The sequence below is a fragment of the Triplophysa rosa genome, linkage group LG7, assembly GCF_024868665.1.
Source record: "Triplophysa rosa linkage group LG7, Trosa_1v2, whole genome shotgun sequence".
Lineage (NCBI taxonomy): Eukaryota > Metazoa > Chordata > Actinopteri > Cypriniformes > Nemacheilidae > Triplophysa > Triplophysa rosa.
In genome coordinates this window covers 22,477,532-22,604,087 of record NC_079896.1, presented here as the reverse complement: position 1 = coordinate 22,604,087, position 126,556 = coordinate 22,477,532, and the positions used below count along the sequence as shown (strand labels likewise).

Here is a 126,556-nt window from a genome sequence, read left to right as displayed (position 1 = left end):
GAGAGAGAGAGAGAGAGAGAGAGAGAGAGGAAGCGAGAGAGAGAGGGAGAGAGGCAGAGAGAGGGAGAGAGAGAGGGAGAGAGGCAGAGAGGCAGAGAGAGGGAGAGAGAGAGAGAGAGAGGCAGAGAGGCAGAGAGAGAGGGAGAGAGACATAACAACTGCTTTTACTATATGTGTGTTTGTGTACTAGATAGCAGAGCAGAGCTTTACACACAGACACACAAACACACAGACACCCGTCTCAGTAAATGAGGGGGTGAGGTTGGCATCCACAATGGCAGTTTGCCAACTAGAGCGGGCAGGCTGCCACACGACTACTGAAGTGTAACACAGTGCAAATTAAAGACATTTACATCCAAAGGAATCGTCTGCATATAAAAGACCAACCGAAGCTCCAAGCAAATCAAAGAATTTTCGTATTGAGAGTCAGAATTGACTAATAAATTAAATTCAGACCTGATGTATGGTCAGATCATTTTTCTATACCCTGCAGTTAAAGCGAAACCGAATGTTCCGATATTAAATAAGAGATCCATTTCATATCCTGATATCTCCAACTGAGAAGATCCATATAGTGTAGATGCTATTGTGACGGCAACACCGATATCTCAGAGCAGAGTATCTCAAAACTACCAGATAATGTTTGCAGGTTTAAAATAAAGGTGCTAAAAAGGGTTCCTAGCAGCGATGCCAGTTCTTAAACAATGTCTTCCACATTTTTACAGTCTTAAGAACCATATAAGAACCACCTTTTGTGCAACAGAAAGGTTGTGCAGATATTAAAGGTTTTGTATGGAATCATACAGGTGATAAAGAGCCATTTAGGAACCTTTATTTTAAGAGTGTCACAGCAAAAGACTTTAAAACAACACAGAACAAAGCAGCGGGTCACAATGAACCTTTGACATCTGAAGCTATAAATGGCACACAAATGCCTCATTCCAGATATTCCTGGATTCTCTATTGGCTGGTGGCTGTCAGACACGCCGTAACAGAATAGAAATGTCATGTGAATTAAGTATTTCTTTTCTTTTCATTTCTCGCTGCCTTCTACACACCAGAAATCATTGGGTCCTCTCAGAGGAGAATGTTATTTAAATGTTGCTCTTTTAGCACGGGTGTGTTTTATCACACATTTATTTTGTCTCAGATGTTTGTGCTAAAATTCTTCATGAGAGACACAAATGATTCATTATAAGAACTCACTTGTTTTGTTGGGAAAAGACGTGTATTTCTTTCTTCTGCAGGACACAAAAGAAGATATTTTGAAGCATGTTGTACACCAAACAACATTGAACCCCATTTACTTCCATTGTATGGACACAAAACCAATCAGACTTTTCACAAAATATCTTCTTTTGTGTTCTACAGAAAAAAGAGTGAAGAGTGAAATACAACCTTTGAACGACATTAGGGTTAATAATGAAATGTAATTTTTTTAATGAACCATCCCTTTAAATATTTTAGATGTGATTTTAAGTTTCTTCTCTGTAAGTACCATTTGAAACAATAACAGTGTCTATTCGGTACAGTAAGAGGGCCACAGGGTAATAAAGTGAGAAATCCCAGCGCCGCAGGTCGGGCAAGAGAGCGAGAGGTACAGAGGCATTAGGTTTGAGGATTTGTGCCTGTTGAGAACATGTGGAAGTGGGCGGCTGGTCATTGCTAAAGCTTTAAGGAGAGTCATTAATCTACAGGAAAAAAGAAGAAAGTAGAGAGGAGGGGAAGCGATTTGTGGCTTCTGGGTCCTGTGGGGATCCTCCAGGCCAGCATCTTAAAGGAACAGTTCACCCAAAACTGAAAATTCTGTTCTCATTTACTCACCCTCAGATTGTTCCAAACACGTCTAAATTTCCTGGTTCTGCTAAACACAAAGGAAGATATTTGGAAGAATGTCAGGAACCAAACAGATCTCATCCCCCATTTACTGCCATGGTAGGGAAAATAAATACTATGGGAGTCAATGGGGGATGAGATCTGTTTGGTTACTGACATTCTTCCAAATATTTCCTTTGTGTTTAGCAGAACAAAAAAATGAGGGCTGTCAAACGATTAATCGCGCTTAATCGCATCCAGAATAAAAGTTTGTGTTTACATAATATATATCTGTGTACTGTGCATAATAATTTTGTATTTACTAACACATACACATACATGCATATATTTAAGAAAAATCTCAAAATTAATAAACATTTATATATAATTTCAATTATTAGTAAATATAAATAAATACATGTAAATATTTCCTAAATATGTATTCATGTGTATGTGTTTGTATTTATAAATACAAAATTAATATGCACAGTACACAGACATATATTATGTAAACACAAATGTTTATTCTGGATGCGATTAATCACGATTAATCGGTTGACAGCCCTAAAAAATATATACATACATGTTTGGAACAATCTGAGAGTCAGTAAATGAGGACAGAATTTTCATTTTTGGGTGAACCGTCCCTTTCACTCGTTTGGCGTGATTGCGAAGCCACGAGGACCGTTTTGTTCTGCATTGTTTAGCTCAAGGGGGCATGATGTCTTCTGTTGTTCGCGACGCTGAAGATTGAAGAGGTTTGGCTTTGTAAAATCATCTCAGCTGTGGATAAATAACAAACATCATCTCACTTCTTCACTGTGGTAAGCTTGAGTTTCCAGCTGCGGAGCTCAGGTGGTTGTTTTCGGTGAAAATGACTCTGTTCTGTGAATGCTGTATGGGTGTTAAACATAGCAGTGGTATGAAATAATTGACACATTTAGTGAGGTTTAATGGACCATGATGAAATATACACTTGTTAATATTATAGAGTAAAGGGTAAGTCTGTAGTCATATTTATCTTCATATAATTTGTGTGGTATATTGTGTGTTGTATCATTTGCGCATTATGAAAAAACACAAATGGGTTGAAAATCCATGTGTTTGTGGTGTTTGTGAGAGCCGTTGGAAACGAGAAGAGACAGGCACAAGACCAGGGGAAGATCAGGTCAGAGAACATTTCCACCCATCGGAAAGGAGGGTCGTGACTGGAAGTGTCATTGTTATAAAGACTTTGATGAATAGATTGAAAAACATACAGAATATCAGATGTTAAACCCTTGACATTTTTTCTTTAGGAAAAATTGTGCAATGTTGAGAAAAACTAGACAGGTGTTGAAATGTTCACATCGGTGCTGTCTTTCTGAAACCTTGTATATCCATATTTCGTTATTTTAATTTTTGCCATAAATCACTATCATTAGTCACCCTTTATGTTTGTCACTGGGTTTTGCAAATATTTAACCATAAAAAGTATTACATTTTTGACAACACAGTACTCATTTAAAAAGTACAGTGGTTTTCCATTTCCTGAAAAACAGTGAATTTGGACATCCGAGGTTTCGGAAAGACATTGACGATATGCATTATTTCCTTACAGTCTATTTATTTCAGTGACAGAATGAATTTGTCACAATCCACCGTCTGCCCTCACTTACAACTGGACTACACTTCCCATAATCCTTTTCCCCATCTCACCTGATCCCCATCATTGAACATTATTAGTTTATCCACGTCACCTGTTTATGTCTCATTATCTGTGTTATATAAGTTCTCTTCTTTGGTTGTTTCAGGGTCCAGTATTGTATGTTTTGGTGTTGTGTTTCGCCTGTGTTCATTTTGGATTAAAGAAATCCTTCTGATGATCTGCTCGTTTGATCTGTTCCCTGCGCAAACCGTGACAGAATACTGGACCCAAAAATTCAAGATGCCAACACTTCCACCAGGACTAGCCGATGTCCTCGAGGCAGATATGGCTATACGGGAGATGCGACAGGCTGGACGATCTCTGGAATGGTACGCGGAGGAATTTGTGGAGTTGAGCTATCGGGTGAGTTGGAGCGATCCTTTTTGAATAATATATTTTGTCTGGTCTGGATCTGGATGATGATCTGCTCGCCCTTCTCGTGCTCCCCTTCGCGGAAGATTCCTCGCTGGAGGACTTCATTAACCAGGTCCTCCAAGTGATGGGCTCAAACTTCCGCGTTGGGGAAGCCGAGGAGGACTTGAGCGGTCGTCATCCAGAACCAGTAGAGAGAGGGGGATCAGCTCCAACTCGCTCGATATCCGCTCCGCACTCCTCCGCAAAACCCCATCACCGTAGAAAAAGGCGAGGACACCGCCACGCCTCTCCAGCCAGTTCTGAACCGATCCAGCTAGACTTCGAAGCCTGTTCCGAGCCGTTCCCGCTCGGCTTCCAAGCCCGTTCCGAGCTGGACCCGTCGGGACTGCCAGAGATTCGTGAGCCGGTCCCGCCCAGCCTTCAAAAGCCGCCAGAGCCCGCTAAAGAGGAGAAACTACTGGACTCGTGGGTAGATTGGGAAGCACCTTGCTTACTGCCTGTTTGCCCTGCTACCTCTACAGAGGTAGTTTCTCTACCCCTGGCGCTTCCGATTCTGGAAGTCGCGTTATGGTGTGTCTGGGCCACACACATGTCCCTAGAAACCACAAGAAGACCGGAACTCCCACCCACCCTCCCTCTCCAACCTCCTCGTCCCAAGCCTACAGCACCATGGCAGCAGCTACATCCTGGCAGCCCCTCGTCTCACCCTCAGCCATCCATCGGTGGTGAGGGATCGCCATGGGTCTACCAGTCAGCATCAGCTGCATGGCAGAAAGATCCTCGGTCTCCGTCCGCAGCCTCTGAACCCCAGACTCCACCTCGGCCCATCGACCCCGTGACGTCCCCTCAGCCTCATCCTCCCTCGTCTGCATCTTCGTCCGGTCGTCCACTGGCTCGGCCTGGCTCCCTCCTCCCTCCGGATCCGTCTGGGTCGGTCGGCGAGCCGCCTTCGCCTAAGGACTCTGCTCCTCCTGCTACGCCTCGTCGCTCCGTCCCGTCGGCTCTGTTGGCCTTCTCCCTCCCGTCGACTACTCCTTGGTCATCAGTCGCTCCGGTCTCGCTGCGGACTCCCAGGTCTCCGCCTCCGCCTCGGTCGAGTGCGACTTCGGTTCCGCCTGGTCCCGCTGGATCCTCGGTGTCACCCTGGCTCATCGGCTTTCTGTCTCCGCCTCAGACTCCACCTCCACCTGGGTCGCCTCTATCAGTCGGCTCCTTGACGTCATCAGCTTCTCCTCCTCCACGGCGCCGTCCTCCATCGGCTCCTTCGGCGGTCACCATCACGGTAGTGGTTTGGATTCCCGCTGGTTCATCCTGCTCTGGTTCCCTTCTGTCTCCGCGCTGGCTCCTTCTCCCATCTACACCCCTTTGGTTCTTCTGGTTGTCTGCCTGTCCTCACCTGTCTTCCACCAAGCTCCGTCCTCCTCCTGAACCCCCACCCACCATCCTCTGTTGGATCTGTTACGGCGCGAGGTCGCGCCTTTTCGGGAGGGGGCGTTCTGTCACAATCCACCGTCTGCCCTCACTTACAACTGGACTACACTTCCCATAATCCTTTTCACCATCTCACCTGATCCCCATCATTGAACATTATTAGTTTATCCACATCACCTGTTTATGTCTCATTATCTGTGTTATATAAATTCTCTTCTTTGGTTGTTTCAGGGTCCAGTATTGTATGTTTTGGTGTTGTGTTTCGCCTGTGTTCGTTTTGGATTAAAGAAATCCTTCTGATGATCTGCTCATTTGATCTGTTCCCTGTGCAAACCGTGACAGAATTTTGGAATTGTAAAAAAATGATTATTTGTACAGTATGGTTAGTATCACTAATGACCTTATGAAAAAATTGCAATAATACATATTATTCTATACTACCATCTTTTGTCTCTACTGTTTGATTTTAAATGTTCGGCAATGCTTTGCAACAATGCACAACAGTGAAAACCACTATAGAAATAAGTTGAATTTTGCGGTATGTATGTTTCTCATTTGGATTAATGAACATATGAATGTAAAATATAATGTGGCACACCGAAGATACCCTTTTATATGTTACGCCTGTTATTATAGGACATACACAATGAAGTGAGGCAGAGCTCACTGACTGCTTTGTTAAAGAAGAATGTGAATCTGCTGGTGCTCTCGTCACATTGCTGACACGCAGGGTAATGTGTTCAGGATGAATAGAACAGAACAGATCTGTCGTTGATGTGTTCATCTGTGTGTTTGTCTTCATGTGCAGAACCTGCTGGTGAACCACGGATGAAGATGATGGCTAATAATGATGAAGAAGTGTTCCGCAGAGGATCCGTGAAAACATTCAGCGGTTTTTGTGTATGCTTACGTGAATAAAGTGAATGCATTTATGTGTATGTGTGTGTGTGAGCATCTTTCAGTTGATTTAAGGAAACAAATTCTCTAGTGCAATTCAGATGTGAGAAACTCTGATTATCTCCAAACATTGAACGTGAAGAGGATTTATCAGTCTGAAACTGTTTTCTAGGCGACCAATTGAGACGTTATGTAACAGTAGAGATGGTGAGAATATGACAGCATGCTTGAAACCCAGAAATTATACCGGAACGAATCATAGGAAGGTGAACAAAACACTTGACGATCTTTTCTATAATATTTGATTAAATCAGCCTTACAAACTTCAGCAGTAGTTCTATCTCTGAAGTGGTCGTTGTAACAGCCTTTTTATTTCTGTTCTTCTGAAGCTTACTGAACATTTTATAAAGTATTGCATACTGATCTCAAAACTGCAGGTTTAGGAGTAGTGTCATCATTTTAAAGAGGAAGTAAAATAAATGGGCACATTTGTGTTAAGAATCTAATCTCTTATCAATTTAAAAGAAGAAACGTGGCTGTTTTCAGATTAACAGCAGGTTTCATTTTCAGAGTCACTTTCACATTCTCAATCTTCCCTTTAACAGGAGAAAATACGAAGACAAATCTCCCAATGAAATGTAACACATCCACGCGCATTGATAATGAAGCATTGTGTGTAATTCAGCATTCGATTTATTTATAGTGAGAGGCAGTTGATCGGCGTCTAAGCGATGAATGTGGAAACTCACTCAGGGATCAATAAAAAATCTCCCCATATCACTTGTGCCGAAACAATTCAAGTGGTGTGTTGATTGGGGATTTGGTTTTCTCTGCTTCGCACACACACGCACACATATATATTTGTAGGAAAAGCATGAGCACAGGATAGGAAGGTGGCCAGGGTGGCTGTAGTCATGGCAACACTGGAGGAGACAGATGAAGATAAGGGGTCCGAAAATGGAATCTCGTGTTCTCAATGTGCTGTATTGATCCTCATCACCAAACATCACTGCAGCTGTGCGTGAATCATACAGAGAGGGTGTTAAACATTGATTTAAATGTGCTGGCGGCAGGAATACAGTTATAGGAATACACGTGTGAGTTTAGCATCTCTGCTAATTCTGAGTCATGTGCTTAGAAGTCATGAGCGTTTCAGACTGAACACATAACATGTTATATTTATTACAATTTACCCAAATGTAAAAATTCTTTCATCATTTATTCATCCTCATGTCATCACAAACCTATATGACTTTCTTTAAAATATTTAGGATCCAAACAACATCAACCTCATTGACTTCCATTGTATGAACATAAAACCAAAGAGACATTTCTCAAAATATCTTCTTTTGTGCTCCACAGAAGAAAGAGTCATATACAGGGGTTGAATGACATGAGGGTGAATAAATGATGACAGGATTTCCATTTAACCCTCATGTCCTTTGCTTAAGTGATACACATGTGGCTCAATGATGCTTGTTTCCCTATTTTTGCTAACGATGTAATTTAGAGGAGAATTACAGGTACTTAACTCAAACGGTTTGTCACCTGCTTTGACTCAGAAACACATTTGAAGTTTTAAAGTCAAAAAGGGATATTTAAATGATTATATTTCTGCAATGGTTTGGAGTAGATGATAATTATATCATTAGATAAAGATGTTTACTTTAGGTAATAAAACTCAAATTAATGCATCGGGGTCAAAGAGACTTAAAAGATTGAGTTGCATTTAGTTTACTCTGTTTAGTGAGTAATGCAAAATACATTTCAAAATAGATTTGAAAGGTTTTGAATATTTCAACCAAATTTCCTCTAATGTCCAAGCCAATGTGTATGTTTATTGTGCATCTCATAAAGCTCAATATTTGATGTCATGCACATTTAGTCATTTAAATATATAGAAAATCCAGAAACACGGAATCAGTCTTTGTCTTTATTGACACAAAGTACAACAATATTCTCTATAAATAATGTGCTGTGATGATGTTTTCCGATATTTACCCTACTGTTATTTTGCTGTTATTTACCTTTTTGCACAGAACTTCCAACCTGATCTTACAAGAATTCTTACAAATTTTACGAGGTAGCTAATTCCCATGAATTCGTACGAGGGGAATACTGAAGCAATACTGAAGCCCCTCCCTTAGCAAATTGTACAAATAAGATTTACACATTCATACTAATAAGCAACCTCATAAAATAGTAACAAATTCCCGAGACTGTGTTAGACCTTCCTCTCCAAAATGTTTTAAAGATAACAGGGGTGAACTGTTTTACAAAATATGTTTTAAAAAGTGTTTTTTTTTTTTGTGACAGGTCACACTGGAACCACATACTACCAAAATTATCAACTTAAATTGTACGTTTATGAATCCAAACCTACGACAGGTTTTAATTTACCATGAACCGGAAGTTGTGATCGTTTTTACTTCCATATTTTGACACATTTCCAAGTGAAACAAATTTCGAATGAGAAAAAAATGTGGGTGTGGCTTGTTTTTTTCACTGTGATTTGATTGGATGTATAAAAACGGCCTTTGCATTTTAAAATGGAACTGGCAGCAGGCTGACTGTTGAAGGGGAGGGGTTAACGGATGCTCCGCCCAAGCCGTCTAACTTACGTCATTTGAAATGGATAGTCACTAGAGGGCGGAGGTGCGTTTTCAGATTTTCACGGAAGATTATGAGGACACATGAATTTTAAAAAGAGAATGACTCACATTGGTAAGCTATTTACAATAAACGCTGCAATATTTCATGAAAAAACAGGAATTATAATTTTTAATTTCACTGGGACTTTAAAGTAATGTTCCAGGGTTAGGTTGACGTTCGTAATTAAAGATTCTGGACAATGTTTAGAGATGTGAGCAATTGTTCTGATATATTTCAGATACCCTCATGTGTTACTGCACTGATTTCTCTCTGAAACTTTATTCACACCCTGAAGCTCAGAAACAGAGACAGGAAATCAGTGAATGCAAATGAACAACATGAAAGTTTCTCCACAGCAGGTGCAGTATGCCTGCAAACCCTGGCAAAATGCTAAATTTCAATTGTAGCAGTTCTACATACACACAGCGACAGACACAGACTGTAAATGTGTCAGAATGTGGCTCGCAGGCAGTTTGATATCAGCTCAGAGTCAGCAGAACCATGTGTGTGTGTGTGTGTGTGTGTGTGTGCGTGTGCATGTGTATGCGTGTGTGTGTGTGTGTGTGTGTGTGTGTGTGTGTGTGTGTGCGTGTGTGCTCACACGAGTGAAGGTGTCAGTCTTCCAACTGATGCTGTTCTAAATAAAATCAAGACACAAAAACTGTGTGTGTCTCCATGTTGCATGCTGTATTTGCATGTACAAGCATGTGTATACTGCATGCCATCATTATACAATTAGAAAATCCAATTCCACAAATGGCTTAAAAATGTAATGATCACAAATTCCCTCTCCAAAACCAAATTAGCTTCATTCTTTTAATCTTCCTTTTAAATACTTACTCTTCTCATTTTCGTACCATCTCTTTGTAAATCTAAACACTGTGTGTGTGATAAAATCTCATTTCACAGTTCATTTAACATGTGTGGAAGTATACTGGAAAAAACAGTCGTAATTTGCATTGAGCTCTGAGTTCTGTGCTCAGTATAATGTAAAATGATTTGAATCAACTTGTTACAATAATGAGTATTTGATAATAAATACTATGGGCTAGCCTACGGGAAGAAACCACTGTTTTATAGACTCGTTGAAATGTAATCTACAGAAAATATGACCCTTAATTGCACTTTTTCTAGTTTACAGATGCCAAACCACAATGCACTGATGCCAGCCAACATGATATTACAACTATTATTATGTAGACAGTATGACTGCCAGCCAGTAATTATCTTATTATCTTATTAACCATGTACATCATGGAGTATGAACTACTGCGCACATACTGTAAAGGTTGACCAAGGAACCAAATGCAGTGCACTTTGAAAATTCAGTTTAGGATAAGGATGAATAATTGCCGCACTTTGAATGGAAACACAGAGCCGTCTCCAAAATGTAAAATTATATAGATTTCAATTTGTGTATTAATGGCAAAAATCACATAAATACTTACATGCAAAATAAACTGCATTAATCATTCCTGTCATGGAAAGTGATTGTTGTTAGATGAAGGGCATTTCTTTCGTTCCCTTCGCCAAAATGAGTGGTAGTTTCAACAGCTTTGCTGACAAAACAAGGTGCCATAGAGGACAGAGTAAAATCATGTAAAGGCAAATGAACAACAGTGTAAACTACACAGGTATGCGGAGGATAGCCAATCCAAACTAAGCATGTACACACGTGTTACATGAAGTGTATATGGAAGACAGAAGTCAATCCTTATGACACCACCAATTGTTGGGTTAAATTAACCCCAAAAAAATATATTTGACCCACCATTAAAATAACCCTGGGTTGAATTTGTACCTCAACGGTTGGGTTTGTCCATTTTTGACCCCAAAATAACCCAACAGGAGTGTAGTCCATCTAGATTTATCTCTCTCCATAAATACATTTCTATTATTTTCAGAGTTTAACCTGTATGGCTTCAGGGTCAAAGGGCAATGACGGTTTTGTGCGGATTTTGAGATAAATGACCCCAGCTAATAAGGAAGTAGAATATTGTGTGTATCAATCCCAGAACTTCACTGACATTGCTGTGGGTTCAGGAATAGACTGAGCTAGATATTATTTCTAGAGGGAGTCATATTGAGTTAATTATTAACATCATATAATCCAATAGAAGTTCACTGATGAATCTCATAAAGTTCCCTCTGTAATCCTCAGTGTGTTATAAAAAAGCTCAGATATAATTAGGAATAATTAATAATAATTACTCAGCTAGTTTTCCAACTGCCGTCTAGACAATGGTTTCTTTTTATGTAGCATTTTCCTATTCTGTAAAATTCAATTTTATTTATGTGCATTGTGCATTGTTTCAAAGTAGCTTGACAGAAGAAATAAACAGAAAAACACAGAAGAGTTGGAATACAGAACAGAACTTGGAATTGTAGAACAAGCAAGACCATTCTAATAAAGCAATGTTAATTCAATTTACAGAATCATAAACTAATCTGATATCAGCAGTCTCTCGGTGAGCAGGCCAACGTGGCACAGTGGCAAGGAACCAAAACTCCAATGAGGAATAACTGGAGAAAAAACCTCGGGAGAAACCAGGCTCAGCTGGGAGGGCCAGGTCTCCTCTGACACCTTACAGCTGCATTCAGTGACTTTGACTAAAAGTAATGGGGAGAGCATTTTTAGTAATGTTAGTAAAATGTGAATCTCTCAGACAACTTCGTATTAGGGTGTCATAATATACCCGTTGTCAATAACCGTGATGCAAAAACCGTGATTATTGATATTGTGCTAAATTTACACATATCGTAATATCATAAACTGTTCAGAACCGGTTTAAAAAATTGCCCAGTGCAATAAAGTCCCAGTGGTTATAAACTCTTTCTCTGTACATTTGTATTTTGGGTGATTCACTGACCAACTAAAACACAAAACAAACAAAATTAAAGATGAATTCGACTGATAGCATCATGAGCATCATTTATTCCTTAAAAAAAGATATCACGTCAAATATTGTGACAGGCTAATATCGTTAGTGTGATTTTTTTGTCCGCGATCAAATTTTGATACCGTGACAGGCCGACTTCACATCCTATTTAAGTCACAACCATGATCATTCATAAATGATAAATATCCACAATATTTTATATTACAAGTACCCAACAAATTTCACTATAGATTAAAGAAATACATCAGCAACCCACTAGAAAAGTTTCCGACAAACTTTAAATGATGCCTTGACGGAACCTTATGACAGTTTAAAATCGTTTAAATCATTTTTAAAGTCTTGAAGCTTAAACAGAAAGACTGAACTACAGAACAGTCTGTTGGCAGGACAAGACAAAAACAGAAGTAAACAAAACAACATAAATTATAGCTGAAACGAGAAACTCGTGATGTTGCAGACAATAGGTAAAAAAAGATTTCCTGTAGCCGTACGGTGGCCCCGGGGCACCATTTGAGATTAAGTGTCATTTTACACGAAGAGCTCTGAGGAGGAGATGAGAAGCGTGGAAAACAGGTTTACCTGTCACTGCCGTGTGTGTGTGTGTGTGTGTGACAGTAGACAAAAACATGTTGATACAGTGTACTGGTGTGTTGTGTTTGTCTTCATTTGCACATTATTTGAATATGAGAGTAATAATTCATCCTTTCACCTCTAGCTTTATTATATATTTGCACATGTAACTCTCAAGCGATCCTAATTACACAGCCTCGGGTCTATTAAAATCTATCAAACACAGAAACGCAAACGGCTGAAACCAGATCTTTCAACACAGAACTTCTATTCCTTAAGAACGTTATTAGGATCAACTTCATACCTCCAGGTGTAAACACATGAGTTTCTCAGCTCTGAAACCCTCTCGCTGGAGTAAGCAACCCAGCGGTGTCTCTTCTCTCTATTCTGCTGCCCAGAAGGGATCACCAATGATGATTTCACTCAGCTCACCCTAAAATACGCCCTCAGCCCACTACAAGGTATGGAAGGTTATTAAAAGCACAACAACAAAGACAGACTGGTATTAAGCTTGGCAATTGCTCTCTGCCACCCTCTAGAATGTTTCATCTTCAGTGTTATGAGACATTGCTTTGTTTGTGAAGAAATGAACGCGTTGGGTTTGTGTGGTGTATGTACATCATTTGCCTACATGTGTCTAGGATTAAAGGTTGAAGTGATGCCATGCCTCATTGACGGTGTGATGCTTTGGCAAGCTGAGGATGAGTGTTAATGAGCATCCATTGTTTGTGCGAGCGCGTGTGTTTGTGTGTGTGAAGGATACTCAGCTTCATCAGTATCAGATCAAAGGCTCATCTATCATCACCACAGCTGTCAAAGCTGTTGTCAAACATCCTGCAACATGAAAATAAGTCTGTGAATCCTGTGAACAAAGTTTTCATTCTTTAGATGGATTTATAAAGTTTGATAGTGTGTTTTACCATAATACATTAAGATGCACCACAGTTTCAAAACTCCAAATTAAAGAACACAGACATGCAGTGCTTCATGTGCAGTAGTCTTGTGTAGTTTGGTATTTCATTGTTAGCATATGGTCAGGACTTTGGGGCGTAATCTGGCTAAGAATCCCCCACTGAGACAGGAATGGCTGCTTGAACAGCATTAAAACTATAGTTTGTTTCGTTTAATGTGTTGTTTAGAGGCAGGTTAATCATGTCACAACATGACATCAAAAACTACCCCAGCTGAAAAGAAAGCACCAATGATATTAGATCAAATCATGTAAATATTATTTTGAGGACATATTTACTGTTCGACTTATGAATAATATGTCGCATTTTACGTAATATCTTTCAAAAACTGATGACACTGACCTAGGAATTTCTGGCAAATCCTTGTGACTGAATTTGATTGTTACTTTCACATTTAGGAAAACTATGAATCACAGATCACTTTTGAAACGTAAAGACATCCTTCAAGCCACAAGCTGTTTGTTTCAGTTTCACGCTCCAGTTAAGCAATTGAGGATTTTATGAGGTTATGGGAGGATTATTACAGGGGAAACATCCATTGCTGTCATCAGCTGTTATTTCAACACCTACGCTGTAACACATACAGCAAAAAAGTATGCTTTTGTTATTGTTGCAGCTAAAGGAGCAGTTCACCTTCAAAATGAAAATTCTGTCATCATTTACCCACCCTCTTGTCATTTCAAACCTGTATGACTTTCTATCTTCCGCAGAACACAAAATAAGATATTTTGAAGAATGTTGTTAACAGCCCCCATTCACTTGCATTGGTTACAATGGGGGCCGTGCTGTTCTGTTACCAACATTTTTCAAAATATCTTCTATTGTGTTCTGCAGAAGAAAGAAAGTCATACATATTTGAAATAACAAGAGGGCGTGTAAATGATGACAGAATTTTCATTTTGAAGCCGAACTACTCCTTTAATTGAGAATTTTAGCTAATAAGGAGCCATGAACTCCATAAAATCACATAAATAAGTGCAAAAGCAAAAAAAAAGCGAATAATAATAAAGTTGAATTGAATAGTTATAATACTAGAAAGAGACTGACCAAACTGAGATAATACTAAACACCATTTTGTTTTCAAATTTACCATTCAATCAAAATTGAAATAAGAAATAAGATACATATTTCCATAAAATATGCCTCTTCAGTTCTGCTGTAAAACATGAGCTGGAGTACTGAGAGAAGGAATGAATGAAATTAAAACAGTGCCACATTTTGTTGAAGATGGATTCCTTCAGTTTGGATGAATTCATACTGTTTCTTAAACTATAGAAACTGTTGGCATGGCACTTGACCTTGCCAAAACAAGTTAAAAAGAAGCTTTGGGAGGAACTAAAACTCAAGGGGTTGCCCATCCTCTGGGCAGACATGAGAAACAGACTTCAGCAGTTATTGTGGGAAACATTTATGTTTGAAAATAAAACCAACATGATCACGCTGAAGTGATTGAGAAGCAGATTTTACTATGAAAGTGGAAAATGGAAGCAGTAAATTGAGTTGTAGAAGATGAGATGAAGATTAAAATCAAAAAGACAAGCAGTTTCAGATGGTATTGGGTTTAATTCAATGTTCCATGCAGACATTGATTTTTAAAAATCTTTGTCTAAAGTATAGATGTGTAGACTTTTATATAGAGATGCAGAATGTAAAACTAAAAAACAAAAGACTCAAATATAAGCCTCAAGAAAACAAGTCAGGTTCAAATTGCACTAAAAGAGGCTCAACATGAGTTAATGTGGTTGACTGTAGCTATGAGCAACCTTCTACATGCTCTGTAACTCAAGCGGAGGATGCTTCAGTCTGATCTGATGGAATTACATGTGATTATAGAGTCTCAAAGGAAGACATTACAGATTTACATTCAATAACTGATGTATAAATGTCAAAACAACTCAAGCCTCAGACAGCATAACAGTGATTCAGCAGTTACTAATGTATTCGTATGGATGTTACCCATTCTGATTTTATTCATGTTAAATTACAAGGTTAAAATAGATTTTTTATGTAAATATAAGTGGAGCAAGACGGCACGAACATCTGCAAACATTGCCAAGGCGTTCTGGGTTGTTGCATTTGAATCTAGGTGTTTTTAGTGCATTGGCAGTTGTGTCTTCTGTGTGATTGATTGTTTGTAAGTGGCTGTTAGGCGGTTGTTTTTTGGGTGGTTGCATGCGGAGAAAAGGTCACTTTGATCACAGCTGGATTACTGACAGGGCCAATGGGGCCAGTGCCCAGGGGCCCTTGACTACCATGAGCCCGAGGGGGCCCTGGGCTGGTACAGTTATGTACAGACAAGGGTGTAACGTTGGTTTGAGAAGTGGGGGGGACACAAAATGGGGGAACATTTTTTTATTTGAATCCTATCACAAATTCAAAGTACCTATGTTTTGCGTTGTTTTTGATTGTTTAAATTGATTAAACCATGAAACCAAAAGGTGTTTTTATTGTGTAGCAAAAGTTGATGTTCATGAAGGGTGAAAATGCGAGTATTGACTGAGAAACGGAGGAAAACATGGCTTGTAAACTTGAATCTGCGGTCGGAAGGGTACGAGCCAGATGACTTTCTAAAATGCTTAACGAGGTTTAACGAACCTAAGCAAAGACCAGGGAAGCCTATGTTTCTGTCAAGCCTTGTCATAAACACTAACTGCTGTTAAAAGAACGAGTCCTTATTAAACGAAAAAAGTAATAAATCACGCCTTGCGTTTCTTCCCCATAGAAGTCCATTATAAGGAATCAGCTTAACATAGCCTACCGAAACAAAGATCACGTAAAAACAAATTTCTATTAAATTCAAATCAAAACCACGTGATTGAAAACAATCTTTCAGTGATCTATTTTTAGAGTGTGCACGCAGGCAGACTCTCTGTTTCCTGCTCGGTCCTAGTACTTCTCCGTGGCGATGACGGCGTGTGGTTAAAAAAACATTACAAACAAATTTGAAAGTGATGGGGACACGAACAGGATTTTGAAAAGTCAGGGGGACATGTCCCCCCTGTCCCCAGTGGAAATTACACCCCTGGGTACAGAGAACCAAACAACAATGAAAACAAATGTCTAATAAATGGGTCCCATAGCCTATACAAGACCTCTGTGGATACCCTGTAAAAACTGAAATGTTCAACAAATCATGGCAACATATGTTTTTATGTCTTTTTAACTTATAAAATAAATGTAACTTTTAAAAAATTAACTTAATTATTAAATTACAGCACATTTAAATTGCATTTTTGGAATCTTTTGTCACTTTTATAACTGTAAATGCGCAGCTAAGGGAAAGAACAGAAAAATTGTGGGAGGGGGGCCTCTTATAGGTAACTGGCCCCAGGGCCCTTTGAAGTCATAATCCGTAACTGGTGAGAAGTAAAAATTGTACGCCTGACTGCTGAAGTAGCACAGCTCACAAAAAAAGCCATAAAAGTTCAAGAATAAATCCAATCTTCATTACAAAAACTATGATAAGTGTTGCATTGAAGATATTTGCAAAGGAATGATAAAAGCAATGAATCTCTTAGCAAACACCAATAAGCCATAAAACGCTTTAAACCCACTAACAAGCTGAAATTGTAACGCAAAAACCATACACATTAAAGTATCCAAGGTCAAATCCAAAATACTTTGATTCAAATTCCAGTGAGACAGTCCAAACGTAATCTGAGAGCAGACAAGAGAACAAACACAGCGTTCAACCTTGAAGCCAGAGAAGGTTTCAAATTGCAATGATTCCATACAAGACTTCACTGCGCGCATCAAAACTATGCAAAATATTCAACAGCTAAGACCTGAACACACAAGAAACAGGTGTGTGGGTTACTACGGTAACAGATGATGAGATATGCGAGGACATGTGCGCAGAAAACAGAGTTGTTAATCTCCTTATGACTGCAGGATTCTTTAGTCTTTAAGTTGTGGAATGTGGTGATGATTCTAACATGGTCTGGTGTGTGTGTGTGTGTGTGTGTGTGTTACAATGGCTTGTGTAATCTCCTCCCTGCAGGGTGGTCAATCCTTGGCATGTGCCACTGCCCCTAACAGGATTCAGCTGAACAGGGTGCACAGTTTATTGAGTGATGACCAGCCAATGTGTGTATGTTTGGAGGTAAATCCTATAACAACACAAGCCTGTTGGTTTTCTTGTGTTTATCTTCTGCCTTGGGTAAATTAACCCCATGTGTGTAGGTGAGTGTAAAAATACAATGTTTTGATTATCTACATGCAGTGCCAGTTGCTGGCCAGTTATGACCTGAATAGTACGGCAGGTCATTAAAAGACTTCCTTTTCCTGGCCAATATGAACAAAGAGGCTTTGATGTGGTTTGGCCTGCTGTTACGGAAAAGAGAGATTCAAAGTATAAATGACTGTCAGTAAGACATTAATCATATGAAATGCAATATTGAGCTATCTATCAAGATCTGGCTATGTTGCAGCCCTAGCCCTTGTGTGTAATGTTGTATTGGTATTGTTTTAACATAGTTTATATTGACAGATTCTCATATTTGCATGCTTGAGTGCATTTACACAATAATGTTGGGTGGATGTGCGGCGCTGGTGTTTGTGTAAGTGAAGAGATGTCGCTACCACTGGCCTCAAGCTTATCAATCGAGCGCTTTTGTTCTGTATTCAAATAATCACATGCTCACACAAACACAGTTTGTTTCACTATATTTGTGAGGTTACTTTACAGACTTTTGATTGTATTTTAGGCTAATGATATTTTCAAACCTCTGACCCTAATATAAATGTGCATGGCATTATTTTTAAAGAAAAAAACATGATTTGGCTGATTTATCTAGATTTTGCCTTAAAGGGACATTTCACCCAAAAATAAAAATTCTGTCATGATTAACTCACCCTTGAGTTGTTCCAACAATTCTTGGTTCTGTTAAACACAAAAGAAGATATTTTGAAGAATGTGGGAACCTAACCAGTTCTGGGTCAACACTGACTACCATAGTAGTTTTTTCTGTGCTATGGAAGTCTATAGTGCCCCAGTTCTGTTTGGTTACAAATATTCTTCCAAATATCTTTGCTAGTGTTTAGAAGAACAACTACATTTACACAGGTTTGGAACACATTGCAGGCGAGTAAATATTGACAGAATTTAGGTTAGTAAGGACATCTGAGGCCCTCAAATATATACCTAAACTTTTACACTAACACATACTAGCAAATTTAACTTTATTTTTAACTATTAATAAAAAACATTCTGTGTATTATGTGTTATATGGCTAATGGTATTAAATGCAATGATCCAATGTGTTGTGTTGTGTAATGATTGTATTTTATTTTATTCTGTATGCAATATGCCATATAGCATTTTCTCTATTGCATTTTACATTCATTCAAATTCCTCCAAATTACAATTTTGCCAACTTTAAAGGCACGTTCAAAGTGCCATAGCATTTGCACGCCGCGTGGTGGTGCTCTTGAGCATAACAGGAGCGTATGGCAAACCTTTGGTGTCACAATTACGCTATAGATTAAAAAAACTCTTTCCCCACCAGCCTTTTAAAAAAAAGTTGCCAGCCAGGCAACATTTTCACTAAAATTTGATGGCTCACAGTACATTTTCTGTAATGAATATAGGGACAAACAATATATCAAATGAAAGAACAGAGTCTCTGCTTTTAAACAAAAGAAACCGTATTCTTCTATCTTCATTTAGAAGAATGATTTTTTTTCAATCATGATTTTTTTATCACCCCTTAGATGTGGGTAGGTTTCTTCAGAAATGCATCACTTTGATTAAACAGTTGAGATAATTAGCATTTTTTGTCAAAGAATTCGCCCAGATTAGACTCAGAACAATGATTAAAAACAGATAAAATATGACTCAGAACAAATATAAAATATATACGTTCTAGGTTCAGAGATTCTGTACTTTCCAAAGGTGTGTAACAGCGCCACCTGCTGTACAACAGTACAAACACCGATTGCCGTAATAGCTTGTCTTTGGCAGGGAACGGTTGATTTTTAAATGACGAGATAACTCGTCAATGGCGGGGAAAGAGTTAATAGTGTTTTAAGGCGCCCCGAAAAGCGCCACATTTTGCGCTGTCTTGCCATGTGAAAAAACTTCTTTATGGAGGTAAATGGCAAGATATTTGGCATTGACTTGGGCTATGTTATATTTTAGTTAATAAGTTCAAGTTTACAATCATTGCACAACATTATTGTGTCTCCTTATAGTCAATCAATTTCTGTAACATGGAAACTAAAATCACATACTGATAAAAGCATAGACGAAAATGCACTGTTAGTTGCTTTGGATAAGCGTCTGCCAAATGCATACCATTAAATTTAAATTCTATTACTGTTAGCTTGTCCTATTTATAGCAAGACAGTCCACTGATGTGTCAGTTCAGTAGGCTTTAGCAGCAAAAGTCACGTTAACTGAATGTTGATACGGTTGTGGATATTTCCATCAATTAAAAAGAGCGCTTATTCCTGACTTTCTTTATATACTGACCACGCATTAAATGCTGAAATATAAATATAAAAAATACCCTGCGATACAGATAAACATAATAAAACCAACATTGTAAAAATCAGCCAGTGTTCCAAGCAGGACTTGAACCAGCAACCCAACATGCAAATGTGAGCCAACCAAGTTAACCAGTAGGCTAACAGCAATGACTTGAAGTGACAATCGCATAAGCACCTGTTAAAGAGAATGCAGTTTACACTTATTGCAAAAACATTTTTACTTTTAACTCTGGCTGACCTTCCTTAAACCAGGAATGGTTTCTGGTGTTGGAAATTAGCTAATAAAATATTTCAACCCATTACTTTTTTGCTTTTCACGTAAGCAATTAACTGGAGCAGGATATACAATGGGATTGGTATGCTATAATTGCTGACCACGTTGTGTAACTTTACATCTCCAAAAAGAAAAAGTCGTTCCTTCAGAAAGCAAGCAATGATATGTTTAATGTTACCAGAGGTAACACTTCGCACATAATAATACCCTGTAAATTCAAAGGCATTACTACATGATCAGTGGTGAATTGGTCTGGTCTGGCATTTGCGGCGCAAATACTGTTTAAAACGCCGTCAATACGGCGTTTGGGTATAAACGTGTCTAAGCGTAATTGTGACACCAAAGGCTTGCCATAGGAGCGCGCACTGAGCGCGTGATTGAGCGTTTTCAGTGCAGTCAGTCTTCGCGCTGCTCAGAGCAAGGTTGCTCGCGTTCTCAGCGCTGAGCCGCATTCCAGTCGCGCCACCGAATGGGATATTTCTGCCAGTTTTGGAATTTAACCATGAGTGGGACATGCGATCCAAGGACCACTCGAACGTGTAAGTACCGTGAAGTATTTCTTTCAAACTTCTTGGTACCACATCCGTATTGATTGTTAGAATACCTTTGAATTCGTGTCTAGAGCTTTTCGGTGTTCGTAACGTTAGTATGGGAGGATCTTTAAGCACAACACAACGTTAAACTGGACTCTTGTAGTGTGTAATTTATAACGTTACATTAGCGTGGCTTTAAATAGTAGAAACCAGCGCTAAGCTTTTACGTTAAGGAAATCCCACCGTTGCTTGTGGGAAAAACTTCAGGATCCTAAGGTTTGGCTTCATCATTCGATTTTCAGTCTGGGTCATGTTAGAGATGATCGGAAACGTTTAAATTTGTGGAAATCCTTGAGACCTTGTTGGTAGGCTAGCTGGACGTGAATTTGGAACTATCCCAGCCCTCTTAACACGAACGTGACCGGGGACGAAACGCTGGGAATTTATTATCGATTTAATTTCCTAGAATGCTCGACTCGGCGGCAGCTTTGAAGTATCAAATGTATCCGATCGGGTTACTTCATCCGATTGATATTCACAATAACCAAATACTACATCAGCGTTAAACAAACTCGAGTCGTGGTTGACTGCGTTATGTCAAATCAGTTAGAGCTCAAAGAACAAGAGCAAGCTGCATGTTATTAAATCGGGCAGGCAGGTTGGGTTGGTTAGGTCAAAGTTACCGAGATAGATAAGAAGCTGACTTTCCAGAGAGGTTTATAGAAATTCGCACGTCAAGAAAGTCGCAGATTCATTATTTCGTCAAATTGGTCTTTGAGAACACTTGTGAATTGTCACATGGACGCTATGCACGTTCGGATCCAAAGGTTTTATGGGCTATTTTAAACCACCCCCAGTCTCTCCATGCAGCTCAGATGCACCCCCATCTCACATGCCACATGTTGCTTTTGTTAAAAATCGATGGCCTCCCTCTAATTGATTTATAAATTATTATTCACGATGTGTTGTGTTAAAGGGCGTTAACAGCAGAACTGGTTATGGCACTAACATGCGTCTGACTCGACTGTGTTACTGCGGTGCGTCCGAAGATTGTCCCTCTCCGTGGGTGTTTTCATTTTCTCGGTCTTCAAATGACTGGTATGAATGAGATCCGCTGCAGTCGTGTTTGCCACGAAAAGACCTATAGAAACAATTTTCTATGCGTTAAAGTTGACGGACGTGAACCGAATCTTCCCCTACAAGACCGCGAGCTCGCGCAGGTTTTGTACCGGTCGGTCACGGACTGGTGGGATTTTGGTGACTGGCGGTTCTGCGGGGGTTGAAGAAATGGACCTTAGAAAAACGATTGGTCTCGACATATCAGACGACTATTCACGACCCCTGTCTTATTGTTATCACGAAGTGAAGGTTAGGAGCGTGACGGACATTCACATGTAAATTGCTAATGTTTCCTGAGGCGTGAGGGAATCGTTTGTTTGTTTGGAAGGAGACTCGACTCCCAACACAGTCCCTAACGGGAATAATCTCACGGCTCGTCTCTGTTAACAAAAACCCCTCCAGTGGGTCAGCGAGTTAAGGCCACAACCCTCTGTTTATGTCTTCGAACATGCAGACCACGTGAATGACATTTACGATTTATTCGGTTAGATTGACGGAACCAAAGCAAGCACTTAACCCTCATGTTGGAGTTGAGATGCGCTCATTACCCCTTTGTTTTGAGTCCCAGAGACATTGAACACATTTAAAAATATAATGTGTTGGTATTTCAGTGTTTTAATGCACATTTGGAGTCGCAACATAACTGATTTTATGGATGACTTTTGAAACATGTATAAGAAATCCCCATTAAATTAGTTTAGCTCATTTTACTTGTTTGTTACTCAATGTTTGCTTATTTAGTTTCAAAGTTTCCTGAGGTCAGACCCCCAACAGAATATGAGAATTTACGCTACCTGCCCAAATGATATAGATGGTCGGTCAAGTTTGTTGACAAATGCAAATAGTTTTGAACAAACTTTACCTTTGAAGTCAGACGTGTAACCCAGTGGTGTAGAGGTGCCTGAAGAAGTGGGTGTACTCTTAATTTATGCCCCCGTTTTTAAAATGGCCCAGCAAAGGATGAATGCCCTGGTGTTATAATGTAGCCGGGTTTCCATCACTCTGTTTTTTTTTTCACTTCAAGTTTTGTGAAATGAATTTTGGCCACAGAAGAGGTGCACATTCTGCAATCAAACTGACCTACAGACTATATGAAGAGACAACCAGGGCAGTACCCAGGATTTTAGAAGAGCATTTGGGTTTGAAATGACATAAAGGTAAATGTGATAACAGAATTTCTTTTTGAGTACAGCCATAGACATCAAATTACAAAAGTTGCAGATACTTGGGTTTTTAATTTAAAATAGTTCAAATTAAAATGATATGGAAACAGGGAAAAAAAAATTCATTTAAAAGTGATGCATTTTAAATATTTGCAATAGCCGTTTTAACGTGCTTTAGCATGAACTAGTGAAGGTCTGGTCATGTTTTGTCTCTTCACACGTTTACATGACTGTTACATTCGGTCGTTTGACATGTTGACGGTCGTTCACAGGCACCACGGGCGTGCAAACTCCAGAGAGCAGTGGAAAGCGGCGCAGGCAGCGTTTTGCATGCGTTTTTAGACGCGACATGTGAACGGCCCCTAATATTTCTTTCTATGATAAAACAGTTGTCAAACATTTAACATTCAGCTACTTACATCGTGCTCTTTCACAGTTAAAACTGACCTTGGGCTGGGCTTCTGTCAAAAGCAACTCCTGCCTTCTTTCATTTGGTTGGACAATAATTCTCGCCTTTCTTTATTTGATTGGCCACCTCAATTAGATCGACGAACGCTTGGGTAGATCAGATTTGAGATCAGTCATAGGCGTTTTCAGTTTCAGTTTGCCCTGTTATTCAGGACTTTTAAATTACACACCATGGAAAAATTAGCGAGGGTGTACATTTACATTACATTTATGCCTTTGGCAGATGCTTTTATCCAAAGCGACTTATATTGCATTGTATTATACATTTGTTTCTGACCATGTGCAATCCCCTGGGATCGAACCCATGACCTTGGCATTGCTAGTGCCATGCTCTAACCACAGAACCACAGGAAAGCTATTATACGCTGTAACCCCATGCATACCCTGGACTACACAACTGGGTATACGCATTGCCGACTGGTAAAGAAGTGGGTATACGCCGTATACCTGTGTATACCCTTGACTACACCACTGGTGTAACCACACGAACTGTCTGTTTTCACCGTGAAAAACGGTGTCGCGCCGGGAGCTCGTGTGGAATGTGAACAGACCCGTGCGACGCGGTGTTTCAGAGCAGCCGTTGTGAGCAACTGGTTTACTCTGACCTACAGCAAAACTAATGACCAAGATTAACTTCTTTCTCAAAATAATTTATCTCACAGAGCCAAAAATAATTGGGAATAAATTGCATGAGTGGATGACATAATTATGGAGCGAAAGATAGGCGTGCTGCAATAAATTGGGCACAAAGGGAGGGAATTAGGCTTTTGTTTTGTTATAGATTATTATGAGTCAAGATGAGTGTAATAAATTTGGCCAAATGAAAGATTCATGAATGTGTGAGGTACATGCCTGTGTGGAGAGAGATTATTCTGACCAGGATTTCTGGTATTACAGGTTCATTTCTAGCAGTACCATGGTTGTACCCAGTGTTGGGCAAGTTACTCTGAAAAAGTAATTAAATACTAGTTACTTATTACATATTCAATAGTGTAATTAGATTACTGTACAAATTACTCTCTCCAAAAAGTATTTATTACTTATAACTTATTACTTTCCATATCCTATATCAACCTTGATTAGTTAAGTGATTCAAGGATAGACATGAAACGGCTCTTTTAATTCATTCAAATAAATAATATTAAACTACATAAAGAAGTATTATTAACTGACCAAAGCATTACAAATGTGAGAATTATACATTAAAGCACAGATTTTAAGGTTAGACTTTGAACTTTGATGTCAATTCCACTATTGCACACACATATATTATACAAGTATTTAGTTTAATTACATCAAAAGTAACTGTAATTAAATTACAGGAAAAATTAGAGTAATCCCTTACTTTACTTTTTCAAGGGAAAAGTAATTCAATTACAGTAACTAATTACTTAGTAATTAGTTACACCCAACACTGGTTGTACCATAGTAAAGTTTGTTACTATTTCTACTCACTTGTGTCTTTCTATATTTTGTGCTCCTCGTCTGCTTTTCACCATCCCAGGCTGCAGTGCCAGAGCTCATAATTGTTGCATTCTGTGGCCCATAGCTCACCCTCTGTTCGACGTCTATTTATAATTTCTCTCTGTGTCCTCTACCATTCTGTCTCGCATTCTGTATTCAGTAAACTCTTGTGTGCTGCCCACCAATCTATCACGCAAAGGTTTCAAGGCCTAAAACCTGACCCAGGACAATTTCAGGGGTCCCTATGGGCCCTTTATGATCGATTTGCCCCTCTGTAATGGAAAAGGTATAAGGTGTGTTAGTGTGCTGTAAAAATATTATCTCTGCTCAGAGGATGTGACTCCAGAGACTCAGGCGAATCAAAGTAAACTTTAGCTGTTAAAACACTGGCCACAGACGCTATTATAAGCTTTGCACAGCTCTGTGTTTTTGTACATGGAGATTTTTCTTTGTCGGAATCAAGATTACACACACTAACTGGACATCAGATGTGGTACCTGTACATGTAGGGAGGCCTGTTTTTTCCCATTTCCTCAATAAATTCTCCTGGTGTGCCTGTTTCGCACTCACGCTCACAATGCTCCCCTTCTTTTTTGTCCTGAAGCCAGTGGTGATATTAAAAAGCGTTTAAGAGGTCTGGCTTTTACAGTGTTTGTTAAAGAGCAAACAGCATGAGGTCTACTACACACTTAAGAGCTTCAGCATCAACCTTATGCCGTTGCTTCTGGAATGCCGATAACGCTGTAGCCTGTGCAGTAGTCTGATGTGCACCTCTCCAAAATACCAACTATGATATTGTGAAGGAATTAAATATTAAATCATGGACCATGTTTTGCAAAGTAGTTGATGGTCTTTGTTTGGTTTTTTTTTTTTAAAGAAACTATGGTGAAGTTCTGTTGTCATGGAATGAAGATTACACAATCTTCACAATCTGGAATGAAGATTATCTCCCTCTCTCTCTCTCTCTCTCTCTCCTGAATGACAACTGTTATTTAGGATGAGTTGTTTCTCATGAATGGGCAACAATAACTGTGGTTACACCCTGCAAGCAAAACATTGTTTGAATTATTTTAAAACGCCTATAAATGAACGCTAAGGAAGACCTGTTGTGTCTTTTAACGGATATCGGAAGCATGTTTCACATTTGAAGACTTTTTTCCTGAAGGTTTTTTCAGTCACATTGTATAGTACACCGTCTGAAAATGAGGTCAAAAAGGGACAAACCCAACTATTGGGTTAGATTGACCTTTGAAAAATGTTTATATTTGACCTATCAGGGGTTTAAAACAACCCAGCATTTTGGCTTGAATCATCCCAGCATATAGTCTAATTTATAACCCAACAGGTAGGGTTCGTCCCTCTTTGACCCAACGCTGGGTTGAAAATAACCCATTTTTTAGAGGGCATGCTTTGCATGAGGTTGGCATTGGTTTGTGAATTTCATGCTGTCATGCTTAGTCAATGTGTTTATTGGTATAGGTAAGGGATAGGTAACCAAAAAATGAAAATTCTTTCAGCTTTGGTCTCCATTGACTTCTGTTTTATGCACAAAATAGACCACTGAGACATTTCTCAAGATATCTCGTTTTCCACAAGCAGGTTCTGAACGACAAGAGGGTGAATAATGACAGAATATTTATGTTTGGGTGAACTATTGCTTTAACTGTGCGATACCAACTGAATATGGTCTTGCATCGATAGAGCTACATGTTTTCCTCAACTCCTCAAACACTCATGCAGAAAGAAGCATGTGTGTTTCCATAGTGCTGGCGAGCAATGTCTGTCAGCAATGTGACCCATCCACACGAACATGCCACCATGTTGCGATACCAACTGAATATGGTCTTACATCGATACAGCTATATGTTTTCCTCAACTCCACCTTTCTCCTACTTTCATCTCCCCGTATTTTCTTCTGTTCCCCTACATTGCTCATCTCCACTGTGTGTGCGTGCGTGTTCATGTTTGGATGGATTTCTAGTAAATGGACTCGGTCCAGCCTCAATCTCAGATGTGCTTTAGCCCTTAAATGCAGTCGACGGCAAAAGCAGCAATCTACAATCCTGAGCGCTGACCTCTCCGAGCTTTTTATTGCCCCTTTATATCCGTCTTTTACTTTCTGACGTTACTAATCTTGCAGTGTTATGCCTCTTAAGTGCAGATTTCTCTTCAACATCATTTTCTATCCTGCAATGTAATTGAGAGTTATGGTGAGTTTCGGTCTGTTCTGGGCTTAAAAACAACCTTCAGATAGATGATTTCTCTCGATAAATCTCTCACCAGCATCACATTTGCTGCTATCAAGGTTAGATGAACTGCAGGGTAGCTGTGGAACATGCAACAGATTAACAGTTTATCAAAACCACATGTGATTCAGATCAGTTTTTTTCAATGGCTGTATATAAAGAGCAGGTTGGCCGGTTGTAAAAAATAATTAAATGACAACGAATGGGAGTAACACATTTGTAATGCAAATAAACCTTATTCACATAGCATTAACTATGAAGACAGAAGTTTATATCCATTGACAAAGACTGTCAGTTGTTTCTGAAACGCAAGCTAAAACTTCAGTTCATTACAGATATGATCTTCTCAAAGAGACCAAATATTGTCAAATACACCTGATAGATATATTTCTCTCTGGTAAAGTGAGTTTACAGGTTTTTTTAGCAAAGTGACAATGATTAACATTAAACACACATCACTGTTTTCCACCATTTCACCCACACAGTGCTGCGTGCATTTTCTGCACACACGCATTTACTCAAACATGTTTTTTCAGGGCTTTGCTGTTCTCCTGCAGTTTAACTGTGTAGTCGTTTAAATAATTCAGTACTTTAAGCTCAGCCTGTAAATAAACCAGGCAAACACACACTATGCCGCAGTGATAGCATAGTGGTTAATAAAACGCAATACAGTTTTAAACAAAGCTTGAAAGCATCTAGCGGTGAGGTTGCGCATTGCAACCAAAGGTATACTCCCCCCATCCCCCCCATTTGACGCACAATGGTGGCTGACAAGGAACTAAGATGTCACGTTTTTATCAAAGGAGCTAACGTATTATTTACGAAACGCGCTCTGTAGAGGTGTTAGTCCCTTTAGGGCTACTGTAGAAACAACATGGCGAATTCCATGTAAGGGGACCCGCAGTGTGTTTAGTTAGAAATAGCTCATTCTGAGATTAGGTAATAGAAAGGTTTGATTATTTTTTCTTTCTCATTCATTTCAATCAGTTGGTTGAAAAGTTGTATTCAGTTTACATCATCTTAAAAAAAGAATGTTTGCAGTCCAGAGGTGGAGCTTGGCGTTGAGATATTTTGGGTGCAAGGTTTAATGTTTGTACAAATGTATGAATGTGTTCTGTGTACTGTACACACTGCATATGAATGTTGTCGTTTAACCTTATGTACTGTTCAGATTTATGTGACACGTTTATTTCCTCTCAGTGAGTTATTGCGTGTTTTTTCCTTTCTTCAGCTTTATCAGCAGTGACTTCAGACCTGTTACACTGTTTCAGTTTTGTTGCATTGTACTAAGTGCTTGTAGAGTGCTTTTAATTTATTGAAGTTACATATGCCGTAATGGGCGCAAACATTGTTGTATTATTCTGTTTTTTAGCATAGACGTTGCATTTAATTGACTTTGTGTTAAGTCTCTGTGAGAGCTATGAGAGAGATTGTTTTGTATTTTGTGATTGTGTAATCCACGGTTTCTGTACTTTACCCTGTCATTTACACAGAGACCTCTGTGATTTCACATCACTAACATTTAAGTTGCATGCAATGCAGAAACAAGCATGTGCGTTTCCATAGTGCCGGCGAGCAATGTCTGTCAGGAATGTGACCCACCCACACGAACGTGCCACCGCCCACCCATCCACCCCCGCGTCTGACCCCTTCAAAGGCCCCGCATTTATCTTTATATCTGCCCCCATTCTCTCTCTGCTTCTCTTTTTCTCTTTGTCTTCATGGCTTTTGTGTTTCCCAACGGTCCATAGAGTCACCGATGATGCAGCATCGCATTGTTTATTGCTGGTGAAACGAAGCCACGTTTTCTCCCGGGGTCGACTCGCGCCGCGCGCTGAAGGGAAGATGTTTATCCCACGCGAGTGGCTGATGCTAATGAAAGCAGAGGTCGACCCAGAACAACAGCTTTTATTCAGGCTAAACCGTTTAGATGTGTCACAGGCAACTCATCTTGTCAAAGACGTTCATGGGAATTTGTTTGCGTTTGTAGTTTTTGTAAGAGATATCTGGGGATCTTGGCAGAATGTTCTTCATAACACGTTGAGGTAGAAATCTATTTTTAGGCGAGTTATCTTGGGCTAAGCAAATTTAAAAGTTTTTATTGGTGTTATTAGGAGAATGTGCTTTTTTTACCCCTAAAAATAAGAAGCATCATTTCTTTTGAATGACATCAGTTGAGGCACAATCGTATCACAGTCACTATCTTGGTGGGGTAAAGAATGTCACACATCATTGCATTTTTATAGCCCCTTGAGTGCCCTTTGTCCAGTCTGTTCGCTGTTGCTCTGGGTGGCCGATCACTTTAGGACATTGCAGATCAGAACAACAGATCTCATGACTAAACCTCTCACACTGATGGAATTTAATTGGTCACTGCTACTTTCTTTCCAATGAGGCATTATTATGTATTTCGTTCTTAATCGCTTATGAGTAATCCTCCGTTCTACAGACAGAAGTGCCTGTATGAATGAATATTTATATTAAGTGAAATCAATCCACCCTCAGTACCGCCCTGTCTGTGTCTCGCTACGTTTCTCTCATGGCCGGGGAATGTCATACATCCGGTTGGATGATGTGAGATTGTCCCAGATTACAGCGGTACATATTTCTCTCCCTCTGACCTGTTCGCTTCCTCGCGCACCCTTCAGCTCTCAACGGATGAGTTTCTGGGCTGCCGGCTGGCCGCGGTACAGCAGATTTCTCACCGAGGCTGGTTGGCTCACTAAGTGGATGAACAGGTTGTGCCAGACAGACAGAAACAAAAGAAACGGGCCAAATCTCTCTGTCGTTGATGGGTGCTGTACACACACTCACGGCCACTGAAGAACAGTCAGTCCATGTGGAGAGCTGTGAAACTAGTCTGGCTGCTGGTCTTCAGTTTGAGCAACAGTCAGGTGGGTGTTTAAATATATCGAGAACTGTTGAGGTTATTGGTTCTGAATATACTGTCCAGATAGAATATACAGCCGTGGCCAAAAGTTTTGAGAATTACACAAATATAAATTTTCACAAAGTCTGCTGCCTCAGTTTTTATGATGGCGAATTGCATATACTCCAGAATGTTATGAAGAGTGATCAGATGAATTGAATTTTATTGTGAAGTACCTTTGCCATGAAAATGAACTTAGTCCAAAAAAAACATGTACATTCCATTTCAACCCCGCCACAAAAAGACCAGCTGACATCATGTCAGTGATTCTCTGGTTAACACAGGTGAGAGGGTTGACGAGGACAAGGCTGGAGATCACTCTGTAATGCTGATTGAATTAGAATAACAGACTGGAAGCTTTAAAATGAGGGTGGTGCTGGAAATCATTGTTCTTCCTCTGTTAACCATGGTTACCTGCAAGGAAACACGTGCAGTCATCATTGCTTTGCACAAAAAGGGATTCACAGGCAAGGCTATTGCTGCAAGTAAGATTGCACCTACATCAACCATTTATCGGATCATCAGAAACTTCAAGGAGAGAGGTTCAATTGTTGTGAAGAAGGCTTCAGGGCGCCCAAGAAAGTCCAGCAAGCGCCAGGATCGTCTTCTACAGTTGATTCAGGTGCGAGTTCGGGGCACCAAAAGTGCAGAGCTTGCTCAGGAATGGCAGCAGGCAGGTGTGAGTGCATCTGCACGCACAGTGAGGCGAAGACTTTTTGAGGATGGCCTGGTGTCAAGAAGGGCAGCAAAGGAGCCACTTCTCTCTAGGAAAAACATCAGGGACAGACTGATATTCTGCAAAAGGAACAGGGATTGGACTGCTGAGGACTGGGGTAAAGTCATTTTCTCTGATGAATTCCCTTTCCGATTGTTTGGGGCATCCGGAAAAAAGATTGTCTGGAGAAGAAAAGGTGAGCGCTACAATCAGTCCTGTGTCATGCCAACAGTAAAGCATCCTGAGACCATTCATGTGTGGGGTTGCTTCTTAGCCAAGGGAGTGGGCTCACTCACAATTTTGCCTAAGAACACAGCCATGAGCAAAGAATGGTACAAAAACATCCTCAGAGAGCAACTTCTCCCAACCATCCAAGAACAGTTTGGTGATGAACAATGCCTTTTCCAGCATGATGGAGCACCTTGCCATAAGACAAAAGTAATAACTAAGTGGCTCGGGGTCCAAAACATGAACATTTTGGGTCCATGGCCAGGAAACTCCCCAGACCTTAATCCCATTGAGAACTTGTGGTCAATCCTCAAGAGGCGGGTGGACAAACAAAAACCTACAAATTCTGGCAAACTCCAAGCATTGATTATGCAAGAATGGGCTGCCATCAGTGAGGATGTGGCCCAGAAGTTGATTGACAGCATGCCCGGGCGAATTGCAGAGGTCTTGAAAAAGAAGGGTCAACACTGCAAATATTGAGTCTTTGCGTAAACATAAAAGCCTTTGACACTTATGAAATGCTTGTAATTATACTTCAGTATACCATAGTAACATCTGACAAAAACATATAAAAATCACTGAAGCAGTAGACTTAGTGAAAATCAATATTTGTGTCATTCTCAAAACTTTTGGCCACGGCTGTATATATATCTGTAGCCAGAGTGGTTGAAGTTAAAGTTTTAGTAATTGAAATACTTTCTCACCCCGGTTTAATATACATAGTCAAGTAGAAGTCAATAATTCATAGTTTGACTTCCTGAAGAGTGTAAACACAGTGGCTTTCTGTTTGAACTTGTCAGCTTCTGGCTCTACGGATGGTTTGAGTTTGGGGCGGGGTAATGACAGAAGGGGCGGAGCAAATTCCCACTAGGCATGTTTGGGAAACCTGTTTGAAGACGATCATTAGTGGTTAGGGCTGGGGGGTATAAAGGTATATGTCATTGTGACTGTAAATGTGAACTGCAACAGATTTTTTATTCTATGAAACCGTGGTATGCAAATAAGTGGGCGTGGCCAACGATAAGAGACCATATGCGCCACTGCCATTGCAATAAATGGGAAGGGAATGGAATGCTCAAAATGGGCGCTATATCAAAGGAAGGCCCCCCCTTCGTGTAAAAAATGCCAATCATCGCCAGACAATTCTTAGAGGCGGGGCTCTACACAGAGAGCTGTGAGCCTGTGTGCAGTAGAGGCTGGCATTTTTTCAGGAATCCTGCAGGATGGGAAACAAAATCACTATTAATCACGGGATTGGGACGGCACAGGAAAAAAATTCAGCGGGATTGGGAATCGTTTTTACGCTGGTGAAAACGGCAGGCGCATTTGACAGCGTTTAAGCCAAGGAGCTATGATACGTTGCATTATATAAAGACATTCAGCTGTACAAGTACAATGCGTCGATTGGTTGGTGTGGTATTTGTCCCGTCTCTGCTGCACTGTGATTGGACAGTAAAAAATGCTATGATGAGCTGAGCGCTCTCTTCCAAGTTGAACATTTCAGCTCTCTGCGCTTGACTGCGGACTTATGTGCAGTGCTCCTGAGGACCTACAAACGAATCCCAAATGGGGGGAGGGGCTTATTATCAAAAGAGGTGTGGTACCTCTACACAAGTACTTCATTGTGATCAATCAATATTTATTCCATGTTTTCCCTTAATTTTGATCATAATTCTGATCACTGATAACAGCACAGATTTCTGCAACATGGCACATGGTTGAAGGTCTGGAGCAGAAACGGTGCAGGCCGAGTTACATGCTGACGTTTAATACTAATCTACTTAAAAATTGCCATTAATTACAATACGTCTGGTGAAACCGTGAGCTGACATGATGGGTATCCACTACTAATCGATGCTATATTGCAGATTAAAACCTTTCCTATAATAATTAACGTCAAACCTTTTATCTTGTGCCAAAAGCCTCACGTGTGCAGCAGATGCCTGCGAGCTTTATCACAGATAACACACGTTCAGATCGCTGATCCTCTAAACACTTACACAAGTGATGGCAATCACAGTCATAACTCTCCATGTGTTGAGCGTGAGTCCGTGTAGCTCAGGGATCACTCTGCGTCTGTCGCCGGAGGTGCTGAGCGCTTGCACCTGCCACCAAACCTCAGAGATGTAGACTTTGGCAAGAGTGGCGTGTTTGTGACCGCGTGTGGCATGAGAGTTTGAGCTGTGCTCACATCAAAGCAGCAGGGTTCTGCTCTGAGAAAAGATAATGAGGAATTTAACTCATTTCTCGTCAGAGGAGTGAGCAGAGAAGACTTGAATGAGAAAGAGATCAAAGGAAACAGTGGTGAGACGGAGAATGGGCAGCTGTCGAGTCAGTCTTTTCACAATACATATTATTTCAAAGCAGCTTTACAGACAGTCTTGCATTATTGTCTGAAAGCTTCAAGACCGCCAGTGAGTGAGCCAGAGGAGAATAAGAACTATACCTGTGAATGACGAGGAGTGAAAGTGTTGAAGTGCTGTCTATGACAATGAAAGTGATCACTTATCTAGTCTTGTTTGACTGAGTATACATTCTGGTTCACTTTGAAATTCATTCTAGCTAAGAACTGTCCATCATAATGGCATTTTCATGCAAATGTCAACTTTTAAGATGAGCAATCAAGTTTTTTCCAAAATTTTTCACCGTACTGATAGGTCAGATGTCAGTGTTTGGTTTAAATACAATGGGAAGTCTTGAAGTTTTTCAAGCATTTTTTCATAGTTTTCCATAGCAAGGAAAGTGAATTGTCACATCCATAACAGTCCATGTTCCTCATAAATGGGCCCATTGAAATTAAAATATAAAGTTCTATAGAGCCATCCCTTCTCCATTTGTTGGGTATTATTGCTTTAGGTTTTGCACATTTTAATTCACAGAAATCCTACAAAGTTGTCTCTCGGAAACATGCATTCTTTTTGTCACATTCATAACGTTTAAAATAGAAAACTCGAGCATAGAATTATATTTTTCTGATGTCTGGACTCTATCATATTGGGTTTAGTAAAACATAAACATGGTTTAATATATTCAATTAATTTTTCAAGTTTTGACCGAAAATGTCACATCCATAATGCTGGGTTTGCCCATAACTTATCTTAATAAATGTGTGCCATGGCCGGCTTTTGAATGAATATGCAGTATAACTTGTTTACGATACATTGCTACTACCTTTTTCAAACATTTGATGTCATGAACTTGACAAACTTCTTAAATCCAGTGACTAGATCTTCAGAAGTTGGCATAATTGTAGGCTTGGACATTGTATCACAACGTAATTTCCCAGAGGACTGTTATAAAAATCTGACTCGGAGTAAAACAAGCTAGTAAGATTGGATAAGATTATTGCCATTTTTGTGTCCGATCAGACTGTAAATCATATAGTGTTTATCAGACACCAGAGATTATTTTCTTATTGACACCTATTGTCTCTATCGCTGGGTTTGTGGCTCTCTTGATATCAAAGAGAAACACGTAAGTTAACCATCTAAAAATCGACATACAGAACTTGATAGATATTTTCTAAAAGTAGCCCAGAAAATAAACCCATTCTCACTCTCCTCTCTTGCTGTCTCTGTATTAGCCTCATGTGTTTTCATGATCGTAGGGTGCCAGCCAATCACATCGCATCTGGCTTGATTTCACTGCTGGAGGTTCGGATGTGAAATCAGTATCTTGATTGTGGTGCCGTCAGTCAGATGATTGCTGAAGGCAGAGAGATTGTCAAATGTCTCCCTTGTCGTGTCTCTGCAGGCTGTAGAAACTGCATAAGAGATACACAGCTTCATACTAGATGCATCATACCAGGGTTTTTCCTGGCTCAAAATGAGGCAGAGGTTGTGCCATCCTGATCTTGTACACACACGTAGACCTACTGTACCTTTTAGTGGCTTAACCAAAGTGACTTTGAGTTTGACATATTAAAAGTTCTAATAAAATTAGATAAATATGACAATTATTAAGTTATATAAAACATTACTTTTATTCAACCAAACAGAAATGTTTTTTAATGAAATTAAGCTTTTTTATCATTTTCAACTAACTTTTCAGCCCACAACAGTCTTTCTAAATGAGCAAAGCTCATTCACATCTTGCATTCTCTGTGGTTCATTTTAAATGATTCAAGGATCTCTTATATTCGCTAGTAACTGAAAAGTTCAATAGTTTAAATGAATCGGTTCAAATGAGTCATTCGTGTTCGAATCGTTCTAAACGCAATGTGCGTTCATACTGGCAAACTCGCTGTGTACAGTATACGCTGATTCAACGATCCAACTGCACAGCTAAAGACATGACAATGATGTGCGTCATGTTAATTTAATAAATTTCAAGAAATTAAACGTACTTGGATGCAAAACAAACAGCCGTGAAACACAGGCTGGCTCTTGTTATGCAGCTCTTTTTAGCGCCTCAGTGTGCTGATAACGAAACAGCGCCTCCACTGTGGCGTAATGTCCCAACTGCAGTTACAAATGACAGTGTGATAAATGCACGCGGCATTTCTTGTGAAGACTCGCAACATAATTTTGGCGAGAGCCTGAGGCGGCACGACATTTGACGGAGGCGGCCGCCTCCAATTTCTCTATGCTGGAAAAACCCTGCATACGTATATGATTTAGTGGGGTCAGCGGAGAGATGACGAGAGGTGAAAGATGATTTAAATCCACATTTATGAAATTGACCTCATTTATTTTTGTTAATAAATACCCCGGTGTCCCATGTCTGATAGTTTGTAATCTTTCTTCAAATTATAATAACTTGACCTCTCAAACAACCATTCCACTTAGATATCTAAGGCATTGTGGATGGGGAATTTAATTACGCAATGATGTTTTTTGTCCACCGATCCAGCTGCAACATGCTTTTTTTGTCTAGTGTTTGTGATCATTTTTTTGTTTTTTTCTTAATCTTAATACACTAGTCACATAACAGACAATAAATTTCTAAATTTATTCATTTATATCTTTCAGTGTTTCTCGTATGGATCAGTGAGTAGATACCTATGTAACGGTAACAGTTTTATTACATGTATTTTCTCTTCATGTAAATATTGAGGTTTAAGAGGAGATGAGCGCAGTCTGATGTCAGGCACACATGTAAAAAAAAAAACCCATAAGCAGTCAAGCAGGTCTGTCTGGTTGGTTTACTGTTTGAAGGTCTCACGGTGGGCCGTTTTTTCCTGTTGTTGTTTTGTGCCAGAAGTTACTGCTGGTTGAAACCTCTTGACCACAAACCACACAGGTTTCTGCAACTGTAACTTTCAAACACTGTATATAGCTGTCAGTGGTTTAGATCACTTACTGTGGCTTGTACTAGAACATCAGCCCTGGTAAACACCAGCATAATCTGGTCCTGCAGTGTTTGTGCTGCAAATAAGGAACCGTGAGGCTTAATCATGCAGAGTGTTGATGGAAATAATGCTGTTACTGTTCTAAACATCAGACTTTATCTGGTGGATAAGTGTTTGCTAACTAGATGTCAAATTCCTATCCAACGGTTGTAAAAAATGATGAACCTCATAGCAACTCCATGGCAACATTCTGACATCATAACTGTTTGGTTTGCACAGGCAAACACAGTGCTGTCTCACTGCAGTAAATGTAAATATTGAGTAAATAAATGTAAATACTGTTTTCAAACCTCTTGAGCGACACCTCTTTTTCAAACCTTTACGGTACTGTTGGGATATTACCATGGTACAGCGATGGCAATGCCATGAATGATACACTTTATTACCATATTCTTCAAAAATACCCCATTACTACATATCCAGCATACAAAACCATGACACGTAATAGTAGGGTACTGTTCAAAAACATGGTAATACTCTGGTACTTTTGGTATTTTGTTTTGTTGCTTAGTATTTGTAGTCGTGTGAATTCACAAGTGCTTGTAATAACTTGCCATGTTTCACCTGAAGTTTACTTTAGCACCTGCTGTATACCACCTGCCTCTCTCTCTCTCTCTCTCTCTCTCCCTCTCTCTCTCTCTCTCTCTCTCTCTCTCTCTCTCTCTCTCTCTCTCTCTCTGCAGTGGCACAAATCTGCAATCCACAACAGTTTAATTTGTGTTTAAGATGCAAATGTAGCCTTTCTGATGAGAATGCTAAACAGAGCTGAGAAGTCCAGAGCTCGCACACTCATTCATTAGCTCGGCGTAATCGTGTCAACACACACATGTGCACAGCAAATGAGATGGAGGAGAGAATAGAATTATCTGGGTGTAAAGGTCTGAAAAAGAGAGTCGAGGTGCTGCACAACGAATTTCTCTCTCTCCTGGCCTGGTGCAGGAGAGAGAGAGAGAGAGAGAGAGAGAGAGAGAGGAAATTTATAGACAAGGAGTTCAGTGAGAGGGAGACAGGAAACATGGATAAGGGAGTAAGACAGGTTTCACAGAGAATGAGATGGAAAACAAACAACATAGAGGCACTTTAAATGAAATACTACTGTTTATATTTTTGACTTGAATATTTGATCCAAATTACTGTCATTCATGTACATAATTTTTTATATATTTTGTGTGTTTCAACAATGTGCTGAAAAGCTTCAGCAACACAAATCTACAGTCTGTTTTGCAAATCGAGTGAATGGATTGTTATTAATTCCCTCTGTGTGTGTGTCTGCAAATATTCATGTGAAGTCGTCTTGTTGTTTCGAGCAGCATCAGTCTGTCTGTTGAGATGCCCCCATCACTCCGTTCCGCTGTTGTTGAAGGTGACAAGCCTGTTTTATTGAAAGACCTTCACACAGCATTTCTGTGAAATGTCTAGCATGTGTGTGTTTTCTCACACGCAGATGTGTGTGCTGTATTTTACGTTGCTTTGAGAGTGTGTGGCGTTCGCTCATGGAAAGCAGGAAACGCAGAGAAAGACCAGACAGAGTCATTTCCCCTCCTGGTTTCTTCTCTTTCCGCTGGAATGTTAACAGACTTGAACCCTTACAGCACAAGTCATCAGAGCAGGGGATTGTGGGTAACCAAGAGTGTTTCCCGTAATCCCAGTAGTTAGCTGACGTGACAGAAGAATTTTAGTGATGTGGTTTTGTTTTAGAAATGACAAGTTTGAAGGTTTTATTAAAGAGGAAGCTATCGTAAATGCTTTTTGTTTCACGGTTCTAGACGAATCACTTCACAGTGTGAAGGACTTCTGCACATTTCTGTATGGAGGACTTGGATCGTCTAGTCAAAATAATGGAAGACTGAGGAATATTCAACAAATTTATACTGTTTTATAGTGTAACATTTTTTTTCAATTTATTTACCCTCATGCCATCCCAGATTCAGTCGATCACAGATTTCTATGAAAATATTAGTCCCTTTGTCTAAATATCCATGAAAGTGAATGTCTTCTGAAGCAAAACAGTAGGGCTCTGTGTGAGAAAACAATAATTCATGCTTATTTAGCATAATTTTAGCAAACCTCATCTGAAATCTTGGTGTGCTTTGGACATAAAGTGACTGATATTTTTATTTCAAAAATTGTGGTTGAAAGCAAGGCGTGTACATCTGGGAATTTTTTGTTTTTGTGTGAACTGTAATTGTAAAGGTTGAAAGTTTATATTGGTTTATAATGGTATTCGTGACAGAATTCAGTAAAGGTTTCAGCTCTGTTGAGTGTTATGTTCAGCTCTACTCATTTCATTGGACAAGTGTGATATTTTGTATTACAGTGCCAGAATGTCAATGTTTATATGACTCATGTCTGTCTCCACTGTGTAGAATTCCAGTTTTCTGAGTCACAACATAGTAACCACATTATTTTCATTGGTGAGCAACAGTAAGCAGATGAGCTGGAGTTACATGTCATATTAAAATATCAGCTTGAAATGAAAGCGTTGAAAGCTGTGAGTTTTCTGTGTGATACCACTTTATTAAATCAGGTTAAAGTAACTTTTTATTGTTTTACAAAAAGAAAATGAATACAGCTGTGGAAAACATTGAGAGACCACGCCAGTTTTGCCTTCAGTCGGCCTTTGTGCTTGTACCGTGGCAAATCCAGTCCAGTGTCTGTTGAATTTCAACTGCAACAAACCTCAGAAATGACAGAAAGCAATGTGAACGACTGAGAGAATGCAAAGATGCATTATATATTCATATTCCATCATATAGTTATGTTTGAACTGATCCTAAAACACATGTGAAAACATTAGTATTGTTGTTTAACATGAATATGAACTTGTTTTCTTTGTCAGATTCATAATTTTGACCAGTTTTGATTTTGTGCATATATGAGACAATATTTTTATTTGCAATTGGGGAGAAATCAGTGGCGTTGCTAAAGCCCCCCTAAAGTTCTAGCCTAGCCCGCCTAAAATATTGTGAGTAATTATGTAATCTGTACAAGAATTCGAGATCGCTTTATTTACTAACCCTAACACACGCCTATAAATAGTCAATTCAGAAAAACGGAAAATAATTTTGGAGTCGTGTCGTATTTTTTCCGTGGCTCTATAAACATTCTTTGTTTTGTTTAGTAAATTCACTGTAAAAAATACAACTTCAAATTGTTCTCCCAACAAAGGTAATAAAGTAAATTGAACAAAGTTTTTTTAGTAGAAGAAGAAGAATGTATTATTTTGAGTATACTGAACAAAATTAGTCTAAATGTGGTGCCAACAAAGATTCTTTTGTTGACTGTACTTAGATATCTAAGTGATTGTCCAAAGCGCGTGAAGAAGTTTGACCAACTTGCCAAACTGGGTAATCTCAAAAAACAATTCTAGTGTTTGAAAGTTCCCAGCATGCATTGCAGAATTTTCAATTCGCCGGTTAAAATTATTAAAATGATTGCTATTTTAGTGTTTGCTGGCTATATGTTTTGTTTTTGTTGTCATTGTATGTTACCTTTAGTATTTAGAGTTCCTTTTTTAACTATATGATGTTTGATGATTGTTACCATGATTGAGGCTCATGTGCCCCAGTGTTGAGGTCTGAAGAAGTAAATGACGCAGTGAGGCCACTGCTAAAATGTTTAAATCACAAACAGCTTAAGCAGTTACTTAAGTAGAGTGTGTATATAATAATAGAACATTTATATATTAACGTTATATAAAACATAATCAAGTCCATAGTTGAGTGAACTCAGAAATCTGATTATTGCATATTTATTTTAAGTTGGTTCAACATTGTTTTTTCAATTGACAGTCATGTGACATTACTCAGTTAATTGAGTTAGGTGAAATACTTGGCCAAAAGTTGAGTAAACTCAAAAAAGCTGTGTAGCTAGTTGCCTTGAAATTTTAAGTTAAGTCAACTTTTCATTTTTTATCGTGTTTTTGTTTAAAGTAAAATGTGTACTTCTAGTTACTTAGGCTACTTTTAACAATAGGATAAGATGACTTGGTGTTGACTGTGTTTTCTTGTTTGTGTAGCTCCCAAAAGCCTTTGCATTGCCCCTGTTCAGTTCACACATGTATGTTATAAAACCTAAAAACATGCGTTTTTGGAAGCTCATTAAGCTAGATGGGGGTAAGGTGGGTGAAGGGGCCTTGTCCTCTTACACCCTAAAGAGGGGTTGGGAGCAGTCAGGCTTGAAAGGGGTGTGTAATCAACGCCTGTGTATTTTTCCCTCCTTCCTCCTTTCATCCTGCCCTCATCTCTCAAACCCCCATATTTACAATGATAAACATAGTTGTCAGGGAACGGCAGGAAAGAACCCAAATGCAGGCAGCGGGGATGAAGGGGTTAACAAAACAGATTTTAATAGTACAAAACAAAGAAACAAAACAAAGACCCACGATGGGGATAACAGATTACAGAATAACAGGATAAACAGGACGAAGACTAACTGACACTAAACTAAGATAACCACACTTGACATAAACTAAACTGGACACTTACTAGACTCACGAAAACAGCAGGAACAGGCAATAACAGCAGGCTAGAGAGGCAAACAAGAACAGGGATAAACTGAACGCAAGGACACCACACACATACAATGCACGAGCACAAGACAAAGAAACAAGAGGGTATTTATAGGAAACACAAACGAGGGATAACGACATGGGGCAGGTGTGAGACATTAAACACTCAGGGAAAGATTACGAGGAAACGAGAGGAATGGGACCAATGACAAGACACTGGAGAGAACGTATATTATTGTCAAACGGACAACAATATGTTTCTCTCCACACATAACCTAAGGACTCTGCCCCGATCCCACCACACGACTAGAATTTCATAAACAAGACGGTGGGACCGTGACAATAGTAAAACAATTAGCTACCAGTGTCATTAAAAACTATTCTTACACTGATTTGAGGAGATAACTGTATTAATGCTCTGTAATTATACTGTAGAAACAAACCTGTAGTGACGTTGGTAGAATCTGACCATGGTATTTTTCTAAGCCTTTTAGGTTTCTCTAGGTGTTGTGTCAGCTGTGTGTGTAGGCTACTGCTGGAAGAAAATGTTTATGGTTTGGCAGCAGTTTGTTTGATCCGTGTTTAATTAGTGGGAAAATGAGCTGTGAAACAGGCGTGTCACTGCTGACTGGACACTTCCTGTGAGCTGCCGTCCTCCGTCACTCAGAGTTTGTTCATGAGGTCTGCAGAACTTCTGGTTATTATAAAGGGTGTTTTGTATTGTTTACATGTGAAAAGAGGAAAAAAACGTGTTGGTTCTTGGAAAGTGGGAATGTCCTAAATTTTCCGCCTGTGTGTAATTTTATGTTACTGGCACTACAAGAATTTAACAGGGTAACCATAGTTTCCACCATAACACTGTAATTACTACACTTATTGAAACCACAATACTGTATATTCTGTCACTATCATCAAGAAAAGAGTTGTAAACAAAACATCAAACATTGTCAAAGATACGCAGTTTAAAGAAGGGGTGTTTGCTGTGCATAACCCCTTAAATATTTTCTAAATAATTCGAAAATAATGTTTATACAAACTCAGTCAGTGATAGTCTGAATCACTTACTAAAGCACTGTAATAAAAAATTCAAGCATGCTTTGCATTGTGGGAAGCAGCATTTGTGCCACATTCTACAAAATTTTGCATTACTAGCTCATTTGGGTATTCTGTGCATACCGCATAATGTTGTGTATTATCAGTCGGTAAAGCCATAAAATTTGCAGTACACAATTTCAAAGATGTCTTTGTATAGTTATGTGTATCTGAATGTACTTGTGTATATCGTATGTGTTTCTGTCTACGTATGCATGTAGCATCTGGTATATTCCATGTGTATATCGCTGTAGAATGCTGTAATTGATATGCCACAAGTAATAAATCAGCTGGCAGCCCCTGCCACCACTTGCTATTATCTGAAGAGACAGGTTTAGAGGTCTGCCCGCAGTGTATGTGAATTTATGCTCTGTGTTCCAAAGCAGAGGGGTTGTGAGAAGATTCGCAAATAACTGTCTCCTCCAGCAGCGGTGGGAGAAATGGGGAATGAATTGAGTTCCATATAAACTTGTCTTCTGTTCCTTATGCTGAAATATACTTTTGCCTCCAACACACTTTCTAGATCCGTTTCTAGGCTGAATCTCACGAAACCTGTCGAGAACACTTCACCTCCGATTATTCGAGATCAGTGATATAAATAAGTGCGATGATAACCGAGCAGTAAATATTCAGCGGCTCCTTGTACCTTATTGACGTCATTGAACTAAGCGCAGAACGTCTGAAACGTGAAGACTCGAGGGAAATCGCAGAATCTAAAACTGGAATATGAAAACGATGACGAAAATTCTCAGAGGACATGAGATGAGATTTTCTCTGCAGATGAGATTGATAATTCTCTTCAATTATCAGTCCTTTCTAGAGCATTAAAGACAGGCTTTTGTAATAAATTCTCTTGGTACAAATACGGCATGCACAAAGAACACGTGTGATGGCATTGCACATCATCTCTGTTCCATTTTTAAATGACAGAAGGAGAGCTGGAAGATGCAGGTTTTTATATAAGCTGTTGACTTGTCACAATGCACAAAATGTACATGCAAATGAAGAGAAAAGCACGATAAGAGTCTTCAACGGGTCTCTGACTTCTACCAGTTTCTATTATCCATGGTAGTATGAAAAATGTTTTGGTTTCACTTCTAACACTTTTAGTGTAACATACTTCCTACAAAAATTTAATATGGTCTTAAAAGCTATATACCACAGGTACTACATTTATTGTTACTGGGTCAAAGACGTCCCCATCAAAAGAAATTTACAAGTGTGATTTTATGTCCATAGAAAGCACATTAAATGTAAGTGAAATGTCTAATTTTTGGTTTCAACCAAGTTTTTGGAGAATAAAATGTCAAAATTGGGTTGAAATAATGTTACGTTGTCATTCAGTGCAACACAATATTTATGTACAAATTCAAACTACATGCTTATTCTGACTTGTACACATTAATATATATAAAAGATTAAGGGAACATATTTCACTTTATTGTGCTTTAAAATATAAAAACATTCTTATTGACAAATGGGCAAAACCTAGGAAAATTACAACTAATTAGCATTTGGGGTGAAAGTAATTAGTCTTTTAATATGTCATAAATTGACTTTTGTTGTAAATATGCCTGACAAGTTCGTTACACTGAAATACATTTTGGTGTGCGTCTTCTGTAATTCAGGGAATAATGTATGATATTTACTTTTTGCTCAGAAAAACACTTTTTTTTGGAACAACAACAATTTAAAGCAGTATTACACTTATTGTTGTTATGCTTAAACCCTTTTTCGTCTACATAACACAAATAAATTGTTATTAGATTACAATTTTACAAAAAATAATTGACAAAGATTCTTTTTAAAGGATTTTTAAAGAAAAATAATTTATGCTTTTATTGCGGTAACAATTTTAATAAACATTTAAGTAACATTAAGGATAGTTAAATTGGAGTGATTCTGATTGGCTAGTGCTCTGCTGATGGAAAAATGAACACGCTTGCTTTTGTTGTGCATTCACTCCCATGTTTCTGGAGATCATCAGAATGACGGCACTTCCCATCATCTCGTCCTTGGGGGATGATGGACAGATAAGAAGGCCCTCAATCACCCACTCAGGAAAGAGCAATGGAGATAAGAAATAGGCAAAGAAAGGGACGGAGAAAGAAAAACATTTCTCCTCCACGTTAAGATTTATTTTATCTTGAACTGTTTTCTCTCGCCTCCGGTCCTCACTAGTTGCTCACGGTTCCCTGATATTGTTGTTCTGTCTCCATTTTATTTCTTTCATGTGAGCCAGTAAAGCTGTCCAGTAGAAATGGTCAAGGTGAACTTGGGTTTGTTGAGTTTTTCATTATCAGCAGAATTGGACAGTTTAAAAGCAATTTTGTTGCACTGAATGGTTTGAATAAAACCATGATTTCTTGGTTATTAGCGTAAAATACAAAGTGATACGGTGCAAACAAACAGGAGCGTTATTATAGTTTATAAACAATAAAGATATATTACTATACATTACTAAAAATAGGTGATTGTGAAGCATTTTCTAGGCATTATAGAGGTTCTAGAATCTCAGATGTCGCAGACTTGCTTGTTTATCCTAAAGTTTCCATATTATGTACATGGACACTTCATCTTCAGAAAGCTGCTGTCAGACAATTTGGTTATGATGGATGTTATGCCCGTATTGAAGTCAGCCTGACTACAGCCGTGGTGCTGCTTACACGTTTCTGTACGGTGCATCTCCAATCCATCTTCATCCTTATAGCTCTCAGACTTCGTAATTAAAAGTTGACATGGTTCACCTCGTCTGACCACACAAGTCCATATCATTTGTTGTGGTGGACAGATTGATACTGTCTGAAGTCCTTACCCTGTTGTTTGGCTTTGAGAACTGATGCATAGTCAATGGGATATGTTACATTTGTACTCATAATGTCTTTTTCTTTTCTTTACCTTGCAGGAGCCCTGGACGCAGAATTGAGGTGGATTACTGTTTTAAGAGACGGCAAAGAATCATTGGATCAATAAGAACTGTTTTGCTTCCTTTTATTGTTTGTTGAGTTAGTTTAAAAGTGACTGACTGAAGAATAATAACGTCCAACACTGCCCCTACTTGCGAACCAGTGCAAATATGTGGCCTCATCAGGGGCCGCATTACGTTACAAGCCAAGGGATGGTCATGCTCCTTGTGCTGCTAACTATCTCCATACCCCCTCACCTTTCTGACGGAACCCCAGAACCATTAAAATCCTTTTTTCCCCCTGAATGGGGTCTGACACATTTAGCCATCCATAACAAGACAGGAGATGTGTACGTTGGTGCGGTAAACTGGATCTACAAGCTCTCCAGCAACTTGACCAAGTTGAGAAGTCACATGACGGGTCCAGTAGTGGACAATGAGAAATGTTATCCACCTCCCAGTGTACAGTTGTGCCCTCATGACCTAGCCCCAAACAGCAATGTGAACAAGCTGCTATTAATAGACTACTCCCAAAACCGCCTTATCGCTTGTGGAAGCACCTAGCAAGGCATCTGTCAATTTCTGCGTCTGGATGATCTCTTTAAGCTTGGCGAACCTCAACACCGTAAGGAACACTACCTCTCGAGCGTCACCGAGTCTGGAACCATGTCTGGGGTCATCCTCTCAGAAGGCCACACCAGCAAACTTTTCATCGGAACGCCCATCGATGGAAAGTCTGAGTACTTCCCAACTCTTTCCAGCCGTAAGTTGATGACCAACGAAGAAGATGCTGACATGTTCAGCTTTGTCCACCAGGACGAGTTTGTCTCTTCCCAATTGAAGATTCCCTCAGATACCCTGTCAAAGTTTCCAGCATTTGACATCTACTACATATACAGCTTCAGCAGTGAACAGTTTGTCTACTACCTGACTTTGCAGTTGGATACCCAGCTTACTTCTCCTGATGCTAGCGGAGAACAGTTCTTCACCTCCAAGATCGTACGTCTCTGTATTGATGATCCGAGGTTCTACTCCTACGTGGAATTCCCTATCGGATGCACCAAGGATGGTGTGGAGTATCGTCTGATCCAAGATGCCTATTTGAGCAAACCTGGAAGGCAACTTGCAAACTCTCTGGGAGTGTCCGAGCAGGAGGACATTTTGTTTACGGTCTTCTCGCAAGGACAGAAGAACCGGGCCAAACCTCCTAAAGAGTCTGCACTTTGTCTGTTTACCCTAACAAGAATAAAGGAGAAGATTAAAGATAGGATTCAGTCGTGCTATAGAGGAGAGGGCAAGTTGTCCTTGCCCTGGCTACTCAACAAGGAGCTGCCATGCATCAACTCGGTAAGTCCACCCTCTCGTGGCAGGCCATTAAGAAACACTTCATGGCTACAGCGATTGATTTGTTGAGGTGGATGGATGGGTGTGCATGGTAATGTCCGCTGAAAGGGTTCAGCTTTCATTATCTGGGTGTAAATGGTGATTCTGAGTTTAAGTGTGACTATTTTAAATGAGACTAGGGTGGGACAACAGGGTACACTTCATATTTTTGAGGTCACTTCAGCATGAGTCATTCTACATGTTTATTCATTTATAGAAATAATACAGAAAATATCCAAAGAGTTAGGGGTTCTTCATGATGTAGTTTATTTCTGGTCTTGAATGTAGGGCTGCACTCATACATTTAGTTCTGGACTTTTGGAATTTATGGTAGAGCCTTAGATGCAAGAGTTTCAGCAAGAACTTTGTAAATATGACTTTACATCTGTTAGAGAACTACAACTGTTCCAGAATTTAGTTGTCTCAGCCAGGCACTCTTTCTGTCTCTCATCTTCTGTTTCTTTTGTGTCCTGTCTTTCTCTCTTGCTGTCTTTCTCTCAAGTGCCTCCATTATTCAGTCAGACAGGAACATCATTAGCAGAGTTGAGTAAATTTCATGAGTTACTCTCTTGCTCATGCTTTCTAATTCGTTTAGCGAGTCTTGATCCCATCTTCTCCGCAATCAGGGTCCTCTGGGACCAGGGCTTGCCTTTCGTCCTGTTTCGCTCACCCCCTTAATCTCTCTCTCCTCATTCATCTCTGTTCGTCTCACTCGCTCTTTCTTTCTCTGGGCTTTCAGTGGCAAAGAATGGCTTTCATTTAACCAGGCACTCAGAGATAAAGATGCCCATTTTTATTTTTCAGTTGCGTTCCAAATCGGTTTGATCTTTTTCTATCTCTTTTTATTCAGAGTCTGTCTGTAGAGCTTTGAGAGTGAAGTAATAGAGAATGAAAGTTGTTTTTGTGGAGTGAAAGAGAAATACAGAGTAAATTTGTAAAATGGCCGAATAAAGCAACCCCAGGAAACGTCAGACGTGTCAAAATCGAAATTAAGAAATTCAGACTTTGAAAAGGCATAGTTCACTCAAAAATGAGTTTATAATTTGTATTTAGCATAGTGAGAAAAATTACAGTGGTAGTCAAAAGTGCCCCAGAACTGTTTGATTTCCTTCATTCTTCAAAATATCTTCTTTTGTGTTCAACTGAATTTTACAAAATTTTTTTATCTACTATGGTAGTCAATGGTGGCCAAGAACTGTTTGGTTACAAGCATTCTTTCAGATAGCTTTCTCTGTGTTCATCAGAACAAAGAAATTTATACAGATTTGGAATAATTTGAGGGTGAGTAAATGATGGCGGATTTTTCATTTTTGGGTGAACTGTTCCTTTAAATTACCTTTTGAATGTTAATATATGATTTGCCGCTGGAGTCTCGTGGATCTCAAATGTGAGACGCCAAAAGTGAAATGTCAATAATCAAAATCGACATCAAGATACATCTGGAAAACCTAAAAAAGATCCACTAGAATGCATGTAGCCTTAAAAATGATACAGGTAAGCCTCAGCCCGCATACACTCAATGTGTAAAGACTTGTTTAGTGGCCTCTTGTTACAGACATGGGACAAAATGCCCCCTGAACGACAGCTCTGCACACCTGCCAGCACATAAACAAACTGGAATGTAAAGTTAGCTGTCATACAGTAGATGTATAGCGCTAGAGAATGTACTCGCCTGTTTAACGCTGACAGTTTTAAACTGTTTAACAGCGTTCTTTTCCAGTCAGACACTGCTGCTGCTGTGAATTTAAGGAAGTTTTTCTTAATAAGTGCACAAAAGACAATATCATGTGAATATAATATTACAAGTTGTAATAATAATGTGCTTTTAATTTGATCAGAGAGAGACTGCATATTTTATTATTAGCCCATAGGGATGAAGGGTTTTATTTCATAGCGGTTTCATTTCTTACTGAACTAATCTTTTTGTCCGGATGATTGTTGATGAATTGAGTTGTGGGTGTAGGTTTTGGTATATTAGCACTGAGCTACGACAGCTGTGAGTCAGAGATCAAATGCACCGTTAGTAAATCTCTCTCTCTCTGAAATCTGAATAAACACCTGTGTACCCATCTTAAGTGTGTGTATGGAATGTGCTGTAGCTTGAATTATTCACACTGATCAGATCAGGGGAATGCATGTATGTAATGCATTTAATGCTTTTCAAACATCTGTAGAATATAGATTATGAGCGTCTGTGTGGAATGTGGCGTGTTGTGCCCCTGCCCTGAGCAGTCTGTAGACACACACGCACGCACACACACACACACGTCTTTTGTTTTGCTGCTGTGTGTGTATGTCCTTCTGTAGCGTGTTTAGTCCTGCATTAGTTCTCACCTCAGCAGTAGTGTTAATGTGTGTGTGTTTGTGAGGGAGAAAATGTAATTACAGACGCATGTTGAGTGAATTCCGTGCTCATCTTCTCTTTGTGACCCATGAGATTTGACACAATATCTCTCCCTAGATCTCTCTCTTCATCTGTTGTCCTCTCACTCCGTCATGAATCCTGTTCAAGATAGCCGTAGGTCAGTGTTTTGTGTGTGTGGTGTATTCAGAGTTGTGCAGCTGTTTGTAGATGGTGTGTTGACTGAGGGCAGAAACTCTGGTGCAGTTTTGTGTTTATTCTGGCTGTCAACTGCCCACTTTGAGTCCTTGACATGGACTGAGGTAATTCAGATTCCACTGCCAAGCACCGTTTTAATGAAGGTAAATGGGGGAAATGAAAAGAAAATAGAAAAAACTGAGAGATATTTACACTTCTGCTGCCCAGAGCATTTTATGTTTTACATCTCTTTCTGTCTGCGTTTCTCTCTCTATTGATGTCTCTTTCTCACTGTCCCCCTCTCTCTCTCTGATGTTTGGCTCAGTTAAAGGTACAGTTCACCCAAAAATACAAATTCTGTCATCATTTACTCACCCTTGAGTTGTTCCATATTTGGAAGAATGCTTGTAACCAAACAGTTCTTGGCCAGCATTGACTACTATAGTAGGAAAAATGACAATGGTAGTCAAAAGTGCCCTAGAACGGTTTGCTTTCATACATTCTTCAAAATATATTCTGTTGTGTTCAACAGAACAAGACATTTTATACTGCAATTTTACCTACTATGGTAGTCAATGGTGGCCAAGAACTTTTTTGTTAGAAGGATTCTTCCAAATATCTTTCCGTGTGGTCATCAGAACAAAGAAATTTATACCGATTTGGAACAACTTGAGGGTGAGTAAATGAAGACAGAATTTTCATTTTTGGGTGAACTGTTCCTTCAAGTAAAGGATCATTTGTATAGTGAATTGATGTCCAGCTTGACTTTTTCTGTTTTTAAAAAAACATGCTGAAAAAATGTTATATTGACTAAAACAATAAAATGAAAATGAACGTTCATTTATTTAAAATGTTTAGTCAGATTTTTAAAGGTCCAGTGTGTAAAAAAGAAATCCAATATAATATACATAGCTATGCCTTCAGAGGTGTATAAAGAAGAGCTTACACAATGAAGCGTTATGTTTTTATTACCTTAGAATGTAGGGATGTAACGGTATCAACATTTCACGATACGATAGTACCTCGATATGAAGACTAGAATACGGTATTTATTGAATTTTGTGCAGGAAAAAAAACAAAAACAAATGAAGACTTGGAAAAATGTGACATAAGTGTTTAATAAACAATGACTGCACAAAAGATCTCAAAGATCATTTATTATTTTTAGATTAGGTAATTTTAAAGTGCAAAGAACAGTAAAGTCAGTAAGAAACAGGAACTAACATAATAACATAAAAATTAATAACATAAAATTTTGAGAACATGAAACATGTTGTTTGTCAACTTTTAACAACTCACAAACAGTCAGTTACTCACCTCATTCACTGCTTCACTCACTGCTATATATTTTTTTGCTCCTCGTATCTTCATGAAACTTTTAAGGGTGATGATATAACAAATGGCTCTTCATATTAACGTTAGTCATATTCCCCGAATTGTACTTCACCGCAGTCTGGCAGTGTCTGCATATTGTGTTTTGTCTATCCATCACCTTTTCTCGTTTCTTGTCACGGGAAAACCGAAATGCTTCCACACATCCGATTTATAATTCGCTTTAGCTTCAACAATTTGTAAATCCGTTTCTATGCCACTAGTGGCATCCGCCATTTTCGCTCAACTTGATCTGTAGCAGCGGCAGCAGCAGCAGAGCACAGAGGGTGATGGGCACGCATGGGTTGATGGGAATTGTAGTTCCCGCTACCCTCAACTCGCTCCATTCGGCTGAAAAAACGACACTTTGCCTGGACGATCTATCGTCATGCGACCACGATAATATCGACAAGATTTGCTATCTCGATACTTCGATATTTACAATACCGTTACATCCCTATTAGAATGAGCTATTTCTATCTACATACACTGCGGGTCTTGTAGTGTTTCGAAAGGGAGGGGCAGGGTTGGAGTGAGCAGTTGGTTGCAATTCGCAACCTTGCCGCTAGATTTGGACCTTTACATATATTTTGTAAAACAATGTCATGTAGCATTACAGTATTATTAATGTAATTATTAGTTACAAATTAAAAGCAACCAAATATCCGTTTTTTTAATTGACATATTCTTGTAAATATTACTTAACATTAATACTTAAATGATTCATTTACTTGCATTACACGTAGTTAAACGATAGTTAAAACTGAACAATATCATTATTCTTACTTAGACTGTCGTTGCGCCAAGTTGGTCTTCTGCAGGTATTGTAGAATATTTATTTTCAGTTATTGGTATTTTTGTCCTTTACTTCTTCTGGGAAGTACGGGTAACTTGTATTCCAAGTATTTGCCAAAATGTGTGAACTGTTTCCCACTCCCGCTTTCTTGTCCTCAAATCACCTTTCCAGGGTTTCCTGCAATACTGTGACCCTGTGTTTCCGTTCTTGCAGGCATGTAGTAAATAAAATTTCTGTTGTTTGTTCCTAAGTGTGTAAGACTTCCGCTGTTATTGTTGTAGGAAAACCCACCCTGGCAGCCCATCTGACCCAAGCGTTGACCTTTGAGGTGGAGTCACTCTTTGTAACTCTCGCCGTGTTGTTCTCTTTCAGCCTCTTCAGATCGATGATCATTTCTGCGGGCAGGATTTTAATCAGCCTCTAGGGGGCACCAGCACTATCGAGGGAATCCCGCTCTATATTGACAAAGATGATGGAATGACTTCAGTGGCTGCGTATGATTACCGTGGCAACACTGTGGTGTTTGTGGGAACGCGCAATGGCAGGATGAAGAAGGTAAGAGACGCACATCTCTTTAATTGTTTTTTTTATGTGGGTTGCAAATTGTGTTGAAATTCTTTTATTTGTATTTGGTAAGTTAACAAAAAATTTATTGTCGTTCCAATTTAAAATTTGAAGCCATTTTATATAAAATCTGTGTGGATTTCTGGTGTAATTCTTAAGAGTAAGAATTGCAAATCATTGCAACCAACGGCTCAGTCCACTGCTCGCCCCTCCCTTTCAAAGCACTACGGTGGCTGACACAGGACAAAGATGTCGTCACGTTTTCACTTCTTTGCCGAAAGAGATAACATATTCACGAAACATGCTCTGTAGAGCAGTTTGTCCATTTAGGGCTACTGTAGAAAGAACATGGTGAATTCCATGCAAGGGAACCAGCAGTGTATGTAGATAGAAATAGCGCATTCTAAATAATAAAAACATAATGCTTCATTATGTAAGGTCTTTTTACACCTGTAAACACAGTTATATATATCATATTGCATTTCTGTCAATAGATCCTCCTTAATCTCACACATTGCACCTTTAACTATTTAAAAATGTAAAAAATGTGGATGCAGTAGGACAGAACAACGTAAGTACGGTACGCATAGTATGTTAAAAGACGTGATACAGCCAGCTTTCTCTTTCAAAGCTACTACAGATGTTTGGAGATGAAGGAATTTTATTATCGTGTTGTGCTTTCGTACCATTCGCTCTTCTGCATTAACAATGTTAACAGTGTTACTAGCTCAGCCGGTAGAGCATTATGTTGGCTACACATAGGTCATGGGTTCAAGCCCCAAGGAACAAGCCTACAACATGTAACTTTAATGCACTTCAAGTCGCTTTTGATAAAAAGCATCTGCCAAATGCATAAATGTAATAATGGGAAATATTACCCAGCTACTTATCTTTAGTGGTATTTCACAAATTCAGTTAAATTTGATTTGGTTATCCAGGTATTGGACACAAAGTGACAAAGAACTGCTATGTGTGTAATGCATATTGAATTTCTGTCGAATCCAGTAAGGGTGATGTGATGTGTATCAGTGTAAACAGGTTTCCTTTGAGACCTTTGTGAACGTTCTTTGTGAATATTGGGCATTCAGAAGTGCTCGTTTAATGTATATGAAATATTCAGTGGTTGACAGCGATGACCATGGCAGTGTTGTATTGTCATACCTGTAGTGTTTGTTATTTTTAATTTTCTCTGTAAAAAATGTCAGCTGATTAGATAAATGTCTCTGTTTATCAGACCTGTTATATCAAAAATAACTGTTATTAGCTGTAATATATTTTGTAGCATACATATCTCATACTGTTACACCCCCCCTGCTGTGAATATTTGTGTGGACAAAACATCAAGCATTGTGAATCAGAAGACCCTTCAAATGATGTCAAATGTTAAAGGATGTTGGGCAAAGCGGCTCTTTTTGCTGTTTTGACTGTAGGTGTGAATTGTGAAGTCTGCAGCAGGTGGGTGTTATCAACGCCTCACACGGGTGTGTGCGAATCTCGCAGGAGCAGAAGGAGTTACTGGGGCGTCACATGATGGGTTCAGTGAGACGTGAAATAGAGGACAGACTCTGTCCATCCCTGAGAGAGAGAGAGAGTGAGAGAGAAAATCTGAATGAAATATCCAGCCGCTCTCCATTATGTGTATGAAAGTGTCACAGTTCTGTCACTCACAGCTGTGGTTTTATGAAATAACATCTCTAGAGTGCGTCTTGAAGGGTGATTCCACTAACACACTCGTGTATAGTATACTTGAGGTCCTTTGTCAGGAGAGAGAGAGCGTGGAGGACTGAATGGTACAGAAATAGTCTGTGCATGTTTGTTTCTGTTAGTAAATGAATTCTGGGACACCGGTGCTGGCCACCAGTGTTGTTTGGATCCGCTGGCCCGGGTGACCCCAGAGTAATCCTCCTGATCTGGAGCGTCTCGGCACATCTAGAAACCAAAGCCCTTGTCTTGAGCTCGCCCCACCTGGGCTCACCGCGCTAGACGAGTCAGTCTGGTCAAATCAACAACAGATGGATAAGCCAACTAGGCCGAACACACACACTGCAGTGTGAGCTCTGTGACAGCACTTCTCTATCTCTTTGTAATAATGTTGTTATTTTTGGTTTGTCCCAAGCGTTGCATCTGAAGCTGTCCATAATTACACAAGATTTCTCGGTGAAGTTCAGCTTTAGCTAGCATCGAGTGTCAATGACGTGTGTGTGAGATATTCATGATGCTCATTTATGACACAATTTAAAGTGATAGTTCACCGAAAAATGACAATTCTGTCATCATTTACTCACTCTCTTGTCATTTCAAATTTGTATGACTTTCTTTCGCAGAACACAAAAGAAGATATTTTGAAGAATGTTGTGAAACCATACAGCGATGGTACCCATTGAGTTGCACTGGTTTTGTGTCCATATACAATAGAAGTGAATGGGTACCGTCACTGTTTGGTGACCAACATTCTTGAAATGATCTTCTTTTGTGTTCTACAGAAGAAAGAAAGTCATACAGGTTTGAAATGACAAGAGGGTGAGTAAATGATGACAGAATTTTTGTTTTGGGGTGAATTATCCCTTTAAAACTCTGACCTCATCCGCAGGTCCTTCCACTCCCTGTACATTAGGGCTGTGTATTGGCAAGTGCCTCCCGATACGATACATATCACGGTACAATATATTGCTATGTATTTCGATACGATACACATTTGCGATATATTGCAATACTTTAAATAAAAAATGTAAAAAGTAAAGCTAGAAATACAACATGCTGTGCACCACCGGGGGTTTTCTGTGAGGATAATTGTAAAAACATCCCTTGCCTCTGCAGAGTGGCCATGATGTGCGATGCATGGACCTTTAGATCAGAGGTTTGGGTTCTCAAACTGTGGATTGCGCCCCTCAAGTGGGTAGCACAGGGGAATAAGGTGATCGATAGTAGAGGTATCACTATCGATACACTATCGAAAAATTTTTTTTACTATAGTTACATGTATCGATATTTTTGCACAGCCCTACTGTACATGTGGCAGAATTGACAATAAAGCAGACTTTGACTTTGACTTTGAAAAAGCTGAACCAATAACTACATTTTTTTATACAAGCTATAACCATTATATGCTCCATAAAACGAGAATAATCGAGAAAACAATTGGTTATTTAGTTTTGGAGAGAATATTTGCAATCGATTAAAAGTGGATTGTTTTATCTGTTGATTTGGCCTTTCATGCTCTGTTTAACCTCCTGTAACCTTTGGAATGAACTACTAACCCACTGACCTGCTCTACTGAAGTCTCTTTCGCTCTCTCTCTCTCTCTCTCTCTCTTTGTGCTTTATAAGTGTGCTTTATTGGCATGTCTGTAAATTTGTGTCACCAAAGCATTTGCAACTAGGCTGTGTACCATTAGGGCAAATAAAGTGTTGATGCTTGCTACGCAAGGCACAAACCACAAAAGTAATAGTAGTAATAGTCATTTTTAGTTTTTAACAAACCCCACCATTGAAAACAAAAGTATGAATTGATGTAAATCTTAACCTACATCCCTGTTTTTCCTGTATATTCTCAAACACATACAGATGAATTGTGTATTATTTACTCTCTAACAGACCTTCGAGTGTTGGCTGGGATTTGAACTGCACAGGTTACACACACACACACACACACACACACACACACACGTTCGCATAGCTGCGCTGCTGGCTGTTTCATGTGTTATGCCGAGTTCTACATGTCTGTAATTAGTGTCTCAGCGTGAGATCTGGCTGAGAACATACAGTACATGATCACACACAGTCACTATCAGCCTCATTCTGCTGTGAGTTTGTCTGAATGATTGATTATTAATCATCAGATAATTGCTTGACATTGTTAAATAACACTGGTAACTCATGTGGTATAATATCTGCTCACCTGTGTGTTTTCTCAGGGCGTTTTTTTGGTTTTGAATGCACTCATTATCAGATACCCCATTGCAAACAGACAGTATGTGGATTTATACCTGATACAAGGTGATTTACATATTTGACAACCGGTAAATATTGACAAGCATGAATTATTTGTACAGATCTCCAGCCAATCAGATCAAAGCTTGCAGTTTGGTAAAATCACATGCTGTTTTTGTGAGGTATGTGCATGTGTGTGAGGTCCCCGTTCGTCTGACTGATGTTGGGAGAGCGGTTTAAAGCGGATTATGTTTTGTTCTCCAACAGACGTTGGGTTTGTTGTGCTCCTCAGATTATGTTTGTACTTTGTAATGGAAGCTTTGAATTCAATTACTGAACATCTGAATCAAAGGAGCTTTAGGATGTTCTGCTACTGTGAGCTGAAGAACTTGTGCAGAAGAATGTTTATGCACTTGCAACCCATATTGCTTCTATAATGTGACATTTTTGAGGCAACAGCGTCTTATGTGAACACACAAACTAGCATGCACAATATTTTGCATGCAAACATGTTTTTGTTGCTTTGTTTTGTGTCTGTCTATGTGCGCGTGTGTGTGTGTGGACATGTTTTTTATCCCGGTGGGGACCTAAACCTGAATGCACACCAACACATGGGGACTCGTGTCACCGTGGGGACCAAAATTGAAGTCCCCATGGGCAAAAAAGATTATAAATTGTACAGAACAATATTTTTTTAAATCTAAAAATGCAAAAAGTTTTCTGTGTTCTTCAGGTTTAGGGGTAGAGGTAGGGTTAGGGGATAAAATATACAGTTTGTACAGTATAAAAAACATTACGCCTATGGGCTGTCCCCACAGAGATAGTAAACCAGACATGTGTGTGTGTGTGTGTGTGTGTGTGTGTGTGTGTGTGTGTGTGTGTGTGTGTGTGTGTGTGTGTGTGTAAATGTGTGTTAGTTTTAATTGTGTGCGACCGTCACATGGCGATCATATGCTACTTGGATACTCCTGTTAGAATGTTCCCACGGTGAACATGACACATGACTCACACACACACACACACGCACACACGCACACACACACACACACACACTCATGCCTTAGGACCATCTCACAAAGAACGCTGTGTTTCTGTGTTTACACACACACACATGCTCCAACACGAGGACAAGCACAAAGATGAATCTGTGTGTGCTTTATGCAGCGTCAAGATGAGTTTTAAACACACACTCTTTCCTCTTTGACCTTTAAACCGTTCAGTTCTTCAGTCTGTGGTCAGTTATGAAGACTGAACGCTTGTCATCCCTCTGTGTGTGTGTGTGTGTGTATTGAAAAATGCATGATTCTAGAGCTTTTAACACACGCGCACCCCCCCCCAACCCCCCCCCCACACACACACAAGAATTTCAACTGTACTGATGTTTGTGTGAGAGCTACAAAAGTGCCTGGACAGCAGCTTTGTGCCTCTGTTAATTAGCTCTATATGTGCGTGCATGCGTGCATGTGTGTGTTGTGGGTGTTTAGAGGGGAAATCCTGCAGCATCAAAGCATGTACTGCATTATTAGACCCTCACCAGCTTGTGTTTGTGGTTTACTCTGTGTGTGTGCACGAGAGTCTCTTGGGGCAGATCATGCTGCAGTTGTATTTAATTCTGAAACACACACACATTAGTGTGACCTAACCTGAGAACTAGACACAACTACACAATTCACTACAACTTTCTCATTAATGTACTTCAACGCTTAACTTTAGATGAAGAAAAGTATATAAATACACACTTATTACACTATAGGTATTCACGGTACTATAAACATATCTTACGATACTATACCAGCTGAAGTATCACGATACCGAGTAGTATTACGGTGCTGTGCTATGTTCATTATGGAAATCTATAAAATAAACCAAATTTCCTTACTACACAGATATGAATGAAACATTTTGATTTACTATTATAAATTGTATTATACTACTATAATATTTTGTAGTATTACCTATAGTAATTGGATAAATTGTAGCAAAAACTGTAGTATACTTCAATATTTACTATGTTAATTCTCAAAAGCACGGATGTCTGGGAAGTTGAGTAGGGTTGGGAATCGTTTGAATTTTATCCAATCCGATTCTGCTTATCNACTATACCAGCTGAAGTATCACGATACCGAGTAGTATTACGGTGCTGTGCTATGTTCATTATGGAAATCTATAAAATAAACCAAATTTCCTTACTACACAGATATGAATGAAACATTTTGATTTACTATTATAAATTGTATTATACTACTATAATATTTTGTAGTATTACCTATAGTAATTGGATAAATTGTAGCAAAAACTGTAGTATACTTCAATATTTACTATGTTAATTCTCAAAAGCACGGATGTCTGGGAAGTTGAGTAGGGTTGGGAATCGTTTGAATTTTATCCAATCCGATTCTGCTTATCAATTTCAATTCTTATCGATTCCCAGTTTAGATTCCACAGTTGAAGTAAAACATTTAGATATCAACCTATATGGTCGTTTAGCCTGCTTATTGACTTGTTTGCGAACAATATCTATATTTATGTGCACCGTTTTGTGTATATATACACATAGAACCATGATTTTTCTGATTTATTACAATTTGTATTACCATAGTTGAACTACATCATGGTTAAACTGTTGTAACTATAATGAAACTATGATTAATTTGTGGTTCCTGTGCTTTACTGCAAATACTATAGTTAGTTAAAAATATCGTTAATTTTCATATGGGCTTTTATTGAGATATCAGCAGATCACGCAATGCGTTTACTTTTCTGAAAATACGCAGACAGGAATTGATAAGAGCAATTCAAATTTTAATCTGAAGTATCCGATTCCTACTCCTTTCGTTTCCGATCCGATTCCTAGCCTTTCGATTCCGGTTCCAAATTGGAATTGATTTTCGATTCCCAACCCTAAAGTTGAGTAAAGTTTACTGTAGTAAATACTAAAGTGCACTAGAATTATTTTTACATGGGAACTTAACTGAAATGTGCGAAACATTTTATTTATACTGGATAATGTTAGGCTTACTTTAAATGTGAAATTAAAACGGCCAGTTGGTGGTGGCAATTTTTTACTGAGTCAGTGAATCATTCAACCAATTCGTTCAAGGCGACTGATTTATTCAAGAACGAAGCAAGTGTCTTGATGAATGACTGAGAATCATTATCTCGTCCGAGTCATTCAAAACACGGATTGATTTAGGAGACAGACACCACGAAAAAACAGATGGAAGTGTTCAAATGAACGTTAATGTGCATATGTAACATTACTTATGGTACTACGATACTACCGTTTAAAAAAAATAACGGCATTGTGGGTATTTCGATGCTTTAGTTTTCAATGTTTGGTTTACATTAGCACATTGGTTTACATTATTTAATAATTCTGAAACTGTGTCGGGTCATCGCTCGATTTTCCAGAATTAAATCCGCTTATTGTTTGGAATTACTGAGCTAATGCAATATAAATAGGCAGGTTTGTTATCAGCTACTGTATTACTGCAGTCTCAGCTATCTTACAGTTAAATGAATCGACTTAAATCATAATGAATGTGTCTTATGTTTCAGGGTTAACACTGATTAAATATTAATGCTGAAGTATGCGTGTTACCAAGACTCAAACGAATCAATATATGGATCAGAGGTCTGAACCACAGTCCGATTACAACACAGACGCTATATTTTTCAATGACGTCTGTGCTGTAATATTCATGAAGAGACACAAGAGACCGTTCATGTAGGCTTGTTTACTCAAAGGACAGTAACCGTAACGTAAATGCAATGGATTTGCACATTTACAATTTAAAATGGCAGCGTACAGCTTAGAATAAAAAAACATTATTGTTTGTTGATGTTGACGCTAATATAGTTTACGTTATTGCTATTTTTATAGTTATCGTTCTTGGTGTGAACGGGCCTTTACAGTAGCGTTACTTAGGTTAAAGAGTCAGTTTGCATGGCGTTATGCTTTTATTGAAGTCACAATGAAATTACAACTAACAATTCTTACTTTATGGAATATTGCATTGTGTATTACAAATTATTGATCCTTTCAGGTCAATTTTTTTTATCTTTAATCAGAAACATAAACCTTCTCTAATCTTTGCATGACGTAGCATAAACCAGAGCCATTGAGAGAGAGAGTTCTGCCAACTCCGTTGACTCCAATGGAACAGTTTTTTCACAGTAATGGATGCTCTCAATAGTTCCCGGAAGTTACGCATGGAACTGCAACTAAACAGACCAACTGAGGTAAACTTCGAAACCATTTAAAGACGAAAGCCATTTAATGAATAAAAAATGAAAGAAATAAAGCATTTAAAGAGAAAACATAACTTCCTGGAACTATCTGAAGGCTCCATGAATCACGTGACGCTCCAGCGTTTTGGACTTCCGTTGGCAGAACTCTCTCTTTCAATGGCTCTGGCTATATTAATTGTCCAATGCCCAGGATTCCAACTTTCAACGATCCAATCAATTCTCAAAGGACGAAATCAAGTCCCGCCCTACATTTTCTTCTCATTTCAGAAGCTGTTTCACATGAAAAAAAAACACATTTGCAACTTCTGTTTCATGCTGACTTCAAAGTTAACAACATTGAGATAAACCATATACGTTTATTAATTTACAGTTAGATTTTGATCCACATTTTGCCTCGATTCAGTTATTGACTGTATCAGCGTGAGTGGGTGGTTGACAGGCAGTAGCTATTACACATGACTACACATGACTTCATTATAGAATTCAATTTTATATATTTTTCCACCAAGCGAGATTTTAGGTGCGATTGAAAATGTTTCGAACACTCAGGATGTTGGATTCCTCTCGTGGCTGAAGTGTCCTCATGTACTGCGTGGAGTATGTGACACACTCTTGTCTGAGCAGTACATCATGTGGAGGACTGTGTAAGCACTCTTAACATGTTCAAACGCTGTGTGTCGGCCTCATTCTTCTTCTCTGATTATAGAGGGTCTCTCTCCGCTGGGTACGGATGCGCTCTAAACACCGAATAGGAGCACGTTTGTGTCAGTCGCTGAATGTTAAATCTATAGTTTTCATTAGAGCTCGGTGGGCTATACTGACAGGGTGGTGACCGTGGCCCGGCAGAGCCCTCCGACAAAGACCGAACTTCCATGTGATGCTCACGACCTTCCGAGAGCGAATGCAGTTGGGGAAAAAGAGAACAAAAATGAATATTTCCAGTGGATCAAGACTTCACTTTAGTTTCCTCGTAATATCTATTCACTCTTATCTAAACAGAACCTGCTTTTATCCAATATACTGTACTATACTACTGTACTGTATGTGGGTGCATATATGTGTGACGGGTACCTCTTACACGCACACTTGACCTTCTGTCATAATTACTTTGTCAGTGCTGTGTTTGTGTTGTGTAGTGCTGATCACCGTTCAATGCGAGTATAACTGCAGATGGAGCCGTTCTGTGTGTGTGTGTGTGTGTCGGGTGAATGGATTTTCAATTGCTCCGCACTTAGCAGAAAAAGGCTTGTAATGGCTTGTGGCCTCTCCATCAGGCGAGGTCAGATCCTTCAGAGGCGGGCTGCAGCGCCACACGTCACGCACAATGCGTGTGTGTGTAACTAATGCAATCGCTAGCATGTTTTCCAGTTATGATGCATGAAGTTCAGTAGAGCATGTGAAAAGAGTGGAGCAGAATGTAATGTGATGGTTTGTGGGATTTATTGTGAGTTTTCAGCAGGTATTTTAGTTTGTTTCATGTGCACAGAACATCACGCTATATACTTCAGAAAGGGGAGTAGCATGCTAATGTTGAATGCTCATATTATTTGGTGTCTGGACACTGGTAATAAATGTCTTGAAGCAAACCTGTAGGTGTGTGAGAGGAAACGGTTAATATTTTGAGGTTATTTGACCAAAAACAAGCATGTCTGAGCTATTCAAATATGTGGCCACACACTGACAACTTTAAATCTCTCTGGTTCTTGTGTCTCCTGAGGGAATATATAACAACTACCCATAGGCGTAATTTGCAAAACAAAGTTACGCCACTGCAACTACCACACACAAAAACTAACAAGACAGAACATGTTACTGAGATTTCGAACTTGCAGATTTAGCCTACTATATAGTACTGAAGACTAATTTTGGCACACTCAGAAGGGATAAACCTTGTCTTTTTTCTTCGGTTTATGGTTTTTTTAGCGAGGCATGCAGCAGTGCTAATGTTTGAGCGGAAGAGTTTCTCTCAGTGGAACAATGAGAATGATTGAGTTAGAATCAGCATGGAGCATTTGGAACGTCACGGGATGCGAAACATCAAAAACCCACTTAAAGCTCAAAATGACACCTTAAGGACATGCAGACACAATGCACGCATGTGTGTGCGTGTGCATTGCTTAAACAAATTAGTCTCTCTCTCTTTATTTCTTTCTCTGGCTCTCTCTCGCCCTCCTCTCTCTGTATTGTTTCTATATAATTCAGTGAGACAGGTAGTCAAATTGCCTGTTCCAAGTGGGTAGAGATTGAGGGGTATACATCTGCTGCTGCTGTGAACATACACATCCTATGGGGGACCTGTCAGATCTAATTTAAAGAAATAGTCGTAATTCTGTCATTAGATTTTGTAACCCTCATGTTATTAGAAACACAACAGGATATGAATTATGTTAATTTGGTTATGATAAAATGTCGTTCAGGAGTCTTCACGCCCAGATGTTTTATGCATACGACTGTGTGAATCATACATTTTTGGGACTATAGGGATGTTAACATTAAATTGACGATTGCTTAATCTGTCATTAAGCTTATTGATTGTTAGTTTAAACTTACACTATGGCTGTCAAAATGATTAATCGCGATGTTTTTATGTAATATATGTGTGTGTGCCATAGATATTTATATATAAATTCACACACATACATGTGTATACTGTATATAACAAATGTTTACAGAAATATGAATAAATGTATAGTTAAATGCACAAATTTGTAACAAATGTTTACAGAAATATAAATACATTTATTTCAAATATAATTGATTTTATGTTTAGGGCTGTCAAACGATTAATCACATCCAGAATATACGTTTGTGTTACATAATTCTGTGCATATTAATTTAGTATTTGTAATCACATACACATACATGTATACAATTTAGGAAATATTTACATGTATTTATTTATATTTACCAATAATATAAATGACATATAAATGTTTATTAATTAATTTTTTTTGAAAATTTCTTAAATATATGCATGTACGTGTATGCTTTTATAAATACAAAATTAATATGCAAAGTACACAGACATATATTCTGTAAACACAACTTTTATTGTGGATGCGATTAATCCCGATTAATCGGGATTAATTAAGTATAAATACATTATTAGACAATTCTTAAATATAAACAGGTATGCTTAAGCATTTGTATATACATATAAATATATACCGCACAGATATGTTATATAAACAGAACTTTTACTTTGGAATTGATTTCTCGTGATTAATCGATTTGACAACCCTAACTAAAACCTAAGTGCGTTCAGTAGTCATGCAAGCAATGTTGAAAAAACTGCATATAAGCTCATCAGACGCTAATGTACAAAAGAGCTTGCAAGCTGTGTGTATTTTATGTCAGTATCTGGACATGAATTTGATATTTAAAGTTCTTGTGATTTTGTGGTATTAACGATTAATTATAGGACTGACAAACGATTAATCGCATCCAGAATAAAAGTTTGTGTTTACATAATATATGTTTGTGTACTGTGCATATGTATTTTGTATTTAACAAACATACACATACATGCATATATTTAAGAAATATAAAAATGAATAAACATTTATATATAATTAAAATTATTGCTAAATAAAAATTAATATATGTAAATATTTTCTAAATATTAATACATGTATGTGTACTGTATATAAATACAAAATAAATATGCACGGTACACAGAAATATATTATGCAAACAATTTTTTTTCTGTATGTGATTAATCGTTTGACAGCCCTTATTAATTCAAAGATACTTTTTGTCATTATCGATCTGATCATTAATATTCTTTACTATTCTCATCCTTATTGGGGGCTTGACAGTATGTAGCACTGTCTCTTCATTGTATGTAAATGAGGAGCATCTTCATTTACACTCTCTTCTGAACATCTTTGTTTCAACAGCAAAAGTCATACTGAAACAACATGAGGGAATGATGACAGAATATTCATGTTTGGCTTAACTATTCTGTTTAATCTTCCGTGTGTGTACGAGTGCGCGCTAATGCCAAAAATAAGCATGTCTCATTTAGGCTGTTAATTAGCTAATAGACACTGTTGCCAGGAGACGGATGCGTTATTTAAACTGTATGAATCTCTTGAGGACACAAACTAACACGAGCTTTGTGTGTGTGTGTTTATCCTGTGTTTCTAGATGATCTGATGTATGATGGTCTATATAGCGCATGTTGATGGCTGATTTGCAGATGCTCAAAATATACGAGCTATTCATCCGTCACAGGTGTCACTTCTAACCGTGTACATTAGAAAGTTGTGTCAGTGATGTTTGCATGTGCGCACGTGTGTGCTGGTGGCGTCTCTGCATTCATCAGTAATTGCCAGATCACTCATTCTGGCCGTGCTTCTGCAGTGTAATTGTTGCAGATGTAGGCTGGTGATCAATCACCGATCGCGTGTATTAACTGAGATATCCTGCCGCACTCCAGCTAATCATTTTGATTGATCTGTTCATCGGCCGTGTTCTGCAGAGATCAGCAATGCTGTCCGACACACAACCACTTAACACTTCAGGAGAGATTACCATGGCAACCTGTTGGATTAGATGCTCCTTCTACACGTGCACACAATTTACCCATAATACAAGCAAAACACGTTCCATAGATCAGTGGTTCTCAAAATTTTTTGTTGTAAGGCCCCCTTTGTGTAGAGTGCATTGCTTTGCGGCCCCCCAAATAAAGACTTATAATCTTAAACTTAAAATTTTAATGAAACCAAGAAAATATTCAGTTAAACAATGCTAAAACATCAATTCTTTTGGATGGTGGTGTTGTTTTTCTGATGTTTGATTGCACAAAATGTATGATAAATATCTATATTTCTAAAATGCCACAAAATCTGTGGCCCCCCTGGAACCATCTTGGGGCCCCCCAGGAGGCCACGGCCCCCAGTTTGAGAACCACTGCCCTAGATGCACACATACACCGTCAAATCAAATGTGTGTGTGTATACACGTCATATTGCTTCATAATTTGCTGGTAGTGGCATTTAGATAACTGAAAGATAATAACATGATGCTCTAGTAAGCATGAAAACACACATCACTCACAAATAATGTCTTCCGTTTGCATTTATAATAAACTTTTCTTGCAATGATAATTTTCATTTAAATTAATTTTAGCTCACTGGGGTTTTAGTTCATAGCAAGTGTATTCACACAACTGAAAGAATGCTCACTTTTTACCTTTCATTTACTTTCATTTATTTACTCTTATCAGACCTCTTTTAATACTTTAAGGTTGCTTTTAGGATAGCCTGCCAACAAAACTTTTTTTGTAGTACATTTTTAAGTTGTGATTTGATAAATGCAGCAGTGAGCACATTTGACTTATTTATTTACTTTGAACATATTTCATTTATTGAAATGTTGTTTAAATCCTGTATGACTCCAAGAACTTCCTACACACACACACACACACACACACACACAGCTTATGACACAAGCCAATCGATACACACTTCACATTTAATTGGAAGCGTTTGTGTTGCGTTGCGGGCTGCTCGCGTGAACTGTCTCACTTTAACTGTCTTTCTACTGGATTCCATTTCACCACAAACATACATACACTGCCTCCAGGGGTTGATGCCCTCTGTGTTACCGTGGAAACAGGCCAGACCGCAGCTGCGGCATCTGTTTCCCACCTGGTTGCCTGGCGACCACCCAGCTGTCAGCACGCTGCTGCCACATGCCACAGCTGAGTGTGTGTGTGTTCTGGTACCCTGTTGCACTTCTGGTACAATGTCACTGTATCTTCCTAACATCCATGACTTGGGTGATTCTTGGAAATTTTGTCTTCAAACCCTTAAGTCACCGTCTGTCTCTTCCTGTTGTAACTGTGTGTGTGTGAGAATCTTTTTATAATACAGTATTTCCACCTTGCATATTGAACACCAAATACTAGTTAATGAATGCTACTAAATGTTTCAGATGATGTTGCTCTTTAAATCTAATGATGTGCACAAGTTTCTGATATAAAATCTAGTGTGTGTGTAATGGTAGGGCTGGATTCTCCGGCGTAGATTTTTGAATAGATTCTTGTGGGTGGGTGGGCACTGCAGTATTATCAGCGGACAGGAAGTGGAATATCTGGTTGTATAATTATTTCTGGATTCCTTAAACAGTGATTTTCGGCATCAGTGGTTTGGTAATCGTCCGTTATTCCCCGATGAGAAGCAGTTCTCTGCCGCTGACAGATTAAAGATTACACATGCTTATCGTACAGAAGGAGGATGTACTTGAAATGTCTGTTGGTTTTATATAATAACAGTGCGCATGAAGGAAATACAAGTATTGTATAAATAATTTTTACATTTGGGGATGTCTATAAATGTTTCATCAGATTTAACTCACTTCTGGAGACAATTCTGTAAACACACACCCACACACTTCCTGTGTTTATTTATGTCTCCAGTGGTGTGGGTGTGTCATCTATTGTGTTCTGAAGTGTGTGTGTGTGTGTGTGTGTGTGTGTGTGTGTTCTTGCAGTGGACAGTTTGAGTCTTTTTGTGTGTTTATGTGTGCTTTCATTTGTGTCTGCTTAATTTATGAGTGTTTAAATTCCTTCAGTACATTTGTACTGTGCTGACAGGAAACACAATAGATTATATTTGACAAATGAAGACAGGAGATTGGCAAATAAGTGACAGGAGATGTAGTGACACAGCCTGCACATTTAAAGCATGTCTCTGTGTTTCTCACAGTTTTATTTTTCATACAGTGTAGTCCTGAGCTGCGTTCCCATTCATAGGGTTCCTACGCAGTGTTCAATGCTCCCTACTCCCTGAGCACGGGATATCCGATGAAGTGGACTTCGCTGACAATAATCGCTCATTTGGAATGCCCTGCAACATCATCAAGGAAAGGCAACTGCAGGGTTGCACAGATTATAGTAACAAAATAAATATTGTAATGTACTTTAAATTTTAAATAAAAATACATCATGTATCTAATCGATATATTCATAACGTTTGTTTTTAAGTTTGTATTTCTTTGACTGCTGCAGCTTTGACTATTAATATTTGAAGCTCTACTGTAACTGTCAGGCAAAATGAAAATACATTTTAATTTGGTCATCTGTGTGAAGATGTGTCGTGTCGGTCTCATCTCGTGAGCGTTTTTCCCATGTGCAGCGGTAAACATTCCTGAGGTAATTTAAATAATGCAAAATAGTGACAGCTGCTTCTCACCCCTTTTACATTAGTTTGTATAATAACAGCAATACTCATACGCATATGTAAACTCTATTTTAATTGCAGAATAAAACATAAATACAAATATAAATGCATTCATCTCCAGTGTGATGGTATAATAACAATGCTTCAAAACGTGATCTAACTGCTAAACAACGTGAAGCAAACCATAGTATTTAATATAATTTAAAATCATTAAAAACGTTCACAATGTACAACACGCATACTCGTCCATTGCTTTTGATGACTCGTGACGCGATGCGCAATGGCAGTTGGGTGATTTTCCCTCTCCACTTCTGGCGAAGTGGTGTATCGATGTTCCCTTATTCCCTACGCCAGCCCTTCCAGATCAACATGTTCCCTCCTTTCAGATTGGAATCTCACTTAAGATGGCGGAATACCCTGTGAAGTCCACTTCGCAGTCCACTTACGGTGAAATGGAACGCAGTTCTGGTGTCATGAAAAATTCTGCCCCTCATGTAAATTGTGTCCCCGTAGGACCCCACCTGGTACCTAGTTGTAATGCCTGACCACAAAGTTGTTATCGTAATATCTTGTTGTATGGCTAATATAAGCTATAAGCTAAACTAGCGCCAGCTAGTTCGTACGTAAGCCTCATCTATATACTAGTATATGAAGAATGTAATGTAAAAGACAATAATGGTCATTTAAACAAAGTTTAAAGACATAAATCGTAACGTGATTTTGTAAGAATTGCAATCAGGCGCTAGCAGTACCCATTTGACGTTCTTTCAGCCAATATAATCACCTAAGGGGACACAGTTTACATGGGATTTGACATTAAATCTTCCCAATGAAAGCACATACTTCAAATAAATGTTTTATCAAAGTTCCATGTGTATTTGCATCTCCATTCTGTAAATGGAAAGACAAGCAATAGAACTCAATTCGACTTGTGTATACGCTCGCTGTACGTGTAAGTGATTTTATGTGCTTTGAGATGAATTATTAGCGTATTAACAGGCTCAGTGCATTATAGATACTCTATACCCATATAGGGGTAGCTGAAGCATATAAACGTGTTCGCAGGAGAGAGATTATTTCTCCACAGTCAGAGATGTTGCTCAGCTAATGGTCCGCGTTTATTGAGAGCAATAGAGGTGATGGATGCTTTCGACATGAAAGAACAGCAGCTTTCCTCTCCCTGGATCATATTTACATAAGTAATATACACTTCCCTTGTGTCTCACTACACTCGTACACTAAATTTGAACTCACTGTACAGTAGGTCTGTGAGATTACAGTATTTAATATAGGACAGAAATCATGTGGAGGACTTTTGTGTTGCCGTTTCTATTCCATAAACCATGTGTATGTTTTGTGTTTCTACAGTAAGCCAGTGTTAGTTGTGTCTGTCTTCATTGTGTTATTCAATTAGTGGCTAATGTACAGTATGTAATCCTCTTCTTGTAGTCGTACAGAGATGCGGGTTTGATCCTCTTGCAGTAGGGGTAGGTTTTCTCCTGAGAGATGCAGGCAGAGAGATGATTCAGTTCTGAACGATTAGACAGTCAGATTATTGTAATGATGTTTGTGTTGTGATGAGAAGCGTTTGGCCTCATGTCGGCGGATCGAGGGTACGTCTGTGTGAGATAACGGTGCTATTAAAGAGATCTTAATGGTTTTGCTTTGATTCTTGTTTTGTCAGATTCTGATCAATTCAGTGAGTTCGACCAGACCGGCGCTGCTTTATGAGAGTGTTCATGTGAGCGAAGGAGGACCGGTTCTCAGAGACATGCTATTCAGTCCTGACCTGCAGTTTATTTACACATTGACAGACAAACAGGTGAGCACACAACCAGTGCTGGGTAAGTTACTCTGAAAAAGTAATTAATTACTAGTTACTAATTACATATTCAATAGTGTAATTAGATTACTGTACAAGTTACTCTCTCCAAAAAGTATTTAGTTACTTATTACTTGTTACTTTCAATATCCTATATCAAACTTGATTAGTTAAATGATTCAAGGATAGACATGAAAGGGCTCTTTCTCTTTCTAACTACATAAAGTACTCTTATTAACTGACCAAAGTATTACAAATGTGAGAATTATACATTAAAGCACAGATTTTAAAGTTAGACTTTGAATTTTGATGTCAGTTCCACTATTACACACACATATATTACACAAAGTATTTAGTTTAATTACATCAGAAGTAACTGTAATTAAATTACAGAAAAAATAAGAGTAATCCCTTACTTTACTTTTTCAAGGGGAAAGTAATTAAATTACAGTAACTAATTACTTAGTAACTAGTTACACCCAACACTGCACACAACACACGCCTGACGATAAAAACTGAACAAGAAAATCCCTAAGTGTTGCATGTTACGTGTGAAGACACAAGAACAAGAATCAGGAATGTTATCCAAAAAGACAGATTAAATCATTAAAATTTTAGAGACCAATCCAAATTTTCATGTAATCAGCAGGTATTGTGTCCATTCCAGTCCAGTGTCTGTTACATTTCAACAAAATCAAACCTCAGGAGTGACATAAAGTCACCCAACAGCAATGTTAAAGACAAGACACATGAAAACTGTGAAAAAAAATCGAGGTTACTACATAAAGATTATTTTTGGACTTTTCCTGAATACATGTATAAATATCACTGTTGAATTGCCTATAAATGAACATGCAATTCTTTGCAGTATTTGAGGACTGAAAATATACAGAGCATCTTTTCTGTTATTTTGACCTGTTTCTCCAGTTTTGATTTTCTGCAAATAATTGCAAATAGAAAAAAATGTTATTTGAAATTTGGGAGAAATATTGTTAGTAGTTCAAAGAATGAAACAAAAATGACAATTTTACCTAAAAACATAACTATAAATAATAAATTTAAATAACTGAAATGGTCTCTTAAAGGGACCCAAAAATGAAAATTCTGTCATCATTTACTCACCCTCAGATTGTTCCAAACCTGTATAAATGTCTTTGTTTTGCTGAACACACAGGAAGAAGTTTGAAAAAAATTCAGATCCAGCCACCCCCCCATCGACTCCCATAGTAGGGTAAAAAAATACTATGACAGTCATTGTGGGGCGAGATCTGACATTATTCTAAATATCTTCCTGTGAAATTTATACAGGTTTGGAACAATCTGAGCAGTGTTAATTTCGCCAAATGAAAGCCAGCGCTGTCCTGTACCGATTAGAAAAGTGATGAAGTGAGTCGTACTGTACATTTATAGATTGAATGACATGCTAAAGATCAACGCAAGTATTAACATTTTTGCATGATTGAATAAATGTAATACAGTTTATGTAATATGTCTTTTTGAAAGATATTTCGCATTTCTCATAGTTACTGAACTTTTCTGAAAAATAAAGGTAATGACCTGGTTTATTTTCCTTCTAAGGTAAAGTAAATTATGTCGAAACAGTTGAATCTTTGTATTTAACATTTAACTACACCAAGTAAATGTTTTAAACCATTTAGATTTTAGTAGACTAAATATAATGTAGATTTAGTCGACTAAAATGTTTTTCATACTTTGTCGATTAAAACTAGACTAAAACTAAAATGATGGGGATGACTAAAATGTGACAAAATTGCATTTTTGTCAAAAGACTATGACTAAAACTAAATAAACATTTGCTGTCACAATTAACACTGAATCTGAAGGTGAGTAAATGATGACGGAATTTTCATTTATGGGTGAAATATCCCTTTATTTTTTCCGCGGCTGTGTGTCTGCATTAACACTTATGACAGAAAGAATCAGAAAAAGTTCTATTTTCCCTTCACTTTTTCTCTATGATAATTCTTTTAGGTGTTGTGTGCGATTTAATGGCTGTCAAAATGCTTATTCTGTAAATTGAATGTGCAGAGACCGCTTTAGGTAAACCATTGGCCCTCCTGAGGAATGTGACGCTATAAAAACACATCCCTGTTAGTTTGACCAGCCTGACTGAACTTCTGACTCAAAGATGGGACTTTTTTCTTTCCTCTGAAAAAAATAGCAAAAAAAAATATATATATATATATATATTTTTGGCAAAACTGTTTTGTAATACTAATGTCACATGATTTCCACCATTTCATTTTCTCTGTCTTTGTTCATAAACATCTGTCTTCTGAAAGATGAAATAATGACATACATTTTTATTTCTCGTATGAGTTTCTTTTTTCTATTTCTTCCCTATTCTTCGCTGAATAATAAAATCTCAATGCCTGGAGTCTTAGAAAAGCTGAACCTCCATTTAAAAGAATTGACAGAGTGATTTAGCATTAGCCCTTGTTCTCCAGCACTTAATTAAAAAGTGTCTGATAGTCAGCCTCTGCGCCCACCCCCTCTACTGACTGAGCCTCGGGCGAGCGTGCACCCCTAACACCCAGAACTCTCCTGATAAAAGCACACTCGTCTCGGTTTGAAATCAGATTTTGTTTTTTAGGGCATCATGAAAAAGACATTTCTGATGCACTTTGTAGCCATGATCTACATTGATTAACATATGCCCGCCCAAATTTACGTGTCAACATCTTTTCAGTGTTCACAGCTTGACCTGCCCTCATGAACCGCACTGTGAACTACACCAGTGCGGTTAGCCAATCACAACAGAGGTCATTTACATATAGAAGTCTTAAAGATACAGGAACAACCTGTTTAACGTAAAGAGTCAGAGAAAGGGGTGTGAAATGATCATGACTCATTAAATTGAGTGTTTTAGTGCAGAAATACTTGACGTACAGGGTCAAAGTGCAATGTTGCTGTACTGCTCGATTTAGCTGAATGAGAGAGTTGTGCTTGCGAGGAGGTTATCGCCAGGATAACAAGGAGCGTGTTTATGTTTAAGCTCTTGCGTCTTCAAGACTTAACCTTTTTGTTCTTTCTAATCAAATCATTGATCATCCAGCGCAAAGTTAATCCCGTAAACCCTCATATAAGCAGAGTGAATCATTCAGTCCAGCCGCAGTTAAGAACTTCACTCGTGCATGCATGCGAATGTCTGTTTGTGCATCGATTGTGTCTGCGGTGTATATAAAAAGCATTCTTCGTTGATTCAAATGTATTTATGTGCTAAAGATGAATTAGCGTTAAAATTGCGTTATTTAATTGGACACACGGACTTTGAGTTAAAAAACAAACAGATAACGATGCCATCTCCTCCCTTTGTTAAAGTTTTGTAAGCCTTTTTAGCGTCCCTGCTGGTTGTGACTCACAGGTTCTTGTGTTTTTGTAGATTGCACGCTCACGTTGCATCAAGCGTTTGATTGACAGTGCGAACCTCAGGCGCGGAACAGTGTTTTTTCTCTTAACCGCTGGATTTGGAAGTGTCTGTATATTTTGACACGCACACTGTTATCAAGTGGTGATATGCAATACGTGTCACTCATCTGTGTTTGTTATGGCTGCGGGCAGCAGTTTATCACGCTGTCTGATAAACGTTAAGAGTGGGCTGAGGACAACTGTGTGTGTGTTAAAGATGATAGCGCTTTGAGAAATTAAAATGAAGCATTAATACTTAACACTAAATGTTTAATAACTGCATTTACTTACTTCAGTGTACTCTCTCTCTCTCTCGCTCTCTCTCACACATGCGCACACACAGAGCGAAGTTATTCTATGCCAGGCAGGGGGTCTTTGCCCACCTGTCAATCAAACGTTGATCTCCGTGGCAACTGTCAGATAGCACAGCGTGGTTCTGCGCTGTCCATATGCGCACACGCATGCACACGCCTGTGCCACACACCAGCATTTTACACACTCCGGTGCACATTTACACCTGGCGCTGCTCTTACATTTTACACCAGATGTGTGACATTACCGCATTATTGCACTGCTGTTCATGTGTGAGATTTAGTGATAATGTGTGTGTTTGTCTCAGGTGACGCGCATACCGGTGGAGAGCTGCTCTCAGTACACAACATGCACTGAATGTATGAGCTCCAGAGATCCTCACTGCGGCTGGTGTGTCCTCCACAACATGTAAGACAACACGCAAACACTTTATTTAGGTATTTAAAGGCTTTATTCAGTAGTTTCATTGGATACATACTGCTTTTTTATTTACTTCATAATAGCCAGCGGTAAGTCTGTTGAGGCCAGACATCTTCGTATCATCCACAGCTTCGTATTTGACAAATAATTTCAATAAGCTGAATCTAATCATTACATTTTTCTGCGTCTGAATGCGTTTGCATGAATCCGCTCTGTCTTGGCACATTGGTTTATCAAACTCTTCCTCAGGCAATGAAGTCTGTGTGGAAATATTCATTAATATTCACAGAAATGGGTCATTGACATATTCTTCTGACTTTGCTCATGGGAAAAACATCAGCAGGATTTCGGTTCAAATTGACAGCAGAGATGAACTGTAGGTTAAAAAATGATTAAAACACTTGAAAGAGTCCCATCCTGTAATGACTACCATCCTGTGCTTTTCTATGAAGATTAAGACCTCAGCTTTAACTTGATGTCTGGATTTACCCTATGGGAATCTGTGAAGACTGTCTGAATGCTTTGGTTTAGTGGAGTGTAGATAACTTGGGTATCGTATTTTAACAAACACGTTTGTGTTATGCTCATAGGACTGTGAAACTGGTATACTGGTGCTTGAAAAATTGAACTTGAACTGTCTTCTATTATGTGGCACATCAGTTAAAGGGATACGATTCTTTTTTTATCTTTGAATAACTTGTTTCACACACACTACATCATTCCATAAGTAAATTGGTCTTGAACAAGTATGATGTTAATTATTTATAAAGACACTAATTGGACAAAACTCGGTCACACAGGTTTTGAGCTTATTTTTTGTTTGGCTCCAGATGTTCGCGCCGTGATCGCTGTGAGAGGGCCGATGAACCCCAGCGATTTGCCTCCCGAGTGGATCAGTGTGTCGATCTGACCGTCCAGCCCAACAACATCTCCGTCACAATGGCTGAAGTCCAGGTGTGTTTGTGTGTGTGTGTGAGAGAGAGAGAGAGAGAGTATGCACGCGTGATGTAATGACAGATTGGTCAGTGAAGTTGCATTAACAGATACAATGTAGTAACATGAAATATGGAGTCGTTGGCCAAACTTTTCATTTTGTGTGATCCTCTAGCTGGTTCTTCAGGCCCGGAACGTTCCGGATCTTTCCGCAGGAGTGGACTGCTCCTTCGAGGATTACATAGAGACCGAAGGAATCATACATGGATCAAGAATCTACTGCTTGTCGCCGTCAGCTAAAGAACTCATTCCGATCACACGCGAACAGAGTCAGTGTTTATGCACGTCATAGATGTTTATTTCAGTTCTGGAGACATTTCTGTTCATTTCATATCAGTACAGTACTTGATTTCGTACTGAGTTGGTGTTTAATATGTTTTAAAAAAGACTGCTTGGATAGGTGTCACAGTTATGAGACGCCTTTTGGCCAATCAGATTAGGGCAACAAAATTCATTGTATAATGAACTATATAGTATGTTGAAACTATTCAGATTAAATAAAATTTCAATATTTATTGAACATTAGTGACTTAATCATATCGCCATATATAATCATGCACTCACTATTTGATTTTTAACTCTCTCTTTTTCTCTGAAGGAGACACACACGTGATAAAGCTCTATTTAAAATCCCGAGAAACGGGGCAGAAATTTGCCAGCGTGGATTTCACCTTCTACAACTGCAGCATCCACAGATCGTGAGTCCATTTCCTTTATCGCCCCCCGCCACTCCTTATCTGTGCTCCTGTGTTTCCACCCAGACGCTCTTACCTCTCAGGGGGTGGAGTGGTGTGGGGGTCATATTTCTGTTGCCGTGGCAACCGCCAGAGTGTTGATTGACACTTATTCTCTTGAAAACAGACTGCGGTTAGAATCCTACAGATAGCAGACCCCACCTAAACATTTCAATGAATACACTGAAAGTGTGTGTGCGTAAGACTCCAGATGGGTTCGGCTCTTTTGGGAGGTGCGTGTAGTGTCTTATTGCAGGACAGATGAGCCCAATGGATTCTCTGGAGAGATAACACACACATACACACAGCTCTCAGAGTAGTAGCATCTGAGATAGACAATACCTTCCTTCGCGCACACATACGCACGCACACACACACACACACACGCGCACACACACACACACACACACTGAGCAGTGTGCTTTAAAACTAGGTCACACAGCTCTTTTCTGATAAGAGCAGATTGTGTTCTTTAAAATCCACCCTTCATATGAATAAATTTATAATTGGATAATCGCATGCAGTCATGATTGCCTCCTAATTCAATACATCGTCTTCTCTAAAGGCACAACCGCCATTTCAAGGGTCTTTCCTTTCTATAATAAAGTGTGTAAATGGACATTGTCGAAGCTTTGTGTAGATGAGAAAGAGACTGAGAGGAAATTGAGTTTTACAAAACCTGTCAGCAAGAACATGCCAATGTGACATTTACATGACAATAAACCCCCACATTACCACAATACAAAGAAACCCATATCATGTCATTACTTAAAGGAGAAAATAAAAATGTTCTGTATTGTGATAATGAAGAAAAGGTGAAAATAGCCACTTTTTCTTTCAATTCTAAGGTGATTTTTTTCACCCGAATAGAGATTTTCATTGGTGGGTGTTTGAGGTTTCAGAATAGATAAGCATTTTAATGTACGAGAATAAAATGAGTTTGGCTCTTTCTGCATGTGACGGGTAGTGTTGGTTGTGGATCAGGGATGCCGGGGATCCAGGTTACACCCTGAAGTTGCCCCCACTCCAGACGGGCAGAGGGTGAGATGGGGGTAGGACGACAGAAGGAGGGATTAAATCTCCTCTTGGGAGCGGTCAGGAAAAAAATAAGGTCGCATTTATTATCTTCTAACCAGTTTTTAAAAACCTAATTTTAGTGAACAGAATTGGCTAGATAAAGTTACGTGTTTGAAAGGTTTAGAGAAAATAGGGATTTATAAAAGTTAGCACTTGTCGGGCAAAGGTTTTTATTCAATTGAAAAGTTTTTGGAACAAGATTTGTTTTAATGTTCTGTTGGATGAACAACAATACAATGAAAAATGATGGTATATATATTTATAATAAATAATTTATACAACGAACAAATTCATATTGAATATTTCATATCTTCCTACAGTCTTGTTTTTATTCCCTCAAATCAAATGTTTTTGTTGCACTGTGTTGGATAAGATAGTCAATCTGTACTGCATGTTATTTATTTGTTATTATAAGTTAAGCCTCCCCATCCCAGCTATGTTGTGTTTGTGGCGGCTCACGGCCGCCCCTCGACTCTTCCTGCTGATTAACAGATTAAGTGTCTCTAGAGATGCAGAATTAACAAACTGACAAATGGCGACTCGATGGGGGATCATTACCTAGACAAACACACATCCACAAACATGTGCTGCCGTGGGTTCAGACATTTGAGCAGTTCTGGACAAGAATGCTCGGCCAGTTTTAGATAAATAGCTCAAATGAGTTTAAAAGCAGAGTACTTAAATGCCTTTTAAATTACGTATTTTTTTTCAGGCGGTGGTGCATGTGTTCTTTAGGATATCCCATGATGCATTGCAACAATCTCAGTGAAAAGACTGATGAGTCAGGCTTAATGGGTATTCTGCTGACCTGTATTTGTGTTTCCTTCAGTATTAAAAGTAAAAACACTCAACATTTCAAATTTTTAGGCAGTAGACATCAAGCCGGTAAACTAAATTGGGTAACAGAGCTGGTTTCTTTCTCTCTCGTCATGTGTAAATGATACATCCTCATGCCTCCTTGATCTGTCTCTTTCTTTCTTCTTTCATCACCCTCTTTTTCTCGTCCGTTCTTAAATCAGTCACCTAATGGAGTGGGTCTTTGTAGGCATGAGAAAATATTTCACACAGGTTTCAAGCTCAAGCTCAGAATGAGAATGGGAGGTCAAAACACAAGGACACACGTCCATCTGTATGTTGTTGACAGGAATTCAGTATTATCTAGAGCTTTCTGTCACATTCGGAAGATGTGTGACAGTATTTTGTGTTCACGTTCACTCACCTGCCTGTCTATATCTCACCTGTCTCTGTCTTTTTCAGGTGTCTGTCATGTGTGAACGGCTCCTTCCCATGTCACTGGTGTAAATACAGACATTTGTGCACGCAGAACGCCAACGACTGCTCTTTCCAGGAGGGCCGTGTGAACATGTCTGAGGTATGAATGGCATCACTTCCTGTACATGCTGTCATGAACTGGAGTGACAAATCATAAATCAGTTTTCATGCAGCGTCAACGTGTTTCATCGGCAATTGTGAAATCTCAGTTTAGATGGAATTTCTATCTCTTATGGGTTCTTATTGGCTGCTGTTTCTTTCTTATTTGGTCCAAGTCATCAATTAAAAAATGTACTGTATATATTTTTTAATACAATTTTAGATTTTTAATGAAAGGAATTACATTGTTGGCACAATTTTTGCTTAGAAAAGTCATTTAAAATTTTCAAACCTTTAAATTGAAATGATTTTTAAGATAATAAGAAACATAGTATCAGCAGTGCGTTTCTAAACTTGATGTACCTGAATATTTTATATTATTAGTGTAATAAAGTATAAAAGGTGCCAAAGGCAATGAATATAAATACAGGTAAGAAAGTATTGTTTGGCAAGATATGTAGTGTTATATTATACATTATAGCTTGGCCTCAAGCGTCGTATTGTCTTCTAAAGCTGTTAAGTCATGCGGGAGCCATCAGTCCGTTTTATAATAAACATTAAATATCTGCCGACTGCAGTGATTTAGTTTCACTCAGAATTCTGCTTCAAGTGAGGACAAAAAAATGACCTAATCATGGACGTTTGACAGATTGCGTTTCTCTCCTTCGCACGTAACCCCCATCTATGTCTGTCCTCGGTATCATGAGAAACTCGATCTGTTTCACTGAATAGGGATAGATAAGAGTTGAGTGGGTTTGGTCATCATGTGGATGGATATGCGCTCTCATTGGCTGCGTGGGAGTCCACTGGGAATCTCCCATAATTCTGTGTTTTCAAAGCCTGTGGAGGAGCAGTTGAAACTAGCGTGTTTCATCTAATAGACTCCAGATGTGTGTGAGAGAAAGTGTGAGCAAAAAGAGTTAAAGGAGGGAGTGAGAAAGTTCAGGCAGTGACGTGGTGTTTATATTATAGACCTGACGCCATCTATTTCTCAAAGAGAGAGAGGGAGAAGGGAAGCAGGGAAGAAGCGTTATGAGAGGAGAGGAGGAGAATATAATGTGAGGCACAGGACAGAAAGGCGTTGGCGTGCTTTCCTTTCCTGTATGCTGTCAAGAGTTAGCAAGATGCTGTAAAGACAGCGAAATTCTGGAACGTTCCACAGCCACACAGAACTCGGATGCCAGCATTCTTTGCTACAGCTAATGAACGGTCATGCTGGTTCTGAATAAACACGCTCTCAGGGGTCAGCTGTAAGTTTTCGCCAGTGGTGAATGGAGACAATTATGAGGAGTAAAATATATAAAAGGATTATTTGTAGTTTAGGGGGAAAAGTAGGTTTTTGATGTTAATTATTTTTCACTATTTTGGGATACAAAAAAACCTAAGGGTGGCCTAGAATATGAGGAATTTTTAAATTGTGTTTTTTCCCAACCCTGAAGACCTCATTGAGATTTTAATAATCGTATCTCTTGGAAATTTCGCTAAGACAAAAGTTTTCCCGTTCAGCTCTCTTCAGGACTTCTAAATTTGTTTTATTAAAAAAATAATTTACTGTACAAATATAATTTCCCGTGATGGCACAGGGAAGTGTGTTAGTCGGAGGGTGTAGTAACCCTTGTGGTGGTAACTTGTCATGTGATGTTACAGTTAAAGGCTCATGAGTCGCGACAGATGTTTTTTTTAATAGACGGTTTGTCTATCTTTGATTTTAATCACTTCTGTCAGTCATGTTCAGATTATCATCCTTATAATTCCATTTAAACCATGTTGCAGTTCATAATCAATTTACTGCCAACAGGCGATTAATTTACTGGCAGATGGTGAATTTTGCTTAGCCGTATGCCGTTTATTTTGCATATTGCATTTGTTTTTTAAACCTTTGGAGGAGGTCTCCGTTCAAAATGTGTTCTGTATTTAAGGACAAAACTAAAGAATATACTTGTGATAATGTCAGTGCAGTGGTGATGTTGTTTTGAGTCATAGATTTCTATTCTGTGTATAAATGATGTGCTTTTTCTCTTAAAAAGAGTTCACCCAAAAAAAGAAATTCTGTCATCTTGTCCACCATTGACTTTCATAGAAGGAAAAATGACAATGGTAGTCAAAAGTGCCCCAGAACTGTTTGCTTTCCTACAGTACTTTCTTCAAAATATTTTCTTTTGTGTTCAACAAAACAAAGAAATTTATAAAGCAATTTTTCCTCTTTAAGGAATCAAAAAGTGACACATGGTTGAACCGCAGATGAGGACGTTTCTCACAAACATGCATGTTTCTCTGTGTCAGAACATGAGAGCCTCCATGACTGCTGCACTCATTATAGCATCTACATTCCAGAGGGACCTTGAAAAGAGGTCACATGGCCTTTGGAATCCCCCCTGACCCCATTACCCACAATTCACTGTTCCAGCGCTTTGACATTCTTCTCTGTCTTTTTCTGCTTGGTTCTCTTTTTCCCGTCTTTTATTCTTTCCGCTCTCTTCCTAATTTCTTAGTTCATAACCGTCAGCCCTGTTTTATCTTTCCACACTGTTCCCTCTCTCTCTTTCTCTATGTAATATTTATCGCTGGGATGCGTTGGGCAGCTGGAAGCTCAGATCTAATCCACTTTGAATAATTAAACCAGAGAGAGAGAGAGAGAGAGAGAGAGAGAGAGAGAGAGAGAGAGAGAGAAGAATCTGTTTGATTACTCTTTTTCGCATTCTTTCTCTCTCGCTCTTTTGCATGTATCAGAAATAAGTACGTAGCAATAAGTACGTAAAGTAACCTGTAGTTTAATATTTTGAACAGAGATAGCGATATAGAGGCAAATCTTACGGATTGCAGCTTTAAGTATCATGGCGTTATATTAGCAATATTTGAGTTAGATTGCTTTCTTAAAGGTGACAACGAGGACACTGTAGTGGGTTTGGGATGGAGCTCGGCGGGTAATGTCATGGTTCTAGACCAGTAATTGTGTACTGTGGGGCTCTTATATCTAATGACGTGATTGGTAGCTTTGCTTTCCATTCAATTTAACATTGAAATGTTCGAATAAGGTCTTTTTATTGAAATAAATTGAATTTAAACATTTAAATGAGTTCAGCACACTGTCTTGAGAGCGATCAGAGCGTTTCTGATGTCCTGTTAAGGATCATTTTCCCTTTATTGCTCTAAACTCTCTGACTTCCATTTCCAGAGTGGATTTTATGGCCCTGTCATTAATAACTGTGAGTGTCCGTACATCATTTACTGCTAGGCGTTGATTGTCAGGAGGATAAAGAATTTTCTCGCTCACTTTGTGACGGTTTGTTGTATAGACTCATAGTATAGTACTACCGCAGTATTCTTGTATTTTGTGATTTTGTAACTATATTTTTGGTTGGAAGCTGTGGTTACCATGGTGATATTTGTTGTAAGCAAAAAGTGAGAATAAGAACAAATAATTAGATTTCTCATTTTAACATGACGCCGTCTTATTATAGTTTTCTGAGGCTCAGCAGAGTTTCTTCCTGCACATTATTCATCTATTTTAATCATGTACATCTGCCCATTACAAGCATGTGAGTGGCTGACCGATCAGTGCTGCGGTCATGATCACAAAATCAGAGAACAACATACTGTCAGTCTGCAGAGGAAATTCACATGAAAACTAGAGCTCTCCAAAGATCTGAAGTATGTTATTGAGAAAGATTTCATTTAATTTTAACGTAATTTTCATCTCTGAAGTTTTAAACACAGTATGAGTACTGCGGTTTGAAAAGTTTATTGCTGTTAAATATATGCACAGTTTATTTTAGAAAGTAATTATTCTGAGAGGATGACGCGCGTCATCTCTCGAATGCGAGTGAACCAGAATCTTGTTTTTCCGGCAGATGACGCAGGCGTGTCGTAAGTTTCGGTAACGAACGCTGCATTTTTCGTTTTGTTCCAATAGGATAGCGTCTGCTATAGCGGGAGCTTTCGTCACCGTCATTTGCCGGAAAAACAAGCCTCTGGTTCACGCGCATTCGCAATGTTAATAGCGCTGTCAATATGGATATTTCTCTTAAACAAACGCATCGATTCGCTTCAGAAGACCTTTGTTAAGACCACAGACCCGGGTCGAGCAGTTCTTTGATCGATGGATGCACTTTTTGAGCTTCAAAAAGTCAACACCCATTCACTCCCATTCTACCGCTTGGAAGTAAAATGATACTATAACTCCGACTGCATTATTCTTAAAGAAGAAAACCATGTTCAGTTAGGATGCCTTGAGGGTGAGTAAAACATGGGGAAATTTTGATTTGATAGTAAAGTATCCCTTTAATCCCATGCCTGTATGCCTTGTACTACATTGCTTGAGTACATAACTGTTGTATATCAGCTATATCACACTTCTAGTTTTTCTATTATTCTGACTATCACCAAGGAATTGTGCTCATATTTAGACCATTAGTACTCTTTTTTGTTGTTGTTGTAATATTGGCTTTTTTAACTTATTATTTGCTATGATGAGTGTTCGTCCGCACAGCTGGTTGTCTGGCACACACATACGTAAGTGTACTGTGTATATACTATAACATTCAGGCAGTTGAGAGGCATCCAGGTTTTTTATGTGCACTGCACATACTGGCCACATCAGGTACAAGCATTAAAATGATCATGATTTATTCCCCCATAACACACACTGTTCTGGGACACACTCCAGATAATGTCACCATCCTGCTCATATCTGTCTCGGTTAGTTGAACGATTCTGCTCCATATGTCTCCCGTCATGCATGTTCAACCAGGCATCAAACGGGCATGATACTGTAGATGAGTGGTAGTTAAAAGGCTCGATACTTACTGTAATGTTGTGGAGCTGGTAACCAGAAGGTTGCTCGATCCCCTCTATTGCCACTGTGCCCTCAAGCAGGACCTTTAACCCAGAGTTAACCAGCTTAGTCCAAGGGGACTGAACTGGTAGTGAGTTCACGACCTTTTCTATTGTGACATTGTGTGAAAACGGTTAGGAATGGTTAAGTAAAGCGGTTCATAAATAATGGATTGCACTTGTTATTTTGCAGGATTGTCCTCAGATTCTGCCTTCCACACCGATCTACGTTCCCGTTGGCGTTCCCAAGCCCATCACGCTGTCCGCTCGAAACCTTCCACAGCCTCAGTCCGGCCAGAAAAACTATGAGTGAGTCTTCCGCATCCAGGGAGAGGCGCACAGCGTGACGGCACTGCGCTTCAACAGCTCCAGCATCCAGTGCCAGAAAAGCACGGTGAGTACAAACACGGTCTTACTGGAATATTCCGGGAATTTTCAACAAGTGGACTGAGGAAAAGTGTCAAATTGTAGCAAACGCACAGACTTTTGATACGCAATGCACATTGATTTAATCAGAAGAATTCCAGACTGGAGAAGACGACATTGGAACAATAATCACATTCACACACGCAGTGTCTTATTGTTTGATTTAAGCAGCGCAGATGGTGGAGAATCGGATCTGCTGTCCATGAGTTATTTGGCAGAGCTTAAACCTTATAAACAGTTTAGGAATGTCTTTATGTGCAGCTCACATTAGCAGAAATGTGTGTTATTGGATGTCGGCCCTTTCTCTTTGTCTTCTTTCAGAGTGTTTTCATTTCTCTGTTTGGCTCTGGGTCCTTTTGGACGATACAGTTCTAGTTTGTTATTATGGTTTTGGTTGGGAGGTTGTTTTGCATCTTAGTGGTCAAGGAAAGAGGCCAAATCTGGTGAAGCACATACACACACTCCTACTTTTTCCTCTTGACGTCTGGAGCGGACAGACAGAGCTGTGATCCGACTGCATGGGAAAACCACAGCTGACGTTTCACTAACTGTATTCAGCTGGAAGTCAGAGGGGCTTATGGGAAATGTGTGTCAGTAGATTCAAATAATCTTGAGTCATTTCATGATTTTTGTTAACCTCGGAGTTTGCGGAAATGTTCAAAATACAATAAATTGTTTGTCATTGCCATGTTGATCTGTGGCTTGTCCAATCAGAATTTAGAATATAATCTGTATTAGAATGAGAAGCAAATTCTGACACACACTGATTACAAAATACTTTTTGGTATTAAATGATGCATATTTAAAAATGCTGAAAAGTTCCTCAGGGTTATGTGTAGGGGCAGGGTATGGAAAATACCATGAGTTCAGTATAAAAACAATAGTAGTCTATGGCAAGTCCCCATGAAGATACCAAAACACCAGTCTTTTAAAATCACACGCAACAAAATGAAACCATTGTAATGTCAAACTGGATAAAAAAAACCTCACGGTTTAATTCATTTCATAAGTTAACATGTGAAGTCAAGTCCTATTGGGTTTATTTTTTTCTAAATGTCATGAGGAGAAAGTAAGATTACACGTACAGTATCAGAGCAGATGCTTGTTGTTTAATTCATCATCCTCTTTGAAGCTCTTTCTGACTGTCAGGAGACAGACGGCGGGCAGAAGAAAAGAGATGGAGAGATAGAGCCGCTGATTTATGTGTGTGTGTGTGTGTGTGCGTGTGTGCGTGTGTGTGTGTGTGTGTGTGAGCTCTAGCGATGAGTTCTGATGAGAACCAATTAGAGGAGACGCCGATAAAAAATGATGATTAATTACAGTGAGAGAGAGAGAGCGAGCGACCGTAATAGATACTACGGTAAAGAACAATGAAGGTGAGAAAGAATGTGCCATAGCCGAGGGCCATTCAGCGACAGAAAAGCCTTCTAGAAACTTACTGCAGATGCGAGAGAGAGAGACAGAGAGACAGAGAGAGAGAGAGAGAGAGAATGTAAGTTTTAATTTGAAATACTGCAAGATGAGTGATGTGATCTTGCTTGCATACTTTTTAAACTAATGTACAAATAAACACAAAAAATAATACAGCGTAGTAAAATAACAAAAAAGAACAACAACAGAAATATAGCATAGCAATAAAAATTCTGACAAATTGTCACAAATACATCCTATGCCAATGATTTTATTATAATTTTATGAAATTATTTTTTTATTATTTGTTGCAGATACAAAGTTAATTTGTATCGTAACAATAATCTGTCTGTCTGTTATGTTTTGTACATTTTTATACACTTAAACAGGTTATACAGATCACATAAAATACATAATATGCTTCTGTCAGATTCGTTTTTTCTGCGTTTGTTGTCATGCTTTGTAGTATTATAATATTCTATACAACATTTTAGTTATATAGACAACAGCTCTAATTCTTTAAAATATGTCTCTGGAAAACAAATGTTCCTGGAAAACAGATTTGATCAATGATTGTGAGATCATACACACTCGTTAGATACGTTTAAAAACCTTTATATTTGTTTGCTTGTGCCTGGATGATAAAGTGATGTGGCCCGTGTGGGGTCCGTGTCAAAAGTTTCCCTGGAGCTGCAGGAATCATCCTCCAGGACACAATAGCCAGGGTCAGAGGAAGGCCAGGGTCATTAAACCATCAGTTCTCCGGCACTAAATCAACATCTTTTGGTGTCCCAGATGGGGTTTGAACCGACAACCCTCTAATGACTACAGTGTCGTGCCGAGATCAGACCAGCACACAGGAGAAAATGAAGCGCTGGAGATCTGCTTTCTCTTAATATAGAACATGTATATCAGTAAATGAAATCAAACAATTTACAGTAATTATCATATCAGTAGGCCGAACCTCCAGGCTGTTCCCACATGCACTAATACACGCTTACCTCTTCAGCCCCATCGCGTCATATCTGCTTTATTTAATTACGTGAGCGTTCGGTCTTCCTACGCCAGTCAGAGGTTAACTGCCTTCTCAAATACGCTCGTCTCTCGTGGTCTGATCGCATGCAGTCTCCAGCCTGCAGGGTGAATACATTACCATACGATGCATTTAAGACAGCTGCATTCAGACAGACGATAACTCATGTAAAGACCATAAATTGTATTTAATTTCTTAACTAATGGAAGATCAAATGCTTAGTGCCCAGATTAATTATCTGTGGTTTATGAGGGTTTTAAAGGCAGATTACAAAATGTACAGTCTCTTGTGGTTATTATTAATCATTGTTATTTGTATTGGTCTTGTTTTTGTACTGATTTTTTACTGGTCAACAAGGCAATTTTTTATGAAGTGTAAGCAATCTCCTCATGACCACAGGCAAACTGTAGCAGTGCCCTAGCAACCAGAGGCATACTGTAACAATGTCCTAGCAACCACAGGTATATTGTAGCAAATCCACAGCAACCACAGGCATACTGTAGAAACGTCCTACCAATAATAAGCATATTGTTGCAACACCCTAGCAACTATAGGCATGCTGTATAAACATGCTAGCAACTTTAAGCAGGCTGTAGAAACGTCCTAGCAACCATATACATGCTGTAGCAATGTCATAGAAACCACAGGCATACTGTGATAACATCCTAGCCACCACAGATATACTGTAGCAACATCCCAGCAACCATAGATATACTGTAGCAATGCCCTGGCTTTAGCAATACCCTAGCTATCACACATGGTAGCAACGCCCTTGCAAACACAAGCACAATGCAGCAACGCCCTAGCAACCATAGGCACACTGTTGCAACACCTTGACAACCTCAGTCATACTGTAGAAACGTCCTAACAACCATAGGCATACTGTTGCAATGCCATAGCAACCACAGGGATTCCACAACAATGCCCTGGCAACCACACACATACTGTAGCAACACCCTAGCAACCACAAGCATACTGCAGCAATGTCCTAGCAACCACAGGCATATTGTAGCAAATCCACAGCAATCACAGGCATACTGTAGAAACACCCTAGCAACCACAAGCATACTGCAGCAATGTCCTAGCAACCACAGGCATATTGTAGCAAATCCACAGCAATCACAGGCATACTGTAAAAACATCCTACCAATAATAAGCATATTGTTGCAACACCCTAGCAACTATAGGCATACTGTATAAACATGCTAGCAACCATAAGCAGGCTGTAGAAACGTCCTAGCAACCATATACATGCTGTAGCAATGTCATAGCAACCACGGGCATACTGTGACAACATCCTAGCCACCACAGACATACTGTAGCAACATCCCAGCAATCATAAATATACTGTAGCAATGCCGTAGCAACCATAGGCATACTGTTGCAACACCTTGACAACCTCAGTCATACTGTAGAAACGTCCTAGCAACCATAGGCATACTGTTGCAAGGCCCTAGCAACCCCAGCGATACCACAACAATGCCCTGGCAACCACACACATTCTGTAGCAACACCCTAGCAACCACAAGCATACTGCAGCAACACCCTAGCAACCACAAGCATACTGCAACAATGTCCTAGCAACCATAGGCATACTGTTGCAATGCCCTAGCAACCACGGGGATTCCACAACAATGCCCTGGCAACCACACACATACTGTAGCAACACCCTAGCAACACAGGAATACTGCAGCAGGTCTCTAATTTTAAAGCAGCCCTCTCTCTTTCTCTCTCTCTCTCTCTCTCTCTCTCTCTCTCTCCCAAGTATTTTCTTTCTTTCTTGTGTTTCTGTTGTAAACGCTCTGCTCTCTCTCTGTCAGACGAAGCGTTGTAGCCCTTGTTCATTAATCTCTATTCAGTTTTGTCTCTATTCATACTGTCACTCTGTCTGTGGGTTTGGTGTGTTTGAGCTGTGCTGACTCTACAGTCACACAGATGCTGATAGAAGAGAGGAGATGTTTCTCATCTGTTACTGAGGTCTGAAGCATTTCAGCACCTGACATTTCTTATCTAACGTCACTGTGAAATCAGAACTGTCTTATCTTTCTTAATGTTTATTTCTGGGTTTATTGTGCACCTTTATTTATTTTTTATTGTAAATTCTGTACTTTGAATAATGAATGATGTTTCATGACAAAAATTAAAAACTACCGTATGTATTATGGCCATATGACAGGTAATTGTAAGGTGTTTTTTCGGAACATGTCCAGAGGGTGAACAGAGTCTAACTTTAATGAAAAAGAGAGTTACTTTTATGAAAGCAAGGTGTATAATATGTGTGTGGAGGCTTGTTGCCCACAAGTTTTTTTTGTTGACCTTTTCTCTTGTAAAGAAATGATGGTTCAGAAAGCCACTATTCTGTAGACTAACATCAGAGGATGTCCTTCACTGTCCTGAACTGTGTGTGGGTGTGTGTGGGGGCACTGCGCAGTATGTCTGTGTGGTTCGGTACACGCTGAAGGTCTTGGTTGAGAGCATCTCTTAAATAAATGATATCTTATTAATAATACAGTAAAATAACAGAGTGAGGGTTGGGAAGAGTCCCGTCTCACCTCATAAGATACTTCAGCACATGTGCTTCTGAAGGTTGCTCAGAATTGAGTGTTGAAGGTCAATAGCATCCATTATGTTCACACTAAAGCCTCCCTAACCATTTTAAAATCTCAAAGCACATTTCTTTTTTAAAACTACAGTTCTGAGACCAATGTTCAATGAGGAGTTCTTTTTATTATTAATAAAAATAATAAATAGTTGTATTAAGTAATGTAAGTTATGTTTTGTGTGTTTTAGTTCAACTATGAAGGAAGTGACATCAGCGACCTTCCTGTCGACCTGTCTGTGGTGTGGAATGGAAACTTCATCATCGACAACCCCCACAACATACAAGGTAACCATGGCAACCGATGCAGTATGCTGTACGAGGCAACCTAGCAACGCCCACGGGATGCTGCAGAGAGCAACGCCGCAGTGTTTATAAATGTTTTAAAACTTTTTTGCTTATGTAAACAAATACTTTCTCATTCTTGATGATATGTTGGAGGACACAGTCTTCAAAGAGTGCAATATTGTAAAATATTATTCTCTCTAACAGCTCACCTGTACAAGTGTTATGCATTGAGGGAGAGCTGCGGGTTGTGTCTGAAATCGGACCCCAGTTTTGAATGTGGATGGTGCGTTCAGGACAGGAAGTGTTCTCTCCGTCAGGAATGTGCTCAGCCTGAACACACCTGGATGCACGTCACCACCGGCAACAGCCGCTGCACCCATCCTCGCATCTTCAAGGTGAACAAACCCTCATTAACAACACTTGAATGATGAGATACTATCAGACATTACACTTAAAGTGATAGTTTACCCAAAAATTTCTATCCTGTCATCGTTTACTCACCCTTGTGTCATTTTAAACCTTTTTGAACACAAAAGAAGATATTTTGAAGAACGTTATTAACTGGCACCCATTGACTGGTTTTGTGTCCATACAATAAAAGTGAATGGGTGCCGGCGCTGTTCGGTTACCAGCTTTCTTCAAAACATCTTCTTTTATGGAATAGTTCATCAAAAAATTAACATTCTTACTCATTTACTCAAATTTGACTCACTTTCTTCTGCAGAACACCAAAAATGATATTTTGAGGAACGTTGGTAACCAAACAACATTGGCCCCAATTAACTTACATGTCTAACAGAGTTCAGAAAACAGACTCATTGAATCTGCACAAACAACTCTGATGTGAGAACGACGTAAAGTAGATTTTCTGTCCAGCATTTAAAGGATTTCCAAAATCGGCTTCCAACTGAATATTAAGTTTTAGAAGATCCAGTTACTAAAATTACATCTCGTGTTAATTAAAGTTCTCCTTTGTTCTCCTCCTGCGATCTGTCCTGCTCTCTCTCTCTCCAGTACCGCTGTCGTCTTTTACTTATTAGATTAGGTGTTAATTTAATTTGGGAAAGAAGGAATTTATCACATGGATTATTAGCTCACTGTGGGTGCTTTGAAAGCCATCTGTTGAGAAGATGTACACCTATTCTCTCTCTCTTTCCATCTTTCTTTTGCTGCATCTTCACACAGGCACTGCTTTCATTTTTATCATCTATCTGTAGAAACGTGTGAATGTCAAATGAAGACGGTCCCTCGGAAACCAATTACTCGTTTGTGTTTGCCTCTGCTCTTCTCGTTTTCTCTCTCCGTATGAAAAGCGAGCGATTGTGTCGTTTTGAAGGGTTTAAACGAATCTTCCGTTATTTATACGCCATCTTGTTGTTTGAAACCGGCGTGACGTTATTTCCATAGGACACGGTGGAGATGTTCTGGTGAATGTTGAAGATTTTTACTTTAAAAGGCTGTCTATTGAGACACATTCAGTAATGTTGGTGTTGTTGTTTGTTTGGTCCAGCTGTCTCCTGAAACGGGACCACGGCAGGGCGGAACCAGACTCACCATCACGGGAGAGAATCTGGGCCTTCAGTTCAAAGACATCCAGAATGGCGTTCGGATCGGGAAAGTGTCCTGTCAGCCCATCGAGGAGGAATATATCAGCGCTGAACAGTGAGTACAAATGGTGGCCCAAACTAAGTTTACTTACCAGTAAACACTAGTAAGCCTAAAATTGTGCAAAGCCAGCCAATCAGATTTAAGCTCACGTCTTTGAAAAACGTGCATCGTGGATTATTATTTACATGCACACAAACATTAAAAATAAACATTTCTGTAAACATTAACACTTTCAAATCGTTTCAAGTCCTGTTGCTAAAACACAGTAGCAATGCGAAAGTGATGATGTGACTATGGTTTATTTATAATATTAATGACAGAATTTAAACTTTTGGTAAACAAACGAGCACAAGTTTTGTTGTCGTTTTATCAAAGAAAAAACACTCACTTTTTATCACAAGCTATTATCTGAGATTGGCACATAGCTTTCGTGTGAAACGCTCAACACTCTGACCGGACAAAAGAGTTAATAACGCACCACAGACAGTGGAGGGTGTGCCCCAGGGCATGATGGGAAGGTTCAGTGTCCATTCCATTAATAACAGAAAGGCTGTTGAACACAGACACACATTTTACAGTTCAGCAAGACTCACTGTAAAGTGTTACAGCTGTGTGTGTGTGTGTGTGTGTGTGTGTGTGCGTGCGTGCGTGCGTGCGTGCGTGCGTGCGTGCGTGCGTGCGTGCGTGCGTGCGTGCGTGCGTGCGTGCGTGCGTGAGAGAGAGGGTTTTCTGCCTGTGGTGAAGCATTAACCTGTTTGTCATTTTATGTTCAACCACTCAGTCATTGCTGAAACAGATTTTCATTTGAGTGGTGAATGCCAACGGCCAAATCCTACCCGCCTCATTCTCTCTCTCACTTTTTCTCTCTTCTTCAGGATTGTATGTCGTCTGGCTGATGCCACAGGTTATCGTGTACAGGACTCTCATGTTGAGGTGTGTGTCAGGGACTGTCTCCCTGAGTATCGAGCTGTGTCTCCTAAAGCCTTCACATTTGTGGTGAGTCAAAAATACGCCCAGGTCATATTTAGCTCAAATAAGAATAAACTGTATTTAGCATCATTATTTTTTTAAATAGCATTGTGACTCGTTTTTGTGTGTGTGTGTCCAGTCTCCATACTTCACACGTGTGGTTCCATCACATGGTCCAATTTCCGGAGGTACAAGAATCACAATTCAAGGCAGCCATTTGAACGCCGGCAGCGCAGTGTCCATCAAAATCGGACTCAATACCTGCCGCTTTGAGAGGTAATGATGCTCTCATGATCCCACGTTTGTCTCATCCCTACTCACCTACATTCTGAGAAGATTTACAGTATTTATTATTCATCACACTGTGTTTAAAGTGACATGATTCAACACTTTCATGACTGTTAAATACGTAAGAGTACATGAGTCTCATGAGAACATGCCCAGGTCACATTTTTTTCTAATGTAAAGAAAATAAAGATATGTTGCATTAGGAAATAAAAGCATATTATATTATAATTACGTTTATGACCATTAAGCTCAATTTCTCCCCAAATTCTCATTTCCGTAATGCATCCAGATGTTTCATTTTTAATGCCTAGTGTTTCCTTTTATTCTCAAAGGTGATTGTAAACTGATCATTATTTTACTGTATTGCTTTACAACAAATAAGCCCTACTATACTGTAATGGTTTATTTGCCTCATCTCCTAAGATATAAGCAGTTTCACAAATCTTAAATATGTAAAAAGAAAAATGATTTGTTTTTGCTGTCTCTTGTTCACGGGGTAAATCTCAAACCAAGCCAAAAATGATTGATCTGTGCATATTCATTCAGACCGCCCCTCTGCACTCGTGATGGCAATCTTGTCAAAATATGTCCAGATCTGAGCAGGTTTCTCGACTGCGTGTTGTGAACACGGTTGCCATGGCAACACAGCAAGTGTTGAAAGACAGATTTTCACACACGCACGCGGTGGACTCGCACATACACGTCTGGTCAATCTGTAGACCGAATCTCATCCGTCAGCCGTGTCACACATGCGTGAACAAAGCTACTGTACCTTTAAGACTCGTCCGCTGTTATTGTTTGGCTAAGTTGCTGAAAACAAAATATGTAGATGACATGTAATTGTTATGATGTTGAAACTGACCAAGCTCATGGTGTGTGTGTGTGTCACAGGCGAGGTTCCCGTGAGATCGTATGTGTGACTCCAGCGGGTTTGGGTTCTGGCGGGACTCCGGTGATGGTGGATATAAACGCAGCCGAGTTGAGAAACCCAGAGGTGAAGTTTACCTACATGGACGACCCCATAGTACTGAGGATGGAACCCGACTGGAGCATCGCCAGGTACGGGTGTGCGCCAGCGGACGGACGGGTTAATTTAACACTTTCTGATGCTCAATCAATCATCGGTTTAAAGCTTTCAGAATTATTCGTGGATTCTCTGTGGGGTTTCCAGAAAGATCTGAACAGTCGTCCAGTTGTCACGCCGAACGTGCGTTTACAGCTTTTCCTCAGGAGATTTGAGTGACATCACAGCCAGCAGACCAATTAAACTGATGGCAGCCTAAAGCTGCTAAACACACACACGTTGCCAGTCTAGAGCTGTGAACAAGCATTTCACATCCAAAGAGAGAGAGAGGACAGAAGTGTGAAGAGGGACGGGTTAGACACATCCCACATGATAATGGATGCACTAGTCATCCAACTCCTCCAAGATTTTCCGATTGTTTGTCGTTTATTTATCTATCGTTAATTGATATATTTATCTAATGAAGCTTATTTTGACAGATTCCGTGTTCAACTAGTGAAGTGTTGCGATTATGGGTTTAATTCCAAGGGAACACATATACTGATAAAACACAATTATAACTAAAGGGATTATGTTATGATAAAAAGCATCCAAAAGAAATCGAAACCGTTTTATTTTCTACCATCTTCAAAGTAACCACCGTTTGCTTAGAATTATCAAGGTCTCGCCCTGAAAAGTGTTTTAAACAGCTTTGAGGAATTTCCATCTGTTATGTTCTCTTACTGGCTCCTTTTTCAGCGTTCCAGTCCAAAAATATTGTTTAATAACATTTTTAGTTGTCTAATAAAATAAATTATTATGTTAGTACAATTATATTTTTGTCCATATTAATAAACATCTCTCAAATCAATTACAAGTGGTCGCTAAGACAGATTTCTTACAAATATACTGTCTTTGATTGGACTGTCAGACGGCCCTGTTTACATGGAGAACATTTCATTGAGCACTTTTCCACCATCGCGCCGAATCGTTCTCGTTGCTTAATCATTCCACACCGTGCCGTTCCATGCCAGCCGGTACGTAAATGGTTTAATTAGAACCGTGCTGAAAATTCCGAGCCGAGAACAGTTTGTTATCGTGCCGTGTCGAACCAGGCTCACGTGGAAACATAACTGTAACCGTTTCAGACTGTGCTTAGAACCGTTCGGCGCGATGGTGGAAAAGCGCTCGATTGCAAAGGATTCGGGAAGCACATTGTTGGCTGGATGGTTAAGAGATTTATTTTCTGTTTCTTAGTGGTGGAACCCTGTTAACGGTCATCGGTACGAATCTCGCCACTGTCAGAGAGCCGAAGATGAGAGCCAAATATGGCAGCATCCAGTCAGTCAATGTAAGTATTTACACATGTTCAATTCAGGTTGGTGCAAAACATTTGAAATTTTCACACAGATCGACAAGTTACTTCAGACGACGGTGACTGTTTTGAACGCACATTTTCTTTCAAAAACTGCCCTGTGTGCCTGCACGTGTTTTTCTGTGTGTATGTGAGATATTGAATCACCTTTCCCCAGTTTAACCTTTAAAATGTCAATGGCCGACAGCACGTAGAACATAACACAGCTCTATAAAGGCATGAGAAACTCCCGCGGGCCCAGTGTAACCTTATCTCCACTTTCACCCTGCTCACCTGAACATCTCTTTCTCTCACCATCCGTGTCAGGGGTCTCTCTACTTCCTCTGTCTTTATTGGCTTTGAAAGACTGTAATGATCATTAAATCTCTCTTACAGAACTGTACTGTTGTGAACAACACTGTGATGGTCTGTCTGGTTCCGTCTGTGGCCGGCTCAGAGAGGAGCTTCTCAGAGGTGGGAAGCAGTCCGGATGAGATTGGATTTGTCATGGATAGCGTTCAGTCTCTCCTGGTGGTTAATGAGAGCTTCAGTTTTTACCCTGACCCTGTGTTCGAGCCCCTCAGCCCATCAATGCTGGAGCTCAAACCCGGATCTCCATTTATGTTGAAGGTGAGATTGTGCGTGCATGTCTAAGATGCATGAGAAAAACACAATTTGGATTCCCTTTGTCTATTTGGATTTCTTGGACTCATAATACTTTGTATTTGAAATTGGTTACAGGGATTTTCATATTACTCAAATTTGTTTTTCCTCAAAGTCCATTCAAACCTATAGTTGTGCATACCTGTAGATCCATGTTCTTTAAAAACGTATGACATTTAAGTTTAAGAAAGAAATTAAAAATAGAAGTCTTGACTTGGATTACAAAACTAGTACTGTCAAACCGATTCCAAAATAAATGTTTGTGTATAATATACTGTATGTGTGTGGCGTGTATAAAATAACGAATTAATGCATGCGATACATTTTTTCAGATTAACGCGTAAAAGAATATTGACACAATTAATGTGTTTTGTAGCTTTAAAAAGTTTAGAATTTAGCGGTCGAGACCGTAAAGTATTAGAGAACTTTCAATTTCTGTATAATGTGCTTGTAAAGATTGTTTAAAGTTCACTTAAATTAAAAGTTTTTTAAAGCCTAATAAATGTTCAAATTGATAGCTCTCAATTATACTTTAATGTTGAATTTTATAGATACAGCAGTAGTAGTAGTAGTGATTTTCCATTCATAAAATGATGGCATTAAAGATATATGAAAATAGACTGTCTTTATGTTGTTTCTACATTAATTTGGAGATTAGATGTGAAATTATTAGAATCTACAGTAAAAGTATATTTTAGAGCTTTAATGTTATCTGAAATTAGTCACGATTAATTTCCCAAAATAAATGTGCGATTAATTCGTTAATTGTTTTCATCGATTGACAGCACTAATATTTATACATATACACATGTATGCATTAATTAATACATATCACTCGTATATCTTAAATATATACATGTACCGTATGTTTTTGTATTTATATACATATAAATATACACGCCACACACACACAAATTATATAACAACAATCTTTTAATTTGGAATTTGAAGGCACTAAAAAAAACAAAGAAATAACAAAGAAATGTTTCAAGAAATAATTCAAGAAATAATTCCACTAAACTATTCTCGAAATGCCACCAGATCTAGTTTTGAATTCTAAAATATCATGTTTGATGTTCTGTTCCTCACTAAACATGTTTCCTAAATGTCTTTTGTAAATGTTCTCTGTTCTATGACCTAACGGTCAGGTGATTTTTGTCACGAAAAATATTTCATTTCTGCCTTTAAGGAAGCATGCATCAGATTATCCGTTTGATTTTCATGCCCTGTCTCATGGGACATGCAGTGTGTGTGTTTCTCTGTGTTAAATGCAACCCTCCAGTGATACACGTCTCTAAATAAAACATGCAAACATTTGAGAAGGATTCTCCCTTCGGCTTTTGCTTTCCCATAAGCCATTTGGGCAGAGAGAGAAGTACTGTGTGTTGGAAATCTGGCGGTATATTCCCGAGCGCAAACACGTCACTGTGGGAAATAGACCAGAGAATGTTTGTCTGTGGTGGGAGACGAGAAACGCTGAAGAAAGAAAGAAAATGAGAGACATTTGTGTTTTCTTTTCAGGGGAGGAATCTCATTCCTTCAGCTGCCGGTATCTACAGGTTAAACTTCACCGTTCTGATCGGTGACAAACCGTGTGTGTTGACCGTCTCAGAAACACAACTGCTGTGCGAGTGGCCTAATCTCACCGGCCAGCAAAAAGTCACCGTAAGTCTTTAATTCTCTTCCCACGACTATCATCTGATCTCATTTTTGTTTCTTGTGTTTCTCAGCATCGTGTTACTGAGAAGAGTTTCTGTTGTCTCTCTCAGGGGTTTTGTGCTGGATTTGTTTACAGAATCAGATCTGTATTTACACCGAATCAGAACTGTATTTTCATCTTTAAATAGCTTTGCTTTATTTACTGTACGTATTAAATGAATACATCAGTCTTGTGTTTTGTATGGCGGTTATTAAACCATAACCTGCGTGTATTTCCCAAGCGATCTGCCCTCATTCTCTTTGGTACAACTGTAAGCGAGAGAGAGAGAGAAATGCTCTGCGACCCAGAGACCCACATGTTTGTCCTCGACCTATATATTCTGACCTACATACAAGCTGTGTGAAAGTCATTCGTCTGGCCCTGCCACCGTTTACACACACCTCTTAACCCCATTTCTTTCTAAACACTGTTAAAAGTGATCTGTAAGACCTCCGTGAAATAAAATATTGCTATATAATGCTGTTTTACTGGAGGAATTTACCATGTCAATAAATAGTGATGTGGTGAGGTCAATGTGGAATTCTGGGATAGATTGCATTGTAGTCACAACGTCTTGAGATGATTTACTCTGTGGTGCAGTATTTATAACAAAATGTTTGTTGTGTAGGTGCTGGCTGGAGGATACAGATATTCTCCTGGAAAGCTGCAGATCTATTCGGACAGTCTACTGACGCTTCCCGCCATCATTGGAATCGGGGGAGGAGGAGGTCTTCTTCTCCTGGTCATCATCATCATCCTCATCGCCTACAAACGCAAGTCCCGTGACGCGGACCGTACACTGAAGCGCCTGCAGTTACAGATGCACACCCTGGAGTCCAGAGTCGCCCTGGAGTGCAAAGAGGGTAACGCAACCTTTGTTTTGTTTCATCATCCTTACGCTCGTCTTCTTTTCTTTCCTTCTTCTGTTTGTTTTATTTTTTTGTTTTCGTTTTGTTTACGTTTTTTCCGTTTGCTGTTTTTTTTACTTTTATTCTTTCTCATTTGTTTTTGTTCCTTCCTTTATTTGCTCTTTTGAGCCTTAGTTTTGTTTGTTTGCATGTTTGTTTGTTATTTTGTTTATTTGACCTTTTCCTTTGCTTTTATTATTTTGTTTGCTGTTTTGTTTTATGTTCATTATTTTTTTAATTCGTTTTTGATTTCCTCCTTTTGCTGTTTTGTTCTTTCCTTTTGTTTGTTTGAGCTTTTGTTTGTTTTTGCATTTGTTTTTGTTCCTCCCCCTTTTGCTCTTTTGATCCTTAGTTTTGTTTGTTTGTTTGCGTGTTTTTGTTATTTAATTTCCTTTCCTTTCATTGACCTTCCTTTCTTTTGCTTTTGTTATTTTATTTGGGCTTTTGTTTTATGTTCATTATTTTTCTTTTATATTTTTTATTATTTTTTATTATTTTGTTTGTTTGACCTTCGTTTTCTTTTATTTTGTTTGCAGTTTCGTTTTAATTTGTCTTTTCATTTGGTTTTGTTCTTTCCTCCTTTTCCACGTTTGTTCTTTATTTTGTTTGATCGTGCCTTTCTTTTTTTGTTCAGTTGTTTGTTCTATTGTCGAGTCTTTACATCTGTTCTTTCCATTCTTTCATTTTCTTTTCAATACTTCCAAATTGAGGTTCATCTTTCATTTGTTAGTTGTTCTTTGTTTCTCTTTGTTTTCTCCTCTATGTGTCTCTCTCTCTTAGGTTCAGTATTTGATTGTCTTTGTTTTAGTTTGACTCCTGTTTGAGATAACCTCACCTATCACAATGCAAACATCATTTATCATACACACGTACACGCATGCCGAACGGTCATCTCATTCCTGTGGTCACAAGGGCAAGAGACGAGTCGCCCATTATCTGTCTCTGTCGAGCCCGAGGTGACGACCTTGTCTGTCTCCAGACACAGAGAGGGATGAGCGCCAGAATAAAGAGGATAAGAGAGATGGATCGTTCGAGCTGAGAGTGACACATCACAAATAAATGATGAAACGTTCCTCCAGGATGAATAAAGTGTGGCGATAAATAACCACAACATTCAAATTGATTAGGTGAGTGGCAGCCGGACGCTTCGCGGAAAGTTTGGAAAGGAGAGCGGTCCAGAACATCCACATGAAGTCTCTACAAATGTTGGCAGGGATGGCAATGAGCTTCACTGATTTTCAATTTACTCGCCCCAAAATCAAATCAAAAACATGCCAGTCAGGTGTTCTTGTCCTGTCTAAGTGGGCAGTTTTTTTCCAGAATAAGTAGCAGTATGGACCAGACTCCATGCCAGGTGTCCAAACTCTGCTTACATTAAACTACATCTTGTTTAAACACCTGTCTCTCTTTCTCTCTCTCTCTCTCTAGCATTTGCCGAGCTGCAGACTGATATCCATGAGTTGACTCAGGACCTGGACGGATCTGGAATTCCGTTCCTTGATTATCGTACATACGCGATGAGAGTCCTTTTCCCGGGAATAGAGGACCATCCGGTGCTGAAAGAGATGGAGGTATATACACACACTCATTTACACACTATATTCAGCTGGAACTTAAAATGAAAGTTCACCCAAAAATAGAAATTATGTCATTTTTTCATTCATGTTGATCCAAACCTGTATACAACTCTTTCTTCTGTGGAACACAAAAAAAGATATTTAGAGAAATGAATTGATGTCCATACAAGGGGAGTCAACGGGGGTCAACATTCTTCAAAATATCTTCTTCTGCACAAGAAAGAAAGTCATACGGTTTAGAACGGCCTAAAATGTCGACGAGGATTTTTCATTTACTCCACAGTTTTCATTTGGCTCTCTTTCAGGTGCCAGCCAATGTGGAGAAAGCTCTGACTCTCTTCGGGCAGCTCTTGAATAAGAAGCACTTCCTGTTGACATTCATCCGGACGCTGGAGGCTCAGCGCTCGTTTTCCATGCGGGACCGCGGTAACGTGGCATCTCTCATCATGAGCGCCTTGCAGGGGGAGATGGAGTACGCGACCGGCGTACTGAAACAGCTCCTGTCGGACCTCATCGACAAGAACCTGGAGAGCAAGAACCACCCCAAACTTCTGCTCAGAAGGTACGTTTGCGGAGTTACCTTTTGATGTTGTTGGGTTACCTTTGACACTAATGAGAAAGTATGAAGTTATTAGCATCACTTATTGTTGGTCATACTGAGGGTTAGTGATTTCAACACGGATAAACTTTGTGATGTAATTGTATAACATACATGGATTATGTGAGCTGATCTTTCGAGAGTTCTTTCTCACAAGTTTTGCCTTGTGGGCAATAAGGCAGGCAAGAAAAATAGACTATATTAAATAAGTGATTCTGTTGTTATCTGTTGACTTGGGCAAGTAAGGAACCGCCTAGCAACAAGCAAGCAAATACCAAACACATTTTCAGAAAATGTAAAAATCTTTTCTGTCTCTCTCTCTCTTGCATTTCTCCCTCTTCCTCTATTAGCCCTTTCATGGCCGATTCTCGTTCGTCCGTCTCTTTCTGTCAGGTGATATTACACACCTGAGCACACACACGCTCCCTGCGGAGAGAAAGCGTGAGGGAGGAACGCTGGAAGCGAGACACAGTTGAACGCGTGACAGTAGATGGAGAATCTGTTGAGAGATTGAAGGAGACTGCGCGGGTGTTTAGTCTCAAATCAATATTATCAAAAAACAAATTAGCGCTTTCCAAAACTCACGACTTCAGCTTACTGATCTGATTTTGAGACAAATAGGGCTCGCATTCAATTCAAGTTGATATTTATTCTTCGAAATGTACTATAAGTGGATTAAACTTTTTTGAATAATCTGAAATAGCAACACAGGTCAATGTATTTACATAGCAATCACAATTGCACTATTTTTCATGAGTGTGAATAAATTATGAAAGAATTTTTATTTTTGGAAGAAAAATAAAAGGGCCCCAAGATGGATCCAGGTGGGGCACATAATTTGTGGCATTGTATGAAATAGAGAAATTAATAAAAAAATGTAGGCAATCAAACATCAGAAGAATAAGACGACTAACCCAAACAATTGATGTTCCAACAAACTGTATATATATTTTGGTTTAATTCAAATTATGAGTTTATGATTATGAGTCTGTATTTGGGGGGGCCGCAAAGTGATGCGCTCTACTCAAAGGGGGCCTTACAATTCAAAAGTTTGAGAACCACTGCTTCAAGGTTCCTCCGAACTGCCTCTAATTGGAAGTATTTAAACCGGTTTACTGTTACATCCATTGGCTCAGAACAGCATATCAGAATATACGTCTGCGTTTCAGTGACCATTACCATAGTACAATGCTTTTTGACGCTGTAATTGTGTCGTTACGGCATCTATCACCAGGGGTTAGTGCTGAACAAACGGATCCGATTTCATGGCTTACCAAGAGAAGTGTGGACAGTCAGTCCTAGAAATCAGATTTGAGCAACAAATCAGATTTGTGTGCGGTGTGAACAGATCCTGGGATGTAATTCAGTTTGTTATAGGCTAGGTCTATTGTTGCCTCAATTTCTCATCTGATTTGGCCATCGTCGGTTTCGTTTCTCAATTTTCATTCTGGTCTCACACACGACAGACAAACATCACCTAAATATCTAACTATTGTTTGTTATAGTTAAACCATTGTTAATTTTAATAAGGGTGGCGTTGGTGTCAGTCTCGTATTCTTTAGTCTCAGAGTACGAATGAGGGAATCATTTATCACAGATGGTAAAAACAAACATATTCCACCTGATTCCTCGTGTACGCCTCCTCGCGCGCCGCGAGCAGATTAGCGCTAATAAGGTCCGTTAATGAGCAAGCCGTGTAATTAGCTTCATTCTGAGGGACTTTCTTTAGACTAGAGGACTGTTATCGTACGCCAGGTTTCTGTTTAATGACACGAGATACCGCATGTTTTTAATTGACGCTTTCTTAATGAAGATTAGTGGTTGGCTCCGTGAGGGAAGAGAGCGGACGCGTCGGTTTGATATTAATGCAGAATTATTGGTGCGTGGCTTCTTTGAAGCTTTTTTCCCTCGAGCTGCGTTCGGCACCGCTGGCCGAATAATTCCACTGCAGCGCTTTGATGTCAAACGAGATTTAATAAAACAACCCCGAGATGTTGGTTATCACAAACACTTTTCTTACGAGGCTGTGAAAATGAGGAAATGTAAGACCTCTTCAAACATTTTTCTCTCTCTTTCACGCTGTCTCTCACTTTCTTTGCCCTTAGGAAAATTAATCACAGTCTTATTATAGGAAAAAGTTTTTGGGGGGGCGGATTGATTACCATTTGTGTAACTATAGTTTAAAAACAAATGTCAGGGCCAAACTCTGTTTACTATAGTAAGACAATGGTAAATTTGTGATAACAAAAACAATACCGAAAGACTACAGTTGCGCAATTCCATGCTAATGTCACCCGTAAGATGAAAAAAAATCTAGTTTGTACCAAATATTTTCACCATAATAATAGTTCAGAAGTCAATATTTGTTATTTGATTTTTATAAACATGGTCTCCAAAGTTAGATAAGTGAATTGACACATCCACAATGGTCCATTCCTCATAAATGGGCACATAAAAATAACTATTTTATGCTCTCCAAAGAGACATCCCTTCTCCGTTTGTTGAGTAATATAGCTTCTGGTTTTTGCATTTTCATTCAAAGAAATCCTAAAAGGTGGGGGGTTAGTAAAATATACACAGATAATTAAGTATACTGGTAATAAATACATTCCCTGAGAATTCATATTTCAAGTTTTGACTGAAATCTCAGATTCATAATGCTGGAATTGCCCAGTTGCTATAATTAAACCGTGGTACACTTTTGTACGGTTATCTCTTTTTTTCTGTCGCTCTTTTCTCTCTCTGTCTTAAAGGTTGTGTTGGGGTCTTACATGCGACTTTACACTATTTATTCTGTTTTCCCCCTCAGGACTGAATCAGTAGCTGAGAAGATGCTCACAAACTGGTTTACGTTCCTTCTCTACAAGTTTCTTAAGGTAAGTGGAAACCTGAGATATATTACTCGCTACACAGCATCACTGCTAAAATAACCAGCATAGACCAGTCTAATGTGGTTAGCAGCCCTTAGCTGGTTTCCATTAGTCAAGCTGGTCTGGTTTGATGGTTTTAGCTTCTTTACACTGGTAAGACCAACCAGACTGGCGGCTGACCGATAACCACGAACCAGACAAATGCAGTCCAGTCTGGCCATCACAGTCATGTTGGCCAGACTGTATAATTATGATATTTTCTTGGGTTTGTTTGTGGCCACGTCTTCTAATCGAATTCAGATACATGGCAAGATATGAAAGACTACTCTGTTGATCAACAGAAGGAAATTCTCTATTAGAACACCACTGTGAACCACATTTGTAGCCACACACATGCTAAATGCCTCTGGTCACATCATGAAGGCTGTAATGGAACGGTCTCTCAGACCGCGTGCGTCTCATCTCCTGCTGCTCATTAGCAGCCGTGTGTTTAATGATCCCCTGTGCTAATGAGACCTGAGGGGCATAGCCTGCGTACCGATGGGCCGCACCGTTGCTAAGGATCCGGCGAGGCACACTAGACATCCAAGAGGAGGTGTGTGTCAATCAGCGGTTTCACCTGCTATTATTATATTGGCTGATTAGCCATGATGTATTTGTGAATGGAACGGACTATACGCATGTTTAAATCGGACTGCGATGACATCATTAGTGTGTATTAGTAAGTACTCATCAGAATCATTAGTAAGTATTCCGAGATTTGAACACGCCCCCGACTAGACTCATCTAGACTTCATAGCAGCCTTCAGGGGCCAAGGACCGCCCAAGAGGCTATCTGCCAATCACATTCCAGCTTTGATTCCGGACGGATCGTTAAAGAACGGGACACGTCTCCGGTGTAATTCAACCAATTAAATTGAATATAGTGCCTGTGAGTTGTTTCCATTTTGTGCTTCATGCATCAGACGTTCAGGCAGCGGTCTGTGGGCGTGACGTCTGAGGGCTGAGACTAGAGATTATGTGGCTTTTGTGCTTGTCTATGACTCATATTTTTGAATCGGTAAACGTAAACATTTGTTGTTGATCTAGAAGTTGTTTCAGAAACGTTAAACTGCGGTTGTCCCGCGACGTTCTGCGCTCTCATGTGGAGAGAGAGAGCGAGAGAGAGAGAGAAAGGAATGATTAAATGAGATGGAGTGACAGTGGTGAGGAGAGATAATGTTATGAATGATGAAGATCTCGTGTAGGAGGACGAGAATGAACAGAATCGAGAGAGAGAGCGAGGCGTATGATTGGCTGTTTGACATGTATCTCTCCCAAGTGTCATACTTTCTCTCCTCCATAGTCATTAGTGTTGTGTTAACCCTCAATCTCTCTCTCTCTCGCTCTCTCTCTCTCACACACACACACACACACACACACACTTATTTTTCTACAAATCTCCCTCTTGGAGTTGGAGGAGGTCTGGGTTGATTTAATATTTTGTGTTGTATTTTTGTACATTAGTCCTTGACCGTGTTGGGTGTAACTAGTTACTAAGTAATTAGTTACTGTAATTTAATTACTTTCCCCTTGAAAAGGTAAAGTAAGGGATTACTCAGATTTTTCTCTGTAATTTAATTACAGTTACTTCTGATGTAATTGAGCTAAATCCTGTGTAATATATTTAATAGTGGAAATGACATCAAAATTATAAGTCTAACTTTAAAATGTATGCTTTAATATCTCCTTCTCACATTTGTATACTTTAGTCAGTTAATAAGAATAATGTATGTAGTTATTTATTTAAATGAACTAAATAAGCCGTTTCATGTCTATCCTTGATTCAGTTCTAATCAAGGATGATATAGGATATAGAAAGTAATGGTAATAAGTAATTAAATACTTTTTGGAGAGAGTCATTTGTACAGTAATCTAATTACACTATTGAATATGTAATTAGTAACTAGTAATTCATTACTTTTTCAGAGTAACTTACCCAACACTGGTCCTTGACTGATACACAAAATAAGAATTCCTATTATATCCTCCTGTTTCTTGAAACCCGTAAAGTAAATGTTCACTTGAAATTTCAGTCTCGTTTAAACTCAGCGGAATAATTTCTTCAGCGCCCTTTCAGGTGAAGGTAAAGAGAAAAGCTTAACACGGTGAGAAAGATCTTCACCGGCTGCAATTACGCCGTCCATGAGTTTCCATCTTCTGTACGGCAACAGCGGCAGTAATGTTTGAAAATCCATGAGGTGTGCGAGACCGGTGCGCTTTTAATGACTCTGTCGCTCTCCGCATGTAAAAAAGGTGAGAGGACGTGAGGGCCCTTCACTTCATCGGACCCAACCAACAGCGAGACAAATAAAACACACAGCCACAGGCAGCTATGATCAGGTCCGAGCAGATGGGAAGAGAGGAGAAAACAGCAGGAATTGGCAAAATAGCATGAATAGATGTTGTGCAATCGTTGTACAATAGTGCCCACAATAGTATAATTCGAGTTTTTGAACTTAATCAAACTTTTGTCAAACTACCTGTTCTATATGTATAAGACAGACAGCCTCAGGCTAGTTTTTTTTATTTTCTTCAAACAATTTGAAATGTCAGTGTTTTTAAAGAAGAAATGGAAATGCACATTACATCCATTGTGTGTGTGTGTGTGTGTGTTTGTGTAGGAGTGTGCCGGTGAGCCTCTCTTCATGCTATATTGTGCTATAAAACAACAAATGGAAAAAGGCCCAATAGATGCCATCACCGGTGAAGCCCGCTACTCCCTCAGCGAGGACAAACTCATCCGACAGCAGATCGACTACAAAACTCTGGTTAGTACCGCCCACAATAATGAAGCCCCTCCCACTTATATCACCCAGTTTTTACTGAAAAACAAAGGGTTAATATGGCAAAAAAAGGCGTAAACATCTCAGTTAGAGGTTGACTTTCATTTGGTAGTAGGGATTAAAGTAGATTAAATGATTAATCGCGTCCAGAATAAATGTTTGTGTTTACATAATATACTGCATGTCTATGCACTGTGCATATTCATTTTGTATATACATTTTTGTAACCATACATGCATATATGTAAGAAAAATATAAAAATTAATAAACTTTAATTAGTAAAATAATTGATTATTTATTTGTATATGTATAAATAAATACATGTAAATATTTCCTAAATATGTAAACATGTATGCGTATGTGTTTATAAATACAAAATTAATATGCACAGTGCACAGTACACAGACATATATTATGTAAACACAAACTTTTATTCTGGATGTGATTAATGAGGAGGTTTTCATGTAATTTGCTTATCAGATTCAGATTTAGTTTTTCCTGTTTTGACTTTACTTCCTGTGCTCTGCAGACGCTGCATTGCGTGAACCCCGAGAATGAGAGTGCTCCAGAGGTCACTGTTAAATGTCTGAACTGTGACACCATCACGCAGGTCAAAGAGAAGATACTGGACGCCCTATTTAAAGGCATTCCGTACTCGCAACGCCCCAAAGTTGGAGACATGGACTTCGGTATGAAATTATGAATGAACATCCCCATCTGGAACAAAAAACAGCCAAAGATGGTCAAGCTGGTTTTCGGAGTGTGGTTGTTTTGTGACAACTCAAGCCAGCTTGAACATGTTGGTCTACCAGGATGACCTCACCAACCGGTGGTCCATATGACCAGCTTTGAACATTATAAACCAGTTATCATCACAACTTGAATTTATAACTATATTTTTTCCACCAAATCTGTCAAAAACTGTCTGGATTTGCAACAGGAGTCTGATGTTATGCTTTTTTCAGAATGGAGGCAGGGTCGTATGGCCAGAACTATTCTCCAGGATGAAGACGTGACCACAAAAATCGACAACGATTGGAAGCGTCTCAACGCGCTGGCGCACTATCAGGTACTGCATTCACGCCTCAGCATCTTACTGCCAGGTTTCTATAGCGATACCTCTACATCCCGCTGCCTGGTAACCATGACAACTCCGCAACATGTTACTGGGTAACAATTGAAGCATTTTAACACCTAGCGTACGCCAGGTAACCATGGCAACACCTCACAAAGCATAACAGCAGGTGGTGTTGGTCAGTGAGGAAACGCTGGTAGAGACATTTGGGATTTATTGACAGAATTACAACTTTACAATCGACTTAAATGTTTTTTGTCTTTATTAAGCACAGTCTTGAGATTGTGTATTTGTGTAACTGGGAATAATAGACACGACCATTGTCTCTCTCTGTTGTCTAGGTAACGGATGGGTCAGTAATCGCATTGGTCCCCAAGCAAAACTCCGCCTACAACATCTCCAACTCTTCAACGTTCACCAAATCCCTCAGCAGATACGGTGAGAGCTCTTCTCTTGTTTCTCTCTGTCTCGCCCTCGGCACACCACAGTAAGCTCGACATTCATCCGCAGAGTGCCTGTTTCCGTCCGTGTTTGCGCTGTAATAATCTGCTTCTCAGTGTGGGAGCATCAGCATGCGTCTGCAGTCGCAACTTCAGACGGTAGACAAACAGGAAATGATGGATGTGAAATCTAGAATCTCTCTCTGAATGAGTAAAACCCTTGACATTCCGCCCAATTTCGATTTCCATTACTGAAACAAGCGCGCTCGTTTCTCCAGCGGTGACAGAGCGTTTTCCATCTTTTCCTGATTAACCCGGAATATTTATTTCCTGTAGTGTTTGAAAAGATGCGCTGCTATTAATTTCGCTCTCCCGGTCTGCATTTCTCTTGTCTTGATGCGTGTGTCACTTCATTTATCACGTCTGTACTCGCTTACACGCTTACCGTGTTATACAATGTAGATCTTCACTTCAAGATGAAATGAAGGGAATGGGAGAAAAATGCACAGATATGTATTTAAAGGTACAGTTCACACAAAAATGAAAATTCTTTCATATGAACTCGCCCTCATGACTTTCTTTATTCTGAGGAACCCAAAAGAAGATATTTTGAAGAGTGTTGGTAACCAAACAACATTGGCCCCCATTGACTTCCATTCTATGCATACACAATTAGAGTCATTTCTTCTTGAAATATCTTTTTTTGTGCTCCACTGTACAAACAGTCATACTTTACAGGTTTTGACCAACATGAGGATGAATTAATGATGACAAAATGTATGTTTTTGGGTGAATTATCCCTTGAATTATCACTTGGTTTGAAAAACTGTGCAACCAAAACATCTTTAAGTTCTTGAAACATCTAAATATCGATGCCCCGCACTCCACAGAGAGCATGCTCAGAACCGCCAGCAGTCCAGACAGCCTGCGCTCCAGGACGCCCATGATAACTCCGGATCTGGAAAGCGGAACCAAACTCTGGCACCTGGTGAAGAACCACGACCACGCAGACCAGCGAGAGGGCGACCGCGGCAGCAAGATGGTGTCTGAGATCTACCTGACGCGTCTGCTCGCTACCAAGGTGAGAAGAGAAAGCGTGTGAAATGGACACTATGGCTACATCGACGATACCAAAAAACCATGACGCTGCCTGTTCTCCTTCAGTATTGATTCAAGAGTAAATGAATACGGTCTGACTGACAGTAGAAATGAGTCTGTAGAGAGGAAATCTGTTGCTAATATTCTTAACACACACTCGCACACAGACGCACTTGAACTAATTGGCTTAGTTTTTAAGCACATGTGAGATTTTCGGAGCTGATGTCATTAGACAGTTTGTGTTGACCTTTGTGTGAGAATGATAGTCGCTCATTAACATTTACCAGCCTTCTCTCTCTCATTGAGGCCTGTGTCTTAATTAGACCAATGACCTTTGCTTATTGAGCGGTTTGGGAAAAACTAGGTCTTCATCCGTCCCGTGTTTTCGTCTCTATCTGGCAACGTGCAGATGTCTCTGCTTCAACCTCACGAGAATTGACTGCACATCCGTGTAAAGAGTATGTGCATCAGAATATAGACACGCGCATAAAATGTCTGTATTTAGTTGCGTGATAAAGATTTTTGGCATTTAGAAGAGGGAACAAGCATCTTTCAGTCTAAAAATTTGAATCTTCATGAATCTTTAAACATGCACCTCTTTCAGTTTGTGTCCATCGAGAGAAACTAAATAAAGATTGGAAAAATTACTGTTAGAAAATGATTGAATTCGCTGGACTGTGCAAAATTAGACATTATACTGGATTTCAATAAATTCTCAGGGAAGAGATGATGTAAGTGTATTATGATATATGGGCAATTCCAGCGTTATGCATGTGACATTTTCAGTTAAAACGTGGAATATAAATTCTGGGAGAATGTATTTATTAACAGTATATTGAATCGTCTGTTTAGATTTTACTAAACCTCTGATGATGAGGCCAGACATCAGAAAATATCAGTCTGTGCACAAGTTGTTTATTTTAAAAGAGAGAAATGTTAATGCATTACGGATGTGACAAAAAAGGGTGCACGTTTTTGAAAGACAACATACTTGGTAGGATTTCTGTGAATTGAAATGTACAAACCAGAAGCAATAATATCCAACAAATGAAGAAGGGATGGCTCTTTATATACTGTACCACAAAATAGTTTTCATTTGAACTAATGAGGAATATGGACCGTTATGGATGTGACGATTCTGTTATGGATGTGACGATTCACTATGAAAACCTATGCTTTGTGTAATTTTAACATCTCTTCTTTCACACAGGGTACGTTGCAGAAATTCGTCGACGATCTGTTCGAGACCATCTTTAGCACGGCTCACCGCGGCAGCGTTCTTCCTCTCGCCATCAAATACATGTTTGACTTCTTAGACGAGCAGGCGGACCGACACGTGATATCAGACCCCGACGTCAGACACACGTGGAAGAGCAACTGGTGAGTATTTGAAAGACAACACGAATCAGATGTTCTCTTTCTGGACCCTTATGAATGATCCTCCTCCTTTTTCAGTTTGCCGTTGCGGTTCTGGGTGAACGTGATCAAGAACCCTCAGTTCGTGTTTGACATCCATAAGAACAGCATCACAGACGCGTGTCTGTCCGTGGTGGCTCAGACCTTCATGGACTCGTGCTCCACGTCGGAGCACAAACTGGGCAAAGATTCGCCGTCCAACAAGCTGCTGTATGCGAAAGACATCCCCAACTACAAGAACTGGGTGGAGAGGTGAGATAGAAATGTTTACAAAGGGCGATGTTCAACGATTAATGGCATCCAGAATAAACGTTTGTGTTTACAGATATACTGTATGTCTGTGTACTGTGGATTGGTATTTTGTATTTATAAACACATATACATGCATGCATATATTTAAAATATATATTTGCATGTATATATTAATATTTATATATAATTTAAATAATATATAAACGTTTATTTTTGTATATTATGTTTTTCTTAAATATATGCCTGTATATGCATGCGTTTATAAATACAAAATGAATATGCACAGACATATATTATATAAACACAAACTTTTATTCTGGATGCGATTAATCTCAATCAGCTGTTGAACAGCCCCGGTCAGTTATTAGACTTGTATTGTTTTACTATGTAGACTACAGCATGAAAGTGAGTTTTTGGTGCAGCTTACTTTTTTATATTTCAGAACTGGCGAAATGTGTGTTTTAAGGGTGTTTAATGCTGTACTTACTGACTGATTTGTGTGTCGGGCAGGTATTACTCTGATATCTCACGCCTTCCTGCCATCAGCGATCAGGATATGAGCGCGTATCTCGCCGAACAGTCTCGCCTGCATTTAAATCAGTTCAACAGCATGAGCGCGCTGCACGAGATCTTCTCCTACATCACCAAATACAAGGACGAGGTGAGCGGGCTTATAAATACAAACTCTGCCTCTGTCATTTTGTAGCAGACGTGTCGGTTTTCTACCAGCGCATTAACTGCGAACGTTTGAAAACCATTGAACTTGTTGCCATACTTAAACTTAAAGAGATGATTTACCCAAAAATGGAAATTCTGTCATCATTTACTCACCCTCGGGTTGTTCCAAATCTGTATACATTTCTTTGTTCTGATGAACACAGAGAAAGATATTTGGAAGAATGCTTTTAACCAAACGGTTCTTGGGCACCCTTGACTACCATAGTAGGAAAAATGGCTTTATAACTTTCTGTGTTCTGTTGAAGACAAAGGAAGATATTTTGAAGAACGTTGGGAAGCAAACAGTTGTGGGACATTTTGACTAACATTGTAATCTTACATGAGTAAAAAATGGCAGAATTTTCATTTTCGGGTGAACTGTCCCTTTAAGTGTATCCAGTGAACAGTGTATCTACTGTGTCGTTTTAATCCTAACAAGATTCTTTTTGTGATTCTTTCAGTTTGTTTCAAAGTGATGAAATTGATGATCTGTTGTGTGTTTGTTTGTGCAGATCCTGTCAGCATTGGAACAGGACGAGCAGTCGCGCAGACAGAGACTCCGATCCAAACTGGAGCAGGTGATTGACACCATGGCTCTGTCCAGTTGATCAGACCGCACACACACTGCCCTGCTCTGATTCAGCGGACCGCTGGAACACACACACTCTCGTCTCTGTGTGTATGTGTGTGTTTTTGCAAGGACAAAACCACAAACTCTGAATGCATGTGGTGCAGATTTGGTTTCTGATTATTGGGAGTAATGTCGAGTGCGGTGGCTATTTCACACGACACACAGACGGACGGATGCTTTTTCCTGTTCTGAAGAAACAATGAGGATCTCTGATGAAGTCATGTGACCGTGTCATGAGCCAATGATCCAAGGAAAAGACGCTCGGATTTGCGTGTTTACGATTGTTTTATTATTATTATTGTGTACAAATGTATCAACTGCCCACTCTCACTTGTGTTACAGCTGAATTTGCACAGTTTACAGAATCAAAGATAATCAGCTTCCGTCATCTTCACGTGAGACGCAGCGACACGCCTCGTATCATTCAGATGCTATAGGGATTGACGAAGATTAATATTATAATAAACAAAAGGACAAAAAGAAGGAACAAAAATACAAATATGAAACCTGTCCTGTGCCATGTTTTAGTTGAATGTTGTTTAATGGGAAAACATTTAAGTGGGAATGTGTTCTTGTTGATTTGAAATGGAAAAAATGCAATGAAGCAACACGCTAAAGGATCTCAAAAGGTTTTACGTCAAAGCTTGAAACGAGGTTTAATCCGCTCGCACCCATCAATCTGCAGCATCGTCTTACGAGATCTGTCTAGATGCATTTTAACAAGATACATGAATCATGAATTGTAAAAATGAAGTATAGTTTTAGGACCATTCAGATATGTGACCTGCTCTCTGCGTTTATCTCCCTCCTCTTTCATCTTTTAGAAAAAGTCGCAACTTTAATATAAATAAGAGGAAGAGAGAGTTTCATGAGTCGGTGTTTCTAAAGTGTGTCAATATAAAGAGGAATAGCAGTCTCATTCATCACAACTGGTCAGACAAGAGAAAGCGCGTTTGTGGTTAATGAGACGATTGTTTTAACCTATTAACCTGTCATTCACCAGCGAATGTTTCCACGTCAATGAATCGACAACACGTTGCAGTGTTACGAACAGGTACGGAAGTTAAAATGGTTGAGATTAGGAGTCATTTTTCTGTTTTTGAATCCGTGTTTCTTCCAAAAAGTGTGTGGCCAGTTTCTTAGTTTGCCGGCATGTTGAAGGTTCAATGCAAGTTTGGCTCTGTCAACAGTATTTGTGGCTTAATGTTGATTGAAGACAGAAAGTAAAAGATTTGCTCTTTTTTTTTTTGATGCAAATATTATAGTAATGGCGCATTCCAGAAGCTTTAAAAGCAAAAATGACAAGCTCATATTTTTGAGTATTGCGGTCACAGAAATTATTCCACAAATGCTGTCAATGAACATTCAATTTTTGTACTTTTTTTGTTTTGTTTTATTTTTTCCAAAATCTCAGTGTAATGAAGAGTTATATTGTAACCAGTGTTCGGTGACATCATCAACAGCATTCGTTTTCTTTTAACAAATTATCGAGAGAGAAGAAAGAAAGTCTTTTTATAAACACAGATGTGTTGATTTCTAGTCATCTGAATTAAAACAAACCTTGTGTTGTGCACAAGTCTACACATAGTCCCACACTGAATCATGTTTTACACACACACAGTTATCTTGACACGTCCTAAGATTGTTGTAGTGTTGATGTATTTTGGTCGGTGTAAGTCTGGTTGAATAACCGTTTACCCTCTCGCTCACATGCTTTAAAACACACGAAAAACATCTCAGGATCTTCCTCTCGCTCTTGGGTTTGTCATTCTTTGACTGTGAACTAGAGACGTGTTTCAGAGAGAACAGCCATATACAGACACATTAGCAGATAGCTTGAGTTTCTCATTTGGCTGCAAATCTCATCAAATGTAAAAAAACATGTTTTAATTTATTTATGTATGATGTTGTTGTTGTTTTTCAGAGATTGTGTATACTGGTGCTGTGGTTGCTTATTGAGTTGGAAACAAATGTTTTTCCTCCCTCTCCTTTTTAATGGATTCTGAACTTTGATGAATGTGACGCAGAGACAAACTCGTCCCCCACTCCACCTTGCTGCTTCTTTCGATGTATTTCTGATAAAATAATGAAGAAGCTTCAATCGCAATAAGATGAAGATGAAGCGAGACATTTTGTGTTGAAATAACGTTGAAGAAAATCATGTTTCAGGATTCACAGACTGTCACGAGTCGGCTGGTGTCTATTCATTGTGTAAATATTGTTTTCTTATTTTGCAGATTTACTATTTGTAAATAAACACGCATTAAGGAGAGATTAAACATTGGTTTTTGCTAAAACACATTTGTTGGTTACTCTCTGGTTTTGTCCATCATGAGCAAATATTTTGTACTTTGTGTTAATTATTACAAAAAATTCAATTCGCAGGTTTACTTTGTCGTTTCCAGACATTTATATCAGCGGAAGTCATTAAGAAATAGCAGAACGTCTTTAGCGGAATATTCTGTGTAGTGTGTAAGATATTTTAAACTGTGTAATTATGTTGTGGTTATTTGGTTTGATTTCATTTTATTTGGGATCTCATGGATGCTCTTCGGTTTCATAATGAACCCATAATGATTTGCTCCTGGGACACAGTTTCCATCTCAAATGGAAAGATTTTAATAACATTGTGGGGATGCTTCTCTTATGTAAATCTGTGTAAATAGAGCTGAACCTGCGGTGAACACACAACATTTCTCCTCAGGTAAGATTATTACTGTGTGCGAGTGTTTGAAAGTGGTTTATGAGGATACAAAATTGTATAACAACATGGGTAGTACAACAAATTTCATAATTTCCTGTGAACCGAAAGGCTTAAAACAACATACACGCAAAGATTTTGCCAAGTCTACATGCATTCAACCATAGGTTTCTGAAGTAATTATTTTTGTCTCTATGTGGGTGCGAGTGTGAAATCAGTTTATTGTGATGGTGAGATCTGTTAATTCCACTTTGCCTGCAACTCCTCCCTCCGTCACCTTCAGTTTGAAGTCCTGAAGGGATACAGGACAGTTCTGCCCCCTCAGATGCCGTGTGTGTTGCTCAGGTGTGGAGAGAGCTGTGGGTCTGATGGAAACCGACCCAGGGCTCCGCTCAAATGCCAGGCGGCTCTGTGGGGTTCAGCAACACCTGTTTTCTCTCACCTTGAGCCTGAGAAGAGTGACTCAGCGCTGGAAACTTCCCACCGTGCCTTGCTGCTGTGACTGCCACCATCTCAACATTGTGTCTGACCGTTAAATGTCACTTGAAACCGGAGGAATTATGGTAAGTATTTTAATATAAATTATTATGTATTCATTGAGTCCATATTAAGTCAAGACACTTCTAATATATACATTCAACCTTTGAATCCAACACTGTAAAAAAAATTAGGCCTCAACTCATTTTTATAATTTTGTCAAACGACAAAAAAATGTCAATGCAAATTTGACAAGGAAATGTTTGATTTGTTTAAATACTCTATTTGCTCAAAGAAAAGCAGCATAGAATTTTTCCACATGTTCACTTCTCTTCCTCTCTCGCTCTCTCTCTCTGACAGCTTATGATTCTGTTTCCTGTTTCTCCAATCAGGTCAAGCCCCCAGAGGGGCCACACGTCTTTCTGATGGATCCGTCAGAGCTCATCTCTTCACTGAAGTTTAGACCCAGGCAGGATGGATTAACAGAATCTGGAGCTGTCAGCAGATGAAGTGACCTGTGAAAGTGTATGATAGTGAGCACTGCTGATGTTTATATATTGGATTTTCTATATTTAAGTGTGGCTGCAGAATGCTAACCATCAACATTCAACGCTGTTAGTATGAACACATGCGCTGAAAAAAAAAGTTTGTTTAGGGTGAAGTCATATAGGGTCATTTTTAAAATGTAGTTTTTTGTTGTTTAGGAAATCCAGAAATGGTTCTTTACAGCAGTTGGCATGAGGAACCATGTTATCGAGTATCAAAAACTTCTAGTAATGATTTAAAGAATCATTTACACTGTCAAAAAAAGGTACTTTTTTAGGGGAAACAAAACATTTAACTCGACTGGTCCTTAGGGTTACATTTATGGCAATATATGTTTTTTTTTGCAAAAAAAAGGTAATGTTTATACCATGGTTATACTAAAAGTATTAAAACATTTCTGTTTTTATTGAAAAAAAATGTTTTGTATAATTGTATGACAGAAATATTACAGTAAATATTATATAATCTTATACAATATTTAGTATATAAAAATGGTATTTAAAAAATGACATATTATTAATCAAAATTAATTAATCAATTAATCAAACTTAAACTACACAAAATTAGAAATGTTGTCTTAGCAATACAGTGAAAAAAGTTTAGGTTGAGGCACTAAAATGATTAACTGAAGGAAATAAAAACTAAACTAAAACGGAAATAAAAATATATTATTTAGCGATATAAAAAATACAAAATGCTGTAAAATGACAAACAACAAAACAAAATAGCTCACATAAACTAAAACTAACATTAAAACTACAAGTATAAAATGAAAGCCAAATTAAAATATGAGTAAAACTACAATAAAACTAAAAACACAAACTAAAATAACACTGGTTTGTATTGTACATGCATTGGTTCATTTCATCACATTCTATAAGAGTCTGCACATGTTGTTTGTCTGCACATTAGTAACTGCAGACATGATCAAACACAATATGTCCATTAAATTTTGCTCAGATCAGCTCTGGAATATGGATTTGTTTTCATAGCGTTAAGCAGAATTGCTGAAGTCTCTTTTCATTTTAAGGGATGTTGTAGACACAAAGATGAAGAGATGAGAGGAATCCTGACCAGGGTTTGTTTGTTTTTGGCCAGCACAGTGAGGAGTGACACGAGAGTTCTGCTGTCCAGGGTACTGAAGACTCTCAGCTCCATTTAACATAATGTCCATGTCTAAATCTAATTTCACATGTTCTCGTTCAACATGATAGTGTCTTTTTCCTCTCTGTGCATTTGTTGAAAGCACATCTAGTGGAGTCATGTCACCGGGCTGTGCTTGGAACAGCATGCTAACATAATGTACTATCAGCGCTATTTCTGTATCTTCTGTTTTCCTCAGGCCACGTGTCTTATTAATGAAGAGGACGGAAGAAGCCACACTTTCATTAACCTTCAGTATTCATAATTCACACGCTCATGTACTGCTGCCTGCCTGCCTTCCAGTTCTGAGACGACAGTCTATTCATGGCAGGATAAGGTGTTATAATAATACGTTTATGTTTGACATTGTTGAATGTGTGATTTTGGTTAGTTTAGGGTTAGTTCTGCATATCTGTTGGGTTTTTGTGCCCTGTGATGGACTGGCCAGGTTGTATCCTCCCTGTGATCCAAGATGCTGGGATAGGCTCCAGCCCTCCCGTGACCTGCAGAGGATAAGCAGGTTTAAAGAATGGATGGATGTCGGGTTTTAAAGTAACAGCCAAACTGCCATTTCTTACATCCACCTCTGTGTTCGAGGTTTTATTAAGCTAAAAAGCAGACTGCTACTTGTATACTTGTTAATGACATATATTAGTATACTATAAAATGCTATAGAGTGACATTTTTAAGCAGTTCCCTTTATGAGCATTTTCATTAGCAATTTCAATAATTTTTCCTATTTATTATTTATTCCTTTAATAATATTTGTATTATTAAATATCCCATGATGCATTATAAATCATGTTATCATAAAGGACAATAATGAACCATTAATAATAATAATAATAATTAATTAATTAAATACAATTTGCTGTCTTGTCACAAGCCTCTGAGGTCCTTCTGAGCAAAATAATAATTAATAAATTATTAATCAAATTTAACAAAATCATACAGACTGACTTCTACCGAAGCACATACTGTAGCTGTAACCTCAGAGCTCACGTCATCATCCATTTTCCCTAAAAAAATCTATTTCTCAACAGAAAAATGAATTCGATTTTTTATTGCTGTTTTTCTGAAGGACACCGTGGTTTAAAGATCAGCAGGGGCTCTCTATAGTTGTTCCAGCTCATGACTCATGTCTCCAGAATGATTCTCAGGAATGCTAGAGTTTGGAGTCATTGTATTACAGCTCTCATTGCAAAGCCAACACACTTGTCATACTGTACTGTAAAAAAAACCTTTTTAAGACATCCACTATATAGAGATTTTTAAACAGGTAAGTTTCTGATCTTTTTCTTCACAGGGCAAGTGAAAGACGATGCTTAACCTTCAGAAAATGTTGATCAGCTTCAGGAGGTCATGTTAAATATTTTATGAAATGGTGAGATTAGTTTTGGTGTGTCGCAGTTTTTATGAAATGATTTATGAATGACTTTTAAAGGAGGAAAATTGTGTGGTAACAAGGTTGCACATAATGCAATATATCTCTCTCAACCACTCTCTTCACACTTCACCAGGCCTTTGAGAAACTGTCAATCTCACCGCGGTGCATCTTTCTGATCTAAAGCAAGAGAGACAGTATGTAGAAGACAGCCCTGTATGGAGTGTGCTGGTCGTCATGGTAACATATTTCTGCCACATTCTGAGTGTACTGTACAGCTCTTAAAACTAATGTAGCGTTCTCAAGAAAACCATGGGAAGATTGCTTAGCTTGTGCTACCATCATGGTTCTCTGTACATAATTAAACATCTACATAAATATCATGACATGAATGGGAAGCACCCTTGCAATAAGTAAACTTCACAGAAATGTTCATGCGTATGCATAAGTAAAGTTTAAGCATATTTTAAGTATACTTTATGTAGTAAGTTTAATAAAATCATTGAACTAGTTAGTGTGCTATTTTCTTACTACCCAGGACTAAAGTGGCCTTCTTTTTAGTTTTTAAGAATACTAAGAATATTAAGTGTAACAGTACTAAACTTTGAGTACAAGACTAGTTGTTTGTGCTGCAACTATACTACTTATACAAACTATATGTGAACTTATAGGAATGCTTTTTACTACAATTTAATACTTTTTGTTGTTGAAGAAGTACAGTTGAAGTACACAAATAACTAGTTTAGTTTTTATACGGTACTTTTAAGTTTTCTTTAAGTGAACTTAACATCATATTTATAGTATACTACACTTTACTACACCACACTACACAATACTACATCACACTACACCATGTGTAACTTGATTATATAATTATAGATAAGTTTATAAGACAGTATTTAAAAATATGTGCACAAAATGTATTTAATAGGATACTTAATCAGAAGAGTAAACCCATCTACAAGGCTATACTTGAAATATTTAATAATACGTTCAGTATATTTCCATCAAAACAGTATACATACAAAGTAGACTGAAAGTATATTTTCCTATTTATTTTTACTAATACCACTTAAACGTATGTCTTGGTATTTACTTCAGTGAAGTGACATGTTTTCAATATAAAAACAATTATTATAATTAATAATACTAATAAAATAAAATTCTCCATTTGGAATGAAGTGGCAGTAAAGTCTGGAGATCTGGATGCAGTGTAGGACCTGCTGCCCTACTGAAATATCTGAGAAGGCTTTTTGGGCATGAAGGCTGAAGTCAAGTCCACCCTCATCCTTCTGGTAACACCCTGAACACACAACAAAACTCATAACAGCCAGGTCTTCTGTGCAATTAAAAAAAAAAGAATTTACACACACCTTATTCTCTTCTTGTATGTCTCACTTTATCTCACTCTGTCTCGATGTCACGTCATATCATGTAACAGATGTTTCTGGGTCAAAAACGTAATCGTGTTTAACATGACCGCATGCTCGCTTTGATCACGTGTTACTATGGTAACGTGCTATCCCTGTGAGCATTGATGCAACAGAAAAATATAATATGAATATAATATGAGGCCTACTTGTTTTTTTTAAGATTCTTGGTTATGTTTAATTATTATTTTTCAGATATTTCATTATTATGTATAGTGTGTTTTACAGGACTTGTGTTAATGCATTGGACCAATGCTGATAAAGCGGGAAATAAAAGAAAGAAAATGAGATGTGAGCGTGAGTAAATGATTACAGAATTTCTTTTTATGGTGAACTGTTCCTTTAAAAGTGATGAAAAACTATTTTCATACCTGCAGAATAACTCATGCCACAGCTGATAATAGAGCTTAAATTATAGAAAAGAGAATGAAATTTATATAATGTATGATGTGAGATAATGACCTGCATCCCTGTATGAATCACTTTATCATGAGTTACCATGTTTTATGAGAATTAATAATGCTAGGTTATATTTTCCACAGGTAAAACATTTATAATGTGACAGCATAGTGAGTTCTCTTCATTATCAAGATCATATTTCATGTAGTGGCTTTTTCAGAAATAAACTCTTTAAATGATTTTTTACATGTAATCCTTTATTATTTACAGTGAGAACGAAATGATAAAAACAGCAGTTTCCTTTGCAATTATAATTCCTTTAAGATATTTGCAATTTTCACTATGTCACGCTTGTTAACCACCTTTATTGCTTTTGTTCACAGTATATACAGTCTGTTTTAACAGGTGAAACCCTGACAACCAATATTTAACGTGAAAGCTCAAGGATGATATTGAACCAAATGACATTTGTGTTAGGCATAACTATTAAAACACTTTTTCTTTGCAAACATCCCCCGGTCACTTTTTACTATATTTGCAGCTTTCTTATATCGCTGTTCTTACTTATATCATATTGTTCAACAAAAATATTCACAAATATTCAAATAAAAAACTGATATTCACCTTATCCAGAAGTGTGACAACTAGCCCCAGTCTTTTCTACATTTACTTTTCATTTGGCAGTTCATTTACTGAGTAAAGTCTAGACTTCTGTTAAAAAGGTGCAGTCAACAAACATTTTAAGTAAAAGAGTACGCTTCACCGTTGACTAAAATGTGAAACACAAAGACAGCTGCTTTGAGACTAAAACTATTTCCTGATGTTCATGAGTTTTATACACAGAGCCACTTAATACCTTGAACTCCATCATTACTTCGTCACGTTTCTGAAACACAAAAGATGTTTTTCCTTACAATAAGAATATATATAATCCTCAAAATAATTATGACAAACCAAAACTTTGGTTGTAACATTTAGTTCAGAATTTAATCTACTGTAGATCTGTGCTTGTCTGAATGTACTAAAAACCCCTCTTTACCCATTATCATTACAACACTGCAACCACTGGTCCTCCTTCATTGTGCTTTATGATGTAGTATTCTATTATTGCTATAAAATTATGTTAGGACTTCAGAGTCAAAAGCTTAGTTCATTTTTCCTAGTAACACGGAAAACCCAGTTCTGTTCTTTGGTATTATGATCAGAATTTACATATTACAAAAACAGGAAGCTGGAGTGTATAAATTGTCACTCAAATGAATTTTTTCACATTGCACGCAGGTACCGGAGAACACTGAACACAGTCGAGTACGAATGGATAATTCAAAGAAAAAATTGGAAGTATCAGGTCAGTAAATGACAGGTATACTGTATGCCTAGAAGATTTAATCAAGGTCAATTTAAAATGGTTTATTTGTTTTCCAGTGGTTGTTGATTGAATTAAATAAAGATATAGGGGAAAGTAAATATAAATATTTACGTAAGGTGGTTTATAAAAATGTGTATGATAAAAGTATCTAAAAAGTTTACACGTGTGATTTTTGTTAATGACTCTTGCAAGTTTATCAGAGCAAGGACATGTTTTAATTAATGTAAATTACATTTGATTTCCTCAAAGCTTTTAACATTTTTGCATTGCAAAGCATCTTTACAGAAAATATGTTTTTGCAAGAAACAGTAGAGACAAGAAGGATAAAAGAAGAACTAGAAGAAACGATGAATAAAAAAAACATGAAAATAGATTTGCAATAACATCATGATAAGGTTGTCAATTTGACATTATGTATTGTACAAACAATAAAGTGTCTATAGGCTAGTTATCGAAACCTTTCCACAGCGATATAAAAAGTATTGTCTTAATTTACGTGAGCTCTCCCGGTGAGCAACATTCTCAAGAAACCAAAATTCAAATGAAGGAAAAACCTTTCGAGAAACAGGTTTTACAGGGAGAGCAGTTCTCTTGCCCTGTCAACAGCTTTACATGTAAAGCATGCATATAGGTGCCTAAGCCCACATGTATATCAGCATCAGCAAATCGTTCCTCAATATTAAGAACTGAATTTAACAAATTTTAAATGGACAGTTCACCCAAAAATGAACATTCCGTCATCAATTGCTCACCCTCAAGTTGTTGCAAACCTGTATAAATGTCTTTGGTTGAACTCAAAGAAAGATATTTGGAAGAATGTTAGCAACTGGGATTTCTGTGGCACCATTGACTACACTGTAAAAAATGATTTGTTGTTTTTTTGTTGTTTCAACTTAAAAAAAATTGTTACCTGGTTGCCTTAAAATTTTAAGTTAGTTCAACTTAAAAATATTAGTCAACACAACGAGTGACTAATATTTTTAAGTTGAACTAACTTAAAATTTTAAGGCAACCAGGTAACTAATTTTTTTAAGTTGAAACAACAAAAAACAACAAATCATTTTTTACAGTGTACCATTTCTACCATTTTTTCCAAATATCTTTCTTTGTGTTCAACAGAGCAAAGTTATTTATACAGGTTTGCGTAATTCACGACAAAATGTTCATTTACGCTCAACATTGACAAAACAATCAAGCAAAAGTTGGCAATAAACAATCACTGGCAAATATTAAAGAATAGCGTAATTTATCTAAGCCACAGTACATTCTGGTGATTTAATTCAGTTTATTATGTTTGGGAACACAGATATGAGAATCGTTCTACTGGGTAGAACTGGAGTTGGAAAAAGTGCCACAGGAAACACTATACTGGGAATGGATAAGTTTGGAGAGGGCAATTCCATCAATTCCTTTACTAAAATCTGTGAGGCAGAAAAAGCCCAAGTGGACGGACGGGTCATCTCAGTAATTGACAGTCCAGGACTGTGTGATACAAAAATGATTGAAGAGCAGGTTGCATCTGAGATAGTGAAATGTGTAGAAACGTCTGGTCCTGGTCCTCACGTGTTCCTGCTGATCATCAGACTGGATGTGAAATACACTGAAGAGGAGAAGAACATCGTGACATGGATTCAGAAGCACTTCGGAGAAGATGCTATAAAATACACCATCATTCTCTTTGCTCATGCTGATGCGCTGATGGATAAAACATTAGATGAATATGTAAAAGGCCGTACTGAAATACAGTCACTGATTACTGAGTGTGGTGGTAGATATCACGCATTTGACAATCGCAAGAGAGAGAAGCGAGATCAGGTCACAGAGCTGCTAAAGTTGGTCGATAAAATGGTGAGAAAGAATAGAGGAAAAAACTACTGCAATGAGATGCATAAAGAACTCCAGAAGAAGATCGAATGGGGGAGTTTGAAAAAAACAGCAAAAGAGTATAGCAAGATAGCATTAAAAGTAACAGAAACGGCAGCAGCAGCAACGGCAGCGGCAGTAGAAACAGCATTACGTGTAGGAGCAGAAAATGCAGAGGCAGCAGCGAATGAAGTAGCAGCATCAGGACTTGAAGTAGCTGAAGAAGCCGCAGAAGCAGTAGCAAAAGTAGTAGCACGTGTATAAGTAGGACATATTTGTGACCATAGACAACAAAACCAGTCTTAATGGTCAATTTATTGTCAGAACAGAATGCGCTTTTTATTTTGTGCACTAGTGTTATTAATGCATGAAGAAAAAATCCTTTCTCACTTTTTTCAACAAATGACAAATGCATGTGTATAATTATAATGTGAAATGGTTTTCCCATGTCGACTGTATGTTTGTTCGTGTAAATGTGTATTTGTTCGTTTTTACTGATTAACTGATTTATAGTTCTTTCTTTTGCAAACGCACTGCTATTAATAACATCAAAGTATGATGGTTTAAAGATGAATTTACATAAATAATTAAATCAAATAATAATCATTAAAGCAAAGGTGATTGTTGCTCTAGTGCAGTGGTTCTCAAACATTTTCGTTGTAAGGACCCCTTTGTGTAGAGTGCATCGCTTTGCGGCACCCCAAATAAAGACTTATAATCTTAAACTTAACATTTTTATTTAAACAAAAACATATTCGGTTATACAATGCTGAAACATCAATTCTTTTGTCTGGTGGTCTAATTTTTGATTGCATAAAATCTATGATCAATTTCTATATTTCATAAAATGCCACAAAATCTGTGGCCCCCTGGATCCATCTCGAGGCCCCACCAGGGGCCACGGCCCCCAGTTTGAGAACTACTGCTCTAGTGACCCCCGTATACTTTTGTACAAAGAAATAAAGGCAATTCAAAAAAAGTTGGAATGCTCTGTAAAATACAAAAAAAACAGAATGCTTTGTTTGGCAAACCTCATAAACCCATTGCTATTCTCAATAGAATATGGAAAACATATAGAAAACATTTAAAATGTTTACACTGAAGAAATGTACCATATTAAGAAAAGGTGTTTCGTGGCTCTTCTTTTCAACTTTCTGGTACATCATTGTTTCCAAATGTTTTTAGACAAAAGTAAATAATGGCTAATCTCAGCCCAGTGAGCACAACATACACATGCCTGTATCTTTTCATATATGTATATAAATGTGTTTTGTACACATGGGCACACTCTCACAAACACGCCGAGTGGAAAGTTTCTCAAGGTGTCTCACAGCGAGAACGTCAAAAAGTCTAATGAAATGAGACAGATTGAGGTCAGTCTCTCTCTCTCTCTCTCTCTCTCTCTCTCTCTCTCTCTGTCTCTCTCTCTCTCTCTCTCTCTCTCTCTCTCTCTCTCTCTCTCTCTCTCTCTCTCTCACGCACACACACACACACACACTTCTCGTATAATCCTGGCAAAAGAATCTGTGCAAAAATCAAGCATGACAATTCTATTCTGTCACACTTTTCTGAGAAAAATATGCAGTTTAAATTCTCAAACCACACCTTAATGTTAAAGTAAAAAAGCGACAGAGAGAATGTGAGAAGCTGAGATGAAGGCAGAATGAGATGATACAAGAGAAAAATTAGTTATAAAAGTAAAAAAACCTCTAACCCTAAGAATTACATTGGCGTTTAATTCAGTCTAAAATGTTTACTGTACAGACATTCAAACTCTTTGTGGATTATTGTAGGTGTGCTATTTTTGTAAACTGAGATTTACAGGTTTACTGAGGTCTGAGGCTGTTTATATGATACGCACCACAATAAAAAAAGGCACACCTTCTTAATGAAATAACCAATCGCAAATTGAATTGAAAGTTTTAGTCTGGACCCTTTATTGCAGCCTGATAGCATCACTGCAACTGCTAGGAGACACAACTTTCCGTGACACAGATATACGTCACAATTCGGAAGAAAACCATAAAGAAAACACCATCGCAACCTCTATTTCATGCCAACTTTAAGGGAGTTCAGCACTGTCAACAGAAACTGTTGTGCGCTGATCGTCATGACAACACCATCAACTCCAAATTTTTTTTATTATTAAACTGAACCAAAACCAAAACCTTAGCTGCCCTCACAGGCATCACTGTAGTACTTTGTTTTTAGCCCCGATATTTATATATTTATATGATCTATTTCTGGTGTTTTATAATTAAAAGTAAATAAAGTGCTGCATGAAAACCACAGATTTATGAGCTCACCCATCCAACATTTAAGATGGTAAAAAAATCATCTTCCAGCCATCCTGCAGACCCTCATGAAGATAAAAGACAAAATGTTTCCCCATTGAAATAGAGAGGTTCACTTGATGCTTTTGTGAATGACATTTTATTAATTGCAGGTCAGAGACCCTGCGGCATGCTGGGATTGAGGGTCATACTCTGTGCTGTAACGGAGATGAGGCAAAATGAACGTGAAGATCATGGGTCACTTTTCCTCAAGCAATGAATCAGAAACACTCTCCATAGGTATAAGAAGCAAGGACAGCACATGCTATATGGTGGGGTCAAACAATCCACATGCATTTTATTTAATCGCCATAATAATTTCTGTGAAAAACATGCATCCCTTTTTGCTTGAGCTGGTATAGACAAAACCAGATGATCCATGTTATCCCAGCATGCTTTGAGAATTTTTCAAAGAGCATCTTGTGTGCGTCAGTGGAAGCAAAAACTGACCTTTTGTACAAAGAGTTGAATATGCACAATGTTACAAATTTGCTTAATTGATAAGTGACCTAGAAATAGTGCTGAATCCTAAATAGGCTTTATTTATTTTATGTTTATTGCTGTTATTTTTCTTCAGGTTCAGTTTTAAATTAGATTTGTATTGTGGTCTCAGACAATTGGACTTCACTGTACTTGTGTGAGTTCTTGCGTTACTAAAACAAACATAGCTAGAAGCACTTCTGAGTTTCTGACCTTTCATCGGCTTGATTTCTAGCAGTACTCTTCAGTTGCGATTGGTTACAAACAGATTTGTGCTGCCTGTATAAACAAAGCCTGTGGATACAGCTCACAACATGTGATGCTCTATAAGAACTGATCATGTGACTATTTATTTATTTCTTGTCACTTTAAAATGTTAGATTCAGACTTTGTTTTATGTTTGTGTCAAAAACTCAGAGGTCCGAAACCAGACCCATGTTGCCTCACTGCCCAGAGAGTCCTTAAAGATTTGTTTAGACCACCATCCAATACACCACCAAATATTTAATGACTGCAGTTCTTTTTAAACCAAAAATATGACAAAACAGACATTTATGAATTAACTTACTATTTTCGTTCACCCAAACTTAAGGCAGAATGTTTTTCTATGTCATACCTCACCTGATCAACAAAAGCATCCAGTATCAATTTTTCTGTCTCTTTCTCGTTCTTTCTGTCTGTCACATTCGATCTGAGTCTCCACAGATGGAGGGCTTCTGGATCCCGACCGCTGCTTTACTCAGTAGGTTAACATCGACCGTTCCTCCCTGACAGCGTGTCAATACCAACCAATTTACAAGCACATTAAAAATCGACCTCGGATAAAAGGCAATTTCTGCTGTTCTGTTAGAAATACGTCTGAGCAGCAAACGAAATAAAGTAAAGGGCGACGCTAAACCAATAAAAAAGAAACATTTACAGGATTTGCAGTCTTGTTTTGGTTTCTTATGAAAAAGAGGGATTTTTTGTAAGCTGTCTCCAGCAGTTTTGTTATATGAGATATTGAGGTGCAACAAACGTAAGATTTCTTTCTCATTTGTCTCAGCAGTAATGTTCAATGTTCCTAGTGAGCTGCCTATTGGGGTGGCATTTTAAGGCAACATAATCACTATCTTAGTGTACACAGCAAAGTTAGGCCAGGTTTTACATTCTATGTACCCTTTAAGAAGTTAGCTCTATTTGTTTATGCAATATTTTAAATTAATTAATACATTTATTTATGTTTGTTTCCTTGAGTAAAATGTTAGCTTAGCAATATGCTAACGTTGAACTCTATATACAGTAAATAGATGTATATATTTACACTGTAAAACTTTACTGTAGTTTAGTCTTGTCTTATGAAAGAAAATAGGTAAGTTTATGTTTTAAACAAAATTGTAAATTAAATCTACAGTAAGTTACTGGCAAACCTGCAAAACAGCAAAGTTTTTTACAGTAACGAATCTATAGATCAACGTATTTAATCTCTTGTGAGGCATGATATTTAATACCCAGAGATAGCTACTAATTATAAAAAGATTTGATTTCGAAAATCAGTAACTTATGAGTTCACAGTTTGATACTAGCATACATTTTCAAAATATGTACTGTATGTAACCTCATCTCATCGAAAACAAAACTTTTGGATAAATACGTACAATGTGAATTGAAGCAAAACAAACAATTATTAGAAAAAAGCCAGCATGAAGGTCCAGACCTGTCAATGGGGCAAAAATCGTGTGAATACGAATTAGTCTCTAATTTGCTAAAACATGAAACAGTTACGAATTGCCATGTTTTGGAAAGTCAATTTGAATGCATTGCATCTTTAAATTTCACAGTATCTCCTTCAGTGTGCTGTGGTTACTTACTGCACTTTTTGTCATAAGCAGTTGTATGTAGGTCATTAGTGTATTCCATCATTAAAAAATGTGCTAACTGAGCACAGTATACAGTATAAGTGTATTGATTTGACTTTGGTGATTATTGCTGTTTGGAATTTGAAGTGAATTTTGAGTTCTCTGTGATGTAGTGTGAGTGTGCACTTATTGGCGGAGCATTCGCTATGTAATAGAACTGGGGGACCCTGTGGTCTGTATTGTTATGTTTCTCATTTTGTGGTTTATTCAGTTTCTTTGCCAATTCCACTGGTAGCCAATTTTGATTATTGTTAAACAAATATTATGTGCAGAGAGACAGACTGTGGTTTGTGTTGAGTCCTCTTCATCTCTAATGAGATGTTGGGGTTGCATGTGCTTCACATGACCTGAATATTTCCAATAAAAAAAATATGAGAGATGTTTTCTCTGATGATTTATTGATCAGAATTTATTTAATGAATTTTATATCTATATCAATATGTTTACAATGATTTATTTATTTTCTGCTGTTAATTATGCATGTGTAATGGGGGAAGGTTTTTTTATGGCTACGCTATGATCAGAACATGTGTGTGTGCGCGCTCGTGCACAATGATTAATTTATAGATGGACCCTTGAGACCTCAACAAGAATAAGATGGAACAAGATTCTCATTAAAAGGATTAAATTTCACAGAAAGCTGAAAGAGTCCGTAATGGAAGTATGATATCTATTTGCCATATGTCCAATTCTACAGAATGCTGTACTTGTATGTACACAGTTAAAGCCATACATGACATTTTCAGCAGTCAGTCCTTTGTTATTATGTATATAGTTCTGGGCTTTGTATTTTTAAATAAACTTAACACTTCAGTCTGACTGTCTGTTACAGATTTCATTTACTGTAAATTAAAATTCATAACCGTGTCATGTTGAAGTCAAATCTTCATTCAGTCTATTACTGTAATCTCTCAGCGCGCTTGTGGGCTTTCAGAAGTAATACACCAGAAGAGTAATACACCACAGTGCTTGATGTATGAACATTTTATATA

The 126,556-nt window shown here is 38.6% G+C and overlaps 2 protein-coding genes across 2 annotated transcripts; both read left to right on the top strand.

Moving 5' to 3' along the window:
- The first annotated feature begins 20,462 nt into the window (after positions 1–20,462).
- On the top strand, positions 20,463–111,836 carry plxna1b (plexin A1b). Its single transcript, XM_057337839.1, has 32 exons — positions 20,463–20,600; positions 44,784–46,130; positions 51,245–51,427; positions 68,488–68,625; positions 72,674–72,774; positions 73,617–73,740; positions 73,895–74,048; positions 74,378–74,477; positions 76,848–76,962; positions 81,988–82,188; positions 87,454–87,550; positions 87,755–87,945; positions 89,061–89,212; positions 90,034–90,154; positions 90,267–90,403; positions 91,307–91,474; positions 92,676–92,769; positions 93,169–93,402; positions 94,957–95,100; positions 95,763–95,997; positions 97,471–97,613; positions 97,925–98,181; positions 101,027–101,093; positions 103,751–103,897; positions 104,442–104,601; positions 104,878–104,981; positions 105,329–105,425; positions 106,318–106,508; positions 107,736–107,905; positions 107,981–108,193; positions 108,704–108,854; positions 109,423–111,836. Exons 12-32 carry the CDS (start codon positions 87,895–87,897, stop codon positions 109,516–109,518), a joined length of 3,132 nt encoding a protein of 1,043 aa, XP_057193822.1. The 5' UTR covers positions 20,463–20,600; positions 44,784–46,130; positions 51,245–51,427; positions 68,488–68,625; positions 72,674–72,774; positions 73,617–73,740; positions 73,895–74,048; positions 74,378–74,477; positions 76,848–76,962; positions 81,988–82,188; positions 87,454–87,550; positions 87,755–87,894; the 3' UTR covers positions 109,519–111,836.
- A 7,061-nt stretch (positions 111,837–118,897) lies between these two features.
- On the top strand, positions 118,898–121,832 carry LOC130557145 (GTPase IMAP family member 9-like). Its single transcript, XM_057338701.1, has 2 exons — positions 118,898–118,969; positions 120,297–121,832. The coding sequence occupies exons 1-2, from the start codon at positions 118,936–118,938 to the stop codon at positions 121,115–121,117; spliced, it is 855 nt and encodes a 284-aa protein (XP_057194684.1). The 5' UTR covers positions 118,898–118,935; the 3' UTR covers positions 121,118–121,832.
- The last annotated feature ends 4,724 nt before the right edge of the window (positions 121,833–126,556 follow it).

Excerpts from the sequence above, each read along its gene's own strand:
- plxna1b (XM_057337839.1), top strand. The coding sequence starts at position 87,895 with ATGCACGTCACCACCGGCAACAGCCGCTGCACCCATCCTCGCATCTTC. Across the intron at positions 90,404-91,306 it reads AATACCTGCCGCTTTGAGAG|GCGAGGTTCCCGTGAGATCG; the intron begins GTAATGATGCTC and ends TGTGTGTCACAG. Across the intron at positions 108,194-108,703 it reads TACAAGAACTGGGTGGAGAG|GTATTACTCTGATATCTCAC; the intron begins GTGAGATAGAAA and ends TGTGTCGGGCAG.
- LOC130557145 (XM_057338701.1), top strand. The coding sequence starts at position 118,936 with ATGGATAATTCAAAGAAAAAATTGGAAGTATCAG. Across the intron at positions 118,970-120,296 it reads GAAAAAATTGGAAGTATCAG|ATATGAGAATCGTTCTACTG; the intron begins GTCAGTAAATGA and ends TTGGGAACACAG.